The sequence below is a fragment of the Sminthopsis crassicaudata genome, chromosome 3, assembly GCF_048593235.1.
Source record: "Sminthopsis crassicaudata isolate SCR6 chromosome 3, ASM4859323v1, whole genome shotgun sequence".
NCBI lineage: Eukaryota > Metazoa > Chordata > Mammalia > Dasyuromorphia > Dasyuridae > Sminthopsis > Sminthopsis crassicaudata.
Window position 1 is genome coordinate 138,743,305 of NC_133619.1, and position 144,179 is coordinate 138,887,483.

Consider the following 144,179-nt stretch of genomic DNA (forward strand, 5'->3'; position numbering starts at 1 on the left):
TTTTCCAATTCACAAATCCTATTTTCTTGAGTATTCTTTATCTTTTCCAATTCAGAAATCCTACTTTCCTGTGATTTTTTAACTTTCTAATTCACAAATTTTGTTTCCCTGCACTTCCTGTGAATTTTGTATCTTTTCCAATTTAAATTTCAGGACATTGTTACTCTCTAGCATAGCTTCTCTTTCCTTTGTCCATTTATCTCCTAATTCTCTTTTCCAGTCTTTAATAGTCTCTTCTAGGATAGAGTTATGTGATTGGGGGTGGGGGGCAGGTAACATTTCCCCTTCAGGTTATTATCTGCTGTTGGCCTCCTCATGGTTAGAGATCTGCTCTTTTTCTATACAGAAGCTGTCAATCGTTCCCTTCAAATTCTTCTCATTTTTTAATAACTTGTGGGGTCTGCTTGCTGATTAAGGTGTTCCAAGCTTCCTCTACAGAGGAGAGATATGAAAGGCAGCTATCTTGTGAACAGGGTGGAAAAGGTAAAGTGCTCTGGGAGATAGTTCCTTCCCCCCCCCCCATAAGTATTTCAGAGCTGGGCTGTGTGTGTGTGCCCAGTGAAGGACCCCGGCTTTGTAATCTAGCAACTGCCCTAAGGCTAGAGGCTGAAGAGTGAAGTGTCACAACCCCAGGCCAAAGTGTCCCCCCCCCCATCAACCATGAGGATATTAGCAGTTGACTGGCAAATAGCCCTGGTGCACAGACCGGAAGTAACTCCTCTCTGGGAAGCACAGTCACAATTGTGGTGGTTTTGCTGCTATCAACGTTCCACTTCCTCAGGCCGAGCCTCCCACTTTGGGATTAGAGGCTGCCCTGGGCTGTGTCTCCCCCACTGCCTTGCAGGTTCTTAATTGCCCTATGGAAAAGCCCTGGATGAGAAGGTGTGCCCCAATTTGTGCAGTCTCACTTCCGGTTTTGGGTAGCAGAGTAGAGCTATCAGCCTATGCTCCTCCCATACAATGACTACTAATGTAATTTGATGTTACTGCTTGATTTGTGCTGTGGTGCCAGCAGTTTTACCCATCTTTGCTTTTGCAGCATCAGTATAAATGTTAATGCAACTTTTCTGGGATTCACCATGGGATTTACAAGAGTTATTTTAAAAAATTAATGAAAGCAATACTTGTTTTTGTTGTCAAATATTGACATAAGCAAAGATTTTCATTGACAAACTGTGATACTAGCTATTGGGGTGAAAACACATCTATATGATTTTTTAATTTATAAAAATAAAAGTGCAATTTTGCAGTTGGCATATTTAATCTTCATGTTTGCAACTAATACATAGTTTTAATACATAGGATATATAACCTTCAAAAATGTGAAGAACATTTGGAGAAGAATGAAAATGAAAAAGAGAACTAATATCTTAATATTATATAAAATCAGGGTAAGCCTTGAACTATCTTGAAAGGTTTCATTGATGTCCTAACGTCCATGGACCACAATTTGAGATCTGCTGCTTTAAAAGATCATGGAAGTCAAAAATGTCTCCATTCATTCTTGTATCTTTAACATCTATCATCACATATTGCACAAATAATAGTACTACCTTTTCCTTGGAAATGGACTGAATTCCTACCAAAGTTTCTAATCTGCAGGCTAAAAATTTAAGTATCCCTAATTTTTATCCATTACTCAAACATGTAATATATTCTCCACAGAACTGATTATTCTCACTATGTCTTTGAAGATACATGCTAGTTTGCCAATTTCTGTCTTAACATGTGGCATCTGGAACCAAACACAATATACATATGTGATCTAATCAGAAGAGAGAACCTTTCTCCATTTGGGTAATATAATCACTATAATCATTGTAATCACAACAACATAGAGTCTTATATGTACTTATCTAATTATCCAACACTTCATTTTCATTTTGCCATTCTTCCACTTCAACAATGAGAATAGAATTATTGAGATTTAAACCTTTTAAAATCAAATATTCTAGACTAGAACTAATTCAAATCACTTTTTCATTCAGAGGCCAGATTAGAATGTGATACAGTGTACAGTTTTAAATACAGTGTATTGTTTCAAAAATAAATAAAGATAACTTCTCTTAGAATTAGAAGAAAACAATTCATTGAAAAGAAATATCCAGAGTCATTTGTTTTGAGAAGAGAAAAGATATCTATTAATTTGAGACAGGAATAGCTAGTTTGGGGAAATTTCTGAATGATGTAAAGAAGACAAGGGAAGAAAGTCTTGTTAAATAGTATCAGTTCACCATCCCTCTCTCCACAACCCAAGAACAATAGTATTAGGCTCTAAACTGTGAGAATGAAAAAAAAAAAAAAAAAAAAAAGGAAGTGACATCTGAGGTTTAGAGAAAGATGAAAAATTTGGAATAACAGTTGTGACTGGAGATGCAAAGTTAAAAGTAGGAAAGATAAGTAAAGAGATAATCTTTAGAGTGGTTTTTATCAAACTATATACAAATATCATGTTTATAAGAGTAAACATGATAGATATTGGAAGTAATCCAAGGATAGAGTGTGGCAAGACAATTTATTAGGAAAAGGATCCAAGGAATTCAAGTATAAACAATATTGTAGAATTGAAGTAATTCACTGAGGAACTGGGATAACAAAGGGAGAGGAGATGGTATGGAGCAATGGATGGTAGAGAACTGAAGAGCAAAGAGATTAACATTCACAAAGGCAACAAGGAACAAATTTGGGGGCCAATAAGACATAGGGGAAGATGGAATAAAGTATTATAATCAGCTAAATGGTTTGTAAAGTTCTTAAATATGCACGTGGATAATTTTTGTGTAAGAAAATGATCAGTTAGTTATAGGTAGTTAATATGGAATAAAAGGAATGTCAACACAATGAGTAAAATGATAGGTTTAAAAGTTAGCATATTTCAAATGTTAAATTCCCCTGTTGGAGGTCAGGAGATGTAATGGAGAGTTCAAGTAGTCATTAAACTCATTCAGGAAGAGGTGGGGGAGGGGAAGTCTTCAAGTGATAGAACTGAATCATGAGAAACTCAGAGGAAGAAGAGAAGTTGCTTAAGAATGTTTTTCAAAGGAAAATCCACAAGTGCCAGCAAATATATATGTATTTTCCAATCCACTCATGAAAATAATGAATATGAAATTTCCTTGGGTAAGTTATCCCTCCACTGAAGCAGATTGCAAATTATTTTGACTTATACTCTTTAAGAGCAGTATGTCATTAAGGATGTTAAGTGACTTGCCCACTTATGTATTTAGCTGCTTCTTAAGAATCAAAGACAGAAATATACTATACATGTTGCCCATTTTGCCTCAAGAATTTTATTTTTTATGTCATGCTCCCTTTCTTTTCCTCAATGATTAGAATTAAATCCACAATTAAAATCTATCCTTTTTACTTCTTCTCTTCAGGCAAGATAAAGCTATTAGTAGGGTATATGAAAAATGTATCATGTATTCAACTTAAAAAAAATAAAAATCATATTCCATTTTTGTGTTGTTGAAATTTTATTACTAGAAGTGATTAATTCTATGGCAGTTTCATATCTGCCAACATACCCTTCAAATACTTCACAGTATAGAAAAAATCCTATATTAATAACACTTTTATCTACCTATGTTGCTACAGGTCCACTTTGGTCTTCATTTTCTTTCTCTTCAAGTGAAAACTTTTCATTTTCATTTTTCAAATCCAAATATAGAACTATATGCCCTTGTAATATACATATTCATTTCTATTTAATTTCAGTTGTCAAAGACCTACTAGCACAAGTTTTGATAGGCTTGATCAGAGCTTATTTATCTCCTTAGGAAAACAAATTTTACACTAAAAGCACTTTAACGTGTAAGTATTTTTCCTTTTAATTTATCTATTTTTGTAGAGGATTCCACTAGTTGATCATCCTCAAAATTGTTCCTATTCTTATTCAATCTCATTCAATCCATATTCCAAATTACTTCTATGTAGGTGAGGTCATGTTACTCCCTTTTTCAAGGAAGTTCCAGTGGCTGATTTTGCTACTAAAATAAAACAACGACTCCCAGGTTTGGCATTAATGATCTTTACATTCTAATTTCAACCTATGTTTCAACTTATTAACTTGTTCTATGTTTTAATTATACTGCTCATTCTACTGTTCCTTGTACACGTTAGAATGTTAAGGAAAAATTAATTTAATACATGATGAAAATAATCCATATTTTTTCTCAAATGTACATAAGGAATAGTCTATTAATTTTCTCTGTCAATAGTTTTGTAACTACCTAAACCTTCTTTATCAAAATTTCATCAAATCATTTCATGTGGTTTTTCCTCAGTATGAAATTATTTATAAAGTTCGGTATATTATCTAAATTATTTTGAAATATAACTTTCAAATTAAGAACAAGAATCACTGTGTTAATGTGTTTGTATATTGAATTTGTATATTTGTATATTGTAAATTTGTATATTGAATTTTAACATACATATCCATGTATGCTATCAGAAAGTCTTAATGTAACATACTGATCATATTCTCATAGATTTTATTAGAACAAGGTGCACATTATGATTTTCTAGTTCACTGGCTTAATCCTCAAGGGCTTGGCTCTGTTAATAACTACATTATAATGACACTGTAAAATCCAAATATAAATTATTATAAAAAATTTGCCATGATTCTTTGTATAAATTTTAATTATATCACTATAGTACTTGAAAATCTCTGATAGTTTTTTTTTTTCCTTTTTTTTTCTTCTCCTCTATGGCAGCTAATAAAAATCTAAGGCAAACAAAACAAAACAAACCAAAAACAACACTTGTTGAAATTAAGAGATCTGAAATTTAATCTAAATAATGACTACTTCTGAGCTCTGGATAATCTTTTTTATACTCTGTGGTTCATGATTTCCAAGCAATGGGTAATAATACCTACAATTCCTTTCTTCACAGAGATGTGGTTAGGGTTAATATGATACTATATGTGGAAATCCTCTTAGCTTTTTGGAAAAAGGTGTTATATGAATATAATTTTGATCTCAGAAATACTCAATAACATAATCTTTTGAGCTACTGAGAGAAGAGGAAAGTAGAAAAGAAAAATATTGCATAGCCACCCATGTTAAATTTTCCTGCATCCAGTGTCTATTAAGTCACAAGCTCCTACACTTTAGTTTCTCTCCCTAAAAACAGGCAAGGAAGTGTTAAAGTGAGAGTGAAGCAAGCTATTTCCATATGGTTAGAGTAATCTTTCCCAAAGAGTATAACAAGATATTTCTGCACACCTCAGAGGCGTTCTGAAAATGAAATGATAGGGCAATCTGTATTTTTTTTATTTCCTGTGACAAAATTTTGACCATAAAAGGGACATAGTTGTAGCCAGGATAAAGGGAAGGGAAATGTGAACAATGTGAATATGAGCATGATGTGGGGTGAGAAAAATGGGGTGATTGATTACTGGAGCAGTATGAATTTCACAAACTGGAAAAAATAGAAAATACTATAGCGTGGTATATTTAATAGCTTAAAATGGAAAATTTGAAGAATACAATAGCATGACCAAGACAGATGTACAGCACTACTGCATATGAGTGTTTTTTTTTGTTTTTTTTTTTGTGTGTGTGTGTGTGTTTTTTTTTTTTTTCGAGGGAGGGAACAAAAAGCACTATAAAATAAACTATATTTCTTATTTTTATTTTCTATTTTCTTTTACAAATAAGGCATATATTTTTTTCTGTTTTATTTTATGAATAATATATGTTTTAATATATGCTGGTACACATTTTATTTCAGGATATCAGAACTGTCATTAAGATGATGTGGTGGCTATTGATCACCTTGTCCTGATCTATTTCTATAGAGTTCATATAGAGACATTTCCCAGATAAAAGCATTATCTTCCATTTTTTTTTCTTTTCCTTTTATTTTGTTAATGTTCTATAGTTTATTGAATAGGCAAATTTAAAAAAAAAACTTTTTTTGTGGATAGTTGAAGAAAACACTGAAGTGTAAACTAATCTTTTGCAGTTTTGCTGAAATAAAGTTGGGACAACTTCTGTATCAGAAAGGATGATGAGAATGTAGAACTTTCCATGTCCCTACATTATTTTTTTTTCTTTTGTGAGGTGTTCATTTTTAATATTTAAACATTTTGCTTAGTTAAGAAAATATTAATGATTATGGTGACAATATTTATAAAGTACATCCTTAAATCTTTATAGATTTTTTGAAGAAATAGTTTTGTATACAAAAATGTTCTGGTTCTATTGTGATTTATGCATTGAATTTTTAAGCCCAATTTGCATTTTTATGTTTAGTATTAAAATTTTTCACGTGGTAATTTATGAGGGGTATGGAACTTCTGATTTATAATTTTACCCACCAAATCATGTGTTCCTAGCAAACAATCCTGTATGTCCACAAATTATAATGATGCTTTATGAATGCGACAATTTACTTGCCTCATATGCATAGTTCAATGAGCTTAGGCTTCTTAAGGACAACCTTCTTTATTTTATATTGCTAAGAGTCTGTTTTGAATTGATTTTTGTAAACTCTTTCATGCCATTACACTTATTCACATTAATTCGTCTTTGTTCAATGTGTATTTGTTGAATTATCATTGATTGAATTTAATTAAAAGAATACAAAAAATTCATGTATTTTCAGTTTTTAATACTGAATAGTAAAGAAGTTACTGTTTGAAAAAGTTATTATTTGAAACAAAAATGAAAATTTAAAAAAATTTAAAAATATGTCAATCTTCCTTTTTGATGAAGAAATAGTAAGTTTTTATAGCCACATTTTATGACACACCCTATATTTTATTATTATTATCACATATGTTATTTTAAAATACCTGAAAATATTTTATAGTCCATATTAAAGTTTTGAAATTTTATACTAATACAGTACTGCTGAAGTTTAATTTGCTTCAAAAGTCTTTTTGTCATTGAACTTTGGTTTCGATTTTTTGATAAGTTTTCCAACAATGAGTCACAGATTGTTCCTTGACAGCAAAGAAGTTGTTTACTGTTCCTTTCAACAGAGTCATATAATTTAATATCAACTGTGGGAATTAAAAATCAATGATTTATATTGTGATTTTCTATTTCACTTGAAAGCCAAACATAGTTCATATAAGTAAGTGGATATAAGGCTGGGTAAATTCATAAGGAACCAAAATTGTCTCTTACAAAAGGAAAAAAAAAAAAAAAGCACATTTATTTACATAACTATTGATTTTGTTTTCAAGATATATTCAAATAGCATATTTCCACACAGACATCAAGTACTGGAAAATTCTCATTATACTCATGTTTATTTTATATATTTTAATATCTTTATTAAAATATGAGTGTTAGAATCTAGTCAAAGGTTTTTTGAAAGTCTTTTAATTTTATAAAAAAATATTCAGGCTGATTGTAAAACAACCATTAAATTTGAAACAACTTACTCTTTATAAATCTGGCAATTACTGGAGTCCTCTTTTGATGGATGTGTGTGTATGTGTACATGTGTGTAAATGTGCATGCACACATATGTATGTGATTGCATATATAGATATATACATAATAAATACATAGAAAACAAGATACACACATATATATATGTGTATATATATATATTTTTTACTTATATCATTCATTTTATATTTTTATTTTTTAAATTAATTTTATAATTATAATTTTTGACAGTACATATGCATTACAGAATTATTCCTTGTACTCATTTCTTTTCTGAATGTTCCCCTTTTTCTCTCTTCCCCCTCTCATAGATGACAGGCAATCCCATACATGTTAAATGTGTTACAATATATCCTAGATACAATATATGTGTGCAAAACCGAATTTCTTGTTGTACAATAAGGACTAGATTCAGAAGGTAAAAGTAACATGGATAGAAAGACAATAGTGCAAACAGTTTACACTCAATTCCCAGTATTCCTTCTCTAGGTGTAGCTGATTCTGTCCATCATTGATCAACTGGAACTGAATAGATCTTCTCTATGTTGAAGATATCCACTTCTATCAGAATACATCCTTATACAGTATCTTTGTTGAAGTATATAATGACCTCCTGGTTCTGCTCATTTCACACAGCATCAGTTCATGTAAGTCTCTTCAAGATTCTTTTTATTCATCCTGCCAGTCATTTCTTACAAAGCAATAATATTCCATAAAACTCATATACAATAATTTACTCATCCATTCTCCAGTTAAAGGGCATCCATTCATTTTCTAGTTTCTAGCCACTACAAAAAGAGCTGCCACAAATATTTTGGCACATACAGGTCCCTTTTTCATCTTTAGTATTTCCTTGGGCTATAAGCCCAATAATAGCACTGCTAGATCAAAAGGTATGCACAGTTTGATAACTTTTTGGGCATAGTTCCAAATTGCTCTCCAGAATGGTTGGATTCTTTCACAACTCCACCAACAATGCATCAGTGTCCCAGTTTTCCCACATACCCTCCAATATTCATCATTATTAAGTATGCAGTGGTATCTCAGAGTTGTCTTAATTTGCATTTCTCTGATCAATGGTGATTTGGAACACTTTCATATGAGTGGAAATAGTTTCAATGTCATCATCTGAAGATTGTCTGTTCATATCCTTTGAGCATTTATCATTTGGAGAATGGTGTGATTTCTTATAAATTAAAGTCAGTTCTCTATATATTTTGGAAATGAGGCATTTATCAGAACCTTTAATTGTAAAATATATTTTCCCAATTTGTTATTTCCCTTCTAATCTTGTTTGCAGTGGTTTTGTTTGTACAAAAGCTTTTTAATTTAATGTAATCAAAATCTTCTATTTTGTGATCAATAATGATCTCAAATTCTCCTTTGATCATAAATCCCTTCATCCTCTACAGGTCTGATAGGTAGACTATCCTCTGTACCTATAATCTATTTATGATCTCATTTTTATGCCTAAATCATGGACCCATTTTGATCTTCTTTTTTAGTATATGGTATTAAGTGTGGGTCCATATATAATTTCTGCCATTCTAATTTCCAGTTTTCCAAACAGTTTTTGTCAAAAAATAAATTTTTATCCCAAAAGTTGGGATCTTTGAGTTTGTTAAACAATAGATTGCTATAGCTGTACACTATCTTGTCCTGTGAATCTAACCTATTCCACTGATAAACTAATCTATTTCTTAGCCAATACCATATGGTTTTGGTTACTGCTGCTTTATAATATAATTTTAGATCAGGTACACCTAGACCACCTTCATCTGACTTTTTTTCCATTAGTTCCCTTGCAATTCTAGACCTTTTGTTCTTCCACATGAATTTTGTTGTTATTATTTTCTAGGTCATTAAAATAGTTTCTTGGGAGTTTGATTAGTATAGCACTAAATAAATAGATTAGTTTAGGGAGTATTGTCATCTTTATTATATTTGCTCGGCCTATCCACAAGCACTTAGTATCTTTCCAATTATTTAAATCTGACTTTATTTATGTGGCAAGTGTTTTGTAATTTTGCTTATATACTTCCTGACATTTCTTTGGTAGATGAATTCCCAAACATTTTATACTCTCAACTTGTTTTGAATGGAATTTCTCTTTGTATCTCTTGCTGTTGGATTTTGTTGGTGATATATAAAAATGCTGAGGATTTATGTGGATTTATTTTGTATCCAGCAACTTCGCAAAAGTTGTGAATTATTTCAAATAACTTTTTATTAGGATCTCTGAGGTTCTCCAACTTTACCATCATATCATCTGCAAAAAGTTACAGTTTGATTTCCTCATTACCAACTCTAATTTCTTTAATCTCTTTCTTCACTCATTATCAAGTCTAACATTTCTAATACAATATTGAAGAGTAATGGTGATAGTGGGCAACCTTTTTTCACTCCTGATCTTCCTGGAAAAGGTTCCAGTTTATCCCCATTACTGATGCTTACTGACAGTTTTATATATATGCTCCTTATATTTTAAGGAATAGTCCATTTATTCCTATACTATCAAGTGTTTTTTAGTAGGAAAGGATGTTGTAGTTTATCAATGCTTTTTCTGCATCTATTGAGATGATCATATGTTTTTTTTTTTCATTTGATTATTAATATTGTCAATTATACTAATAGTTTTCCTAATATTAAACCAGCCCTGCTTTCCTGGTATAAATCCTACTTGATCATAGTGTATTATCCTGGGGATGATTTTTTAGTCTTTTTGCTAATATCTTATTTAAGAATTTAGCATCAATATTCATTAAGGAGATTGGTCTATAGTTTCTTTCTCAGTTTTCAACCTACCTGGTTTAGGTATCAGTACCATGTCTATGTCGTAAAAGGAGTTTAATAGGACTCCTTCATCTCCTGTTTTTTCAAATAATTTATATAACATTGGGGCTAATTGTTCTTTAAATGTTTGGTAGAATTCACATGTAAATCCATCTGTCCTGGGGATTTTTCCTTGAGGAGTTGGTTAATAGCTTGTTCTATTTCTTTTTCTGAAATGGGACTATTTAATCATTTACTTCCTCCTCTGTTAATCTGGGGAGCCTATAAATTTGAGGTAGTCATCCATTAAATTTAAGTTATCAAATTTATTGGCATACAGTTGGGCAAAGTTACTCCTTGTTATTGCTCTAATTTCCTCTTCGTTGTGGAAAGTTCCCCCTTTTCGTTTTTAAGACTAACAATTTGATTTTCCTCTCTCATTTTTCTGATCAGATTTACTAAAGGTTATCTATTTTATTGGCGCTTTTTCATAAAGCCAACTCTTAGTTTTATTTATTAATTCAATAGTTTGTTTTGTTTTGTTTTGTTTTTAACTTTCAATATTATTGATTTCTCCTTTTAATTTTAGCATTTCAAATTTAGTTTTTGGTTGGGGGTTTTAAATTTGGTCTTTTTCTAGCTTTTTAAGTTGCAAGCCCAATTTATTGATCTTCTCTTTCTCTATTTTATTCAAGTAAGCCTCTAAAGATATAAAGTTTCCCCTTATTACTGCTTTAGCTGCATCTCACAAATTTTGGTATGATGTCTCATTGTTGTCAATATCTTAGGTGAAATTATTAATTATTTTTGGTCTATTTACCCCTAACTTCAAGTTGAATGTAGTTTTTATTGTATTGTGATCTGATAAGAAAGCATTTAGTATTTCTGCCTTCCTGCATTTAATTTTGAGATCTTTATGTTCTAATATATGGTCAATTTTTTATAGGTTCTATGAACTGCTGAGAAGAAATTATATTCCTTTCTATCACCATTCAGTTTTCTCCAAAGATCTATCATACCTAGTTTTTCTAATATTCTATTTATCTCCTTAATTTCTTTCTTATTTGTTTTGTGGTTTGATTTATCTAGTCCTGAGAGTGCAAATTTGAGATCTCCCATTATTATAGTTTTGTTGTCAATTTCTTCTTCCAACTCTTAACTTTTCCTTTAGGAAGTTAGATACTATACCACTTGGTGCATATATGTTTAGTATTGATATGGCTTCATTGTCTATGCTACTGTTTAGAATTATATAGTTTCCTTCCTTATCTCTTTTAATTAGATCAATTTGTGCTTTTGCTTGATCTGAGATAAGGTGGCCATCCCTGCTTTTTTGATTTCACTTGAAGCATAATAGATTCTGTTCCAGCCTTTTTCTTTACTCAGTAAGTATCTCCCTGCTTAAATGTGTTTCCTGTAAGCAACATATTATAGCATTCTGACTTTTGATCCAGTCTGCTATCTGCCTCCGCTTAGTGGGAGAGTTCATCCCATTCACATTTACAGTTATAATTACGAATTCTGTATTTCCTGCCATCATATTATCCCCTGATTATACTTTTTTCCCCTTGTCCCCCCTGAACCTCTTCCCCAGTATCAAATTTATGGACCCCAGTTGTGTCACACAGTCCTCCCTTTTTAGTACCCCTCCCTCCTCCTTTTAAATCCCTTCCCCTTTCTTGTACCCTTCACTAATTACTCTTTTGCTTTTCCCTTTTCCTCTCCCCCCTTTTAATGAGGTGAGAGAGAATTCTCTGAAAAACAAATATGTCAATTATTAACTCTTTGAGCCTACTCTGATGAGAGTAAGATTTACACAATGTTCTTACCCTTCTCTAAATTTCCTCAGATGTGGTAAATTTTCTTGGCCTCTTCCTGGGATGTAGTTCCCTTCTTTTTATCTCTTGTTTCCTGTTTTCTCATACTATCTCCTTTCCCTTACTACTTCCCTTTATTATGTTATATCAATAAAATCAAATTATACATGTGGACTTTCTGCATATAACAACAGAAATACAGTTCTCAGGAATTCTTTTTACCTTTTTCTGCTTCTCTTGAGTCTTGTGGATGGAGATCTATTTTTTTTTTCTTGGAAACAAATGGAATTCCTCTGTTTCATTAAATGTCCATTTTCTTCCATGGAAGAAAATGCTAAACTTAGCTGGGTAGTTTATTCTTGGCTGCATTCCAAGTTATTTTGCCTTTCGGGATATCAAATTCCAGGCCCTTTGATCCTTTAATGTGGATGCAGTCACGTCTTGAGTTACCCTTATTGTGGCACCTCGATATTTGAATTGTTTTTTTTCTTGGCTGCTTGCAATATTTTTTCCCTTAGTCTGGTAGTTCTGTAGCTTGACTACAATATTCCCTGGAGTTGTTTTTTTTTTTTTTTTTTTTTTTTTTTCCCAGGGGGTCTTTTTTAGAAGGTGTTCAATGAATTCTTTCAATGCCTATTTTCCCTTCTGTTTCTATTATCTCCTCACAGTTCTCTTTGATGATTTCCTGTAAAATAGAGTCTAGGCTCTTTTTTTCGTTATAATTTTCAGCAAATTGAATGATCCTCAGATTATCTCTCCTAGATCTATTTTCCAGGTATGTAGATTTTCCCAATAAATATTTGACATTATTCTCCAGCTTTTCTTTTTTTTCTTTTCTTTTCTTTTTTTTTTTTTTTTTTTGATTTTGTTTGACTGATTCTTGGTGTCTCAATGAATCATTCATTTCTATTTGTTCAGTTCTGATTTGCAATGAGTTATTTTCTTCATTCACATTTTTTTTTGTTCTTTTTGTACATCCCCAATTGAGTTTTTAAATGAATTACTTTGCTCTGTGGAATTTTTTTTCCATTTCAGTAATTTTTTTTTTTTTTTAGTGAGTTATTTTCTTTTTCCAATTCAGAAATCCTACTTTACTGTGATTTTTTAACCTTCAAATTCCAATTTACAAATTTTGTTTCCCTGCATTTTCTTTGAATTCTGTATCTTTTCCAATTCAAATTTCAGGACATTGTTACTTTCTAGCATAGCATTTCTTTCTTTTGCCCATTTATCATCTAACTCTCTTTTCAGGTCTTTAATAGTCTCTTCTAGGAGAGAGTTACATGATGGGGGGCAGGTAACATTCCCATTCAGGTATTATCTGGAGACTGTCTGCTGTTAGCCTGCTCCGGGTTAGAGATCCGCTCTTTTTCTATACAGAAACTGTCAATTATTCCCTTCCATTTCGTACTCATTTTTAAATAATGTGTAGGGTCTGCTTTCTGATTAAGGGGTTCCCAGCTTCCTCTACAGAACAGAGATATGAAAGGCAGCTATCTTGTGAGCGGGGTGGAAAAGGTACAACTCTGGGAGAGACTTCCCTCCTCCTCCTGTGGAAGTGGTTCAGAGCCCGGCTGCTGGTGTGCCCAGTGAAGGATACCTCCCACCCCACCCACTTTGTAGCCTTGTGACTGCCTTAAGGCTAAAGGCTAGAGGCTGAACAGTGAAGCATCACCACCCCAGGTCAAAGCCCCCTGTGGCACACAGCCAGGAAGTATCTTTTCTCTGGGAAGCACAGTCACTGTTGCAGGGGTTTTGCTGCTATGGAAGTTCCACTGCCTTGGGTCGAGCCTTCCACTGTGGGATTAGAGGCTGTCCCAGGCTGTAGATTACTCTTGTTATACTTTTTTTGGGGGCTAACACCACCCTGGATCTCTGAACTGTGCCTGTGCTTGCCACATTCTTCTATACCCAATTGAAACAGACTTATTCTGAAGTTCTTGCAAAATATGCTCTACTGGAAACATGCTATACTTGAAATATTTGTGGGTTTTGTCATTCTAAAACCAGTTCAGAGGTTTCACATGGTGGTGATCTGAAGGACATCTTGGACAGCTTAGATAAACATGTGTCTACTCCTGCCATCTTAACTCCACCCCACTTTTCTAAATTGAAATTCTGCAGAGGGGAAAATTTGAAATTTTGGGAAAAAAAAACAGCCTTTTCTCAATAGTGAGAATTAGAAAAATATCATACTGTCTAAATACAGCTCATCTTTTTTCTATTCTCCTTAGATATAACTTGCATAAAATCTGACTATAGGTTCTAAATGATTAACAATTTTAGTTGAAAATAACTAGCTAAATTATCTATAATACAGCATAATGGGAAAAGCTATGAAGCAATTAAATTTTGTCCTTTATTATCTCCAAGTCCTTAGAAAAAGTCACTTATTATATTGAACCTCAATTTTGTCATCTGCAAAACTGTCATGACAATATTGTGTTATATGGCAAATAAAATTATTATGAGAAATATACTTTATAAACCAAAATAACAAAAATGGATATATAACATAACTCTTCTGTAAGTCTTTTGAGTAGTATGATCAAAATTACTTTCATCAGCTTCCTGACCTCAGTCATATATAAAAGCCTCACCAAATAGAATAGAAATATTGGATTTAATCATATCAAATGTGAATGAAAATTATATTCCAGTGTAGATGATGGGTTCCCTAGGTATATTTATTTTTTGTAAATATAAAGAATTTACTCAAGGGATTATGTTAAATTCTAAAATAATCCAGATAACAACTAAGACATCACATGGGAATTTTAAAATTATTAATTCTTCCTGAAAATTATTTAGTAAGTAAAGAATACAGAGAAAATTAGACAAATATCCATTCTTCCTGTAGGTAATCAAACATCTCTGTAATTTTGGAAGCAAATAGACTTATCTTAAGAGGTATTTAAAATCAATAGCTTACTTTGCAGTATTATCTAGATCAGGAGACAGGAATCATGCCTTCATTTCACTAATGAGAAGTATGTTTTGTTTTTGTTATTTTTTTTTTAATTAGGGAAGTGATTTCTGAAACATCAGAGTAATATGTAATGCAATCTTACATATTAAATTAATTTCCATGTCATGAAAGATTTTTTTCAAAAAATGAACCAATGCTGTTCCCAGGGATTTCTGAGAAATTTAGTGACATCTGACATATGTGTCTTATATTATCAATAGACATAGCTCATATAGGAATCTAATTCTTTGTAATTTTCAGTGAAATGATTATTTCCACAACAGTATATGAAGTGATACTTGATAGAAATAATGTTGACACTAAATATGCTACCATCTAAATTTTTTTGTTGTTATTTAAAAATAATTTCTTTTATTTAGATTATGGTAAGTTAGGTAATCCTTTTTATAATAATAATGGTTATTATTATTATACCTTTTCATTTACAAGGTATATGCATGAGTAATGTTTCAGCACTGACCCTTGCAAAATCTTCTGTTCAAACTTTTCCCCTCCTTCCCTCACCCCCTCTCCCAGATGGCAGATAGACCAATATATGTTAAATATGTTAAAGTGTATATTAAATGCAATATACATATATATATATATATATATATATATATATATATATATATATATCCATACACTTTTTGTTGCACAAGAAAAATTGGACTTAGAAATAAGGTACATTAACCTGAGAAGGAAATCAAAAATGAAAGGAGAAAAAAAGAGAGGGATTGTAAATGTTTTATTGTGGTTCACACTAATCTCCCAAAGTTCTTTCCCTGGGTGTAGCTTGTTTTCTTCATTATTGAACAAATACAACTGATTTGTTTGATGTCATTGTTGAAGAGAGCAACGTTCATCAGAATTAATCATCATATAGTATTGCTGTTGAAGTATATAATGATCTCCTGGTCCTGCTCATTTCACTCAGCATTACTTTATGTAAGTCTCTCCAGGCCTTTCTGAAATCATCCTGCTGGTCATTTTTTACAACAAAATAATATTCCATAACATTCATATACCACAGGAGGTGGAGCCAAAATGGTGGAGAAGATACATGTGAATTTCTAAGCTCCCTACTACCCTAAATAACAATTATCTAACTCAGCCTCATAAATAATGCTGGACTGCTAAAAATCACAAAGATTAGAAGCACAACTCACCAGCTAAAGAGTATCTGGAATTTCATCAGAAAAGGTTGGTCCAGAAAAAGACCGTCACAGACAGGGTTAGACTAAAGGCTAGCACATTGCCACAAACAGGCTGAGAAGACTTCTGAGGTTAGAATACATACTGAGACAGAGGTTTCTGGCCTAGGTTGATAGCTTTACTCTGCTTGTAAAACAGCACATCAGAAGAGAAATCAAAGCCACTTTAAAAAAACAAAAACAAAAACAACACCAGAAGCCCAAACTGGAAGTGACCCAATACCAATCACAAAAAAGGATGTGCAGCCACCTGCTGCTGTCCTGGGCTTCTCCTTGAGACAATTGAGAACCTGCAAAGCAGGGGACACAGCCCAGGGCAGCCTCTAATTCACATACTGTGGGGCTCAGCCTGAGGCAGTGGAAATTTCACAGCAGTGAAACTTCTGTAGCAGAGAAACTCCTGCAGCAACAACTGTGCTTCCCCGGCACAGACTTCCAGTCTGGGAGCAGGGGCTTTTTGCTGGTCAGCTGCTAATATCCACAGCCCTGTGAAAAGCTTTGGCCTGGGGTTGTGACGCTTTCATTGTTTAGCCTCTAGACTCAGCACAGTCGCTAGGCCACACAGTGGGTGTCCTTCACTGGGCACTCCCTGCAGTGCAGTCATGCTAACCACCTTTGAGTCATTTAAGCAGAGGGACAGGGGGGAGGAGGGAGGGGAGGAAATCTCTCCCAGAGCTCTCTTTTAGCCCGTTCACAAGATTGCTGTAATGCACCCTATCTCTGTTCTGTGAGGAAGCTGGTAAATTTCTTATCCAAAGGGCAGACCCCACAGAGTTTTAACAATGAGTAAGAAGTTGAAGAGAATGATTTACAACTTCTATACAGAGAAAGAGCGGGTATCCAACCCTAAGGAGGTGGACAGCAGACAGTCTCCAGATAATACCCTGAAGGGGAATGATACCTGCCCACCATCACATAACTCTCTCATAGAAGAAACTATTAAAAAGTTAAGAGATTTTGAAGAAAAATTGAGAAAGGAAAGAGAAGCTATGATAGAAAGCAAGAATTAACAGGAAGTGCAGGGGAACAAAATTTGAGAATTGGAAAATGTTTAAAAATCTCAGGAAAGGAGGATTTCAGAATTGGAAAAAGAAAATAACTCACTTAAAATTAGTGAAATGGGAAAAAATTGTAGCATAGAAAATGAAGCTATATTAATACTAAACATATATTCATCAAGTGCTATAGTATCTAACTTCTGAAAGGAGAAGTTAAGAGAGTTGCAAGAAGATATAGCCAGCAAAACGATAATAGTAGGAGATCTCAACCTTGCACTCTCAGAATTAGATAAATCAAACCACAAAACAAATAAGAAAGAAATTAAAGAGGTAAAGAGAACGTTAGAAAAATTAAGTATGATAGATCTTTGGAGAAAACTGAATGGTGATAGAAAGGAGTATACTTTCTTCTCAGCAGTTCTTAGAACTTATAAAATAATTGACCATATATTAGGACATAAAGATCTTATAATTAAATGCAGAAAGGCAGAAAGAGTAAATGCTTTCCTCTCAGTTCACAATGTAATAAAAACTACATTCAACAAAAAGTTAGGGGTAAATAGACCAAACAGTACTTGGAATCTAAATAATCACATCTTAAAGAATGATTGGGTGAAACAGCAAATTATAGAAACAATTTATAATTTCACTTAAGATAATGACAATGATGAGACATTATACCAAAATTTGTAGGATGAAGCAAAAGTGGAAATAAGTGGAAATATTATATCTTTAGAGGTTTACTTGAATTAAATAAAGAAAGAGAAACCCAATGAATTGGACCTGCAACTTAAAAAGCTAGAAAAAGACCAAATTAAAAACCTCCAACCAAAAACTAAACTTGAAATTCTAAAACTAAAAGGAGAAATCAATAATGTTGAGAGTAAAAACAAACAAACAAACAAACAAAACTATTGAATTAATAAATAAAACTTGTAGTTGGTTTTATGGAAAAGACAATAAAATAGATAAACCTTTGGTAAATCTGATCAGAAAAAGGAAAAAGGAAAATCAAATTGTTAGTCTTTAAAATGAAAGGGAGGATTTTTCCAACATTGAAGAGGAAATTAGAACAATAATCAGGAGTTAAATTGCCCAACTTTATGCCAATAAATTTGAAAACTTTTTTTTGTATTTTAATTTTTTTATTAATTTCATAATTATAAAAATTTTTGACAGTACATATGCATGTGTATTTTTTTCTTTATAACATTATCCCTTTTATTCATTTTTCCAAATTTTCCCCTCCCTCCCTCTCCTTCCTCCCCTAGATAACAGGGAATCACATACATATTAAATGTGTTACAGTATAACCTAAATACAGTATATGAGTGTAAATCCAATTTTTTTTGTTGCAAGTTAAGAATTGGATTCTGAAAATATAACTAATCTGGGTAGAAAGACAGTAGTGCCAACAGTTTACATTCAATTCCCAGTGTCCCTTCTCTGGGTATAGTTGTTTCTGTCCATCATTGATCAACTGGAAGTGAGTTGGATCTTCTTTATGTTGAAGATATAAACTTCCATCAGATTATATCTTCATACAGTATTGTTGCTGAAGTGATCTTATGAGTCTGCTCATTTAACTCAGCATCAGTTGATGTAAGTCTCTCCAAACCTCTCTGTATTCATCCTGCTGGTCATTTCTAACAGAGCAATAATATTCCATAACATTCATATAGGATAATTTACCCAACCATTCTCCAATTGATGGCAAACCATTCATTTTACAGTTTCTAGCCACTACAAAAAGAGCTGCCACAAACATTTTGGCCCTTTTTCAACTTTAGTATTTCTTTGGAATGTAAGACCAGTAGTAGCACTGCTGGATCAAAGGGTATGCACAGTTTGATAACTTTTTGGGCATAGTTCCAAATTGCTCTCCAGAATGGCTGGATTCTTTCACAACTCCACCAGCAATGTATTAGTGTCCCAGTTTCCCCACATCCCCTCCAACATTCATCATTATTTGTTCCTGTCATCTTAGCCAAGCTGACAGGTGTGTAGTGGTATCTCAGAGTTGTCTTAATTTGCATTTCTCTGATCAGTAGTGATTTGGAACACTCTTTCATATGATTGGATATAGTTTCAATTTCATCATCTGAAAATTGTTCATATGACATGACCACTTATCAATTGGAGAATGGTTTGATTTCTTATAATTTAGAGTCAGTTCTCTATGTATTTTGGAAATGAGGCCTTTATCAGAACCTTTAACTGTAAAAAATATTTTCCCAATTTGTTACTTCCTTTCTAATCTTGTTTGCATTAGTTTTGTTTGTACAAATGCTTTTGAATTTGATGTAATCAAAATCTTCTATTTTGTGATTAATAATTACCTATAGTTCTCCTTTGGTCATAAATATCTTCCTCCTCCACAAGTCTGAGAAGTAAACTATCCTATGTTCGTCTAATCTATTTATGATTTCATTCTTTATGTGTAAATCACCATTTTGATCTTATCTTATATATGATGTTAAGTGTGGGTCCATATCTAAGTATTGCCATACTAATTTTGAATTTTCCCAAGAGTATTTTTTTTTCAAATAATGAATTCTTATCCCAAATTTTGGTATCTTTTGGTTTGTCAAACACTAGATTGCTATAATTGTACCCTATTTTGTCCTGTTTACCTAATCTCTTCCACTGATCAACTAGTCTATTTCTTAGCCAATACCAAATGATTTTGGTGACTGTTGCTTTATAATATAGCTTTATATCAGGTACAGCTACACCACCTTCATTGGACTTTTTTTTCATTAATTCCATTGAAATTCTCGATCTTTTATTCTTTCATATGAATTTTGTTGTTATTTTTTTCTAGGTCATTAAAATAGTTTCTGGGGAGTCTGATTGGCATAGCACTAAATAAATAGATTAGTTTGGGGAGTATTGCCATCTCTATTATATTCACTCGGCCTATCCACAAGCACTGAATGTCTTTCCAATTATTATATCTGACTTTATTTTTGTGGCGAGTGTTTTGTAATTGTTCTCATATAATTCCTGACTTTTCTTTGGTAGATTGATTCCCAAATATTTTATACTCTCAACAATTTTTTGAATGGAATTTCTCTTTGTATCTCTTGCTGTTACATTTTGTTGGTAATTTATAAAAATACTGAGGATTTATGTGGTTTTATTTTGTGTCCAACAACTTTGCTAAAGTTGTGAAGTATTTCTAATAACTTTTTATTAGAATCCCTGGGTTTCTCTAAGTATACCATCATATCATCTGCAAAGAGTGATACATTGATTTCCTCATTACCTACTCTTATTCTTTTAATCTCTTTCTCAACTCTTGTTGCTGAGGCTAACATTTCTAATAAAATATTGAATAGTTATGGTGATAGTGGACAACCTTGTTTTATTCCTGATCTCACTGGGAAAGGTTCCAGTTCATCCCCATTACATATAGTTTGAAATATATGCTACTGAATATTTTAAGGAATAGTCCATTTATTCCTATACACTCTCAAGTGTTTTGGGTGGTTTAGGTATCAGTACCATGTCTGTGTCATAAAAGGAGTGTGGTAGGACTGCTTCATTCCCTATTTTTACAAATAGTTTATATAACACAGTGGCTAATTGTTCTTTAAATATTTGGTAGAATTCACATGTCAATCCATCTGGACCTGGGGATTTTTTCCTGGGGAGTTGATTAATAGCTTGTTCTATTTCATTTTCTGAAATGGGACTATTTAAGCAGTTTAACTCCTCCTCTGTTAATCTAGGAAGCCTATATTTTTGGAGGTAGTCATCCATTTCATTTAAGTTATCAAATTTATTGCAATAAAATTGGGCAAAATAACTTCTTAGTATTTCTCTAATTTCTTCTTCAATGGTGGAAAGATTTTCATTTTAAAGACTAACAATTTGATTTTCCTCTTTCCTTTTTCTGATCAGATTTACCAAAGGTTTATCAATTTTATTGGCTTTTTCATAAAACCAACTCTTGGTTTTATTTATTAATAAAATATTTTTTCCATTCATTATTATTGATTTATCCTTTTAATTTTAGAATTTCAAGTTTAGGTTTTGGTTGGGGGCTTTTAATTTGGTCTTTTTTAAGTTGCAAGCCCAATTCATTTATCTTCTCTTTCTCTATTTTCTTCAAATAAGCCTCTACAGATATACAATTTCCCCTTATTACCGCTTTAGCCGCATCCCACAAATTTCGGTATGATGTCTCATCTTTGTCATTATCTTTGGTGAAATTATTAATTGTTTCTGTAATTTGCTCTTTTGCCCAGTCATTATTTAAGATCAGATTATTTAGTTTTCAATTACTTTTTGGTCTATTTATCCCTAACTTCTTATTCAATGTAGTTTTTATTGCATTGTGATCTGAGAAGAAGGCATTTGCTATTTCTGCCTTCCTTCATTTAATTTTGAGATCTTTATATCCCAATATATGATATATTTTTGGATAGGTTTCATGAACTGCTGAGAAGAAAGTATACTCCTTTCTATCACCATTCAGTTTTCTCCAAATATCTATCATACCTAGTTTTTCTAATGTTCTATTTACCTCTTTATTTTCTTTCTTTTTTGTTTTGTTGTTTGATTTGTCTAATTCTGAGAGTGCAAGGTTGAGATCTCCCACTATTCTAGTTTTGCAATCTATTTCTTCTTACAACTCTCTTAACTTTTCCTTTAGGAAGTTAGATGCTATACCACTTGGTGGACATATATTTAGTATTGATATTGCTTCATTGTCTATGCTACCTTTTAGCAGGATATAGTTTCCTTCCTTATCTCTTTTAATTAGATCAACTTCTGCTTTTGCTTGATCTGAGATAAGGATGGCAACCCTGCTTTTTTTATTTTATCTGAAGCATAATGGATTCTGCTCCCACCTTTTACCTTTACTCTGTATGTTTCTCCCTGCTTTAAGTGTGTTTCCTGTAAACACCATATTGTAGGGTTCTGGCTTTTCATCCAGTCTGCTATCCACCTCAGTTTAATGGGATAGTTCATCCCATTCACATTTACAGTTAAAGTTACTAATTCTGTATTTCCTGCCATCATATTATCCCCTGATTATGCTTTTTCCCCCCCTTTCCCCCCTTGAACCATTTCCCAATATTTAATTTTTGGATCCTGCTTGTGATGTGCAGCCCTCCCTTTTTAGTATCCCTCCCACCTCCTTTTAAGTCCCTTCCCTTTCCTGTACCTTTCCCTTATTCCCCTTTTCCTTTTTCCTTTTCCTTTACCCCCTTTTAATGAGATGAGAGAGAATTCTCTGAAAAACAAGTATGTCAATTATTAACTCTTTGAGCCTACTCTGATGAGAGTAAGATTCACACAAGGTTTGTCCCCTTCTCTAAATTCCCTCAGATGTGGTAGATTTTCTATGTCTCTTCCTGGGATGTAGTTTCCCTCTTTTTATCTCTTCTTTCCCTTTTTTTTGATACTATCACCTTCCCTTTACTACTTCCCTTTTTATGTAATTTCAGTAAAATCAAATTATCCATGTGGACTTTCTGTATATCCACAACAGAGATACAGTTCTCCAGAGTTATTTTTGCCTTTTTCTCCTTCTCCTGTGTCCTGTGGATATAAATAAAATCTTTTAATTAAGTCTGGGTTTTTTTTTTGTTTGTTTGTTTGTTTTCTTAGAAACAAATGGAATTCCTCTGTTTCCTTAAATGTCCATCTTCTTCCATGGACGAAAATGCTAAACTTGGCTGGGTAGTTTATTCTTGATTGCAGTCCTAGTTCTTTTGTCTTTTTGAATATCAGGTTCCAGGCCCTTCGATCCTTTAATATGGAGGCAGCCAGATCTTGAGTGCCCCTTACTGTGGCACCTTGATATTTGAAGTGTTTTTTCCTAGTAGCTTGAAATAATTTTTCCTTAGTCTGGCAGTTCTGTAGGTTGGCTACAATATTCCGTGGAGTTATTTTTTTAGGGTCTTTTTCAGAAGGTATTCTATGAATTCTTTCAATGCTTATTTTCCCTTCTGTTTCTATTATCTCTGGACAGTTCTCTTTGAAGATTTCCTGTAAAATAGGACCTATGTTCTTTTTTTCATCATAATGTTCAGGAAGTCCAATGATCCTCAGATTATCTCTCCGAGATCTATTTTCCAGGTCTATAGATTTTCCCAGCAAGTATTTGACATTATTCTCCAGGTTTTCATATATTTTTTTGTTGTTGTTTGAATTATTCTTGGTTTCTCAATGAATCATTCATTTCTATTTGTTCTGTCCTGATGTTTAATGGGTTATTTCCTTCATTCACATTTTTAGTTCTTTTTGTATATGTCTAATTGACTTTTTGAATGAATTATTTTGCTCTGTGGAATTTTTTTCCATTTCGCTAAATTTTTTTTTTTTTTTTTTTTTTTTTAGCGAGTTATTTTCTTTTTCCAAATCACAAATCCTACTTTCTTGGGAATTTTTATCTTTTACAATTCAGAAATCCTACTTACCTGTGATTTTTTTAACCTTTTCTAATTCACAAATTTTGTTTCCCTGCACCTCTTGTGAATTCTTTATTTTTTTCCAACTCAAATTTCAGGATGTTGTTATTCTCTATTATAGCTTCTCTTTCCTTTCCCCATTTTTCATCAAACTCTTTTAACTTTTTAATTGTCTCTTGTAGGAGAGAGTTATGTGATAGGGACATGTATCATTCCCTTTTAGGGTGTTATCTGGAGACTCTCTGCTGTTAGCCTCCTCACAGTTGGATACCAGCTCTTTCTCTGTATAGAAGGTGTCAATAGTTCTCTTCAGCTTCTTACTCATTGTTAACACTTGTGAGAGGTCTGCCCTTCAGGTAGGAAATTTATCAGCTTCCTTCCAGACGGGGATAGGTTGCCCCTATCCTGTGTCTGGACTAAGAGAGAGCTCTGGTAGAGAGGTCCCCCCGCCCCCAGAAGTGACTTAGAGATGGTTAGCAAAGCTGTGTTGTGAAGAGTGCCCTTTGAAGGACCCTCGCTGTGTGGCTTAGTGAATGCCCTGAGACTAGAAGTGAACAGTAAAAGCATCACAAAACCCAGCCAAAGCTTCCCGTGGCGCAGTGGATATTAGCAGCTGAAGTGAAAAGCCCCCGTGCTCAAACTGGAAGTGTCTGCAAGGAAAGCACAGTACCTGCTGCACAGGTTCCGATGTTATGGGAGTTCTGCTGCTGCTGGAATTTTGCTCTAGGGAGAATTCCATTGCTTCAGGCTGAGCCCAGCACTATGTGGATGAGAGGCTGCCCAAGGTTTTTACCCAGCTGTTCAGGTTCTTAAATGTCCCAAGGAAAAGTCCCAGACAGCAGCAGGCAGCTGCACTGCCATGCCTGAGATCTGTTAGATAGCTTCTGATTTGGAGTGATTATATTTTCTGGCTATTGCTTTAATGTCACTTTGATTTCTCTTCTGATCTGCTATTTTATAAGCAGAGTAGAGCTATCAGCCTGTGTCAGATTTTCTCCCCAGCCTGTTTGGCACAGTGTGCTAGCCCCAATCCAACACTGTCTGCACTGATCTTTTTTTTTTTCCTCTTCTTGGAACCAACCTTTTCTGTCAAAATTCCAGAATATCTTCAACTGGTAAGTTGTGCTTCTAATCCTTGTGATTTTTATCAGTCCAGCGTTATTTTTGAGGCTGATTTAACTAGTTGCTATTGAGGGAAGAAAGGAGCTTAGAAATGTGTGTGTATCTTCTCCGCCATTTTGGATCTGTCCCTCTAAATTTGATAACTTAAGTGAAATGGATGACTACCTCCAAAATTATAGGCTTCCTAGATTAACAGAGGAGGAAGTAAATTGCTTAAATAATCCCATTTCAGAAAAAGAAATAGTACAAGCTATTAATCAACTCCCCAAGAAAAAATCACCAGGACAAGATGATTAATGTGTGAATTCTATCAAACATTAAAGAACATTTAGCCCCAATGTTATATAAACTATTTGAAAAAATAGGGGACGAAGGAGTCCTACAAACTCCTTTTATGACACAGACATGGTACTGATACCTAAACCAGGTAATTTGAAAACTGAGGAAGAAATCTATAGACCAATCTCCTTAAATAAGATATTAGCAAAGAGACTTCAGAAAATCATCCCCAGGATAATACACTATGATCAATTAGGATTTATAGCAGGAATGCAGGGCTGGTTTAATATTAGGAAAACTATTAGTATAATTGACCATATTACTAATCAAATAAACAAAAAACATATGATTATTTATGATTATTAAAAAATGTAGGCAGACAAAATTATAGGGACTGAGAATTCTTTGTAGTGGTTCACAGTCAACACCCAGAATTCTTTCACCTGTTTCAGTTCATTACTGTTCTAGTGGAAGTGATTTGGTTCTTCTCATTGTTGGAGAGGGCCTCATCCATCAGAATTGATCATCATATAGTATTGCTGTTGAAGTATATAATGATCTCCTGGTCCTGCTCATTTCACTCAGCATCAGTTCATGTAAGTCTCTCCAGGCCTTTCTGAAATCATCCTGTTGGTCATTTCTTACAGAACAATAATATTCCATAATATTCATATATCACAATTTATTCAGCTATTCTCCAATTGATGGGCATCCATTCAGTTTCCAGTTTCTGGCCACTACAAAGAAGGCTGCCACAAACATTCTTGCACATACAGGCCCCTTTCCCTTCTTAAAATCTCTTTGGGAAATAAGCCCAGTAGTAACACTGCTGGATGAAACAGTATGCACAGTATGATAACTTTTTGAGTATAGTTCCAAATTGCTCTCCAGAATGGCTGGATGCATTCACAATTCCACCAATACTGTATCAGTGTCTTAAATTTCCCCTCCAACATTCTGCATTGTATTTCCCTGTCATTCTAGCCAATCTGGCAGGTAGTTCAGTGTTGAGTGCTTGTTCAGAGTAGTCTTAACTTTTATTTCCCTGATTATTAATGAGTAGGAGCATCTTTCATATGTCTAGAAATAGTTTCCATTTCTTCATCTGAGAATTGTCTGTTCATATATTTTGACTACTTATCAATTAGAGAATGGCTTGCTTTCTAATAAATTAGAGTCAATTCTCTATATATTTTGGAAATGAAGCCTTTATCGGAACCTTTGACTGTAAAAAATGTTTTCCTAGTTTATTGCTTCTCTTCTAATATTGTCTGCATTAGTTTTGTTTGTACAAAACCCTTTCAATTTGATATAATAAAAATTTTATATTTTATGATCAATTATGATCTTTAGTTTTTCCTTGGTCATAAATTCCTTCCTCTTCCACAGGTCTGAGAGGTAAACTATCCTATTTACTTCTAAATTATTTATAATCTAATTCATTATTTCTAGGTCATGAACCCATTTTGATCTTATCTTGGCATATGGTGTTAAGTGTGGGTCAATGCCCAGTTTCTGCCATATTAATTTCCAATTTTCCCAGCATTTTTGTCAAACTATGAGTTCTTATCCCAAAAGCTGGGGTTTTGGAGTTTGTCAAAGATTAAATTATTAGTTATTGACTGTTTTATCCTTTGAACCTAACCTATTCCACTGATCAACTAGTCTATTTCTTAGCCAATACCAAATGGTTTTGGTAATCATTGCTTTATAATTTAATTTTAGATCTGCTACAGCTAGGCCAACTTCATTTGATGTTTTTTTTCATTAATTCCCTTGAAATTCTTGACCTTTTGTTTTCCCATATGAACTTTGTTGTTATTTTTTCTAGGTCTTTAAAATATTTTTGGGGAGTCTAATTGGTACAGTGCTAAATAAATAGACTAGTTTAAGTACAATTGTTATTTTTATTATATTTACTGCCCCTATCCAAGAGCATTTAATATTTTTCCAGTAGGTTAGACATGACTTTATATTTGTGGAAAGTGTTTTGTAGTTTTGCTCATATAGTTTTTGATTTCCCTTGGCAGATAGATTCCTAAATATTTTATACTATCCATAGTTACTTTAACTATTGGATTTTGTTAGTGATACATAAGAATGCTGATGGCTTATGTGGGTTTATTTTGTATCTTGCAACATTGCTAAAGATGTGGATTATTTCTAATAGCTTTTTAGTAGAATCTCTGAGGTTCTCTGAGTATACCATCATATCATCATCACAGACTGATAATTTGGTTTCCTCATTATCTCCTCTAATTCCTTTAATCTGTTTCTCAACTCTTATTGACAAAGCTAGCATTTTAACACAATATTGATAGTGGGCAATCTTGTTGCATTCCTGATCTTATTGGGAACAGTTTATCTCCATCCATATGATGTTTACTGATAGTTTTAATAGATGCTACTGCTTATTTTAAGGAAAAGTCCATTTATTCCTATACCTTCAAGTGTTTTTAATAGCAATGGATGTTGAATTTTATCAAGTGCTTTTTCTGCATCTATTGAGATGATCATTTGATTTTTGTTAATTTGGTAATTAATATGGTCTATTATACTAATAGTTTTCCTAATCCTGAACCAGCCCTGCATTCCTTGTATAAATCCTACTTGATCATGGTGTATTATCCAGGGGATGATTTTCTGTAGTCTTTTTGCTATTCAAGATTTTAGCATCAATATTCATTAGGGAGATTGGTCTATAATTTTCTTTCCGTGTTTTCAAATTATCTGGTTTAGGTATAAATACCATGTCTGTGTCATAAAAGGAATTTGGTAGGATGCCTTCATTCCCTATTTTTTTCTAATAGTTTATATAGCATTGGGGTTAATTGTTTTTTAAATGTTTAGTTAAATTCACATGTAAATCCATCTGGTCCTGGGGATTTTTTTTAGGGAATTGATTAATAGCTTGTTCTATTTCTTATTTTAAAATGGGAATATTTAAACAATTTACTTCCTCCTCTGTTAATCTGGGAAGCCTATATTTTTGGAGGTATTCATGCATTTTACTTAAGTTATCAAATTTATTGGCATAAATTTGGGCAAAGTAACTCCTTATTATTGCTCTAATTTCCTCTTCAATGGTTCTACATTTTCATTTTTAAGACTAACAATTTGATTTTCGTCTTTCCTTTATCTAATCAAATTTACCAAAGTTTTATCTATTTTATTGGGTTTTTTTCATAAAACCAACTCTTAGTTTTATTTATTGATTCAATAGTTTTTGTTTTGTTTTTTCCTTTCAGTAATTTTAACTTCTCCCTTTAATTTTAGAATTTCAAATTTAGTATTTGATTGGTGGTTTTTAATTTGGTCATTTTCTAGCTTTCTAAGTTGCATGCCCAATTCATTGATCTTTTCTTTTTATATTTTGTTCAAGTAAGCTTCTAAAGATATACAATTTCCCCTTATTACCACTTTAACTGCATTCTATACATTTTGGTATGATGTCTCATCATTGTCATTAACTTGAGTGAAATTATTAATTGTTTCTATAATTTGCTTTTTCACCTAATCATTCTTTAAGATGAGATTATTTAGTTTCCAATTACTTCTTGTTATATTTACCCCTAACTTTTTGTTGAATGTAGTTTTATTGCATCATGTTCTGAAAAGAAAACATTTACGATTTCTGCCTTCCTGCATTTCATTTTGAGGTCTTTAGGTCTAATATGTGGTCAATTTTTGTATAGGTTCCATGAACTGCTGAGAAAAAAAGTATAATCCTTTCTGTCACCATTCAGTTTTCTCCAAAGATCTATCATACAAAAATTTTCTAATATTCTATTTACCTCTTTAATTTCTTTGTATTTGTTTTATTGTTTGATTTATCTAATTCTGCAAATTTGAGATCTCCCACTATTATAGTTTTGCTGTCTATTTCTTCTTGCAATTCTCTTAACTTCTCTTATATGAACTTAGATGATATATTACTTGGATCAGATATATTTAGTATTGATATTGCTTCATTGTCTATGCTAGCAAAGACTAGCTAAGCTTTAGCAAGATATAGTTTCATTCCTTTTCTTTTTTAATTAGATCAATTTTTGCTTTTGCTTGATCTGGAATAAGGATGGCTACCCCTGCTTTTTTGACTTCACCTGAAACATACTAGATTTTACTCCAGCCTTTTACTTTTACTCTGTATGTTTCTCCCTGCTTTAAATGTGTTTCCTGTTGGGGCAGCTAGGTGGCGCAGTGTTCAGGAGGACCAGAGTTAAAATCTGGTCTCTGACACCTGGCACTTCCTAACTGTGCGACCCTGGGCAAGTCACTTAACCTCAGCCTCCAAAAAAAAAAAAAAAAAAAAAAAAAAAAAATGTGTTTCCTGTAAACAACATATTGTAGGTTCTGACTTTTGATCCAGTGTGCTATCCGCCTTTGCTTTATATAAGAGTTCATCCCATTCACATTTATGGTAAAAATGACTAATTCTGTATTTCCTGCCATTTTATCATCCCCAGACTATGCCTTTCTTTTCTTTTTTGATCCCTTTTACCCTTTATCATTATATTAAACTTATGGGTACCACTAGCATCACACAACTCTCCTTTTTAGGGTCCCTCCATCCCCCTTTGAATCCCTCCCCCTTTCTTGAACCCTTCCCTTATTACTCTTTTCCTTTTCCCTTTTCCTCTCTCACTTTTTAATGGGGAGAGAGAAGTTTCACTTTAAAACAAATAGGTCAATTATTTTCTCTTTGAGCCAACTCTGTTGAGAGTAAGATTCACACAATGTTCCTCTCCCTCTCTAAATTCGCTCAGATATGATAGGTTTCCTTTGCCTCTTTGTGGAATATTGATTTCCCCTTTTTCTCTCCCCTTTCCCTTTTTTCTGACACTATTCCCTTTCCATTTCTACTTTCCTTTTTATGTTATATCATGTATATCCACAACAGAAATACAGTTCTCAAAAGTTCTTTTTACCTTTTTTTCTGTTTTTCTTGAGTCCTATGATTGGAGATCAATTTTTTTTGCTTAGATCTGTTTTTTTCTTAAAAACAAATGGAATTCATCTATTTCATTAAATGTCCATCTTCTTCCATAGAAGAAAATGCTCAGATTAGCTGGGTAGTTTATTCATGGTTGCATGCCAAGTTCCATTTTGCTTTTCAAAATATCAAATTCCAGGCCCTGTGATCCTTTAATGTGGAAGCAGCCAGATCTTGATTGATCCTTACAGTAGCAGCTCAGTATTTGATTTTTTTTTCCTGGCTGCTTGTAATATTTTTTCCTTAGTTTCATAATTTTGCAATTTGCCACAATATTCCTAAGAGTTGTTGTTTTAAGGTCTTTTTCAGAAGATGTTCAATGAATTCTTTCAACAACTATTTTACCTTATGATTCCATAATATCTGGGCAATTCTCTTTGATGATTTCCTGCAAAAGATTATTTAGGCTCTTTTATTCATCATAATTTTGGGGAAGTCCAATAATTTTCAGAATATCTCTCTGAGATCTATTTTTCAGCTCTGTTATTGTTCCAAATAGATATTTAACATTTTTCTAGTTTTTCATTTTCTTTGGTTTTGCTTGACTTTTTTTTTTTAATGATTCAAAGAATTATTCATTTCTATTTTTCAGTTCTGATTCTTAATGAGTTATTTTCTTCATTAGCTTTTGTCATATTCCTTTTTTGTGTATGTCCAATTAAGTTTTTAAATGAGTTGTTTATTCTATGGAATTTTTTTTCCATTTCACGAATTTTTTTTTTAACTGAGTTATTTGAGCTATTTTCTTTTTCCAGTTCACAAATCCTATTTTCTTGGAGGATCTTTATCTTTTCCAATTCACAAATGTTGCTTTCCTGGGAGTTCTTTACTTTTTCCAATTCACAAATTCTGTTTTCCTGAACTTCCTGGGAGTTCTTTACCTTTTCTAATTCACATTTCAGGAAGTCGTTGCTTTCTTGTATAGTTTCTCTTTCCTTTCCCTATTTTTCTTCTACTTCTCTTTTAAGATTTTTTATATTTTCTTCTAGGAGAACCTTTTGTGTTGGGGACCAACAATTGTCTGCAGACTGTCTGCTATTAGTCTCCACGGGGTTGAAAACCTGCTCTCTTTCTCTGTAGATGCTATGGATCATCTTTTTGATTTTTTACTCATTTTCAAAGCCTTTAGGGTCTGCCTTCAGGGCAAGGATGTTACCAGCTTCCTCTGCAGAGCAACGATATGTATATAAACAGTAGCTGTCCTCTCAATGGGCTGCAAGAAGTGCTCAAGCTGGGGGAGTGCTCTGGGAACAGTTCCACACTAGAAGTGACTAGGCCTAGTTATCACAGGTTGGGCTGTGTAAGTGCCTTGCAAGGAGCCCTGCTGTGAGGATTAGCAACTGCCTTGGGGCTAGAGGCTGAGCAGCAAAAATATCACTGCCCCCCACAAAAGCCCGCTTTGAGTATTAATAGCTGCTGTATCCCTCACAGCACCAGAAGTGTCTCTGCCTGGGGAGTGTAGTCAAGCTGTGGAAATTCTACTGCCCCAAGCTGAGCCACCCATTGTACAGATTAGAGGGTGCCTTGGGCTGTGCCCCATGCTGTGCAGATTTGTGACTGCCCCCCAAAAAGCTTCAACCTGCAGAATGCCACTGCAGAGCTGTGTGATGATCTGTGCTGAGTCACTTCTGGTCCTGGGTGGGCACAGCCAGATCCTGTTAAGCTTCAGAGTATCCTCTAACCTAGGCTCTAATTTCTCTGCTTCTCCACTACTCTGCAATCAAAGCAAAGCAGTCAGGCTATGGCAGAGAGCTATATGTAAGCGTTCCAACCACAGAGGCTCCCCCACTCCCGATTCTATCCCTGCCCTGGTCTTTTGCTACCACTCAGGAAAAACCTTTTCTGGAAATATTCCAGATTATCTTCAGATGGTAGGTTTTTGTACTTCTAATATTCGTGAACCTTACCAGTCAAGTGCCATTTTTGAGGATAATTTTAAAAATTGTTAATGAGTTTATGAGAGGGGCTTAGAAAGGGTGGCTTCTCCCATCTTGGCTCCACCCCATTCCCTTTTGACAAATTTCATTAGGTCTCAAAGCACAAGGTTTCTGCTCTGGAGTGTAGGAGTGTGGAAAGGAAAGCAAGCTGTACAGGCTTTTACTATGTTCCTAGCTTCCTCTCTTTTTATTCTAAATTGTAAACCTAAAGCTTGAGCATGAGATACTTGGGCTTATTGAATTAAAGAAATATTGGGCAACTTACTTAGAAGGCTCTCTGCCTTTGAATTACCATCAAAAATAGGATGTGGAAGTCCACTATGAGAGTGGACATGCAAGATATAAATCTTACCTAGATGAGTTCTCACTTGCTCTTGAAGTTCCTTAAAGATCTGATATATATTAAAGGCTACAGATTTTATTTGGGCTGTGGCAATTCTTTCTTTGTACCATACCTACTGAATAGGTCAAATCAGTTAGTATATTTATGTCACCTGTATAATAAGTAAGATTTAGAATGATTGCATACAATTGATTCTGCTGAGTGGACTGAAAAGGAGTTCCAACTACTCCCTTTATAGTTAAATCATAAGAGTATACAGCACAAATATTATGTTTGGATGCATCTGCAAAGATAGTTGGTCCTTTAAGAGGAACTTTAGAAACATTTTCTTCACCACTTATGTAATAGTCTGGTTATCTTTAATGGAGACTCATGTGTAAAATTTGGAGCCATGGCTAATAAAATTTGCCACACTGAGATGGCTTCATGGCATATATTAATTTGTGCATTAGTATAAAAGGTGTTTATCTTGTCATGTCTTATCCCAAATAATTTTATTGCTTGCTTAATGGCCTTTAATAAAATTCTAGCCACAAGCACTGGGTAAGGAGTAAGGCTTTGTTCTGATTGTGCTGGAAGGTTCACCCACTCTATCATACTGTCTCTTTGATGAAGGACTGCTGTGAGTGCCTCTTGTGTAGCAAAAACTGATATTTCTAAGGGATTTTGAGAGACTCTTTCAACATTGGACAGAGCCAATTCAATTTCTTTCAAAGCCTCTTGAATTTCTTTTGTAAACTGACGTTGTGAGTTTAAAGCATTGTCTCCCCTTAAAATGCCATATAATGGTTGCAATTAATAAGTAGCCAACCTTAACACTGGATGCATCAATTGGGTATCTCCTATAAATTTCTGGAAGTCATTTAAGTGTTTAGCTTCTCTGTTCTTAAGGAAAGTTTTTGTAATATAAGCAACTTACGGTATTTTTCATATCCTAAATATTGAAAAGGAGCATGCCTTTGAATTTTTTTGGAACTATGTGCAATTTATAGTTCCTTATTGTTTCTCTGGTCTTTTGTAGACCTGCTTCTAACATTTGTTCCACAAGTGCACATCCCAATACATTATCCATGTAATGTAATAACATTACTTTTGGAGGTGTTTTTCTTACTGGAGTAAGAGCAGCAGCAACAGTACATTTGACACATAGTAGGGGTGTTTTTCATTTCCTGTGGCAAAACTATCCATTTATATATTTTATAAGGCTCAGCTAAGTTAACACTGGGCACTGAAAAGGCAAATCTTTTCATATCCTCCTTATCTAAAGGGATAGAATAGAAACAGTTCTTAATGTTTATAACCCAAAGCGGCCATTCTCTAGGCAATTGAGTAGGAGTTGGAAGTCCAACCTGAAGATTTCTCATGGTTTCCATTTATCTTTCATAAATCAGTCAACATCCTCCATTTTCCAGATTTCTTTCTTTCAACAAATACTAGGAAATTCAAAATCCTTAGAGCAGGTTATAAGTATCCTTGGGCAAGTTGTTCCTGTACTATATCTAATAAAGCTTGAATTTTATCGCTGCCTAAAGGGCACTCTTGTACCCACACTGGTGTATCAGCATTCCATTGGAAAGGAACAGGTGAAAGTTTTGGCAGGCCTTCAACAGTAGCCCTACCTAAAAAACCGAAGTACTCATTTGTAATCCTAATTGTTGTAAAATCTCTTCCCCACAGATTGATGGGGATTTTTTTTTCAATTATAAAAGGAGTTAAAACTCCTGTTTCAACCTCAAATATCAATCTTAATAGGGTAGCACTAACTTCACTTGCTATTGATCCTCCTCTGCCTGACATGTAGGCGTCTGCCTTACTCTTTGGCCAGTCTTAATCTTGTAAGGTGGAGTTGATGGGGGCCAGTTGGCACCTCTAATGACTGTATGATCTGCATCTGTGTCTACTAATCCTTCTAATGGTGTGCCATTTATATTGATAGAGACCATCATTCAGTCAGCTGCCACAGTTGCTGTCAATTATATTCCTGGATTTTGTTGCTCAGAGTCAGAATCTAGGCGACTATCACCAGATTGCTTATTAGGAGTCTGTATCAGTAAACCTGATGCTACTACTTCTCCTGGTTGATAAGTCACTCATTGTCTACCTGTATTAATAACTGGAATATTATCTACACATTCCCCAGTTTCCCACATTAGTGTATGGATGAACACTGTTTTGTAAGCACACTCAGGAAGTGAAATGGTCAAGACTACTGTGCCTGGAGGCAAAGGATCCATAGGCTGGAAAGGAATAGATTTCACCTCTCCAGGGGATATATCAGTTGTCTCAGCTGCATGTGACTCTATTCTCCCCAATTGTTATCCTTTTTTTAATCAGATTGATTCCTGGCAGATTGATAATGTCCAGGTATTGAACATCTAAGCACTCTCTCTTTGTATCATTGTTTGCCATCATGGCCCAAGTATTTTTTGCCTTGAGCCCTGGGGCTCAGCCCCTCATCCCATTTCCCTGAATCAGTCTGCATTCTGATGCCAAATGGAAGCCTCTGTGCGTTTTGGACATGGGGTATTGGGTCTTGTTCTCCCACCCTGTTTTCTCACTCTGTCTCTATGCCAACATTGAGCTTTCCAATGACCTGCTTAACTATATTGAAAGCATTGATTAGTCTTTTTCAGTCCCTTGCCAAAAGGGACCTTGTCTTCCCATATTCGGACCTTGGGAAGTCTGCATCCTAGTTTGGCTATAAAAGGTATTTTTGCCCACTGTGGCACAGCTTCTTATGATCTCCTCTAAAGGAGCATCCTTGTGTAGTCCTAAAACGATTCTTCTACAAACTTCATTAGAATTTTCTTTAGCAAGTTACCTTATTATAATTTCTGTTACTGTATTTTCACTATTATTTCGTATGACAACTGTCTGCAAATTTCCCACAAAATCAGGAAAGAGTTCATTTGTCCCTTGTGCTATCTTTGTGAAGTCCTCCCTTTTACCGGGGAGAAAAGTCCATGGTTTGACAGTGGCAGCAGCAATTTGCTCATATGCTGCTATGGAGTAATCAATCTGTACTGAAATAACTGCATAAGAACCTACACCTGTTAGATGGTCGTAGGTGATTGGAGCATTAACCAGAGTTCACTATATTCAAAAAGCCACAACAAGTTTTGTCCAGGTTCTAAGCATGTCCTTGATATAGATTTTCAGTCCATAGGGGTAAAGACTTCATAAGCCAAATTCTGTAATAGCATCTTATAATAAGCTACTTTAGCCCCATAAAGAGTGCAAGACTTTCAGTTCTTTGAGGATTTTTATACCAAAAGGAGTGAATCTTCTACTTTCTTGAGCTGAACATTTAAACTGTTGAATCACAGGATACATTTCCATTCTCAAATCAGCTATATCCTGCCCTTCTTCTGTGGCATTAAGTAGTGTCTTTTTCATTGTAGCTATAGGAGAGGGTGATTGCTTGGGCAGGGATGGTACTGGGGCTATAACTGCCCCTCCCACTCATTCTCCTCCCTCTATTCTGAAAGGTAGAGTTGAAGGGGGCATGTCAAAAACCTGCTCCAGTTTAGGGGGGGGGTTGAAGCTGCCTTGTGAGATCGAGAATAAACATGCCATTCAACATTACTTAACTCCTCATTCACTCTGGTGTTGTTGCCATTAATCTATCCCTTGTCTTCTTCTTGTTTCCTCACACTTCCTCATCTAGTTGTTCTTAAATTTTTTTTTTTTATTTTTTCTACAAATTGCAGGATTCTTTAAGGCCAATTTTGTTATGTTGTATAAATTGAATGTTTCCTTGAAAATTGAATCAGGACCTTTATCATTGTAGTAGTCACATAGTTGATCTTCCATTAGTTTCCAATAATCTGCCCCAATATTTTCTTCCTTTAAGAACCAAGGGGACATGCATTCTAATGTACCCAAGAGTCTAGCGAACTGCTCCCAAGTTACAATTAAGTCTTGTTTCTTTTTATTTTTTATTATATATATTTTTATAATATTATCCCTTGTATTCATTTTTCCAAATTATCCCCCCCTCCGTCTACTTCCTCCCTCCCCCCGATGACAGGCAATCTCATATATTTTACATGTGTTACAATATAACCTAGATACAATACATGTGTGTAAATACCATTTTCTTGTTGCACAATAAGCATTAGATTCCGAAGGTACATGTAATCTGGGCAGACAGATATTAGTGCTAACAATTTACATTCACTTCCCAGTGTTCCTTATCTGGGTGTAGCTACATCTGTCCATCATTGATCAACTGGAAGTGAGTTGGATCTTCTTTATGTTGAAGATTTCCACTTCCATCAGAATATATCCTCATACAGTATTGTTGTTGAAGTGTATAGTGACCTTCTGGTTCTGCTCATTTCACTCAGCATCAGTTGATGTAAGTCTCTCCAAGCCTCTCTGTATTCCTCCTGCTGGTCGTTTCTTACAGAGCAATAATATTCCATAACCTTCATATACCATAATTTACCCAACCATTCTCCAACTGATGGGCATCCATTTATCTTCCAGTTTCTAGCTACAACAAATAGAGCTGCCACAAACATTTTGGCACATACAGGTCTCTTTCTGCTCTTTAGTATTTCTTTGGGATATAAGTCCAGTAGTAGTACTGCTGGGTCAAAGAGTATGCACAGTTTGATAACTTTTTGGGCATAGTTCCAAATTGCTCTCCAGAATGGCTGGATTCTTTCGCAACTCCACCAGCAATGTATTAGTGTCCCAGTTTTCCCACATCCCCTCCAACATTCATCATTATTTGTTCCTGTCATCTTAGCCAATCTGACAGGGGTGTAGTGGTATCTCAGAGTGGTCTTAATTTGCATTTCTCTGATCAGTAGTGATTTGGAACACTCTTTCATATGAGTGAAAATAGTTTCAATTTCATCATCTGAGAATTGTCTATTCATATCCTTTGACCATTTATCAATTGGAGAATGGTTCGGGTTTCATATAAATTAGGGTCCGTTCTCTCTATATTTTGGAAATGAGACCTTTGTCAGAACCTTTACTTTTAAAAATATTTTCCCAATTTGTTACTTCCCTTCTAATCTTGTTTGCATTAATATTGTTTGTACAGAAACTTTTTAGTTTGATGTAATCAAAATCTTCTATTTTGTGATCAATAATGATCTCTAGTTCTCCTCTGGTCATAAATTCCTTCCTCCTCCACAGGTCTGAGAGATAGACTATCCTCTGTTCCTCTAATCTATTTATTATCTCCCTCTTTATGCCTAAATCATGGATCCATTTTGATCTTATCTTAGTATATGGTGTTAAGTGTGGATCCATATCTAATTTCTGCCATATTAATTTCCAGGTTTCCCAACAGTTTTTTTCCAAATAATGAATTTTTATCCCTAATGTTGGTATCTTTGGGTTTGTCAAAGATTAGATTGTTATAGATGTACCCTTTTTTGTCCTTTGTATCTAATCTGTTCCACTGATCTAACGGTTTATTTCTTAGCCAATACCAAATGGTTTTGGTGACTGCTGCTATATAATATAGCTTTAGATCTGGTACACTTAGACCACCTTCCTCTGAGTTTTTTTTTTCATTAGTTCCCTTGCAATTCTCGACCTTTTATTCTTCCATATGAATTTTGTTGTTATTTTTTCTAGGTCATTAAAATTGTTTCTTGAGAGTCTGATTGGTATAGTCTGATTGGTACTAAATAAATAGATTAGTTTGGGGAGTATTGTCATTTTTATTATATTTGCTTGGCCTATCCAACAGCACTGAATGTCTTTCCAATTATCTAAATCTGACTTTATTATTGTGGCAAGTGTTTTGTAATTTTTCTCATATAATTACTGACTTTTCTTTAGTAGATGTATTCTCAAATACTTTATACTCTCAACATTTGTTTGGAATGGAATTTCTCTTTGTATCTCTTGCTGTTGCATTTTTTGGTGATATATAAAAATGCTAAGGATTTATGTGGATTTATTTTGTATCCTGCCACTTTACTAAAATTTTGAATTATTTCTAAGAGCTTTTTAGCAGAGTCTTTGCGGTTCTCTATGTATACCATCATGTCATCTGCAAAGAGTGATAGTTTGATTTCCTCATTTCCTACTCTAATTCCTTGAATCTCCTTCTAGGCTCTTATTGCCAAGGCTAGCATTTCTAGTACTTTAATGAATAGTAATGGTGATAGTGGGCAACCTTGTTTCACTCCTGATCTTACTGGGAAAGGTTGCAGTTTATTTCTATTGCATATTATGCTTACTGACAGTCGTAAATATGTGCTCCTGATTATTCTAAGGAATAGTCCATTTATTCCTATACTCTCAAGAGTTTTTAGTAGGCATGGATGTTGGATTTTGTCAAATGCTTTTTCTGCATCTATTGAGATGATCATATGGTTCTTATTAATTTGATTATTAATATGGTCAATTATATTAATAGTTTTCCTAATATTAAACCAGCCCTGCATTCCTGGAGTAAATCCTACTTGATCTTAGTGTATTATACTGGAGATGATTTTCTGAAGTCTTTTTGCTAATATCTTATTTAAGATTTTAGCATCAATATTCATTAAGGAAATTGGTCTATAATTTTCTTTCTCAGTTTTCAATCGACCTGGTTTAGGTATCAGTACCATGTCTGTGTCATAAAAGGAGTTTGGTAGGACTCCTTCATCCCCTATTTTTTCTTTTTTTTTTTTTTTTTTTTTTTGTATTCATTTTTCCAAATTACCCCCCCTCCCTCCCCCCGATGACAGGCAATCCCATACATTTTACATGTGTTACAATATAATCTAGGTACAATACATGTGTGTGAATATCATTTTCTTGTTGCACAATAAACATTAGAATCCGAAGGTACATGCAACCTGGGCAGACAGATATTAGTGCTAAAAATTTACATTCACTTCCCAGTGTTTCTTCTCTGGGTGTAGCTACCTCTGTCCATCATTGATCAACTGGAAGTGAGTTGGATCTTCTTTATGTTGAAGATCTCCACTTCCATCAGAATACATCCTCATACAGTATTGTTGTTGAAGTGTACAGTGATCTTCTGGTTCTGCTCATTTCACTCAGCATCAGTTGATTGAAGTCTCTCCAGGCCTCTCTGTATTCCTCCTGCTGGTCATTTCTTACAGAGCAATAATATTCCACAACCTTCATATACCACAATTTACCCAACCATTCTCCAACTGATGGACATCCATTCTTCTTCCAGTTTCTAGCTACAACAAAAAGAGCTGCCACAAACATTTTGGCACATATATGACTCTTTCCGCTCTTTAGTAATTCTTTGGGATATAATCCCAGTAGTAGCGCTGCTGGGTCAAAGGGTATGCACAGTTTGATAACTTTTTGGGCATGATTCCAGATTGCTCTCCAGAATGGCTAGATTCTTTCTCAACTCCACCAGCAATGTATTAGTGTCCCAATTTCCCCACATCCCCTCCAACATTTATCATTATTTGTTCCTGTCATCTTAGCCAATCTGACAGGTGTGTAGTGGTATCTCAGAGTGGTCTTAATTTGCATTTCTCTGATCAGTAGTGATTTGGAACACTCTTTCATGTGAGTGGATATAGTTTCAATTTCTCCCTCTGAGAATTGTCTGTTCATATCCTTTGACCATTTATCAATTGGAGAATGGTTCGGTTTCTTATAAATTAGGGTCAGTTCTCTATATATTTTGGAAATGAGACCTTTGTCAGAACCTTTGTTTTTAAAAATATTTTCCCAATTTGTTACTTCCCTTCTAATCTTGTTTGCATTAATATTATTTGTACAGAAACTTTTTAGTTTGATGTAATCAAAATCTTCTATTTTGTGATCAATAATGATCTCTAGTTCTCCTCTGGTCATAAATTCCTTCCTCCTCCACAAGTCTGAGAGGTAGATTATCCTCTGTTCCTCTAATCTATTTATTATCTCCCTCTTTATGCCTAAATCATGGATCCATTTTGATCTTATCTTAGTATATGGTGTTAAGTGTGGATCCATATCTAATTTCTGCCATACTAATTTCCAGTTTTCCCAACAGTTTTTTCCGAATAATGAATTTTTATCCCTAATGTTGGAATCTTTGGGTTTGTCAAAGATTAGATTGCTATAGATGTACCCTTTTTTGTCCTTTGTATCTAATCTGTTCCACTGATTTACCGGTCTATTTCTTAGCCAATACCAAATGGTTTTGGTGACTGCTGCTATATAATATAGCTTTAGATCAGGTACACTTAGACCACCTTCCTCTGAGTTTTTTTTCATTAGTTCCCTTGCAATTCTCCACCTTTTATTCTTCCATATGAATTTTGTTGTTATTTTTTCTAGGTCATTGAAAGAGTTTCTTGGGAGTCTGATTGGTATAGCACTAAATAAATAGATTAGTTTGGGGAGTATTGTCATCTTTATTATATTTGCTCGGCCTATCCAAGAGCACTGAATGTCTTTCCAATTATTTAAATCTGATTTTATTTTTGTGGCAAGTGTTTTGTAATTTTTCTCATATAATTCCTGACTTTTCTTTGGTAGATGGATTCCCAAATATTTTATACTCTCAACATTTGTTTGGAATGGAATTTCTCTTTGTATCTCTTGCTGTTGCATTTTGTTAGTGATATATAAAAATGCCGAGGATTTATGTGGATTTATTTTGTATCCTGCCACTTTGCTGAAATTTTGAATTATTTCTAGTAGCTTTTTAGCAGAGTCTTTGCGGTTCTCTAAGTATACCATCATGTCATCTGCAAAAAGTGATAGTTTAATTTCCTCATTTCCTACTCTAATTCCTTGAATCTCTTTCTCAGCTCTTATTGCTGAGGCTAGCGTTTCTAGTACTCTATTGAATAATAATGGTGATAGTGGGCAACCTTGTTTCACTCCTGATCTTACTGGGAAAGGTTGCAGTTTATTTCTATTGCATATTATGCTTACTGAAGGTCTTAAATATATGCTCCTGATTATTCTAAGGAATAGTCCATTTATTCCTATACTCTCAAGAGTTTTTAGTAGGAATGGATGTTGGATTTTGTCAAATGCTTTTTCTGCATCTATTGAGATGATCATATGGTTCTTATTAATTTGATTATTAATATGGTCAATTATATTAATAGTTTTCCTAATATTAAACCAGCCCTGCATTCCTGGAATAAATCCTACTTGATCATAGTGTATTATCTTGGAGATGATTTTCTGAAGTCTTTTTGCTAATATCTTATTTAAGATTTTAGCATCAATATTCATTAAGGAGATTGGTCTATAATTTTCTTTCTCAGTTTTCGATCTACCTGGTTTAGGTATCAGTACCATGTCTGTGTCATAAAAGGAGTTTGGTAGGACTCCTTCATCCCCTATTTTTTCAAATAATTTATATAACATTGGGGCTAATTGTTCTTTAAATGTTTGGTAGAATTGACATGTGAATCCATCTGGCCCTGGGGATTTTTTCCTGGGGAGTTGATTAATTGCTTGTTCTATTTCTTTTTCTGAAATGGGACTATTTAAGCAATTTATCTCCTCCTCTGTTAATCTAGGGAGCCTATATTTTTGGAGGAAGTCATCCATTTCACTTAAGTTATCAAATTTATTGGCATAAAGTTGGGCAAAGTAACTCCTTATTATTTCTCTAATTTCCTCTTCATTGGTGGAAAGATCCCCCTTTTCATTTGTAAGACTATCAATTTGATTTTCCTCTTTCTTTTTTTTGATCAAATTTACCAAAGGTTTATCTATTTTATTGGCTTTTGCATAAAACCAACTATTGGTTTTATTTATTAATTCAATAGTTTTTTTACTTTCAATTTTATTGATTTCTCCTTTTAATTTTTGTATTTCAAGTTTAATTTTTGATTGGGGGTTTATAATTTGGTCTTTTTCTAGCCTTTTAAGTTGTAAGCCCAATTCGTTAATCTTCTCTTTCTCAATTTTCTTCAAATAAGCCTCTAAAGATATAAAATTTCCCCTTATTACTGCTTTAGCTGCATCCCAAAGATTTTGATATGATGTCTCATCATTGTCATTATCTTGGGTGAAATTGTTAATTGTTTCTATAATTTGCTCTTTCACCCAGTCATTCTTTAAGATGAGATTATTCAGTTTCCAATTACTTTTTGGTCTATTTACCCCTAACTTTTTACTGAATGTAGCTTTTATTGCATTGTGATCTGAGAAGAAGGCATTTATTATTTCTGCCTTCCTACATTTAATTTTGAGATCTTTATGTCCTAATATATGGTCAATTTTTGTATAGGATCCATGAACTGCTGAAAAGAAAGTATATTCCTTTCTATTGCCATTCAGTTTTCTCCAAAGGTCTATCATACCTAGTTTTTCTAATATTCTATTTACTTTTTTAATTTCTTTCTTGTTTGTTTTGTGGTTTGATTTGTCTAAATCTGAGAGTGCAAGTTTGAGATCTCCCACTATTATAGTTTTACTGTCTATTTCTTCTTGCAGTTCTCTTAACTTTTCCTTTAGAAAGTTAGATGCTATACCACTTGGTGCATATATGTTTAGTATTGATATGGCTTCATTATTTATGCTACCTTTCAGCAGGATATAGTTTCCTTCCTTATCTTTTTTAACGAGATCTACTTCTGCTTTTGCTTGATCTGAGATAAGGATAGCTACCCCTGCTTTTTTGGCTTTACCTGAAGCATAATAGGCTCTGTTCCAACCTTTTACCTTTATTCTGTATGTATCTCCCTGCTTTAAGTGTGTTTCCTGTAGGCAACATATTGTAGGGTTCTGCTTTTTGATCCAATCTGCTATCCGTCTCCGTTTGATGGGATCGTTCATCCCATTTACATTTAGAGTTAAAATTACTAATTCTGTATTTCCTGCCATCGTATTATCCCCAGATTATGCTTTTTTCCCTTGACCCCCCTGATCCCCCTCCCGATATTTAATTTACAGACCCCCCTTGTGACGCGCAACCCTCCCTCTTTTTTTTTTTTAGGATCCCTCCCCCCTCCCCCCAAGTCCCTTCACTTATTCTCCTTTTCCTTTTCCCTTTTCCTCTCCCCACTTTTAATGAGGTGACAGAAAATTCTCTGAAAAACAAATATGTTAATTATTTACTCTTTGAGCCTCTCCTGATGAGAGTAAGATTCACACAATGATTCTCCCCCTCACTAAGTTCCCTCAGATATGGTGTATTTTCTATGCCTCTTCCTGGGATGTAGTTTCCCTCTTTTTATCACTCCTTCCCCTTTTTCTGAACGACCTCCTTCCCTTTACTACACCCCCCCTTTTTTTCTTTTATATCAGTAAAATCAAATTATCCTTGAGTATTTTTTTATATACCCACAACTGAGTTACAGTTCTCAAGGGTTCTGTGTACCTTTTTCTGTTTCTCTTCAGTCTTGTGGATGTAGATCAAATTTTTTGTTTAAGTCTGGTTTTTTTCTTAGAAACATATAGAATTCCTCTGTTTCATTGAATGACCATCTTCTTCCATGGAAAAAGATGCTAAACTTAGCTGGGTAGTTCATTCTTGGTTGCAGTCCTTGATCTTTTGCCTTACGGAATATCAGGTTCCAGGCCCTTCTATCTTTTAATGTGGAGGCAGCCAGATCTTGGGTGACCCGTATTGTGGCACCTTGGTATTTAAATTGTTTTTTTTTATAGCTGCTTGCAGGATTTTCTCCTTTGTGTGGTAATTCTGCAGCTTAGCCACTATATTCCGTGGTGTTCTTTTTTTAGGGTCTATTTCAGAAGGAGTTCGATGAATTCTTTCCACATCTACTTTCCCTTCTGTTTCTATTATCTCTGGACAGTTCTCCTTGATAATTTTCTGTAAAATAGAATCTAGGCTCTTTTTTTGGTCATAGTTTTCTGGAAGTCCAATAATCCGCAGATTATCTCTCCTAGATCTATTTTCCAGGTCTATAGATTTTCCCAGTAAGTATTTGACGTTGTTCTCCAGCTTCTCATTTTTTTTGTTTTGTTTGACTGATTCTTGGGTTCTCTGTGAATCATTCATTTCTATTTGTTCCATCCTGACTTTTAAGGAGTTATTTTCTTCTTTCACAGTTTTTAGTTCTTTTTGTAAATGCCCAATTTCGTTTTTAAATGAATTATTTTGCTCTATTGAATTTTTTTCCATTTCCCTAATTTTGTTTTTTTTGGGAATTATTTTCTTTTTCCAATTCAGAAGTTCTATTTTCTTGAGACTTTTTTTTCTTTTCCAATTCAGAAATACTACTTTCCTGTGTTTTTTTAACCTTTTCTAATTCATAAATTTTGTTTCCCTGCATCTCCTGTGAATTCTTTATTTTTTCCAACTCCAATTTCAGGAGGTTGTTATTCTGTATCATAGCTTCCCTTTCCTTTCCCCATTTTTCTTCAATCTCCCTCAATTTTTTAAGAGATTTTTCTAGGAGAGAGTTATGTGATGGGGGGCAGGGATCATTCCCCTTTAGGTTGTTATCTGCTGTCTCTCTGCTGTTAACTTCCTCGGTGTTGGATACCCGCTCTTTCTCTGTATAGAAGGAATCTATGGTTTTTCTAGCTTTTTTGCTCATACTTAAAAAATCTTTTGGGGTCTGTCCCTGGGGTAGAAAATTATTTATTTACTTCTTTACCAGCTTCCTCCCAGACCGGATGGATGCAGCGGCTTCTGAGCCTGAGCTAAGATAGAGCTCTGGGAGAGAGTTCCCCACCCCCTCCCTGGAAGTGCCTCAGAGGTGATTAGCACTGCTGTGCCCCGAGGGCGTTGAATAGTAAAGACAGCACAAAGCCCAGCCTATGTGTCAGGGTGGGGCGTGGATGTCTGCAGCAGGTGACGTGAAAAGCCCCTGCGCTCAAACTGGAAGTGTCTGCCAGAAACAGTGGTCCCTAGTTCAAAGGTTCCACTTCTATGGGACTTCCTGGAGCTGAGTTCCACTCCCTCCAGCTAAACTAGGCAGTGTGTGTTGCCTTGGGCCGTATCCACCCACTTGTCAATCTCTTAACTATTCTCAGGTGGTAGCTGAGGCCACACCTCCTGGTGCCGAGTCTCTGCTGAGTCACCCCCAGGATCGGGGAAAATCTAATCTGAGTTTTAAAATATTTTGGCTTTCTCTTCTGAACTGCTAAATAATTAGCAGAGAAGAGCTAACAGCCTGTGCCAGATTCCTTTACCTCAGTGGCTTCTCTGATCCCAGAGCCCTTCCCAGCGCAATGGGCGCAGTGTGCCCCTACCCCACCATCTGTGCTGGTCTCTCTTATTCCTCCCCTGAGAACTGACCTTTCCTGTTGAAACTCCAGATTCTCTTCAGCTGGTAAGTCGTGCTTCCAGTCCTTGTTGTATCTATCAGTTCTGAGCTAATTCTGAGACTTAATTTATCTAATTGGTTTTGAGGGAATGAGGACGTTCACTGAGTCGTGTGTTTCTTCTCCGCCATCTTGGCTCCGCCCCCATCCCCTATTTTTTCAAATAATTTATATAACATTGGGGCTAATTGTTCTTTAAATGTTTGGTAGAACTCACATTCAAATCCATCTGGTCCTGGGGATTTTTTCCTGGGGAGTTGATTAATAGCTTGTTCTATTTCTTTTTCTGAAATGGGACTATTTACGCAATTTATCTCCTCTTCTGTTAATCTAGGGAGCTTATATTTTTGGAGGAAGTCATCCATTTCACTTAAGTTATCAAATTTATTGGCATGAAGTTGGGCAAAGTAACTCCTTAATATTTCTCTAATTTCCTCTTCATTGGTGGAAAGATCCCCCTTTTTATTTGTAAGACTAACAATTTGATTTTCCTCTTTCTTTTTTCTGATCAAATTTACCAAAGGTTTTTCTATTTTATTCGGCTTTTTCATAAAACCAACTCTTGGTTTTATTTATTAATTCAATAGTTTTTTTACTTTCAATATTATTGTTTTCTCCTTTTAATTTTTGTATTTCAAGTTTAATTTTTGGTTGGGGGGTTTTAATTTGGTCTTTTTCTAGCTTTTTAAGTTGCAAGCCCAATTTGTTAATCTTCTCTTTCTCTATTTTCTTCAAATAAGCCTCTAAAGATATAAAATTTCCCCTTATTACCACTTTAGCTGTATCCCACAGATTTTGGTATGATGTCTCATCATTGTCATTAACTTGGGTGAAATTATTAATTGTTTCTATAATTTGCTGTTTCACCCAGTCATTCTTTAAGATCAGATTGTTCATTTTCCAATTACTTTTTGGTCTATTTACCCCTAAATTTTTACTGAATGTAGCTTTTATTGCATTGTGATCTTAGAAGAAGGCATTTATTTTTTCTGCCTTCCTACATTTAATTTTGAGATCTTTAAGTCCTAATATATGGTCAATTTTTGTATAGGATCCATGAACGGCTGAAAAGAAAGTATATTCCTTTCTATTGCCATTCAGTTTTCTCCAAAGGTCTATCATACCTAGTTTTTCTAATGTTCTATTTACTTTTTAAATTTCTTTCTTATTTGTTTTGTGGTTTGATTTGTCTAAATCTGAAAGTGCAAGGTTGAGATCTCCCACTATTATAGTTTTACTGTCTTTTTCTTCTTGCAATTCTTTTAACTTCTCCTTTAGAAAGTTAGATGCTATACCACTTGGTGCATATATGTTTAATATTGGTATGGCTTCATTATTTATGCCACCTTTCAGCAGGATATAGTTTCCTTCTTTATCTCTTTTAACTAGATCAACTTCTGCTTTTGCTTGATCTGAGATAAGGATAGCTACCCCTGCTTTTTTGGATTTACCTGAAGCATAATGGGCTCTGCTCCAACTTTTTACCTTTATTCTGTATGTATCTCCCTGCTTTAAGTGTGTTTCCTGTAGACAACATATTGTAGGTCTCTGATTTTTGATCCAATCTGCTATCCATCTCCGTTTGATGGGAGCGTTCATCCCATTCACATTTACAATTAAAATTACTAATTCTGCATTTCCTGCCCTCATATTATCCCCAGATTATGCTTTTTCCCTTGACCCCCCCTGATCCCCTTTCCCGATATTTAATATATAGACCCCCCTTATGACGCACAGCCCTCCATTTCTTTTAGTATCCCTCCCCCCTCCCTCCAAGTCCCTTCCCTTATTCTCCTTTTCCTTTTCCCTTTTCCTCTCCTCCCTTTTAATGAGGTGAGAGAGAATTCTCTGAAAAACAAATATGTCAATTATTTAATCTTTGAGCCTCTTTTGATGAGAGTAAGATTCACACAATGATTCTCCCCCTCACTAAATTCCCTCAGATATGGTGTATTTTCTATGCCTCTTCCTGGGATGTAGTTTCCCTCTTTTTATCATTCCTTCCCCTTTTTCTGAACCGACCTCCTTCCCTTTGCTACACCCCCCTTTTTTTCTTTTATATCAGGATAATCAAATTATCTATGAGTCCTTTTTATATACCCACAATAGAGTTACAGTTCTCAAGGGTTCTGTGTACTTTTTTCTATTTCTCTTCAGTCTTGTGGATGTAGATCAAATTTTTTGTTTAAGCCTGGTTTTTTTCTTAGAAACATATAGAATTCCTCTATTTTATTGAATGACCATCTTCTTCCATGGAAAAAGATGCTAAACTTAGCTGGGTAGTTCATTCTTGGTTGCAGTACTTGATCTTTTGCCTTACGGAATATCAGGTTCCAGGCCCTTCTATCTTTAATGTGGAGGCAGCCAGACCTTGAGTGACCCTTATTGTGGCACCTTGGTATTTAAATTATTTTTTTCTAGCTGCTTGCTAGATTTTCTCCTTTGTGTGGTAATTCTGCAGCTTAGCCACAATATTCCGTGGTGTTCTTTTTTTAGGGTCTATTTCAGAAGGAGTTTGATGAATTCTTTCCACATCTATTTTCCCTTCTGTTTCTATTATCTCTGGGCAGTTCTCTTTGATAATTTCCTGTAAAATAGAATCTAGGCTCTTTTTTTTTTCATAGTTTTCTGCAAGTCCAGTGATCCGCAGATTATCTCTCCTAGATCTATTTTCCAGGTCTATAGATTTTCCCAGTTAGTATTTGATGTTATTCTCCAGCTTTTCATTTTTTTTTTTTTTTTGTTTTGTTTGACTGATTCTTTGGTTCTTTGTGAATCATTCATTTCTATTTGTTCCATCCTGAATTTTAAGGAGTTATTTTCTTCTTTCACAGATTTTAGTTCTTTTTGTAAATGCCCAATTTCATTTTCAAATGAATTATTTTGCTGTTTTGAATTTTTTTCCATTTCCCTAATTTTTTGAGAATTATTTTCTTTTTCCAATTCATAAATTCTATTTTCTTGAGACTTTTTTATCTTTTCCAATTCAGAAATCCTACTTTCTTGTGATTTTTTTTAACCTTTTCTAATTCACAAATTTTGTTTCCCTGCATCTCCTGTGAATTCTGTATTTTTTCCAACTCCAATTTCAGAATGTTGTTATTCTCTATCATAGCTTCCCTTTCCTTTCCCCATTTTTCTTCAAACTCTCTTAGTTTTTTAATAGTCCCTTCAAGGAGAGAGTTATGTGATAGGGGGCAGGTATTGTTCCCCTTAGGTTGTTATCTGTTGACTCTCTGCTGTTAACTTCCTCGGGGTTGGATACCCGCTCTTTCTCTGTGTAGAATGAGTCGATGGTTCTTTTTGGCTTCTTACTCACACTTAAAAAATCTTTTGGGGTCTGTCACTGGAGTAGGAAATTATTTATTTATTTCTTTACCAGCTTCCTCCCAGACCGGATGGATGCAGTGGCTCTTGCGCCTGAGCTAAGAGAGAGCTCTGGGAGAGAGTTCCCCACCCCCTCCCTGGAAGTGCCTCACAGGTGATCAGCACTGCTGTGCTTTGAGGGCGCTGTGTTCTAGCGGCTTCCCTGAGGTTTGAGACTGAACAGTAAAGGCGAGACAAAGCCTGGCCTATGATTCCTGGTGGGGCATGGATGTCAGCAGCAGGTGACGTGAAAAACCCCTGCGCTCAAACTGGAAGTGTTTGCCAGAAACCACGGTCCCTAGTTCAAAGGTTCCGCTTGTCTGGGATTTCTGGGGCTGAGTTCCACAGCCTCCAGCTGAGCCAGCAGTGTGTGTTTCCTTGGGCCATATCCGCCCACTTCTCAGTGTCTTAACTACTCACAGGTGAAAGCTAGGAAAGCCTATGTCGGCTGCACCCACAGTGCCGAGATCTGCTGAGTCACCTCCGGGATCGGGTAAGATCCAATCTGACTTTTAAAAGTGGCTTAAATTTCTCTTCTGAACTGCTGTTTTATAAGAAGAGAAGAGCTAACAGCCTGTGCCAGATTCTTCTATCTCAGTGGCTTCTCTGATCCCAGAGCCCTCCCTAGCGTGATCGGCGCAGTGTGCTAGCACCTAACCATCTGTGTTGGCCTCTCTTCTTCCTCCCCTGGGAACTGACCTTTTCTGTTGAAACTCCACATTCTCTTCAGCTGGTAAATCGTGCTTCCAATCCTTGTGGATTCTATTAGTCCAGCGCTATTTCTGAGGCTGATTTATCTAATTGGTTTTGAGGGCGTAAGGAAGTTCACAGAGTCTTGTGTATCTTCTCCGCCATCTTGGCTCCGCCAGCCAAGTCTTGTTTCTTGAAAAACTTATGTATGCTTTCTATAGGGCCCCTTTTGGGCAGGGGTGGGGGTGGACTGGGGATGGGGGAGAATCGTTTCCTAACATCTGCCCCATTTTAGGTAGAAAAAGTTCCTAGTTTAGCTCTTACCAAAGTAAGTTTCCTGTTTGTATATTAAAATACTCACCCTATTTCCTCGTCACTGGAGAGTTCTTCAGTGAAATTCGGATCCTTGGGCAACAGGTTAGGCACCAAATATGAAGACTGAGTTAGCCGGAATAAGGATAAGTTCTTGGTCTTTGTTCTTGGTCTTTTAGGGGTTGAAGTGAAGGGAATGTACACAACCTTCATTCTCCTTGTCTACCACCAAAGTTACTCTGGCTTGTTATACTCTACTCCCTAATCCCTTCCACAATTCTCTGTATGCACCAAAAGAACAAACCAGCATAGATAGTGGGAAGGGCCATTTTCCAAGCATATGCTAATAGAGTATTGTCCAATTGTTAATTAGCCTTAAGTGCTCCATTGTGGACCCCAGTGCATCAAGTCAGAGTTTCAGCCCTTTACAAACTCATGCTATGTTCACTTCTTTTTTCTATTTTTTATCTCTCTCATGAATTTTCCAATTTGCTATAATTTTTCTCTCCCAACATAATTCATAAAACAATGTGTATTAAAAATAAACTAAAGAAGTTGCAAATTTGACAACTCTTTGTGCAAAAAAAAAAATTCTCATAAGTTATATGAAAAACTTCACAGACTAAGTTGAATTTAAGTAATTTTTCAAAATGCTTTTTTCAAAAACTGGAAAAAGAATTGCCAATTTGCTATTAAGAAAAGAATATTACCAATTTTATGTATATATATATATATATGTATATATATATATATATATATATACACACATATATATATATATATATATATATATATAAATCCATACATATAAGAAATATGTCAGAAAATGGAAATTACCTTTAGTTATTTAAGAATTGTTCCTAATTTATGTAAATATATTATGGCAGAAAAAGCTTGTATAGCTTATTTTAATGTTTTAAGTAAACTGGGAATACTTTTTTTTTTATTTTTACAAAAAAATTATGCATAGGTAATTTCCCAACATTGACAATTGCAAAACCTTTTGTTTCAACTTTTCCCCTCCTTCCTTCCACTCCTTCCCCCAGATGGCAGGTTGACCAATACATGTTAAATATGCTAAAGTATAAGTTAAATACAATATATGTATACATGGTCAAACAGTTATTTTTTCTGTACAAAAAGAATTGGATTTTGAAACAGTGTGCAATTAGCCTGTGAAGGAAATCAAAAATGTAGGCAGACAAAAATAGAGGGATTGGGAATTCTATGTAGTGATTTATAGTCAACTCCCAGAGTTTTTTCGCTGGGTGTAGCTGGTTCAATTCATTACTGCTTTAAAGCACCTGATTTGGTTCATCTCATTGTTGAAGAGGGCCTCTCTTTAGGCTTTTCTGAATTCATCCTGTTGTTCATTTCTTACAGAACTTTAATATTCCATAATATTCATATACCACAATTTATTCAGCCATTCTCCAATTGATGGGCATCCACTCAGTTTCCAGTTTCTGGCCACTACAACAAGGGGTGCCACAAACATTCTTACACATACAGGTCCCCTTCACTTCTTTAAAATCTCTTCGGGATATATGCCCAGTAGTAACGCTGCTGGATCAAAGGGTATGCACAGTTTGATAACTCTTTGAGCATAGTTCCAAATTGCTCTCCAGAATGGCTGGATGTATTCACAATTCTACCAACAATGTTTCAGTGTCACTGTGAATGCTTTTAAAGTGACCTTTACATATACATGTGAAACAATTTAGAACTTTTTTAAAATAAATCCAACATTTCAGTGAACATTAATAAGCTTTTGAATAAAGATAGGCAATTTTTTTTCATGTCAACGAGATTATTATCCTGTTTACTGGATTTTACATTTTAAACAAATATAGAACTATTGTAAATTTAGTGTTATAAGTAAATACATATATATTTGTACACATTTTTATAGATATGTTTAGGTCCATATCTATCAATCACTCAAAATTCTGGCAACTTTTATCTATAAACTTCAAGGATGCTTCCTTGTTTTCCTCAATTAGTTCAGCATTTACCTCATAGTTTGTTTGTTTGTTTTTCTTTCTTGCTCAAGTCTTATCCTAGGGAACTTCAACATCCATACTGCATGTTCTGAAATAAATTATTCAGCTAAGGTTATTTCAAATGATTAACTCTACCATACTACCTAAGCCACACACAGATATGTTCAGACACAAATCAATCACAAATACATATTCATGAAATATGCAAATGCTTTATTTGATCACAATGTATTATCATCATCTCTCCCTCTCTTCTTTGCACTCCCAACACTGTTATTTGTTCCTATTGTGACTTCCAGCATTTTGACTCTTTAAATTCTATTCTAGGTCATCAACCCTATATTAGTGACCTTTTTTCTCCTCTCCTCAACTTGAACCCTTGCTTAGAGAATCCATTTCTCAATCTAGAAGCAGTGAGGCAACTCACATCTCTATTTCAGTTTCTCAGGAGCATTTTTGCTATAGCTTCCAAGCTCCCTCTCTTTCAAATTCAACTACTTCAGGTTTTACTGATACTTCTTTAAATCCTCACTAAGATTTTCCAGAGGCAGATACAAGTTCATTGTGAATTTTCACAATAATTTCCCGATCCTTTTATATATATAGATGAGACACTCAAAGTATCACTTCTTATATCTAAGTATATTTGTATGCACATATGTCTATGTGTTTATGTAAAATATGAAATATTTCAAGAGCATGTATCTCCTTATTTTTATGTCTATGCAAATGATAGCCATCATGTGTAGAGTAAGCCTTGGATAAAAACATCTTTAAATCACAGAAAGAATAAAGAGATTTATTAATGCTGCTTCAGTCATTGTTAATGGAACAATTATGAAGTAAAGCTCTTTCCAAATGTACCAACCATTATATGGCAGACTTTCATCATTCCTCTTTGTTCAATGAGATCACAAATTTATGATTTTTCAAAATAGAGATGTCATTTCATGTAAAATAAGATGCATGCTTTCTAGAGGGAGTCAAATCTTTACTCAAACACAGATTATTTTACTACTTGTCACAATACAAAAAACAACCATTATCTATATATTTTCCAGCAAGAAAATTCCATACATTGGGGTTAAAGATTATGATGGTGCAGGGAAAAAGCAGAGTAGAGTGTCTAGCAAGAAGGAGAGTATATCTCTAGATGAGATACAAAGTAGGTAAGAAATTATTAGGCCAAACAATCTAGAAAGTTTTCTACCTGCCATAGTGTATCACAATCTAAGTCAAATTCCCATAGCATTCTTTGAAATGCATTTAGAATGTTATTAGAAAGTTTCCCCCTCCCTCAACCCTCAGTAACTGCTTCCTTATAATTCTTCAACCAGTGGAATAATGTATTAAATGATCATTGGAGGAAGAAGTATGGTAAATAGAAAAAAAGGACCAAGATAGATGCACAATGACAGTGAGTCTATGTTAAGAAGGACAAAGGTACTGCAAGCTAAATGTAACATTGAGTAGCAGGAGCCTTTTCTTACTTAATAACCCTGTTAAAGTAATATAATTTCACAAAATTTGCTTATTGCATGGATATACTTGTATATATTGTATACATGTATATATTGTAGAACATAGTGATGGTATATACTATCCACTCTACATTTTTTTCATTTGCACATGGCTATCATATACCAATCATTAGGAATTTTTACTTTTGCTTAATAAGGATTTTTTGTTTTCTGAAACTTTATAAGGGATTTATCTCTAGACAAAGATAGGCTCTTTTTTAATTGCATTTTAGCAAGATTTTGATGTGAAGCAATGAGCCATGTGAAGCAATGAAAGGTCAAATTGTATTCTGAGACCAATGGTCTTTGACTTACCTTTAAGCTTATACTACAGTTCTACAGTGATCACACAAAGAGGCATTTCACATGGGTGAAAGCAAAAAAAAAAAAAAAAAAAAAAAAAAAAAAAAGGGAAGGAGGAAAAAGGAAAGGCAAAGGGAGGGAGAAAAGAGGCAAGAAGTGAGGGAGGGAGGGAGGAAAAGATTAAATTTTATACTATATGCAAACACTGGGCTCAGTTCTGGAATACAAATAACAAAATAGATAGATTCTGTGGTCTAGGAATTCATATTTTCCATGGATATAACCATTTAAAAAATGATCTTCTCAAATAATAAGAAAAATGGTACAAAACAGTGACTATACTAATAAAAGAGGAGCTCTGCTCAAATGAGGAGAAGAGCAGAATCTAAATAACTATTTGCAGATTGCATTATCATTAAATCAAATACTAAAATCTAGCAGAGTATCCCAAATAATATCCAAATTATTCAAAAGAGTTTGGGTTTACTATAAGAACAGGATGAAAATAGATGAAGAAAACCTACTGTGCAGACTATTATATATAATTATGGACAATGAGAACTGCTCTTCTATCTGTTGACATATGTAATAACAGTGTATAAGGACAGTGTGATAGATTCTGACTTTTTTTGGAGGGAATCTTTAAATTATCTTTAAGAAACTTTGCACTTTTTAAAATGACCCCTAAAGTATTATTTGAAATAAAGGCCAGTTTTAAATAAGATTATTCCACTAGCATTAGGACATTACAATGAATGAGGGAACACTATATCATTGTTGTTCGTTTGTATCTAACTCCTTGTGAACTCATGAACCATAGCATGCTAATACTGTCTATGTCTATCACAAGGATACTGGAGTGGTTTGCTGTTAGGTTCTTACTAAGTGCTAATGAGATAATAGGATATTAGGTTTTTACTAAGTGCTAAGTCGGTACTTAACAATTGCCACAGGTAACTCTAGAGAACTTCTAAATTTAGTTCTCTATACCATTAATTTTCTAATTTTTGACAAAGATGCACTGGCTCCGGCAGACAGGTTTTAGAACCCACCAGAAGGGCAGTTTCCAGTGCGAGCACCTCCACTGTCCTTAGATAATCACCAGGTGATGTGGAGAGACCCAGAAAGTGGTGAATGGAAAGGACCAGATAGGGTTAACTGCATGGGGGAGAGGGTTTTAAGCATGCAAGCTCCTCCCCAGGAATTCACAAGTAAAACTCCCAGTAAAGGCCAGAACTAGAGAATTGTTAAGTACCTATTTAGCACTTTAGTAAAAACCTAATATCTCATTATCTCATTAGCACTTAGTAAGAACCTCACAGTTTGCCATTTCCTTCTCTAGTGAATTAAGGAAAAAGAGGTTAAATAGCTTTCTCAGAGTCATATAGATAGTCAGTTTCTAATTTGAATTCAGGTCTTTCTGACCCCCAGCCTATCAGTCTATCCACTGAGTCACTTAGCTGCCTCAAAAAATTCCATAGCCTCCAACAATTTAAAATGAAATTCATCTAATGGAAAATATAGAAGCATATGATGAGTGAGAGTATAATGCAACACAATGTGAAGAAGGATTTAGAATAAAAAAGATGTCACATGGCAAATTTATGACCACATTATATTTTATTAATGATCTGGACTTAAAGTAATTAAAAATATAAACATTAAGTGGCCAGTATGATACAATGATGTCCATTCAATATTAAAGGATCTGTAGTAGCATCCTCAATATGATACATAGATATTACCTTAAAGACATGTGGAAAATATGAGGACAAGTGTTGTTATATATTTCTAGTCAAAGAAAGATTAGAATCATCATTGGAGGATAAAAGTAGATATATGTGGTTATAAATTTATCAAAGTATTTAAACAGAAATATGCACACACATATACATACTCCCCCTCCAAACACACATTAACATATAAGAACACATTCCATATCTGGTTTCAGGGAAGGGGAGGAGAAAGTGTTGTCTATTTTCAGAACAATATGATATTTTTGTTTCCATTATAAAATAAATATTACTGATATTAAAATAACCAATTATTTAAATGTACAGCAATAAAATAGCTATAACTATCAGAATCCAAATACAAAAATCAGGGAATGACTTTAGAGATAATATAGTCCAATTCTTTTATTTTAAAATTAAAGAAGCCAATACCTAGAGATATTGTAATTAGCTCAGAGAAAAAAAGGAGAGCAGGGTCAGTAAATAACAAGGGCAAGACTCCAAAGTAACTCTTAATATTTGAATCATATTACCATTTCTGATTTTCAAATATTTGAGAAATTACTATTCTTTTACCAAAAAAAATGCATATTGTGATTGAGAATACAATCTGCATTCAGAGAAGTAAAGGACTATATATATATATATATATATATATATATATATATATATATATATATATATATATATATATAAAATTCCTTACATTGTTTTTCTTTCAAAATAACACAAAATCATTTCAAATCTTTTAACAGGCCTTCACAAGAAATGGTAAAGAAAAGCTAAGAGATATTTTTTTTTTCCCATAAAGAAAAGTGCTGGGTTTTTTTTTTTAATTAGAAAACTAGATTTATTGTTTTCCTTTTTTATCTTCTACTTAGAATACTGTACGAAATGAAAATGATTTATCAAAATAATTTTGAGTATAAATCCTGTAATTCCTCATGTACTTTTAGAAAACCAATATCTTTTATGAGTTTAATATAACCTAATAAAAAGTTAACTAGATAATATTCAAAGCACTATTAAAATGGAGAAAGTATCTCTTTAGAGTAAGCATAATATCATTCTAATAATCTTGGCAATTTATCTAAGAATTATGTATCAGAGAGAAACTCAATCAGTGAATCCATGAATGCTAACATTAGAAGAATGTTCAGAGGTCATGTTGTCCATCTTCCCTTGACAATATCCTTGACAGGTTTTGATTACATCTTTTCCAGTTCTGCTATTTATTGTTACCTTTCCAATATGGAAAGAACAACAGAGAAGACAAAGTAAGGCAAAAGTTGAAGAGTTCAAGTTTCTCCCTGTAATCTATTAAAATTATGTCATATAGACACTTGGAGGTGAAACCAAGATAGCTAATTAATGTCAGCAACCAAGGTGACCTCTCCCAAAATTCCTCTTTAAACAACTTTAAAAATATTTCTCAAATCAAATTGTGGAGTGGAAGAGGCAATACCATGTCAAAGTGAGACAGTTTTTAAATCTGGGAGCAGACAGGGAAGGCAGCATCATCAACAGCAGCTGCTTCAAGAACTCTCAATCCAGAGAAGATAATGGAAGAAATGTTCAAGAGATTAGGGTAGATGCTTTCTGGCATTGGGTAAAGCTGACACTAATTAACAACTTGGTCATCCATAAGCACTTTTGGGTTGCAGTTGAGTAGCAGGTAGGAGCAACTGCATTTGGTCACAAAGTTGTAAAAATTGTGGCCATAAGTCCAAGGAAAAGAAGAATACTAGCACTTCTGATTGAAAAAAGAACAAGAGATCAGGTCAGTTTTAGGGCCAGAAGCTGTGTTGGCACATGTAACTACAGGAGGGCTAGAGTCCTTCACAGGTAAAGAACAGAACATTCACCAGGAGAGCATGACTACACTTCTTTCTGGATGACATTTCTACAGAAATGGTTTGTTATTCCATTCTCCAGCACCTTTTATAAATGAACAACTAAGAAAAAAGTATTAAATAGTTTGCCAAGATACATAGCTAAGTATGTATCTGAGCCCATATTTAAGTTGAGAAAGATGAATATGATTATTCAAGTCCAAGCACTCTATCCATTGTTCTAGCTGCTTGGTACCACTTTGGAAGAAGCAAAAACTTATAGAACTCTAGAAACAGCTCTTAAAAAAGCACTATTAAAAAGTCTGAAGGAGGAGACATTGCTTCTCCACTATGAAGTGAGAAGAGTGTATCTTTAACAATATTCAAAGTCAATAAAGAGGCAAGGAAAATGAGTAATCAACAAAAACAACAAAAAAGTTTGCCATAAAAATTCTATTGCAGTGGCCTGAAGGACAAAGACATAAACTCAGAGGAGGACAACAAATTAAAAACAACTACAGAATTTCAAAAAAAAATGCTACATGGGCCAGATCACAAGAAGAATATCTAGAAAAGTTAGACATTGAGAGTGGTTAGAGAGAAAATTATAGTGTAGGGGAATATGTTAGTGATGCGAGAAATTTCTATTTATAAATAGAAAATTAGCAGATTGGAAAATAATGAACAAAGAGACAATGAAAACAAAGTATAAAAAAGGAAAGAGAAGGAAGGAAGGAAGGAAGGAAGGAAGGAAGGAAGGAAGGAAGGAAGGAAGGAAGGAAGGAAGGAAGGAAGGAAGGAAGGAAGGAAGGAAAAGAAAGCAGAAAAATGTGAAAGATATCATCTGAAGATCAATTAATTTGGAAAATAGATTGAGGAGAGATACATTCATAATTATTGAACTACTTGAAAGTAATGATTTTTAAAAGTCTAGAAATTACATTTTGATAAATTTTATGGGGAAAAGGACCCAATATCTTAGATATAGAAGATAAAATAGAAATTGACAGAATCTACATATTATCTCCTAAAAGAGATACCCAAATGGAAACTTTGAATAATATTAAAGTATTAAAAAAAAAAAAAAACTATTCCAAGTAGCCAGAAAAAGTCATTCAAATACTGTGAAACCACACTCAGGATTAGCAGTTTCCATTTGAAAACAGAAGAGAGTTTGTAAAACAATATTCCTATAGTGAAAGAGGCTAGGATTTCAAGGAAGAATAATCCAATCAAGAAACTGGATATAATGCCCCAGAGGCATTTAATAAAATAGAAGAATTTTAAGGAATTCCTGATAAAATAATCAGTAATCTGAAGAAAAGATTACATTAATATACAAAATTGAAAGGAACCATTAAAATTAATCACAAAACAGTAATCATAAGAAATTCAATAAAGCTCAACCAGTTATATATAAAAATGTTACATGTAATTTCCAAAAAAAGTTATTATTACAAGGTACCTACATAAAGCACATGAACGTGTAGAAATTATGTCGAAATGATTTTTTTAAATGAAGTCAGAAAAAGGGATACTCTGGGAGAATGAGGAATAGAGGTCAATTGGGAAAATTTTCTCATATAAAATGGGCAGTACAAGGAAGATTTGTTATAGTAGAGAGAAAAAATAAAAGGCATAAGGAATGCAAATGCATGGATCTTGTGATCATTTCATTTTGTTCATAAAGGGAAAAATATGTATATACACACTGAGCTGTGTATAAAAGTCTATCTTTGCTAATAGTGAAATAAGAGAGGAAGTAGATGGAGGATATGGGAAATGATGGGAAAAGCTAGAGGAAAATCAGACTTTAAAAAAATTAATAATTTATCTTTCTTTTAATTCCATGTACAAATAATGGTTATGTAATTCATTTTTAAAAATTGGAGTTCCAAATTTTCTTCTTGCTTAGTCCTCCATTGAAACAGCAATAAATTTCACATAAGTTATCCCATATGTAGTCCTACAAAACATATTTCCAAGTTAGTCATGTGAAAGGAAAAAAAATGTTTATTTGTTGTCTACCAGAAAGGCCACATACACACAGACACATACACATACACACACACACACATACACACACACACACACACACACACACACACACACAGGAAACCAAAACCAAAGGGGAAAAGTATGCTTTGATCTATATTCAGACTCCATCATTTCTTTCTTTGGAGATGAATATAATTGTCCATCCTAAGACCTTTGAATTTTCTTAGATCATTGTATTGCTGAAAACAGCTGTCATTTACAGTTAATCATCATAATTTGTTGTGAACATTGTTCTGCTTTTGCTCATTTAACTTCACATCAATTCATGTAAGTATCTTCAAATTTAATTGAGAGCATCATGATCATGTTGTCTTTTAGATAAAAGTATACCATTACAATCATACACCACACATTGTTAACCATTCAACAATTCATATATATGCCATTAATTTACAATTCTTTGCCACCATTAAAAGAGCTACTATAATTTTTTTTTTGGGGGGGCACATAAAGGTTCTTTTCCTATTGTTTTTGTTGTTACTGTTTTCTTTTTTACTGTTTATTTGTTGTTGTTGTTTTTTTTTTTTTTTTTTTTTTATGTCTCTGAGGGATACAGACCTAATAGCTGCATTATATGATCAAATGATAATGATGGTTTAAAAGCCCTGTGAGACTAGGTCCAAATTGCTCTACAAAATGGTTAAATAAATATACAATTTCACCAAAAGTGCATTATTGTCTCAATTTTCTTACATGCATGTCATTTGTCATTTTCCTTTTTTGATCATATTAGCCCTTCATTTTTTCCACCATCTTGATTTTGTCACACATGAAGTAGACTTTTGAGGAGGAACAAGATAAATAGAAATAGAAGGATAAACAAAAGAAAATAAGATGGAGAAAATTACACAGTATTTATAACCATAATGTGAATGGAATGAGTTTTGCCACAAAATGGAAATGGATTGCAGATTGGATTAGATAAGAAAATCTAATATGTTGTTTATAAGAGACACATTTAAAATAGAAAGCCACACACATAGAATTCTAGACCAGAATCTTCTATCTTTAGCTGAAGAAGCATGAGCAGCATTTATGATCTAAGATAAAACATAAGAAAATAATAGAATTATTTATATAGATAATCATGGAAACTACATTCTGCTAAATGTACCAGACACAGTGAAGTAGTATGACAATTGTATATCTAGTTTCTCTCATAAAGGCCTTATTTCTCTCTCTCTCTTTTTAAATAGTTTTACTTTTTATTTTTATTTTTTAGCTTTTTATTTTCAAAATATATACATAGATGATTTTTCAACATTGAAAATAAAATGAAAGGGAACAATATCAAATACATGAAAATGTTATATTCTGATACACATTCAGTTTCCACAATCCTCTCTGCATTTATAGATGGCTCTCTTAATCACAAGATCATTCGAGCTGGGATCAATTATCTAATTTTTGGAAGGAGTCCACTTCCTTCAGAATTAACCATCATATAATATTGATGTTGCCATTGTAAAAAAAATAATAATAATTTAATGTAATCAAAATTATCTGTTTAGTTTTCAATTATGAAAGATCATTTACATAGTAATAACAATGATGTAATGAAGATGAATTATGACAAATTAGATATTCTGATTAATACAATGTTCTAAGACAATTCCAAAGGTGCCATGACTTAAAAAAATATATATTAACCTCCAGTTAGAGAACAGATGAATGCTGAGGGCATACAGGAATAAATTTTTCTTTCTTTTTTGTCATATGGTTATAATGGAAATGTCTTTCACACGAATTTTTAAAATATTTTATTTTATAATAGCTTCTAATTTTCAAAATGTATGAAAAGATAATTTTCAACATTCATCTCTGCATAAAATTTTGTACCAAGTTTTCTCTCTCTTCCCCCATCCCCTTTCCCTAGAAAATAAGCAATCTAATATATGTTAAACATCTATTTTTCTATAAATATTTTCACATTTATCATGCTGTGCAAGAAAAATCAGATCAAAAAAAAAAAAAGTGAGCAAACAACAATAAAAAGGTGCAAGTACTAAATTATGGTCTACCTTTAGTCACCACACCCTTCTTTCTGGATGCAGATGGCTCTCTCCTTCACAAGACCACTGAAGCTGACATGAATCAACTCATTTTTGAAAGTAACTCCATCAGAGTTGACTATCTTATAATTTTGTTGCTGTGCAAAATGATCTCCTGCTTCTGTTCACTTCCTTTAGCATTAATTCATGTAAGTGCTTCCAGGATTTTTATCTAAACCTGCTGATTATTTCTTCTAAAACAATAATATACCCACTTCCCAACTGATGGACATCCACTTTTTTTCCAGGTCTTTGCCACTACAAAAATGACTGCTACAAACATTTTTGAACATATGGGTCCTTTTCCCTCTTTTATGATTTCTTTGGGATACAGGTGCAATAGAGACACTGCTGGATGAAAGGGTATGTATGTGGTTATTTGAGCATATTTCCAAGTTGCTCTCCATAATGATTGAATCAGTTCACAATTTCACCAATAATGTATTAGTGTCAGTCTTCTCACAACACCTCCAACAGTTATCATTATCTTTTCCAATCAGCTTAGCCAATCTGAGAGGTATGGGGAGGTATCTCAAGTTTCTTTTGATTTGCATTTCTCTAATCCATAGTGATTTAGAGCATTTTTTCATATGATTAAAATTTTCTTCATTGGAAAATTATCTGTTCATATTCTTTGACTATTTATCAATTGGATAATGGCTTGTATTCTTGTAAATTTAAGTCAATTATTTATATACATTTCAAAATAAGTCCTTTATCACAAGCATTTAATGTAAATTTTTTTCACAGCTTTCTACTTACCTTCTAAACCTGGCTTAATTATAGGTTTTTTATTCATTTAAAAAAAATTAATATAATCAAAATTATTCATATTGCATTTCATAATGTTTGCTAGTTCTTCTTTGGCAATAAATTTCTTCCCCCTCCAAAGATCTGAATGCTGACTATCTATTTTTCTTCTAATTTGTTTATAATGTCAACATTTCTGCATAACCATGAACCCACTTCAAACTTATCTTGATACAGGATGTTAGATAGTGGTCAGTGCCTACCAATGAGCACTTGATAGTTTTCCAATTGTTTAGATCTAACTTCATTTATGAATAACATTCATTTTGAAATTGTATTTATATAGTTCCTGGTTTTTTTCTTGGAATATTGACTCCTATATATGTATTTGTTTATAATTATTTTAAAAATATTTTTTGTATTTATTGTTGCTGGACCTTGTTGGTAATGTGTAAAAATGATGATGATTTATGAGGATTTATTTTAAACTGCAATTTTGCTAAAATAGTTTTAAATAGTTTTTAGTTGATTTTCTTGGATTCCCTGAGTATACCACATGTCATCAGTAAAAAATCATAATTTTCTTTACTTATTATTCACTTGACTTCTTTAATCAATGTTTCTTTGAGGGGCAGAGCCAGGATTGTGGAGTGTAAAAAGGTCTTTGTCTGAACTCTTCCTGACTTCCCTCAGAATCAACACCAGATCAAGCCTCTGAATAGGTTTGTAGTGACAGAATCCATAAATATTTGGAGTGTAACCAATTTCCAGTAGAAGATATCCTGAAGTTCAGGAAAGGTGTCTCAATTAAGTGTGGGATTAATAAGAGCTCTGACCATAGATAGCTTTTATGGAAATAGAGAAGAGCACAACTAAAACTCTAGGCACACTAAAGGCAAAATGCCTGTAGATGAAGCCTCAAAAGATAATATGAATTACTATCTAACTCAAAAGGCTCTCTTGGAAGAATTCAAAAAGTATCTTAAAAGAAAGTTGGAAAAAATGGGGAGGAGTCAGAGCCAAGATGGCAGAGAGGACACATGTTTCTTTCTGACACCTTCTCATAACCTTCAGAATAACTAGCAAATCCAGCCTGTGAATTAGTTCTGGACTGGGAGAATCTATAAATATAGGGAGTGAAACAAATTACCAGCAGAAGGTAATTTTGAAGATCTCACAAAAAGAACTGTTTCATTGGACAGAGTGAGGTAGGTCAAGTGCAAGCAGGCTGAGCAGAGACACCAGAAAAGGCAGCACACAATCTTTAAGCATTGTGGGGTTCACATACTGGAGAATCTAAAGAAGTGGTGGCCATGCTGCCTTGGTTGCAAGCCAGTAGATGAGCAGAGAAGTTAAAAAAAAATCCAGCATAAACAGAAAAGATTTTGGGGTCACAAAGTGAAGCCCCAAAAAACAGAATTTCACAAGACCTATCCATGCCCACTTGGTATCTAAAGTCAAAGTCAGTTAGTGCAGCCGCTGCTGCTTGCAGAGGAAGCTTGGACAATCTCCCTTGCCCTAAAAGCAGATCTCAATTAAAAAAAATATATATATATATATATATATATATATATATATAAATTGACCATAGTTTTTTTTGTTTTTTGCTTTTTTGCTTTTTTGTTTTTGTTTTGTTTTGTTTAGTTTTGTTTTTTTATGGTGAAAGAGAAGAACAGATTTCAAACCCTAAGAAGACTAAAAGCATATTGTCTCAAGATGAAGACCCAAAGTGTGACAAAAATTGGTCCTCATCACACAAAGCTCTCTTAAAAAAATATATATAAAGGATCTTAAAAGACGGCTAGGAAAAAAATGGGGACAGGAAATGAGAACTTTGCAAGAGGGTTCAGAAAAAAAGAAAACACAGAAATTACCTTAAGAAAATTCATTACAGGGGGGCGGAGGCAAGATGGCGGAGAAGATACACACACATTCTAAGCTCCCTTCTACTCTCAATACCAACTAGTTAAATCAGCCTCAAAAATAATGCTGGACTGATAAAAACCACAAGGATTAAAAACACAACTTACCAGCCAAAGAGAATCTGGAATTTTGACAGAAAAGGTTGGTTCCGAGTGGAGGGAAAAAAAAGACTGGCACAAACAGGGTTGGACTAGTGGCTGGCACACTGTGCCAAATGGGCTGGGGAGAACTCTGGGATAAGAGAAGCCACTGAGATATCTCTACTCTGCTTGTAAAACAGCAGATCAGAAAAGAAATCAAAGCCACTTTAAAATAAAATAAAAAAAAAACATAAAATATTACCACCCCAAACTGGAAGTGACCTAACACCTGTCTCAGGTGTTGTCTCAGAACAGCTGTGCAGCCAACTTCTGCTGTCCGGGGCTTTTCCTTGGGGCAGTTAAGAACCTGAACAGTTGGGGACAGCTTCTATTCCACACAGTGTGAGGCTCATCCTGAGGCAGTGGAATTCTTGCAATAGTGAAACTCCAGCAGCAGCAGAACTCCCACAGCAGTGGAACCCCTGCAGCAATGACTGTGCTTTCCAGACAGAGACTTTCAATTTGAGTGCAGGGACTTTTTACATTTCAGCTCCTAATATCCACTGCCCCAAGGGAGGCTTTGGCTGAAGTTTGTGATGCTTTTACTGTTCAGACCCTAGCCTCAGGGCAGTCACGAGGCCACACAGCAGGTGTCTTTCAATGGGTACTCCTTGCCAGAGCCATGCTAACCACCTTTGAGTCATTTCTGGGGGGGGGGGGAGAGGAACTCTCTCCCAGGGTTCTCTCTTAGCTCAGTCACAGGATTGCTGCATTTTATCCCCAGTGTGGGGGGAAGCTGGTAAATTTCCTACCCAAGGGCAGAACCCCACAGAGTGTTAACAATGAGTAAGAAATTCAAGAGAATGATTGACACCTTCTATACAGAGAAAGAACAGGTGTCCAACCCAGAGGAGGCTAACAGCAGAGAGTGTCCAGATAATACCCTAAAGGGGAATGATACCTATCCCCCATCACATAACTCTCTCCTAGAAGAGACTATTAAAAAGTTAAAAGAGTTTGGAGAAAAATGGGGAAAGGAAAGAGAAGCTATGATAGAGAATAACAACATCCTGAAATTTGAGTTGGAAAAAAAATAAAGCATTCACAAGAGGTGCAGGGAAACAAAATTTGTGAATTAGAAAAAGTTAAAAAATCACAGGAAAGTAGGATTTCTGAACTGGAAAATATAAAAAATACCCAAGAAAGTAGGATTTGTGATTTGGAAAAAGAAAACAACTCACCTAAAAAATAAAAAATAAAAAATAGTGAAATGGAAAAAAAAAATTCAACAGAGCAAAATAATTCATTTTAAAACTCAATTGGACATATACAAAAAGAAGTTAAAAAATGTGAATGAAGAAAATAATTCATTAAAAATCAGGACTGAACAAATAGAAATGAATGATTCATTGAAAAACCAAGAACTAGTAAAAAAAATGAAAAGGTAGAAAATTACGTCAAATATTTACTGGGAAAATCTATAGACTTGGAAAATGGATCTAGGAGAGATAATCTGAGGATCATTAGACTTCCTGAAAATTATGATGAAAAAAAGAGCCTAGATTCTATTTTACAGGAAATCATCAAAGGGAAAATAGGTGTTGAAAGAATTCATTGAACACCTTCTGAAAAAGACCCTAAAAAAAAGAACTCCACAGAACATTGTGGCTAAGCTGGAGAACTACCAAACTAAAGAAAAAAAATTTGCAAGCAGCTAAGAAAAAAAAAATTCAAATAACTAGGTGCCACAATAAGGGTCATGCAAGATCTGGCTGCCTCCACATTAAAGGATCAAAGGGCCTGAAATCTGATATTCTAAAGGCAAAAGAACTAGTATTGCAATAAAGAATAAGCTACCCAGCTAAGTTTAGCATTTTATTCCATGGAAGAAGATGGACATTTAATAAAACAGAGGAATTCCATTTGTTTCTAAGAAAAAAACAAAAAAACAAAAAAACAAAAAAAAAAAAAAACAGACTTAAACATAAAATTTGATCTACATCCAGAAGACTCAAGAGAAGCAGAAAAAGGTAAAAAGAACTCTCGAGAAGTGTATCTCTGTTGTGGATATACAGAAAGTCCACATGAATAATTTGATTTTACTGATATAACATAAAAAGGGAAGTAGTAAAGGGAAGGGGGTAGTATCAGAAAACGGGAAAGGAGAGATAAAGAGAGGGCAGATTGGATCAAAAGTCAGAACCCTACATCCCAGGAAGAGACATAGAAAATTTACCACATCTGAGGGAATTTAGAGAGGGGGAAAACATTGTGTGAATTTTACTCTCATCACAGTAGGCTCATAGAGTAAATAAATGACACATTTGTTTTTCAGAGAAATCTCTCTTACCTCATTATAAGGGGGAGAGGAAAAGGGAAAAGGAAAAGAGGAATGAGGGAAGGGTACAAGAAAGGGGAAGGGACTTAAAAGGAGGGGGGAGGAATACTAAAAAGGAGGGCTGCGCGTCACAAGTGGGGAACATAAATTCAATACTGGGGAAGGGGTTTCGGGAGGACAAGGAGAAAAAAGCATAATCAGGGGATAATATGATGGCAGGAAATACAGAATTAGTAATTTTAACTGTAAATGTGAATGGGATGAACTCTCCCATTAAATGGAAGGAGATAGCAGACTGGATCAAAAGTCAGAACCCTACAACATGTTGTTTACAAGAAACACATTTAAAGCAGGGAGATACATACAGAGTAAGGTAAAAGGTTGGAACAGAATCTATTATGCTTCAGGGAAGCCAAAAAAGCAGAGATAGGCATCCTTATCTCAGATCAAGCAAAAACAGAAATTGATCTAATTAAAAGAGATAAGGAAGGAAACTATATCCTGCTAAAAGGTAGCATAGACAATGAAGCCATATCAATACTAAACATATATGCACCAAGTGGTATAGCATCTAACTTCCTAAAGGAAATTTTAAGAGAGTCACAAGAATAAATAGACAGCAAAACTAGAATAGTGGGAGATGTCAAACTTGCACTCTCAGAATTAGATAAATCGAACCACAAAATAAATAAGAAAGAAATTAAACAGGTAAATAGAACATTAGAAAAACTAGGTATGCTAGATCTTTGGGGAAAAATGAATGGTGAAAGAAAGAGTATATTTTCCTCTCAGTAGTTCATGGAACCTATACAAAAAGTAACCTTATATTGGGACATAAAGATCTCAAAATTAAATGCAGGAAGGCAGAAATAGTAAATGCCTTCTTCTCAGATCACAATGCAATAAAACTACATTCAATAAGAAGTTAGGGGTAAATAGACCAAAAAGTAATGAGAAACTGAATAATATCATCTTAAAGAATGACTGGGTGAAACAGAAAATTTTAGAAACAAATATTAATTTCACCAAAGATAATGACAATGATGAGACATCATACTAAATTTGTGGGATGCAGTTAAAGTGGCAATGAGGGGAAATTTTATATCTTTAGAGGCTTACTTGAATAAAATAGAGAAAAAGACAATAAATGAATTGGCCAGCAACTTAAAAAGCTAGAAAAAAGAACAAATTAAAAACTCCCAACCAAAAATGAAATTTGAAATTCTAAAATTAAAAGGAGAAATCAATAATATTGAAGGTAAGGGAAAAATCTATTTAATTAATAAATAAAGGTAAGAGTTGTTTTTATGGAAAAGCCTTTGGTAAATCTGATCAGAAAAAGGAAAGAGGAAAATCAAATTGTTAGTCTTTAAAATGAAAAGGGGGATCTTTCCACCAATGAATAGGAAATTAGAGAAATAATAAGGGTTTACTTTGCCCAACTTTATGCCAATAAATTTGATAACTTAAGTGTAATGGATGACTACTTCGAAAAATATAGGCTTCCTAGATTAACAGAGGAGGAGGTAAACTGCTTAAATAGTTCCATTTCAGAAAAAGAAATAGAACAAGCTATTAATCAACTCCCCAGGAAAAAATCCCCAGGACCAGATGGATTTGAATGTGAGTTCTACCAAACATTTAAAGAACAATTAGCCCCAATGTTATATAAATTATTTGAAAAAATAGGAGATGAAGGAGTCCTACTAAACTCCTTTTTTGACATAGACATGGTACTAATACCTAAACCAGGTAGGTTGAAAATGGAAAAAGAAAACTATAGACCAATCTCCTTAATGAATATTGATGCTAAAATCTTAAATAAAATATTCGCAAAAAGACTTCAGAAAATCATCCCCAGGATAATACACTATGATCAAGTAGGATTTATACCAGAAATGCAGGACTGGTTTAATATTAGGAAAACTATTAGTATAATTGATCATATTACTAATCAAATCAACAAAAAACATAGGATTATTTCAATAGATGCAGAAAAACAAAACAAAACAAAACAAAAAATAATTTGATAAAATACAAAATCCATTCCTACTAAAATTCTTGAGAGTGTATAGGAATAAATGGACTATTCCTTAAAATATTCAGGAGCATATATTTAAAACCATATGTAATGGGAATAAACTGGAAACTTTTCCAGTAATATCAGGAGTGAAACAAGGTTGCCCACTATCACCGTTACTATTCAATATTGTTTTAGAAATGTTAGCCTTGGCAATAAGAGTCGAGAAAGAGATTAAAGGAATAAGAGTAGGAAATGAGGAATTCAAACTATCACTCTTTGCAGATGATATGTTGATATACTTAGAGAACCCCAGAAATTCTAATAAAAAGTTATTAGGAATAATTCATAACTTTAGCAAAGTTGCTGGACACAAAATAAATCCACATAAATCCTCAGCATTTTTATACATCACCAACAACATGCAACAACAAGATATACAAAGAGAAATTCCATTCAAAACAACTGTCAAGAGTATGAAATATTTGGGAATCTATCTACCAAAGGAAAGTCAGGACTTATATGAGCAAAATTATAAACCATGTGCCAAAAAAATAAAGTGAGATTTAAGTAATTGAAAAGATATTAAGTGCTCTTGAATAGGCTGAGTGAATATAATAAAGATGATAATACTCCCTAAACTAATCTATTTATTTAGTGTTATACCAATCAGACTCCCAAGAAATATTTTAATGACCTAGAAAATATAACAACAAAATTCATATGGAAGAATAAAAAGTTGAGAATTTCAAGGGAATTAATGAAAAAAAAGTCAGATGAAGGTGGTCTAGTTGTACCTGATCTAAAGTTATATTATAAAGTAGCAGTCACCAAAACCATTTGGTATTGGCTAAGAAATAGACTAGTTTATCAGTGGAACAGTTTAGGTACACAGAACAAAATAGGGTACAACTATAGCAATCTAGTGTTTGACAAATCCAAAGATCCCAACATTTGGGATAAAAATTCATTATTTGAAAAAACTGTTGGGAAAACTGGAAATTAGTATGGCAGAAAGTAGATATGGACCTACACTTAACAACATATAACAAGATAAGATCAAAATGGGTCCATGATTTAGGCATAAAGAATGAGATCATAAATAGATTATAGGAATAGAGGACCTCTCAGACCTGTAGAGGAGGAAGTTACTTATGACCAAAGGAGAACTTGAGATCATTATTGATCACAAAATAGAAGATTTTGATTACATCAAATTAAAAAGCCTTTGTACAAACAAACCTAATGCAAACAAGATTAGAAGGGAAGTAACAAATTGGGAAAATATTTTTACAGTTATAGGTTCTGATAAAGACCTCATTTCCAAAATACATAGAACTGACTCTAATTTATAAGAAATCAAACCATTCTCCAGTTGATAAATAGTCAAAGGATATGAACAGACAATTTTCAGAGGATGAAATTGAAATTATTTCCACTCATATGAAAGAGTGTTCCAAATCACTATTGATCAGAGAAATGCAAATTAGGACAACTCTGAGATACCACTACACACCTGTCAGATTGGCCAAGGTGATAGGAACTACTAATGATGAATGTTGGAGAGAATGTGGGAAAACTGGGACACTGATGCATTGTTGGTGGCGTTGTGAAAGAATCCAGCCATTATGGAGAGCAGTTTGGAACTATGCCCAAAAAGTTATCAGCAATGCTTTGATCTAACAGTGCTACTATTGGGCTTATATCCGACAGAAATAGTAAAGAGGGGAAAGTGACCTGTATGTGCCAAAATGTTTATGGCAGCTCTTTTCATAGTGGCTAGAAACTGGAAGATGAGTGACTGTCCATCAATTGGAGAATGGTTAGGTAAATTATGATATATGAAGGTTATGGAATATTATTGCTCTGTAAGAAATGACCAGCAGGATAAATTCAGAAAGGTTTGGGTGTACTTACATGAACTGATGCTGAGTGAAATGAGCAGAACCAGAAGATCACTATACACTTCAAGAACAATACTGTATGAATGTATATTCTGATTTAAATTGATATCTTCAACATAAAGAAGATCCAATTCACTTCCTTCCAGTTGTTGGATGATTGACAGAAATAGCTACTGCCAGAGAAGGAACACTGACTATTGAATGTAAACTGTTTGCACAACTGTCTTTATACCCAGATTACTTATACCTTCAGAATCCAATTCTTACCGTGCAACAAGAAAATTGGATTTACACACATATATTGTGTCTAGGTTATACTGTAACACATTTAATATGTATGGCATTGCCTGTCATCTTGGAGAGGGGGTAGAGGAAGGGAGGGGAACACTTGGAAAAATGATTACAAGGGATAATGTTGTAAAAAAAATTACTCATGCATATGTACTGTCAAAAATTTATAACTATAAAATTAATTTGAAAAAAGAAAATTCATTTCAAAATAGACATAGTTAAATGGAAAAGTATATAACTCCTTAAAAATAGCTTTGACAAAATGAAAAAATAAAGCAATCCCCTGAAAAACAGAATTTTTGAAATGGAAAAAAATATATAGGACAAAACAACTCATTTATAAATTCAATTGGACAAATACAAAAAGAACAAAAAAGAGTAAATGAAAATAATTTACTAAATATAAGTACTGGACAAATGGAAATGAATTACTCAATAAGACATCAAGAATCAGTCAATCAAAACCAAACAAAAATATTTTAAAAAATACAAGAAAATGTAAAGTACCTAATAGAGAAAACAACTGACTTGGAAACTAGATCTAAAAGTGATAATCTAAAGATTATTGGACTTCCTGAAAAACATGATGGGAAAAAAAAAAAGCCTAGACATTATTTTTCAGGAAATCATCAAAGAGAACTGCCTTGATGTCATAGAATCAGAAAGTAAAATAGGCATTGAATAAATTCACCAAACACCTCATGAAAGAGACCTCAAAATGAAATCTACTAGGAATATCATGACTAAATTTCAGAACTTTAGATCAAGGAAAAAATACCATAAGCAGCCAGAAAGAAACAATTCAAATGACAAGGAGTCACAATAAGGATTACCCAGGACCAAGCAGCTTCCACCTTAAAGGATCTAAGGGCCTGGAATCTGATATTCCAAAAGACAAACAAACTTGTAATGCAGCCAAGAATAAACTATCCTGCTAAATTAAGATATTTTAAAAATAATATTGACATTCAATGAAATAGGTGAATTCCATTTATTTCTGATGAAAAGTCCAGAGCAGAACAAAAATTTTCACCTCCAAATTTTGAACTCAAGAGAAGTGTAAAAAGAAAAGAACTCTTGAGAACTGTGTCTCTGTTCTGGGTATTCATAATGCATGTATAATTTGAATTTACTGTTTAAATAAAAAACGAACTTAGAGGTGGAAAGAGTGATTGTACTAGGGAAGTGAAAAAAAGGAGGTAAAATGCATGAAATTACATCTCATGAAGAAGCAAATATAACCAAATATAACTAAGGAAAATATTATGTATCTCACTCTTAAGGTACTAGTGCATCTCTTTCTTGTTATTTTTCAGGTTCCTATAGCAAAGAGAAAGCCAGTTTAAAAAAAAATCTGCTAAAGACTAAGGGAACAGGTGCCACCCATTTGTACCAGAATTGTGCCCAGTATTTCACTCAAAATAAGATTATATTAAATTCTAAATATTTAAGTAGGAGAGAAACTGTAACCATGGCTTCTCTTGATCTCTAGACCATGCATTTTAGAGTACTACATAATTTAAAGAAAACAAGAAAGATTCTGCAAAGTTCTTTTGCGTTAGAATGGTATGTGACTGAAGTACTCCCATTCCTGAAAGATTTTTTTCCCTTTGTGCTACAGGTATGCTTGTTGTTACCACTTTCCATCATCCAGAGAAATCAGAAGTGCATATCCTTGAAGAAATGTTCTCTATATGTTGCCACATTTGTTTAATGGTCTTGTGTCAAGATACTTTGATTACTACTCTGTAATAGTTTTATATTAATATTTTATATTAATAGTTTTATTCCTTAACTCACAGTAAAACCCTTTAAAATCTAATCTAGATTAAAAAGTGATCTGGTAAGTGTTAATAGATGATACCCTCTTTCTAAACCATTTCCTAACATGCTTATCAATTCTCCAAATATCATATCTTCCTATTAGTATTCAAAATTTCTGAGAGTTGATTTGTGATTGAAAGTTATTTTATATTTTATGTGTACCACTGGATTTATGAGGAAAAGAATTGGAACCTACTTTATTCATATATATATATGTGCATATTTTATGTTTGTCTATGCTATATTTGTGTATATGTCTATATATGCAAAATAATCTTTTTTGTTTACAGTTTTTTCTTTTGTTTCAAATTATCAAATAATATTTTATTTTCTGTATAGATGAAAACCATTCATAAATACAATGTAGGTTTGAAATATTTAAATACCACCCTCCCATAAGAATAATGGATAAGAAAAAATGTGTTATTCATAAGGAATAATTGCATAAAAATAAACATTTTAGGCATTAGTACTCATAAAACTTTTGCAAAGTATTTAATAAGTGAAAGTTTGAATAAGCAAAAATCAATAGCAGCAAAGAATAATGGAATCCTAAAGCTAGAGTGGACGAAAGAGGTCATGCTGTCCAACAGATATTAATTCATCTATATTCAGGATATTAACATATGTTGTTAATTAATAATAATATATAACTCTGAAAAATTATAGTGAAAATAAACATTTTAATTCACAAGGCAATCTCTTCAGTTTGATTAGACTCTAAAATATATTGAATTTAAATGAGAATCCCCAAATATTCCACTCATTGTTTGCAATTTTAACTTCCAAGACCAAAGAAAACAAGTTTAATCTCTTTTCCAAAGGATAATCCTTTAATTTCTGGATGACAGATTTTTATGGTTCCCTTGAACATCTATTTTAATTTTATTTTAAATTTGTCGTATTCAAAGAATAAGAACAAGAACTAAAAAGTTTATAAACTCAAAACACAACAACAAAACTAAATTCTATCTTTCTTCAGTTGAGTTTAATGTATTTTTTTCTTTTTGTTTTTTTACATCAAACTCGACTACTACCTAATCTGAGAATCCTTTGGATGAATTCTGTTTTGTTGTTTTTCCATTGAAATTCTGAATCCAGACATGGGCACTAGATTTAAAATGCAATTTCCAAGATCAAAATACATTAAAAACTTTGTTTTCAATGTAGTGATATATGATGATCAGTTTGGAATTTAAAGCAATATAATATTATCTTCTTTGATTATCATAAAACATTATTGATTATTGTCCTGTATTTTGTTATTAAACACTTCATGTTTATACTAGCATGAATTAAATTATAAAGTAATAATTATGTTGACAGGAGGATCCAGAATTTTTTTAAGTACTATTGTCCTCAACTTGATTATGGCTAACCTTCATTTGAATAGGTCTTAAGAATATATTGGTTTATATGTATATTCATTTAATTCATCTTCTTCATCTCATCAAAATCTATTAATGTTATTATATTACATATATATTATAATATGTTTTGTTTCTTAAATTAAAACTAAATTAATCATTTTGAAACAAATTACTGTCCCACACATTGTCTTCTCAAGAACTTCAAAGACTTCCTGTTACTTCTAGAGCAAGATACAAATTTTGCATCTTGTAATTTAACACCTTAAGAACTTGGCCTTGCTACACCTTTTCTGGGTAATTAGACACTTTATTATTTTGTTAAGTTCTAGGCTAAATGTCCAACTTCCTCACTTATCAAGTTAGAATTTAATCTTGTGGCTTTTGTCTTGTACACATATTCCCATACTTTTTGAATTTATTTCCTCACTATTTGTCTCCTATTTTTTTCAAGAATAAAATGATCCTTCATCTCATAAATTCTTAGGATTTTCTTTTAAACTATTTGTATGCTTTTTTCTCTCTTAAATCTTCATTCATATTCCTTTCTGTTTACATTTTATATTCATAGGATGAAAATTCCTTAAGGAAAGATAGCTGTGTTCATTTTATCTGTATGGCCATAAGATCTAGAAGAGTTTTACATTTAAAAATAAACAAATAAACCAATCTCCAAAGCTAGGTATTAAATGATGAATGCATATTGCTGTTTATTGGATTGTGCTCTGTGACACACATTATGAAAGAAATGTTTTAACTTTCCTAGGGTAGTGGAGTATAACTGAGTCACAGGAAAAAAATCTTACTGGTAGCTAATATGAAAAAAAAAATTGAACAAAGTAAGAAATACATCTTGAACTTCTCTATCATGTCTCTTTCTGAAAAAAAGAAGACCCTAAAATTAATCACCTTAAGCAATTATAAATGACATCCATATTAAAAAGAAAAACTAAGTATAACATCCTATAGACTATCAATGATTCAATGATCTCCATCTTGTGTTTCTAATTATTAGATGGATAATTTGGTCATGAGATAGTCAACTCATAATGCTTAGTCAGTCCCAGCTATATAAATTCATAATAATGAACATTGCCCTCTTTCCAGCAAACTCAATTGAGACTTCTGTGTTATAGAAGTGCTTATTAGTGAGTCTATAATTTTAATGAGTTATAGTTTATGTAAAAATTTAAAACTTTTAATTACTCATTGATTTGATTACTCATTACTTAATTAAAAAGGCAAAAAGGAGCAAATGAAGTTTATTCAATTGTTCTTTGTATGACCCAGAAACAACCCAAGGCTATCATCTTTAGACTTATTTCCTATCTTGCAAAAGAATTGCCAGAAGGCACAATAAAAATAGACTGATTTTTTTTTTCTTCTGAGTAGAAAAAAATCACAAAATATAACAGTAAATTGTTGGATTATATTTTCCTTAAAATAAGAACTTTCTTGAAATTGTCTTCAAATTCAATGTTAGAAAATTAAAAAGGAATTTTTAAAAATCTGAAATTTAATTTCATTTAAAGTAATTCATCTTGAAAAGACCTCTTCTTTCCCACAGAGGATCAATCATAGTCCTCTTCTTGCATATCACATGCTGATAATTCATGCTTTCCGATTGTAGGACTATGGTATGACAACTTTAATTACAAAAATATATATATATGAAAGTTACTCTGTTGCTGTATCAATGCTTCCTATTATGAGAAAATTTTCTTACTTTTACATTAAATATGCAAAAAGATCAACACTGTGTTTTAAAGGATTTGTATTTACTTTCAGATCTAGCAAGATAATAGTCATGTGCCTTTTTTTTTTTAGGAAAGAGGGTTCTCAAATTTTATTTTTAATGACTATTTCCAGGAATGTATATATCTAACTTTAGGAAATAACATCGAAATAGTAGAGGCAGTTTGTAATTTTACATAATGCATACATTTACATAATTTTTCAACAGGGGAAAATACATATTTACCTGAAAAAAGTCTTCATGTAAAAATAGTTAATGATATAGAGAATGTTTTTTCTTCAACTTATGATTCTCTATATTTATGGGCTTGCAATTAGGTGGCATGGAAGACAGAGCACTGGGATTGGAATTCAGAAGACTAAATTCAGAACTAGTCTCAGCCACTTAGCTGTGTGACACTATAATATTGCTTGCATTGGTTTCTAATCAGTAATGTGAGCTGGAGAAAGACATGGAAAATCACTCCAGTATCTTTGTCAAGAATCAAATGTGTTTATGAAGAATCAGGCAAGATTGAAATGTCTAAATTATTTTTATGTATTTTTATATATTTGTAGTTCCCAAAGACAGCATAGTTCCTTACACATAGAAGATACTTAAATGCTTATTAATAGATTCATTGATTTATTACCATATCATCTACAACTGGATCAGACATTGGATCCCAGCCCAGCCACCATTACATAAAGCACAATGTATCATTCAGTGTTTCTGTCCTAAATAAATATAAATGTTTTTGTATATGTATCATATATGCATACATATATGCATACATACACACATATATACACACATACATATATACACATATATAGTATCTATGTATAGGTATATATATATGTATACATATAGTTATATATATCATACACCTCTATTATTTTATGATCATTAAATAAAGAAATAATATATTATGCTATGTATTATATATGATTATTTACATATTATATAATATTATATATAAATATGAATTGAAATGGAATAAATAGGCATATGTAACTAATTTAGTTAAGCAGTTTCCTATATATTTATAGTTACATTTTATTGGATGTTTAATTACTTTTATATTTGAATATACAGTAATGAAATGTGGTTTATCACATTTGGCTCCCCTGTTCTGATTACATAGTTGATAGAAAGACATATAGGCTATTTTCAGCCTATTCATCTTCACATTAAAAGATACTTGGCATTTTTGGAATTCAATTTAGTTGACACTCTCTCCACTAAACCTTCCTTGACTCCACCATCTTGAAGTTACCTTTCCACCCCCCTCCAAATCACAAAGAATCCTCTTTTTTACTACCACTTTCCTAAACATAAATATTAAATTTTAGAAAATGAATTTCAAAAACTTAATAGATTGGAGACTATAGTTTATGATTCTTTATGAAAAAATAGCCTTGAATAGATAATAGACTGAGGTTGTATGTAGGGTTCTCACTGCATATACATATATACATATATACATATATACATATATATATATATATATGTGTGTGTGTGTGTGTGTGTGTGTGTGTGTGTGTGTGTGTGTGTGTGTGTATTTTTGTGTGTATGTCTTTTTCTGTTCATTTGCCATTCCAGAGAGTAAAAGAGTAGAGTCATCTTACTTCAATTTAATCCATTAATACTTCTCACATTCTGTACTCCTAGCCAAACTATATAACTAGGTAATTGTGTTCTAAACAAGAAATCTCTCATTTCAATAACTGGAAAGATGATGGTGTCTTATGTAAATGAGTCACTTAAGTTTCATTTTGAAGAAAAGTAAGGTGTTTTTTCTCCAAGGGGATGGGCTGATGAAGAAAAAATCCTTGATTATTTTTTTTTGCCTGAAGGGACATTTAAGATACAATTATGAAACAGTCCTATTCTTAAAATTTTCTACTATTTCTCTTGTTTATTATGATCCCCAGTGCCTAAAAATAAAATACAAAAAGCTAAAATAGCAAAAACAGTTATATGTTAAATTCATTTATTGTTTTGAGAACATATTTCAAGGTAACTTTTATTTTCCCTTGAAAACATGATGTTCTTTTAGTATGAAAATTGAAAGCATGAAATAATATTAGAAGAAAAGTGCAGCTTTCTATCATAAGTACAAGGACCATGAACTTAAAATATAAACTGATCTATTTGGAGGAAGAATAAAATAATATATAGGCTTTTTTAGTCTCTCTAATATTCACTTCAGTTTCTGCTGAAGATAAAAAATAAGGAAGAATAGGAAGTCCTCTAAAGTCTCTCAGTATGGTACTTTCAGGATAAAAAGGAATTTTCTGTTTGTGTGAATGTTTGAATATTTATATACCATATATAACTCAGGTATGTAAAGTTAAAATCTGAAAATCAGTTTCTTCATGGAATGAGACTGACAAAGTCTATAATATCAAGAGAATACTGTAAAGTTAAAACAGTATTTTTGCTTTTACTTTCTTGCCAAAGCAGATGTATAGTACCAAATCCAATCATATTCATAATGCTCTATGTAGAAAAATGATGGATAATAATGGTGCCGATCTGGTTTCTTATCCTCTCTTGCATGTTGATGATCTGAGCTAAAAAGGTACTATGCTCTTTGAAGTCAAGGAGAACACAATATTAATTATGGCAACTAAGAGTAACTCTTTGATTCTGTAATGACTAAAGTTCCAGAGTATCATAATATGCCTCATTTCCATGGTCAAATTCATATTGTCGAACATTCAGTGCAACATGAAGACCCAATTTTGTAGGATATTAAATGCAATAAAGATTAAAAAGTGGGAACATCTTTCACTAAAAAGCTCATGTCCTATTTCTTTGCCCTTTCCTTTTGCTTCATTCCCAATCATGAGGAAAGAGGAAAAAAGAAAGAAACAAAATGTTCTGTGAGAGTGCTTGCATCCTTGGCATATTTTGTGGAGATGGCCACAGAGAAAATGAGTCAAGGATTCCATTTGAATAAGAGTGATTTATCTACCTAGAGCTGAAGGACATGAATACATTATTGCTGCCTATTGCAATCTCCTGTTTATTTCCTTTCAAGCAAGTGGATGAGTTCACAAAATGATGGAAGAAAAAAAATTCTAAAATGGCATGATGAAGCATTTATTTCAATGACACACTTTTATGTTAGTTAAACTTATTTGAATCATGAAAAATAATATATCAGGAATAATTTAACTCTCTGTTACACTGTGTTGGTGATACAAGAAAATAATATGCAACAAAACTTCAGTTTTAAAGAAAAGTAATTGCAAATTCTAAAGCTATGCAGCAAAGCAGACTGAAGTCAGGAAGAGTTCTTTATGAATTCAAATACAGCCTCTAATATGAACTACCTGTGTGACCCTGGGCAAGTGACTTAACCCTTTTTTACCTAGTTCCTAATCTAGAAAATTATCTGGAGTAAGAAATGGAAAATCACTGCAGTGTCTTTGCTAAGAAAATTTCAAAATGGGATCATAAACAGTCAGACATGACTAAAATTATTCCAAAACAACAAAAAATTGCAAATTGCATCACTACGGACTTGCCAACTTAATATCTTAAGTTTTAATTGTATGAAATATGGAATTAAAAATTAGAAAAGAGCAAGAATCATTGTTAAGATGTCCAGTATATTCCCAGTTAACTAGACCTAGCAGAAGCAAAAAAAAAAAAAAAAAGAAAAACTAGTTATATTATTATAATTTTACTTCTTTTGCTTTCTTAATTTATGACCTATTGTTTTCATTTTTTTTCTTTTATAAAGAGAAACCTGTACTTTTTAAAAGCTGTATAAACAGTTTTTACTACTTTAGATACTTGCAAAATCATCATGCATATATACTTTGAGATTTAAGTTTAAATAAATTGAGTACCAAATGGAATCTACTGGATTTCATGGAACTTTATTAAAAGTACAAATTATAAATCCAATCCCATAAAGGAATGGTAGTTTAAGGATCTGTGTCCTCATTAAGTCATATAGAAGATAAGATATACAAAATTCACATCCTGACCATTTCTAACTTTTTATATATGTGTATATGTGTATATATATATATATATATATATATATATATATATGTAATCGGATAATATAGTGGAACCAGATGAATTTGTTTTAGACATTCATTATTAAACAATAATCAAATAGCTATTTTCAAGATGTAGCTTTTTTTGTTGAAAAACAAAGAAAGGAAACTATGTCTTAATCAATTTTTTTTCTCCAATAGCCTTTGTAACATAGTGAAGATTAAAAATATAGGTTTGGATTTAGATTTTTAAATGTATCAATTTTACAAATTAATTATAACTTTTCACATAATTTTAGAGGCAAATAATTAATGTAAATATCCAAAACCTTTTTGGCAGGAAGGAATTGAAATGATTAAAATAATGTTTCCCATGAATAATATAGTAATATTTAGTATGACTGTACATGTGTAATTTTTATAAAATTTCTTGCCTTCTAAAGGATGGGGGAGGAAATTAAAGAGGAATGCATATAGAGCTCAACATGTGTAATGAAGAATAATAAACATTAAATAAAAAATGGAACTTTTAAAAAAGTTCTGGTCAGGCACAAATCATTCTTGATTTATCAAGGCTATATAAGTTGTATAATATAAATGGAGAGATGACTGCCTCAAGTAACACAAGATTCAAATATAAACATCCATAAAATCACATGAAATTGAAATAGCATTTATGAGGATTTTTGTCTCAAAAAACAAAGAGAAGCTATGGAGAATAAAAGAAGTATTTGGGGAAGGGCTGGCTTCCTATTTTGTTTTTGTGTTATTATTGTTGTTGTTGTTGTTATTGTTTTTAAACATAAAAAATACCCAACTCTGCATTCATACCAAAAGCATTTAAGAATGATGATGAAAGTCAACAAATTGAAGAAAAATGGGGAAAAAAAAAGTTTTGTAAATGGTATTTTAACTTTTTTTTTTTTTAATCAAAGAGAGTGAAATCTCCACATGGGACTTTAATATTAGTCATCAAGGTGCTTAGAGGAGAAAACAATGGCAATATAAACAAAAATAAAATAAAAGTGAAAAAAGAAGCTGAAATTGAAAAAAGCATAGCTAGACAACATCTGTTTTATAATGATACAGTTCTGATAGTAATAGATCAGACAAGAAAAGCTGATGAACATGAAATGTTAATGAATCAATAATATGGTACACTAACAAAAGGGAAGAGGAAATTCACCAAGCTGTACATGAGAGCATGCAGAAAAGTGTTTATGTAAATAATATGAATTATCCTTTCTTCAATGTATCTTTCATTCAGCTTCTAAATTAACACTTATAAGTCTTATTTTCAGTCCCCTACTTAAAAAAAATTAAAAAAAAAAAACCAAAAATATATCAAGATCCCCTAGGACAAAATATAAATTGCTTTTCTTTACATTTTTACTTCTTCACATTCCAGATTTTTTTCATTTTTTCTTGTCTCATACAGTCAACCTAGCTTATATGCTTCTGATAAAAATAACATGCTATTTTACATTCTGCCTATGAATATAACATTCAATCCTCTATTTCCAGGACTTTGTATAAACTATTTCCCCATTCCTTGAATACACTCTCTTTCCCTTTCCTTTCTAAAATTCTGAGTTTCTTTCAAGTTTAGCTCAGCATTTATCTAACGCACAAAGTCTTTGCTAATCATCTTTCACCATTTTTATTTTTAGCATTTGTTTTTCTCCTCCATTTATGTGAAGGATATTTTATATTCCTAGAATATAAAATTCTTATAATATTCTTAATAATAATTCTTAATGATATTATAATATTCTTAGAATTTCACCTTTATATTTTGAGTACTTCATAGTAGGTGACAAAAATGTGTATTGAATTGAACTGAAATAAATATGTTACTGTTAATAAGAATTAAATGCTCAAAACATTATACCATTTCTATTAACTAAATTCTTTGTAAAGTCACTAATAGAAAATTTGGGGAAAAATAGATATTTGATATGTCCTAAATGGTTAAATAGTGCTTTGTACAGACCCATTTCAAAAGAAATATGAAATTTGTAGCTTAACCATATTTAAACTTTGTTGAATCTATGATAACAACTGTTTAAAATATGAAAAGTATTATTGTTGTTTCATTTTTTGAATAATGCTTACTCAGTCTTGAATATGGAATGGAATATTATTCCCCTAAAAAGTAACTTTTCATTACAGAAAAGACACTCTATGGCAATATTCACTTCTTCAACATTATTACTTTCTTAACTACAGAGAGTTTATTTCCAATTGGAATCATGCCAAATTTGTAATGCAATTTAGTAAGCATATACAAAACAATGATCCTATTCTATTTCCTGATGATGAGTCCCAGAAATATGTTTAAAATTTCAAAACAAACAGAAATTAATGTTCGGTGAGTATTTAAACCAGAAATTTGTTATTTAATGGACTACAATGATATTAAACAAGGAACCAGATTTGGAAAAAGAAAGGGTTATATCGATAGCTGATCCCTTTGGGAACGGAAGGGCTAAGATAACAGAACAGAAAGAACTATTGTGAATAAAACTAGTGTGTTTTGTTTTGATTTTAGACACTAAGGGATACACATAAGAGTTTCTTCATACTTACTTAAAGGTAAATATGAAAACAAGGATTCGACTTTCAGTTCTGGCTTCAATGACCTTAATCAAAGAATTATACTACACTGATCTTCAGTTTCAATATTTGAAATGTGAGGAAAAGAATAGTAGTAGTATGTACTTTACAGAGTCCTTCTATGAATTAAATGGAACTCATCATGAATAACACATGAAGATTAATGCATTCTAAAATATGTATCATTGAATTTTGTTTAATATTTTGAAACAAAAAAATATAAAAATATGAAGGCCCATTGATAAAATTCCATAAATATTTATGGATTATTATTATCCCTCTGTGTGAATTTTGTAAATTTGTAATATAGTGACATAGAAATATATAAAAAGAAGGGAAACATAATTAGGGCTTGCTATTTTGATGCATTTATTTTCCTTAAAGTTTGCATTACATGATTTTTCATTAAAAATACTACTCTATATAATTTTAATCCATAGATGGTCAAGAATATATTTTTAAAAATACCGTCTCTAGAGCTAGATTCCAACAAGTAACTATATAATCAAATAAGCTCTAGATTCATGCAATTTTGCTACAGGCAGTTTTTAAAAATTGAACTTGTGAATCAACTCATCATCTAGCATTGATTGTCTACTATGATCTAGTCACTGGAATAAATGCTGTGAGTCCACAAAAAAAGCAAAGAAAAAAGTCTCTGCTAATAAGGAGCTTCTAGACCAATGAGGGAGACAATATGCAAACAAGTATGTAGAAATCAAATAATAGAAGATGAAATGGGGTAGTCTAAAAAGCAAAGCAATAATATTAAGATAACCTGTGAAGTCTTTTTGTAGAAAGGGGGACTTTAGCTGAAACTTCAGTGAAGCCAAATCATTTATTATCAAAGTATTTTATTATAATTTATCAAAAACAAAATATTTTTTTTAAAATTTCTGAGTAAGTGATCATTCAACATGATCATTCATGAAACCCTGCGATTATGTGTATCAGAAACTTGCATATATAAAAAATACAGATTACTTTAATAACAATGTTTTCTTTAGAAATTATAGATTCCATCTTATAGTTAAAAATGCATAAGATATTTTGTATTATGGATTTTTCTTACACTTTGGAATTATATTATGGAATTTATTGTCATTTTAATTTTACTGAGTTATATATCATATCTTTACTTTTTGCATTAAAAACATTAAAATGTGAAATAATGGAACTGAGAAATAAATATGAGCTATATAATTTTCACATTCATAACAATAGGCCCCTGGGAGTATTTATCTACTTACATTTGTTCAGAATCACTAAAGATTATTTTGAACAGATGTTAGGATTCATATTTTATAAATCAGTTTTTCATGACATAGTCTTATTTTCAATAAGGGCTAGTATTTCAGCTTATATGAATTGTTAAAAAAAATCTTGAACACATTTATTGCTAATTGATGAAACTTCAAAACATTACTTATATGTGTGCTTATATGTGAAGAAACACACAATTTATTAGACTATATGTATTTGTGTGTAAATGTATTAAGGGATGAGGATAACTGGACCTTGACTTAATCAGCATAATGATTTTTTCCTGCTAAATAAGTGTAATAGCTCATTATTATCTCCAAGATTAAATATAAAAATATTCTTGAATTTGAAAGCTTTATGAAATGATTCCTTCCTACCTTCCCAATGGTTTTACACATTATACCCTATGTAATTTATGATCCAACTACACAGCCCTGATTTGCTATTCCTTCTCAGCAATACTTTTCCTCTGTCTCCTTGAAATTGTCTAAACAATCTCCCATTTCTGAAATATCATATTTATGCCTCTCTATCTTAGTTTTCCTGATATCATTCAAGATTCGCTTCTGATCCTACAGTCTTATAGGAGGTATTCCATAAACTGCACTCCCTACCACCTCTTTTGCCATAGCCTCTCCATTGAGATTATTCTATATTTTATATTTATATAATAGTCTCTTCAATTAATGTGTAAACTTCTTGAAGGGTAGGATAGTTTTTTGTTTGTTTGTTTGCTTGTTTGTTTGTTTGTTTGTTTTTGCCAGAACCAAGTACAATGCCTGGAACATACAAACTATTTAATGAGTGTTTATTAAGTGATTTGTTCATTCATTTATTTTTATTGAATATTTTTCCCTATTCCAAACCAGTGATAAATGGTATTAGGATATTTCCTAGAGCATATGCTGTATATGGTCCACAAACTTCCTGACGTAGTCTGAAATAAATTAAAATATAATTACAAAACATTTAGCAAAATAAACAGAAATGAGATAAATATGTTTAACCTCTTAGTACTGTTACTGTATAACCTACAGGGATGCATTTGCATGGTAGAGTGGCTTTTATTTGTCTTTAAGACTGAGAAACCTATCCAAGACCATTGAGAGTTTAAGGTACCTGCCCAGCAACATAAAGCTACTCTATGATAGAAGGCAGAATTAATATCCAAGTCTTCTTAAATCTAAGGATATGACGTCTAGCTATTAAGCAATTTTATTTCTTATAATAACATTATTCATACATATATGTGTAAATGTGAACAAATACACATATCTTTCCATATAGTCCCATAACACACACACACACACACATACACACACACACACACACACACACACACATATATATATATATATATATATATATATATATATATATATATATATATATATAAAACTTTAGTACAATTACATCACTACAGCTCACTGAGCATGTGCCAGCTGTAGAACCATTACATCACAATATCACACTAAGTGTAAGCAAACTACAGTGATTACATCATTACATCACATTAAGTATATGTGAACTCAGTCACACTGAGTAAACACCCTGCTGTAAAATATCTTTGCTTCAAGTACACCTTTCCCAGAGTTCTCCCACTATTTTTAGTCCTTTACAATAAGGGGATATTAAGGATGAGAAGTTAGAAGGGGAAGCCAGGTGTTGAGATGTTAATCTTGGGGATTTCAAAAAATGAAGAGCAAGAAAATAAAAGGGAAGAGAGAAAGAGAGGAGAGAGGGATGGAGACAAAGACAGAGTCAGTGAGATAGACATAGAGTCAGAGCAAGAAAGAGAAAGAGAGAAACAAAGACACACATTCACACACACACACACACACACACACACACACACAGAAAAAGAGAGAGAGGGAGGGGAAAGGAAGAGGGAGGGAGAAAAATAAAGGGGTTGGATTAAATTTGTTTTGTTTAAAATACAATAGAAAAAATAAAGGCAGAAACAGAAAAAGACAGAGACAGAGAGACAGACAGAGATGGAATAGAAGGATATAGATGGAGGGATAGTGGCATACAATCTTCAATGGAAAGATTGATTTAGGCTCTATAACTAGAAACAGAATTGCCTAAAACAACTTTTCAAAATTATTGATATCTGTAGTATATACATGTTTTACAAACCATTGTGTTAAATAATCAAAATTACCTATTTTGTCTATTGTGCCCTAAACAAAACAAATTTAATCCAATATCTTTATCAAACTCCTATTTGAACAACTTAAGTTAATGAAGATTAGAAAAGAGATTCTATTTAAATTTATATAGATAAGAAGTATAGAAAAACTATAGGATCTCTGAAAATGGAAGAGTGGTTTTCTGTATTAGAGGAAAATTTTGAAAGAGAGTAAAAGAGATTCCTTTCTCTGTCATTTTCAGGCAATATACATAATCTGGTGAGAAACATTTTAACTTTTTTTCAATAAAATAAAAGGCAAGTTTTATTTTCAATTTTAAAAAAATCAATATTCTTTGTTTTAAATAATAAAGTATAAAAAGTTAATGCCCATAGAAAAATAATAGCTTGATTTTATCGAATTATGTCCTATTTTTTTCTTCCTTTGAACATTCCTTTTAACACAAAATATATTAATAATTAAAATAATACATACATACAATTTAAAAATATTCCCTTCCTTTTGGTAAATACTATATACAAGGCATACACGAAATTGTTAGAAATCACATACATGTTATGGTGTATCTGTTTATTATGATGTAATTGTAATATTCAGTATATTCCGAGAACTTTTGTCAATGATTAAAAACAAGAGAGACTTAACTGAAGAATCAATCATGTTGTATTTAAAGTGCCATTCTGGAAAACCCACTCATAACCTCTTACAGTAATTCAGATACAATCTATAAGCAAAGTTATATAATTCAGTTAAGCAATAAAGGCGAAGGCTCTTTTTCTATGGAAAGACTATTACTTAGAGCATCTGATAGCAACAGTCCTCAGGGCTTACCAGGAAATGTTCTGGCTTTTGTTTTACTTCTGTCCAATAGAAATGACTTTTAGTACTTTCTAACACTTTTTTGCTTCCACTGCCATCTTGAATTAGAGTTAGTATTAAACATGTCCAATTTAAACAGTGGGACCACATCTCAAGGGAGACTTTTCCCTAGATAACAGTCTTCCACTATTTGAATCTTAAAAAAAAAAAAAAAAAAGAAAAAAAATTCTAAGCAGACTGAATTGTATAAGAAGGTTGGGAAATGAATTTCCTGGACCAAATCATCAAGAAGAAAAACTAAAGATATGTTTTAAAAAGCTGGTCACTGGAGACAGCTGTCCCCTTTCACTTGCACATTCTTATCTATCCTTCCAAATTTTCTTCTGTTGAGTAGGAAGATAATAAAATAAATTGGCTGTCAAGGCGTTGGCATGCACCATTTATTATGAACACTTAAATGTGTGAAACTCTGAATAACCATACTCCCATGCAGTATTAGTCACAGGTTTTTTAACAGCCACAATTGATAATCTTTAATAATGATTGTATAATTTTGCCAGTTTGCTCTTTTTCACTGAGAAAGAAAAAAATGGTTGATTACAAATATAACTTGTAATATTTGAAATGAACTTAGGCTAGGTTGTTTTCTAGATTCTGAATATAGTACTGGCTTTTCAGAGTAGAAAATGTATAATGGGCTTGAAACAGTCCTTTTTACTTCTCAATATTTATTGTGTGCTCTGAAATTTGAATATAAGAGATTCTTTAGTTTGGTTCAATTATCAGTCACTTTTTAAGAATATATCTACATCTACTTCTTAAGAATATAATGAATTCAAGCCTGTTAATAGAGTGCCTTAGGGTGAATGATTGTATCAGAACACAAAGGCAGAAGGCAGTAGGAGAAAACAGTAGGTTCCTGGTAATAGAAGAATGGAAAGGTGTAAAAGTATCTAGTGATAGAATATTAGGAAATAAAAGGAAAACTTTACTTTCTTCAAAATTTTGCCTAGTATTATTCTTCTGGACTATAATCTTAGTGGAAGGTGAAATAAATTGATCATAGAACTTAGAAGGCAGTTACAAATGGGAAGATGATATTTCATAAGGCCATCTATTTTCACCTCCTTTCTTAACACAGTTCTGAAGAGCTATATTATTTTTCTTTAATATTTTTATAGAGTTATTTGTGCAATCAGTGGGCTGTGAAGGTTGGGGGAGGAGGGAGCTTATTTGTCAGAAAGTTTTATCTAAAGTTTTCCTATTGCAGATTTAAAGTACTCTGTATTACCCTTGAAAAATGAAAAAAAAAAAAAAGCATAATTGGTGGCTTGTATCTTTAGAACTTAGGGAGGATGTATTTCAAAATTTTTATCTTACATAAAAAAAAACCTAAAATGAGGATGTTCATTAATTTTTCAAGGCATATGGTGATATATGGAAATAACCAGCCATATTGAAATATATTACTTCCAATCCTATATCTATGTCCAATATCATTTTACCATATTGAAGTCTTTATATTTATAATGGTTCCCTTTAATATTTTCTTAGGTTAAATTAGCGTTATTTTTAGGTATCCTTTTAATTTTCTAGCATGATGTCTTGTTACAACTGGTATTCAATACACATGTTTAATTTGCATCACAAAACAATCTTTAGAAGATTGATATACTAACAATTTTTAGTGTTACAGAAACATTATGTTTAATTTCTTATATCTTGTACTTCTATGTATATACAGACACACATACATCCTTGTAGAATGTCCCTTTTCAACAACAACAACAACAACACAAAAGAAAACAATTATTTTGGTGGAAACAACTATATTGGATATAGCAGAATTTATCTGCACGTCAGTATTAGTATCTCCTTCGGGATACCAGAAAACATTTAAAGAACTAAATGGCAAGGTTTCAGAAATCAATTGTCAATACAAGTCAGTTTCTACTGCTTACTACCTCTTCCTTCCCTTACTCTATTGTGATTATACTTTAAACTATTTCAATTTTTTAAGGTAATCTGTGGTGACCACATTAGGACCCTGGGTACCTTAGAATCAGCCAGAGTCAGGATAAGCAAAAGTCTTTATTCTTTGTCTTTAGTGGTGGAAGTGAAGAGAGAGTGGATCCATAAGATATCTGAGACCTCACCTTGTCATCTTTCTTGCAGAAGTGAACCTGGCTAGTCTCCCTGTACTTCCTAGTCCCTCCCACAATTCTCTGTATACACCAAATGATTGGGCCCACACAGAATAGTGAGAAGAGATATTTTCCAAGCATATTATAGAGTATTGTCCAATGGGGAGGTGTAAACAATAAAAAGGAGTTGATCACACCCTCCGTGACATCTCAGGAAGTGAGATGAAAAGCACCAAAGGGAAGTGGGGATTGCTAGCGGGTTTCTGGGCTGAAGGGTCTTATTAGAAACAGGTGTGCACAAACCCATCATCATGGGAGGTATTATACAAGCACATAGCAATAATTCACGGGCTATTAGTGATGAGTCTCCCCACAGCCAGTGCACACTCAATGTGGTGTAACAAACATAATCTGTACATGCTAGAAGTTATATAACAAACACATAACAAATTCAATCAACATGGTGTTATAAAATATTTCCAGAAGTCCTAGAAGGAGGATATGTAAATAAGAGTTACACATATGCCTTCTTCAGCAGCCAAGAGATCGTCCAAAACCAATCTATTATCCACTGCTTCACATGTCAGGAAATTCAATGATCCCCACAATATTTTGAAGTCCTGCAAGAGTCTTTTTTTTAAGTGTTAGGGAATCCAATGCTTCCTGAAGATATTTAAGTCCTGCAACAGTCTTGTCATTTCTCAGAAAATCCAATGATTCCTGAGGGTTATGAAGTCCAATGATTTTTGATGTCCATGAATCAAATGCCATAACTGGCAGTGGTGGGCACAGTCAGCAATGGAACCACCCAATATTTCTTGGGTCTTCTCCTTCGTTTCAAGGGTCTACTCCATCTCTCTCCAATGGACAAGGCAAAAATGGCTTGTTGGCACCTATCTGATTGCTTCTCCATCTGTAGAGATATAAGCAAACACTCTCCCCCAAGAAGTTAACCTATCTGGTCCCTTCCATTCACCACTTTCTGGTTCTCTCCACATCACCTGGCAATTATCTAAGGACAGTGGACACTGCCATTCTGCTGGGTTATAAAACCTGTCTGCCAGAGCCAATGTATCTTTGTCAAAAATTAAGAAGTTAATTATATAAAGAGCTAGATTTAGAAGTTCTCTAGGGTTACCTGTGGCTCCCCCTTTCTTTTGTTTTTGAAGGAGCTTCTTAATGTCTCTATTTCTCCTCTCTACTATTGCCTGTCCTTGAGGATGAAAAGGTATGCCAGGAGTGTACAAAATATTATACTGTGCACAAAAGTGTGCAAAATGTTTAGAAGTATATGCAAGTCCATTGTCATTTTTATTGCATATGGCACACCCATAATTGAAATGCTTGTATAAAAAATTCAGTGACCACTTGGGCTGTCTCTTTTGCTGCTGGTATTGCAAAAGTGAATCCTGAAAAAGTGTCTATCACAACATGGATAAAAGACAGACAACCAAAAGATTTATAATGGGTCACATCCATTTGCCAAATTTTATTAAATCTTAAACCACGAGGGTTCTTCCCTTTAGGTAGTATAGGAGCATGGAAAGGAATACAAGCTGTACAGGCTTTTACTATGCTCCTAGATTTCTCTCTTGTCATTCCAAATAGTAAAAGTAAAGCTCGGGCAGCCTGATGGTATTTAAAATGAGATTCTTGGGCTTCTTGAAACAAAAAAGTACTGGGCAACATGCTTAGAAGGCTATCTGCCTTTGAATTACCATCAAAAATAGGACCTAGAAGTCCACTATAAGAGTGGACATCCAAGATATAAATCTTACCTGGATGATTTCTCACTTTCTCTTGAAGAGGTGATATATATTAGAGGCTACAAATTTTATTTGATATGGCAATTCTTTGTACCACACCTTTGAAAAGGCCAAATAAGATATTATGTTTATACCTCCTGGATAATAAGTAAGAGATAGAGTGATTGCATACAATTCATTCTGCTGAGTGGACTGAAAAGGAGCACTGACTACTCTCTTTATAGTTATGTCACGAGAGTATATGTGCAAATATTATGTTTGGTTGCATGTATAAAGATAGTTGGTCCTTTCAGTGGAACTTTAGAAACCTTTACTTCAAGAATTCATCACCAATTATGTAATAGTCTGGTTATCTTTCATGGAGACCCATGTGTAAAATTTGGAGCCATGGCTAATAAAATTTGCCACTCTGGGATGGTTTCACAGAATACACTAACTTGTGCATTAGTATAAAATGTGTATATCATATCAGGTCTTATCCCAAATAATTGTCCTGCTTGCTTAATGGCCTTTAATAAAATTCTAGCCACAAGCACTGAGTAAGGCTTTGTTCTGGTTGTGCTGGGAGGTTCACCCACTCAATCACATTGTCTCCTTGATGAAGGGCTGCTGTGGGTGCCTCTTGTGTAGCAAAAACTGATATTTCCAAGGGTTTTTGAGGGACTCTTTCAACCACATTGGATAAAGCCAGTTCAACTTCTCTCAAAGCCTCTTGAGCTTCTTTTGTAAGCTGGCATGGTGAGTTTAAAGCATTGTCTCCTCTTAAAATGTTATATAATGGTTGCAATTGATAGGCAGTCAAGCCTACCACAGGATGTATCCATTGGATATCTCCTATCAATTTCTGAAAATAATTTAAAATATTTAGCTACTCTGTTATTAAGGAAAGTTTTTGTACTCTAAGAACCTTAGGGTATATGTCATATCCTAAATATTGAAAAGAAGCATGTCTTTTTTTTTTTTGTTTTGTTTTTTGTTTTTTCTGGAGCTATGTACAATTTATAATTCCTTAGTATTTCTATGGACTTTTGTGGACCTGCTTCTAACATTTGCTCCTCAGGTGCACATCCTAATATATCATCCATATAGTATAATAACATTACTTTTGGAAATGCTTTGGAGTAAGAGCAGCAGCAACATACATTTGGCATATAGTAGTGCTGTTTTTCATTCCCTGTGGCAAAACTGTCTATTCATATCTTTTATAAGGCCCAGCTAAGTTACCACTGGGCACTGAAAAGGCAAATCTTTTCATATCCTCATAAGCCAAATGCTGTAATAACATCTTAACATAAGCTAATGTTGTCCCATAAAGAGAGCAAGCCCTTTTTAGGTCTTTGAGGATATCTATATCAAAAGGCGTATATCTTCTAATTTCTTGACCTGAAGAGTTAAACTTTTGAATCACTGGATACATATTGATTTTCAGATCAGCTAAATCCTGGCCTTCTTCTGTGGCTTTAAGTAGTGCCTTTTGCAATCTATTTATAGGAGGGGATGATTGCTGGGTGGGAAGTGCTGGTGATATCCTTGCCCCTTCTACTACTCCTCCAATCTCCATCCAGGAAGGTGAAGTTGATGGGAGCATGTCAAGAACCAGTTCTGGTTTAGGTGGGGTTGAAGCTGCCTGGTAAGAGCCAGAATCACGATGCCCTTCACCACACCCTTTACCATGCCCTTCATACTCACTTAACTCCTCATGTCCTCCAGTGATACTCCCACTGATCCATTCATTGTCTTCCTCTTTTTCCTCACAGTTCCTCATCTGGCTGTTCTGAATTTTTTTTCTCTTTTGTATAACTTGCAGGATTCTTTAAGGCCAATTGTATTATGTAGTATATATAGAATGTTTCCTTGGAAATTGAATTAGGGCCTTTATCATTGTAGTATTCATAAAATTGTTGTCCTACCAGCTTCCAATTATCTATGCCTATTTCTTCTTCTTTTAAGAACCAAGGAGTCATGCATTCTAATGTACCCAAGAGTCTAGCAATCTGCAATCAAGTTATAATTAAACCTTGTCCATTGATTATCTTAAGCATGCTTTCTATAGCGCCCCTCAGGGTGAGGGTGGGGGTGGGGCTAAGGCTGGGGGAGAATCTTTTCCTAATATCTGCCCCATTTCAGCTTGAAAGGGTTACTAATTTAGCCCTGTTTGTCTATTAAAATACTTACCCTATTTCCTGATCCCCAAATGTTTCTTCAGTGAAATTAGGGTCCTTGGACCCATGTTGGGCCCCAAATGTGGTGACAGCATTAGGACCCTGGGTAGCTTAGAGTCAGCCAGAGTCAGGATAAGCAATGATTTTTATTCTTTGTCTTTAGTGGTAGAAGTGAAGAGAGAGTGGATGTGTAGGATCTCTGCGACCTCACCTTGTCATCTTTCTCACAGAAGTGATCCTGGCTAGTCTCCCTGCACCTTCTATTCCCTCCCCCAGTTCTCTGTATACACCAAATGATTGGGTTGGTACAGGATAGTGGGAAGGGCCATTTTCCAAGCATATTTTTATAGAGTATTGTTCAACTGGTAATTAGCCCCAAGTGCTCGATTGTCTGACTCCAGTGTATTGATTCAAGAGTTTCAGCCCATTACAGTAATCTGGTTTGGCTTGACTAATCCGCCACATGACTTATGTTTAATATTGTAATAAAAAGACATATTTTTACATAATTCAATAGTTAACAAAATAAAAATCGATTAGCCATAGCAGGGGATATACATTAAATATACCAGCCTTTGATTCAGCTGATCACATAAACCCAGTCTCTGAACTGCCCATTGTGAATCATTGCCAAATTTCATATTGAGGATAGATTTTCTTTTGGTTGTTTTATACTGGAGAGATCAGGAAGTGATGCCAACAATCTGAGCTATTATATCTCAAGGTAATTAAAATATTAAGAATAGTTTCAATTTTTTTTAAATGGAGAGGGACTGCTTAAAGTAAATGAGATCAGTGATTATAATACTGCCTTTACTATGGTAGGGCCTGAAGATGTGCATGTTGACAAGATGAAACCAGCAATAATGTAGGTTTGTTAATAGATTATTATGATAATAATGATGCTTCTATTTGTAAGCCAAATACTTAGCAAAACACAGAGTTATATCTTAGTAAAAGTTTATTGACTGATTAATTGATGTTTCTTGTTATAAAAATAGCATATGAGAGAAATTCACATCCAATACATCCTCTTAGGGCTATGTTGTCAGTATTTATAGCTCTCCCAGAGCCATCCTCTAAGTAAATGGAACCCTGAATCACTTCTAGGGAATTTAGTATAATGACCTTACCAACTAAAACAAAACAAATAAAATAAAACATACCTACAACTGAGATAATCTGTGACTTCAAGGACATTTCATTATGTTAGTGGGAGGCATGACATCTGTTGGTATATACAAAAAGTATACAAAAATCATGATGATATGTATGGCAGTAGGTTACTAGGGTGAAGAGGAGTTATATTTCAGTCACAGAGGATAGGGAGTACAAAAAGTACATGGAACTATCATTTCTTCATCTAAGGAGGGAGGGGTTCTTAACTTGATGTCCAGAATTTTTGTAATATTTAAAAATGTTTTGGTAACTATTTCACTTTAATTTGTTTCCTTTTTAAATTCAAAATATTTTAAGTAATTCAACAATATTCTAAGAGGGGTCTCTAAACTTCTTTGGATATACAAAGAGATCCTTAAGGGGAAAATAGTTAATAATCATAGCAAAATAGTCATGTTTTGGTTAAAAACATATTGAATATAAATTAATTAATGATGTTTTATCATCTCACTTAAGAAATAGCAAGGTTCAGGTGCCCTTCATCTCGGGCTAATGCCACTGCTCCCAAAATGACAAATTTTGGAGATCATGAAACTATTCCCCCATGATTTTTAAATGTATAGCATATTAACATAGATAAAACCATAGCAATTTTGATATCCCCAAATAATACTATTATACTAATGAATGTGTTTTCACAATATAATTTGCCACATATGCAGTGAATATGTTGATCACTATTGAATGTGTGGGTGATATAACAGAGCATGTATTCAGTAGAAATTCTTAGTATGTAACTTTTTAATGTTCTATTAGCTGGGCAGAGAAATTTTGATATGTAAAGAAAATTATAAGACTGAAGGGAGTAACCAAAGGGATAAGATCAAATATCAATTTAAAGCTTTCTCTATTGTTTTAAACTCCATCAACTTTAAATTCTTGAGGGAAGAATTGTCCAGTAAACACATGTTATAAAATAGTATGAAATGCTGATCCAGGAAACCATCTGCTGAACTATAGAACAAAGGGTAAGGTACTTTTTAATCTTTTTTTTTTTTTTTTTACTTTTTTTTAGAGTAAATCGAGCCAGCTGGTTTCTTTTATCTTTGACATTCAACATATGATCTGTAGATTATTTTCTAAGAGAAAACTAGATCACATCAATTATTAATGTATTTTATATACTCTTAGGACTATTTATATTCATTTTCAGAAATTTTTTCTTTAATTTTCAAATTATTAAATACTAATGCATTTTACTTAATTGAAAGGAACATCTCTCAAGTGTCCAAGAAAGAATGATACACAAAAAAAATCCTTTTTAATTGGTTTATCTCCAATGAGTCAATTTCAATTGACTATACACAGAGAAAAGTGAAAGGTAAGAGAGAGAGAGAGAGAGAGAGAGAGAGAGAGAGAGAGAGAGAGAGAGAGAGAGAGAGAGAGAGAGAGAGAGAGAGAGAAGTTAGGTATTTCTTTTTTTTTTTTTTTTTTGCTTATGTACTTGTAACAAATATCTATTTTCTAAAATTATCAGAACAATGAGAATTTTATTTGGGGGAATAATATTATGCACATGGATTTAATTGACATAGGTAAGTTTATGAAAAATTAGCAACAAATGGGAACAGGTGAATATGTAAAGTATTTAAATATAGGTTCATACTCATAGTTTTTCTTTTCTTTTCTATTAAAAGTAATCAAGGTTTTCAGTTCCTGAGAGGAGGAAAAGTTAGGGGTATCATTATCTTTAATAGGTAATGAAAATTATCATGGTGGTGATAACCTTACACTTATATTTTCTAGCATTTCTTACTAATCTTAAACACTTAATGATATCAGATCAGAAAGAAAAGAGAACATAGAACTAGCTTGCCCAGAGCCACATAGTTAATAAGTGTTTAAGGACAAATTGAATTAAGATCTTCTTAACTCCTAGTGCAATCCAGTATGCAACCTAGTTCTCCATTTGTGTTTTTATGAAAGGACTTGCAATAAAATTTATTAATTTGTATTATGTCTTAAAGCCAATGGAATAGGATTTTTTTCTTTATTATTAGAAATTCTCTAAAGCCTCTTCCATTCGGATCACTCATGGGTAGTTGCAGAGTTCAAACCATTGAGGAAAAGATTATTATTTATGATCTGAGTATCTGTGGGGGCTCTTTCAACAAAATCTAAGGATGGTACCAGAGTATAGCCAAAAAGAAACCATAAGAATTACTAAGCTACTACATATAGTTGATATTAAGTAATATTGATGAATTCTGGGGAGTTAAGAAGAAGATACATTTTTCCCCTCTAATTCTAAGGATGAAGGAAGCTGGAGAAATTGGTTTTATAAATTTTCCTTACAATATCCCTGTATTATTTGGGAGGAAATTAGATAATACTTGGCAATTTGCAGGTAGATCACAGAGAGTTGACAAAAATCATCACGTTTACCTGAAATTGTCAACGTCATAGATTACTACTCAGCCTGACTGGTAAAAGAGTATTATTCCTGTGTAGCTGACATGAATCAGGAACAGATTTTTTTTTAAATCTTTTGTTCTCTTGAAAAAATGCCAATTATACTTTTACTGGCTTTCTCCAAATAATTTTGAACTCTCATTCTATAGTATTCTAGTGGGCAAATATCTGAAAAAGTTCTCAATTACTGAAGGCATTGATGTATTCCATTGTAATGATGACTTAATATAGATATTATAATTGTGAAGGAAACCATAGATAAGATTATAGTCTATTTGAGAGACAAAAAAAGGGTGATAACATCTAAGAAAATCCAGATTCCAGTTTATTGAGTCAAGTAACAGTAGCAAGGCTTAAATAATTAAAAGGCTTGGTAAAATCTAGCAAATTTACATGGATACATACTTAATGCTCTTAGTCTGGGTTCCCTGACAAAATAACTTGAGCATATGGAATTGACAGTATCATAGTTCAGAAAAAGCTACATTTCACAAAGCTTAGCAGAATTTATGAAAATCTGTTGTATTCAGGTGAGTTATCTCTGATATAAAGAGTAATGTCTTCTTTAGGTCAGCAGGACTATCTAACTTAGATATGTTATAAAGAAGAGTTTTAATTATTTAATTATTCTTACTTTAATGTTTTGAAATATTACAATTATATTTATATAATTACCACAATGGCTAAAATATAATATATGGAACTTAATGTATCAGGCCAATGCAAGATGCTTGGGGAGGAAACAAGTGAAAAGGTGTTTGATTGTGGGAAATGAGCATAACTTCATTTCTTATCCTTTGCAATACCTATAGATGTGTGGTATCATCTTTGGGTTAAAGATTGTAACTCATGTTGCTAAGTGGTTCAGTGGAAAATCCTGGAATCAGAAAGACTGAAGCTCAGAACAGCAAGACACAGTAATTTAGGCTTCATCAACTTACAAGGTTTCTGCTTCTTCCTAACCTAAAAAAAATAATATTTTAATGATAACAACAACATTTACCTATGAGGTCTTTTGTGAAAATCAATGAGATGATATTGGTAAAGTATTTGTACATTGCCTGGCACATAACAGATAGATAATAAATGTTTGTTCTCTTCTCACTTCACTGCTTATACAATGAACTGGTTTTGTGATATCACTAATATTCTTATCCTTTACAATGCTGAATATTACAAGGCAAGCATCTATGCTCTCTCATTCTTGATGATATTTTATCCATGTTTTTAATGTAAAACCTCTAAAGACAATTCTTCCTTTTTTGCTCACAACATTGAATGAATATTAGTGCAAAACACACTGAAGATATTCTTACTATATGAGTGTCTCATTTGTTATTCTGTACTTACTTGATATCTTTTATGCTATTTCTTTCATGTATTTTTAATTGGTAATACATTGTTGCCTACTTTTTGCCCAGGAGAAATGTCTCAACTTTTACATTTCAGGGATCCTAAAATGTGCTTTAATGGAGACTGTTGTTTGTTTGTTTTTGTTTTTGTTTTTTTTTCTACATTCCTTGACAAACCAGATGAATATTAATGCTATTTTTTATTCAAGGAAAAATTGACCCATTTTGTATATATAGACAATTTGTATTCAGACATAAATGATTACACACAAACACAAACATATTTTGAATCTCCACTGGAGAGCTTCCGTCCCTTTTCATGGAATTAATGAAATTAATATATCATTCACAAAAAGAAAGCTCTGGACGATCTATTTCCATTGTAATCTTGTGATATAGAAGAAGTTAGGGGAAAAAAAAAAAACAAACAAACAACAACAACAACAACAACAAGGTTTGTTACCTAATATCAATTCCCTTCTTTGTCACATGCATTCCCTGGATCATCTTTACCTGGAAAAATCATACATTTGGTAAAAACTAAAATTATGGAAGAAAAGTTAGTTTTTTTTTTTTTATTATACCTTTTTAATTTACAAGACATATGCAAATGTATATTTGCATTGACAATTTTTTAGCATTAACAATTGCAAAACCTTTTGTTCCAATTTTTAACAGTTTACACTCAATTCCCAATGCTCTTTCTCTGTGTGTAGCTGATTCTGTCCATCATTGATCAACTGGAACTTAATTAGATCTTCTCTTTGTTGAAGATATCCATTTCCATCAGAATACATCCTCATACAGTATTGTTGTTGAAGTGTATAATGATCTCCTGGTTCTGCTCATTTCATTCAGCTTTCATGTAAGTTCATGTAAGTCTCTCCAAGCTTCCCTCTATTCATCTTGCTGGTCATTTCTAACAGAACAATAATATTCCATAATATTCATAAACCATAATTTACTCAACAATTCTCTAATTTATGAGTATCCATTCATTTTCCAGTTTCTAGCCACTACAAAAAGGGCTGCCACAAACATGTTGGCACATAAGGTCCCTTTCCATTGTTTTCCACTATTTTTTTAAGTGAGTTATTTTCTTTTCCAATTTACAAATCCTATTTTCCTGAGAGCTCTTTAACTTTTCCAATTCACAAATTCTGTTTCCCTTCACTTCCTGAGAGTTTTTTCTTTCTTTGTTCTTTTTTTCTTTTTTTACCTTTTCCAATTTTCATTTCAGGAAGTTGTTACTTTCTTGTATAGCTTCTCTTTCCTTTCCCCATTTTTCTTCTAGCTCTCTTTTATGATTTTTAGTAGTCTCTTCTAGGAGAGCCTTTTATGTTGGGGACCAACAATTGTCTGGAGACTGTTATTAGTCTCCTCAGGGTTGAAAACCTACTCTATTTCTGAATAGAAGCTATTGATCATCCTTTTGATTTTTTTACTCATTTTTTTTAAAGTCTGTAGGGTCTGCCTTCAGGGCCAGGAGGTTACCAGCTTCCTCTGCAAAGCAGGGATAGATGCCAACCAGCTACAAAGAGTATAGAGGTATGGGAGTGCTCTGTGAAAGATTTCCCCACTGGAATTGATTCAGTTTTGCATGGCCTGCCAAGCTGTAGAAGTGCTGTGTGAAGAACCCTGCTGAGAGGATTAGTGACTGCCCTGAGGTTACAGGCTGAGTAGTGAAAGTGTCATCACCCCAAGCCAAAGCATGCTGTGGAGCTGTGGGTATTAGCAGTTTCCCAAGGAATCCCCCCACAGCAGGGAAGTGGCTCTGCCTAGAGAAGCACAATCACCCTGAGGAATCTCTATTGCCCCAGACTGAGCCCCACACTGTGCAGATTAGTGATTGCCTGCTAGAGCCCTGTGATGCAGATTGCTGTGCTGTCACTTCCAGGTTTGAGTGGATATAGGCAGATCTTACTAAGTTTTGGTGTTTTTAGAGTAACCTCTAGTTTTGGCTTTAATTTATCTGCTGGTCTACTGCTTTGTAATCAAGGCAGAACAGTCAGCCTATGGCAGAGTCGACGCTATCACTTTCTAGCTACAGAGGTCACCCCTGCCCCTGGTTGGCTCTGGACTCTAGTCTCTCCTATATCCTGCTATCTCTGATCTGCTCCTGCCTTTCAAGATAAACCTGTTCTGGCAGTCTTCCAGATTATCTTTGGTTGGTGAGTTGTTGTACTTCTAATCTTAGTGAATTTTACCAGGCAAGCACTATTTTTAAGGCTGAATTTAATAATTGGTTGTGAGGGCATGAGAGGAGTTTAGAAAGTCATGTGTGCCTTCTCCACCATCTTGGCTTCTCCCTAGGTTTTATTTTTAAAATATCAAAATTATTTGTTCATAGATCTAAGTCTCCACAAACAACAACGAGAAGAAAATTTATCTTTTCATGTCTTTTTCCAAGTCAAGCTTGGACATTATCATCATATAATATTCATTTTTACTGGCTGTAGTTGAGATTATTGTTAGGGTGGTTTTAATTAATCATTATAACCAGAGCAGTATTTATGTATGTTATTTTCCTATTACAGCTTTGCTTTGCTTTCAATCAGTTGAATAATTCCATGAAGCATTTATTGATTTATTATTTGCATGAATTTTTCTTTCTTTAATTTCTAATAAACAGAAACAGTGCACTGCATTTGTACATGATAGTTGTTTGATTGTTGTTGTTTTCACCATACTTTCATCATTTTTTTCTTTCTGGTACATTCTTATCACCCAATGTGCAGCTCTATATGAAAGGATGTGAGGCTTTCTTACTGATGTTTGCTTCCTTAGGTTTTAAGCTTAACAGTCATATCTGTAACAAGATATAAGGTGTTTCAGTCATCTTTTTAGCATAACTCTCAATAATTTTCAAAAATTTTAAAGCTTTTTGTACCTTTCTTAAAATTATCTTTCTCTAATTTTTATCTTCCTTTCTAATTGTGGCAGTTGTGACACGACATATAATTATTTTGTTTTATATTTCATTCATTGAGAGTGATTTAAAAAAAATTCTTCTCTTTCATGTTTTCATCTCTTATTTTCTGAACTCTTTTTACATTTTTCATTTAGTCATTTCAGAATAATGGTTTGACATAAATGTATGATGCATATTTGGATATATCTAACCATATATCTCCGAAAGAATGATAGTTTAGTTTCCTTATTACCTGCTACACTCTTTCTTTCCTTATTGCCAAAGCTAACAATTCTAATGCAATATTGAATAGTAATGTTGATAATAGACAACCTTGTTTCACACCTGATCTTCTTGGGAATGGTTCTAGTTTATCCCCATTACATATAATGCTTGCTGATTGTTTTAGATAGATGCTACTCAATTTGGAAGTATGCCCAAAAAGTTATCAAACTGTGCATACCCTTTGACCCAGCAGTGCTACTACTGAGCTTATATGCCAAAAAAATACTAAAGAAGGGAAAGGGACATATATGTGCCAAAATGTTTGTGGCAGCCCTTTTTGTAGTGACTAGAAACTGGAAAATGAATGTATGCCCATCAATTGGAGAATGGTTGGGTAAATTATGGTATATGAGTGTTATGGAATATTATTGCTCTGTAATAAATGACCAGCAGGATGAATACAGAGAGGCTTGGAGGGACTTACATGATCTGTTGCTGAGTGAAATGAGCAGAACCAGGAGATCAGTATATACTTCAACAACGATGCGGTATGAAGATGTATTCTGATTGAAGTGGATATCTTCAACATAGAGAAGATCTAATTCAGTTCCAGTTGATCAATGATGGACAGAATCAGCTACACCCAGAGAAGGAACACTGTGAATTGAGGGTAACCGTTTGCACTATTGTCTTTCTACCCAGGTTATGTTTACTTTCTGAATTCAATTCTTACCGTGCAACAAGAAATTCTGTTTTACACAATATATTGTATCTAGGATATACTGTAACACATTTAACATGTGTGGCATTTCCTGTCATCTAGGGGAGGGGGTAGAGGGAGGGAGGGAAAAATTCAGAAAAGATGTGAGTACAAGAAATAATGTTGTAAAAAAATACTCATGCATATTTACTGTCAAAAATTATAATTATAAAATTAATAAAAGAAAAAAGATCCAATAAAATAAATAAATAAATAAATAAATGCTACTGATCATTTTTTGCAAAACTCCATTTATTGCTATATTCTCTAGTGTTTTTAATGGGGATGGGTGTTGAATTTTGTCAAATATTTTTTTCTGTATCTATTGATATAATTATGATTTCTGTCAATTTTGTTATTAATATAGTCAATTATGCTAATAGTTTCCCTAATATTGAAACAGTCTTGTTTTCCTGGCATGAATCTTACTTGGTTATGGTGTATTATGCTGGTGTTAACTTGCTGTAATTTCTTTGCTTATATTTTACTTAAGACTGTTGTATCAATATTTTTTAGGTAACAGTCTATAGTTTTTATTCTCTATTTTGATCCTATTTATTTAGATATTAACAACATACAGTGTCATAAAGGAATTTTGCATGACTCCTTTTTTCCCATATTTTTCTAAATAACTTACATAGTATTGAAATTAATTGAGCTTTAAAAGTTTGGTAGAATTCACTTATACATCCATTTGGCTCTGGACATTTTTTTCTTAAGAAGTTAATTAATAGCATGTTCAATTTATTTTTCTAAAATGGGACTATTTAAGCAATATATTTTCTCTGTTTATGTAAGCAATATATATTTTTGTAAGCATTCATTCATTTCACTTAGATTATCAATTTTTTGGCACACAATTGTGCAAAATGGCTTCTAATTATTGCTTTAATTTCTTCTTCATTGATGAAAAGCTCACTCCCTTTTTCTAATCACATTAACTAAAGGTGAATCTATTTTTTTCTTAAAATCAAACCTTGGTTTAGTTTAGTATTTCAATAGTTTTCTTCCTTTCAATTTTATTAATGTACCTTTTGATATTCAGAATTTAAAATTACCAATTTTACCAATTACCAATATTACCAATAATAACATTAATTTAAAATTAAATACCAATTGGGACTTTTTAATTTAACTTAATTTAACTAGCTTTCTAGTTGCATGTCCAATTCATTGACCTTCTCATTCTCTGTATTATGAAAGTAAGCATCTGTAAATATAAATCTTTCTTTAAGAACAGCTTTAGCTTAATCTCATAAATTTTGATAATTTTTCTCAATATTGTCATTTCTTTTATGAAGTTATTATTTCTACAGTTTATTGTTTTACCACTCATTCTTTAAAATTTAATTATTTAGTTTCCAATTAATTTTTGTTTCTTTATTTTTTTCCTGGCCCTTTATTACATACATTTTTATTACATCAAGATCTGAAAAAGATGCATTTACTATTTCTGACTTTTTCCATTTAATTTTTAATTTTTTATTTTAAGCCTCAATACATATTTAATTTTTGTGTTGGCCCCATATACTCATCAAGAATAAAGTATATTCCTTTCATTCTTCATTCAATTTTCTCAAAAAAATAGCATACTTAACTTTTCTAAAATTCTATTTACTTCCTTAACTTCTTTCTTATTTATTTTGTCATCTAATTTATCTATTTCTGGCAGAACAAGATTGAAATACCTCACTAATATAGTTATGACATCTATTTCTTCTTGCAGTTCTTTTAACTTATCTAGGAATTTATATGCTATATACTTGATACATTTATGTTTAATATTAATATTACTTCATTATCTATGGGACATTTTAGCAAAAAGCAGTTTTCTTGAATATCTCTTTTGATTCGTTTGATTTTTTTGCTTGATCTGAGATCAGAACCACTACCCCTGACTTTTTTTTTTCACTTCAGTTGAAGAATAATAGATGCTGCTCCAGCCTTTTGTCTTTACTCTGAATTATCATTCTAAATGTGTTTCTTGTAAACAGCATCTTGTAGGATTTCAACTTTTAATCCACTATGCTATCCACTTCCATTTTTGGGGAGATTTCTTCCCATACACATTCACAGTTAAAATTATTAACTGTGTACTTACCACCATCTTATTTTCCCCAAGTTATACTTTGATCTCTCCTTTTACTCTTTTTCTCCTCCCCAGTATTTTGCTTCTGATGACTAAATCCCTCAATCAGTCCTCCTCATTGACAGCTTTTCCCCTCTTTCTTATCCCTTTCCCCTTACATGTCTATTTTCATTTATATTAGCCTCCCCCATTATTTTCCCTTTCCCCTCCTACTTCCTCATAGGATGAAAAACGTTTTTCTATCATACTAAATATGTCTGATATCTTTGAGCCACATGAGATAGTGTGAGGAAAAAGAGGAAGAGAGAGGAGAGATTAATGACATGTCACCAGAGAGCATGAGAACTTAAGTAAACTTGAAGGGCCTGGTGATTCTCACTCTCAAAGGCTAGCTTCAACTCTGCCTACACCTGAGTAGGTCCTTAACACTCCCCAATCACCTTCACTGTCAAGAATGGAGGGAGGAGGAGGAGTGGGAGGGCTTACCCCCAGCAATCACCCCTCCTATGACTAGATTGCAAAAGACACTACTTAAAGCCACAGAAGAAGGGCAGAATACAGCTGATTTGAGAATAGAAATGTAGACTGAGATTCAACAGTTTAACTCTTCAGTTAAAATGAGATTAATATGGACACAAATCTCACCCTTCTTCTTTCCTTCAAATGTAAAAGGTCTTCTTTGTCTCTTCATGTGATGCAATGTACCCCATTTTACCTCTCCTTTCTTCTTTCAGTACAGTCCCCATCCATTCTGAGATTCACCTCTTATAACTTAAATCCTATATTTACTAAAGTATTGGACTCAAGCAAGCCCACTTTGACCTATGGAATTTCTAGTGTGCACCCATCTTGTTTAACTATTCTATATTCAGTTATAGACTGGCTAAATTCTGTGTTCCACAAATGCATTTCATCTTTTACACTACTTTAAATCAACAAACAGGTTGTCTTTTTCTCAGGTTATAAATCTATAAAACTTAGTTTTGCACAAATTTTCATTGGCAACATTTTTGATCCAATTTGGAACACTATATGTATCTTCTTATGTGATCTTTGTGTCATATGTCATAATGCCATTCAATGATTAAGTCATACTAGGTAACTAGAACACATTAAGGACAGAAGAACAAAACACAACACAACAAAACAAATAACAAAAACCAGGCCTTTGTTATTGTTGTTAGCAGCTTCAATTAGTTGAAAATACAGCACAAAGTCCTGCAAATTTTTCAGCTTTTTTTTTAAATTAATTTTTACATTTATAACATTTTTTGACAGTACATAAGCATAGGTATTTGTTTTTTACAACATTATTCCTTGTACTCCCTTCTGTTCCAAATTTTTCCCCTCCTTCCCTCCACCCCCTCCCCTAGATGGAAGGCATTCCCATACATATTAAATATCTTATGGTATATCCTAGGTACAATATATATGTGCAGAACCGAATTTTTTGTTATTGTTGTTGAAAAAGAAGAATTGTATTCAGAAGGTAAAAATAATCTGGGAAGAAAAACAAAACAAACAAACAAACAAACAAAAAATGCTCATAGTTTACACTCATTTCCCAGTGTTCCTTGTCTGGATGTAGCTGATTCTGTCCATCATTGATCAATCGGAATTGGATTAGCTCTTCTCTATGTTGAAGACATCCACTTCCATCAGAATACATCCTCATACAGTATCATTGTTGAAGTGTATAATGATCTCCTAGTTCTGCTCATTTCATTCGGCATCAGTTGATATAAGTCTCTCCAGGCCTCTCTGTATTCCTCCTGTTGGTCATTTCTTACAGAACAATACTATTCCGTAACATTCATATACCATAATTTACCCAACCATTCTCCAATTGATGGAGATCCATTAATTTTCTAGTTTCTAGCCACTACAAAAAGGGCTGCCACAAACATTTTGGCACATACAGGTCCCTTTCCCTTCTTTAGTATTTCCTTGGGATATAAGCCCAATAGTAGCACGGCTGGGTCAAAGGGTATGCATATTTTGATAACTTTTTGGGCATAATTCCAGATTGCTCTCCAAAATGGTTGGATTCTTTCACAACTCCACTAACAATGCATCAGTGTCCCAGTTTTCCCACAGCCCTTCCAACATTCATCGTTATTTGTTCCTGTCATTTTAGCTAATCTGACAGGTGTGTAATGATATCTCAGAGTTGTCTTAATTTGCATTTCTCTTATCAATAGTGATTTGGAACATTCTTTCATATGAGTGGAAATAGTTTTAATTTCATCATCTGAAAATTGTCTGTTCGTATCCTTTGACCATTTATCAATTGCAGAATGACTTGATTTCTTATAAATTAAAGTCAATTCTCTGTATATTTTGGAGATGAGGCCTTTATCAGAACCATTACATATAAAAATGTTTTCCCAATTTGTTACTTTCTTTCTAATCTTGTTTGCATTAGTTTTGTTTGTGCAGAAACTTTTTTTAATTTGGTGTAATCAAAATTTTCTATTTTGTGATCAATATTGGTCTCTAGTTGTCCTTTGGACACAAATTCCTTCCTCCTCCACAAGTCTGAGAGGTAAACTATCCTATGCTCCTCTAATGTATTTATGATTTCATTCTTTATTCCTAAATTTTGGACCCATTTGGATCTTATCTTAGTATGTGGTGTTAAATGTGGGTCCATGCCTAGTTTCCTCCACACTAATTTCCTGTTTTCCCAGCAGTTTTTGTCAAATAATGAATTCTTATCGCAAAAGTTGGGATCTTTGGGTTTGTCAAACACTAGATTGCTATTTTTATTCACTATCTAGCCCTGTGAACCTAACCTATTCCACTGATCAACCAGTCTATTTCTTAACCAATACCAAATGTTTTGGTGACTGCTGCTTTATAATATAGTTCTAGATCAGGTATAGCTAGACCACCTTCATTTAATTTTTTTTATTTTCATTACTTTCCTTGGAATTCTCAACCTTTTGTTGTTCCATATGAATTCTGTTGTTATTTTTTCTAGGTCATTAAAATAGTTTCTTGGGAGTCTGATTGGTATAGCACTAAATAAATAGATTAGTTTAGGGAATATTGTCATCTTAATTATATTCGCTCGGCCTATCCAAGAGCACTCAATATCTTTCTAGTTATTTAAATCTGACTTTATTTTTGTGGCAAGTGTTTTGTAATTTTGATCATATAATTCCTGACTTTCCTTTGGTAGATATATTTTATACTATGGACAGTTATTTTGAATGGAATTTCTCTTTGTATCTCTTGATCTTGGATTGTGTTGGTAATGTATAAAAATGCTGAAGATTTATGTGGATTTATTTTGTATCCTGCAACTTTGCTAAAGTTCCGAATTATTTCTAATAGCTTTTTAGCAGAGTCTTTGGGGTTCTCTAAGTATAGCATCACGTTATCTGCAAAGAGTGATAGTTTGATTTCCTCATTTCCTACTCTAATTCCTTGAATCTCTTTCTTGGCTTTTATTGCAGAGGTTAGCATTTCTAGTGCTATATTGAATAGTAATGGTGATAGTGGGCAACCTTGTTTCACTCCTGATCTTAATGGGAAAGGTTCCAGTTTATCGCCATTACATATGATATTTACTGATGGTTTTAAATATATCCTCGTTATTATTTTAAGGTATAGTCCATTTATTCCTATACTCTCAAGCGTTTTTAGTAGGAATGGATGTTGGATTTTATCAAATGCTTTTTCTGCATCTATTGAAATGATCATATGGTTTTTAGTAATTTGATTATTAATATGGTCAATTATACTAATAGTTTTCTTAATATTAAATCAGCCCTCCATTCCTGATATTAATCCTACTTGATCATAGTGTGTTATCCTGGGGATGATTTTCTGAAGTCTTTTTGCTAATACCTTATTTAAGATTTTAGCATCAATATTCATTAAGGAGATTGGTTTTCTTTCTCAGTTTTCAAACTTTTTCACCTCTTTTAAAAAAAATTTTAAAATTTAAAAGATTTATATTAAGATAAAAAATATGTTCTAGTCTGTCACATTTAGAGTAAAGGGTTGAAACTCTTAAAATGAATCAGACAATTGATAACTTAGGGTTAATAACCTATTGGACAATAACTCTATTAGCATATGTTTGGGAAAATTTCCCTTCTAACTATTCTGTGCTGGCTCAATCTTTTGGTATATACATATAATGGTAGGAGGGATTAGAGGGTGGAGTGAGACAAGCCAGACTCACTTTGCAGCAGGACCAGGAGAATGGAGATTGGTGGAGAGTCTGTGGCAGTTTATGTGTCTCCTTCACTTTTCCCCCTAAATACCAAGGATTCTTGCTTATCCTGCCTCTAGTTGATCCTGAGGTCTCCAGGGAGCTAGCACAGAATGTACATTTTGTTGTCCAATTCGTGAACCAAGGACCCTAATTTCACTGAAAAAGTCCCACATGACCAGGAAATAGGGTATTTTAATAGAAAAACAGGGAACTTACTTTTTTAAAGAGATAAACTTGTAACTTTCATTTTCTTGCTGAAATGGAGCAGATGGTAGGAAAGAAAATTCTCCCCCAACTCCAGCCTGAAGGAGATCTACAGGAACCATACTCAGACTAATAAAGAGGCAAGAATTAATTGTAACTTGGAAGCATATTGATGTACTTGTGGATACATTAGAATATAAGTCCCCTTGGTTCTTCAAGGAAGAAGAAATAGAGGCAGATAATTGGAAATTAGTAGTAGATCAACTATGTGAATATTATAATAATAATGGTCCTGATTCAATTTCCAAGGAAACATTCTATATATATATACAACATACTAAAATGGACCTTAAAGAATACCTCAAATTAAAAAAAAAAGAAAAGTTTTAAAAACAGTCAGATGAGATAGTGTGAGGAAAAAGAGGAAGAGAGAGGAGAGATTAATGACATGTCACCAGAGAGCATGAGGACTTAAGTAAACTTGAAGGGCCTGGTGATTCTTACTCTCAAAGGCTAGCTTCAACTCTGCCTACACCTGAGTAGGTCCTTAACACTCCCCAATCACCTTCACTGTCGAGAATGGAGGGAGGAGGAGGAATGGGAGGGCTTCCCCCCAGCAATCACCCCTTCTATGACTAGATTGCAATGATTAAAGCCACAGAAGAAGGGCAGAATACAGCTAATTTGAGAATAGAAATGTAGACTGAGATTCAACAGTTTAATTCTTCAGACCTAGAAAATAGAAGATATACCCCTTTTGATCTAGAAATCCTCAAAGACTTGAAAAAGGCTTTCACTCTTTATGGGGCTACATCATCTTATGTTAAGATGTTATCACAGAATTTGGTTTATGAAGTCTTAACCCCTATTGACTGGAAATCTATAGCAAGGACATGCTTAGAACCTGGAAAAAAACTTGTGGTTTTCTGAATATACTGAGCTCTGTAGGATACAAACCCAAAAGAACAGGGAAAGTAGAGTCAATTCTTCAATCACTTATAACCAACTAATAGGTCTAGGTTCTTATACAGACATTTCAGTACAGATTAATTACCCCATAGCACCATATGAGGAAATTGTTTCTGCTGCTATCAAAGCATGTGGTTTTATCCTAGGTAAGTTGGAAAACAGAGAGGCCTTGACTAACATAGCACAAGGGCCAAATGAGCTGCTTGCTGATTTTGTGGGAAGTTTGCAGACAGCTGTCACACGAACTAATGGTGAAAATACAGTAACAGACATTATGATAAGGCAACTTGCTAAAGAAAATGCTAATGAGTTTTGTAGAAAAATTATACTAAGACAACACAAGGATGCTCCTTTAGAGAAGATCATAAGACACGGTGCCACAGAGGGCACAAATACCTGTTATTGCCAGGCTGTGACACAGACTTCCCAAGATCCGAACATGGAAAGCCAGGGTCCCTTTTGGCAAGGAACTTCCAGAGATCCTCATCAATGCATTCAATGTGATAAAGTAGGGCATCTGAAAGCTCAATGTTGTCATAGAGACATAATGAAAAAAGTGTGGGAAAACAAAACCCAAAACCCCATGTGCAAAATGCAACAGAGCCTTCCATTGGGCATCAGAATGAAGACTGATTCAATGAAACGGGATGAGGGGCCATGTCCCAGGGCCCAAGGCAAAAAATACTTGGGGCATGATGGCTGCCAGTTCTATCCCCAGAGAGCCTTTAGAAGTTCAATACCCAGACATGACCAATCAGCCAGGAAGCAATCTTATGAGAGAAGGGGACTACATTTGGGGAGAATAGAATTGTATGCAGCTGGGACATCTGAGAAACCCTCCTGGAGAGGTGAAATATGTTCCTCTCCAGCTTATGGATTCCTTGCCTCCAGGCACAGTAGGCTTGACCATTTCACCTCCTGAAGGTACTTACAAAGCAGTGTTCATCCATACACTGATGTGGGAAACTGGGGAATGTGTAGATGATAATCCAGTCACTAATACAGGTAGACAATGAATGGCATCAACCAGGAGAAGTAGTAGCCTTAGATTTACTGATATGGACTCCTAATGAGCCATCTGGTGATAGTTGCCCACATTCTGACTCCAAACAACAGAATCCAGAAATATTCTTGACTCATTTTATATCTATATACATCTATCTATCTATCTATATACATATATATACATATATATATGTATATAGATAGATAGATAGATGTATATAGATAGATAGATAGATATAGATATAGATATAGATATAGATGTAGATATAGATATATAGATATATGACATACCATTAGAAGAATTAGTAGTCACAGGTGCAGATCATACAGTCATTAGAGGTGCCAAGTGGCTCAGTAACTGGCCAAAGATTAAGGCAGGCACATACATGTTTGGTGTAGGAGAAGCAATAGCAGCTGAAGTTAATCCTACTCCTTTGACATGGATTTTTGAAGGCGAAACAGGAGTTTTTTCCCCTTTTATATTTGAAAAAAATCCCCCATCATTCTGTGTGAAAGAGATATTTTACAACAGGATTATAAATGAGTACTTCAGTTTTTTAGGCAGGGCTGCTGTTGAAGGCCTGCCAACATTGTCACCTGTTCGAATTCACTGGATAGAGCTTTTAGCCATAGCCAAAGATAAAATTCAGGCCTTATTAGATATAGTACAGATCAAGGATACTTATAACTTTCTCAAATCCTTGGAATTCCCCTGTATTTGTTGTAAGAAAGAAGTCTGGACAATGGAAGATGTTGGCAGATTTAAGAAAAGTAACAAAACAGATGGGAATTATGGGAACTCTTCAACATGGACTTCCATTTCCCACTCAGTTGCCTAGAGAATGGCCTCTTTGAGTTATAGACATTAAAGGTTATTTCTAATTCTATCCCTCTAGATAAGGAAGACATGAAAAGATTTTTTCTTTTCAGTGCCTAGTGCTAACTTAGCTGAGCCTTATAAAAGATATGAATGGAAAGTTTTGCCACAGGGAATGAAAAACAGTCCTACTATGTGAAAAATATATGTTGTTGCTGCTCCTACTCCAGTAAGAATAACATCCCCAAAAGTAACGTTATTACATTATATGGATGATATATTAGGATGTGCAGCTAAGGAACAAATGTTACAAGCATGTCTACATAAGACCATAAAAACTCTAAGGAACTACAAATTGTGTATAGCTCCAGAAAAAAATTTAATGACATGCTCCTTTTCAATATTTAGGACATGAAGTATGCCCTAAGGTACTTACAGTACAAAAATTCTCATTAAGAACAGAGAAGTTAAACAGCTTAAAGTACTTTCAGTAATTGATGGGAGATATTCAATGGATATGTCCAGTGTTAGGATTGACTGACTACCTATCAATTGCAACCATTATATGACATTTTAAGGGGAGACAGTGCTTTAAACTCATCACGCCATCTTACAAAAGAAGCTCCAGAGGCTTTCATAGTAGTTGACCTGGCTTTATCCAATGTGGTTGAAAGAATCACTCAAAACCCCTTGGAAATATCAGTTTTTGCTACACAAGAGGCACCCACAGCAGTCCTTCATCAAGGAGACAATGCAATTGAGTGGGTGAACCTCCCAGCACAACCAGAAAAAAGCCTTACTCCTTATCATGTGCTTGTGCCTAGAATTTTATTAAAGGCCATTAAATGAACAGTACAATTATCTGGGATAAGACCTGACAAGATATACACCTTTTATACTAATGTACAAATTAATATATGCTGAGAAACCATCCCAGAGTGGCAAATTTTATTAGCCATGGCTCCAAATTTTATACACTGGTCTCCATTAAACGTAACCAGAGAATTACAAAATTGGTGATGGATTCTTGAAGAAAAGGTTTCTGAAGTTTCTCTTAAAGGACTAACTATCTTTATACAGGCATACAAACGTAATATTTGCACTGTATACTCTTGTGACTTAACTATAAAGAGAGTAGTAAGAACTCATTTTCAATCCATTCAGCAGAATGAATTGAATGCAATCATTCTAGCTCTTATTTATTATCCAGGATATATAAATATATATTCAGCCTATTCAGTAGGTATGGTACAAAGAATTGCCACAGACCAAATAAAATTTGTAGCTTCCAATATATATCAGCTTTTTAAGGAACTTTAAGAACAAGTGAAAAAGCATCCAAGTAAGATTTATATCTTACAAGTCTCATAGTGGACTTCTAGGTCCTATTTTTGATGGCAATTCAAAGGCAGATAGCCTTCTAACCATGTTGGCCAATATCCTTTACTTCAGGAAGCCCAAGAATCTCATTCTAAATATCATCAGGCTGCTCTAGTTTTATGTTTCAATTTGGAATAACAAAAGAGGAAGCTAGGAGCATAATAAAAGCCTGTACAGCTTGCCTTCCTTTCTATGTTTCTATACTCCCTCCAGGGAAGAACTTTCGTGGTTTGAGACCCAATGAAAGTTGGCAAATAGATATGACCAATTACAAATCTTTAGGCTGTTTTTCTTTTATACATGTTGAAGCAGACACATTTTCAGGCAAAAGAGACAGCCTGAGCAGTCACTGAATGCCTTATACAAGCATTTGCAATTATGGGTATGCCACAAAAATAAGAACACATAATGGACCTGCATATACCTCTAAACATTTTGTAAACTTTTGTGCACAGTATAAGATTTTACACAGCACTGGCCTATCTTTTAATCCCCAAGGGCAGGCAATAGTAGAGAGAAGAAACAGAGATATTAAGATGTTCCTCTAAAAACAAAAGAAAAGGGGAGCCACAAGTAGCCCTAGAGAATTTTTAAGTTTAGCTCTTTATACAATTAACTCCTTGATTTTTGACTGGCTCTGACAGAAGTTTTATAACCCACGTGAAGGGCAGTGGGTGCAAGTAGCTTCACTATCTATGGATAATCGCCAGGTGATGTGGAGAGATCCAGAAAGTGATGAATGGAAGGGACTAAATAGGTTAACTGCTTGGGAGAGTGGGTTTGCTTGTATCTCTACCAATAGAGAAGGAATCAGGTGGGTGCCAATGAGCTGTATTTACCTTGTCCATTGGAGAGAGATGGAGCAGATCCCTGAAAAGAAGGAGAAGACGCAAGACACATAGGATGGTTCCATATCTGATTGTGCCCACCAGTGAAAGAGCCTGGCAGTTATGGCATTTGACTCATGGACATCAAAAATTGTTGGACTTGCAAACCCTCAGGAATCATTGGATTCTCTGAGACATGATAAGTCTGTTGTAGTACTTGGAAACCCTCAGGAATCACTGGATTTCTGAGAAATGATAAGACTGTTGCAGGACTTCAAAATCTGAAAGTCCTAAAAAGAGAAGTGAAGTAATACAAGAAAATCCTGAAATATGGTTCAAAGTGATACAAAATAAATGCTGGAAAAATACCTTAAAAAAGAGACAAGGCCAAATGATATAGATGGTATAGAATAATGTCTTAAAAAGAAGAACTTGCTAAATGTACAATGAAAAAGAAATAAAAATTCCTCAAAAAGTAAACTTGGCCAGTTGCAAAAGAATTTACAAAAGCTGAAGAAAATAAAACTTTGCAAATAGAATTGAGCCAATGGAAGCTTATGACAATGAGAAATAATTTAAAAAAAACAATAAAACAAACAAACCCAAAAGAATGAAAAAAAAAAAGAATGTGGAATATTTCATTGGAAAATATCTAACTTAGAAACCAACCAAAACAAATAATTTTAACATTATTGGAGTACCTGAAAGCCATGATATAAAAAAAATAATAAAAATTAAACAGAGGCTGGACATTATCTTTCAAGAAATTATTAAGGAAAATTTCTCTGATATTCTAGAACCAAAGGATGAAAAAGAAACCAAAAGAATCACTGATCACTTCTTGAACAAGACCCCAAAATGGAAACTCCCAGAAATGTAACAGTCAAATTTCAGAACTCCCAGTCAAGCAGAACAGACTATAAATATCCAGAAAGAAATAATTTAAGTATCATAGAGGAACAATTTGAATAACACAAGATTTAGCAACTTTTAAGGATAGGAGAACTTGGCATATAATATTGTGGATGATAATGGAGCTAGAAATATCTAGAATTACATACCCAACAAAACTGAGAATAATCCATTAAGGAAAAAATCAATATTGAATTGATTAGAGATCTTAATTTTTAATTTTTTGTAGTAAATTTATTTATTTTTAATACACATCGCTTTATAAATCATATTTGGAAAGGAAAATCAGAGAAAAGGGAAAATCATGGGAGAGATTAAAAAGAAAAACAGGGAAAAAAATGAACATAGCATGTGTTGATTTACATTCAGTCTCCTTAGTTCTTTTTCTGGAAGAAGGTGATATTTTCTGTCCAAAGTCTTTCAGGATTGCTTTGGATCAATGACCTGCAGAGAACCAAATCTTTCAAAGTTGATCATCATTCATTCTTTTTTTTTAAGCTTTTTATTTTCAAAACATACAAACAGATACTTTTTAAACATTGACCCTTGCATAGCCTTGTATTTCTGATTTACCCCTCCTTCTGTGCAAGCAATCCAATATATGTTATACATGTTAAAATATATGTTAAATCCAATACGAGTAAACACCAATGAAGAGGAAATTAGACCAATAATTAGGAGTTATTTTGCCCAACCATATTCCAATAAATTTGATAATGTCAGTGAAATGGAGGAATATTTACAAAAATATAGATTGCCCAGGTTAATGGAAGAGGAAATAATTTAAATAGTCCCATTTCAGAAAAAGAAATAGAACAAGCTTTTAACCAACTCCCTAAGAAAAATCTCTAGGGCCAGATGGGTTTATATGTGAATTCTACCAAACATTTAAAGAACAATTAATTCCAATACTATATAAACTATTTGAAAAAGTAGGGAAAGGAAAAGGAGCCCTACCAAATTCCTTTTATAACCCAGATATAGTGTTGATAAATCATACATTCTTGCTGTTATTGTGTACAATGTTGTAGCGCGCTGACGTCTCCAGAAGCTGCCGATCACTCTCTGGGAAGAGATCTGCTGTGTCTACTCAAATCTTTTGGACAGATTCTTCTTCCTGTAGTGAACCGTTGTCTCCAGGCAGTTGCTGTTAACTCTTGTCCAGAGAAGTGACTTCCCTTCCTGCAGAGATCCGACTTCCCTTCCTGCAGAGAGCTGCGTCAAGCCAGATGTAGTGCAGAGTCTTCTCCTCTTCCTGGAGTGCTGTTCTCTTTTATCCTCTCAGAGAATGGGCATGAGATAATGCAAGGGCTTCTGGGAAGAACCACTTCAGCCAATGAGCTTGCTCCTTCTATCAAATCAACCTGAGTTCTCACCTTGTAATTTTCCAGACAACCTGAATTCTCACCTTGTCACTGTCCAGACAACCTGAGTTCTCACCTAGTAATCCTAACATCTCCCCCTTTCTTTTGATTTATAACATAGGACAGTCATGACCTTGAAACATAAATCCATCAATATGGGAAGTATTACACATAATTACATAAATTACATAAGCACATAGTAACATAGTAACATAACACATGCTAGAAGTATATGACAAATAACATAATCAAATAATCATAAATTGAAAATTTATAAATGTCCATAAGTCCATTGTCCATTAGTCTCATCTTGTGTGAGGAAGTCCAATGATTCCTGCTGGTTTTAAAGTTCTTTAACAGTCTTCTTATTATCCATGTTCTTTCAGTGTCAGATGTTTCTTAGATTTTCTCCTTTATTTTGAAATCTTTCTCTTTTTCTGTCTCTCTCTGATGGACAAGGTGAATACGACTTGTTGGCACCCATCTGATTCCTTCTCCTGCTGAAGAAATACAAGCAAACCCTCTCCCCCAGGCAGTTAACCTATCTGGTCCCTTCCATTCACCACTTTCTGGATCTCTCCACATCACCTGGCGATTATCTAAGGACAGTGGAGCTGCTCGCACTGGACACTGCCCTTCTGGTGGGTTATAAAACCTGTCTGCCGGAGCCAGTGCATCTTTGTCAAAAATTAGAAAATTAATGGTATAGAGAACTAAATTTAGAAGTTCTCTAAGGTTACCTGTGGCTCCCCCTTTCTTTTGTTTTTGGAGGAGTGTCTTAATATCTCTGTTTCTTCTCTCTACTATTTCCTGCCCTTGGGGATTAAAAGATAGGCCAGTGCTGTGTAAAATCTTATACTGTGCACAAAAGTGTGTAAAATGTTTGGACGTATATGCAGGTCCATTGTCTGTTTTTATTGCTTGTGGCACACCCATAATTGCAAAAGCTTGTATAAGGAATTCAGTGACAAACTCGGGCTGTCTCTTTTGCTGCTGGCATTGCAAATGTGAATCCTGAAAAGGTGTCTACCATGACATGAATAAAAGATAGATGACCAAAAGATTTATAATGGGTCACATCCATTTGCCAGATTTCATTGGGTCTCAAACCACGAGGATTCTTCCCTGGAGGGAGTGTAGGAGCATGGAAAGGAAGACAAGCTGTACAGCTTTTTACTATGCTCCTAGCTTCCTCTCTTGTGATTCCAAATTGTAAACGTAAAGCTCGAGCAGCCTGATGATATTTAGAATGAGATTCTTGCGCTTCCTGAAATAAAGGACTACTGGCTAACATGGTTAGAAGGCTATCTGCCTTTGAATTTCCATCAAAAATAGGACCTGTGAGTCCACTATGTGAGTGGACATGCAAGATATAAATCTTGCCTGGATGTTTTCTCACTTGCTCTTGAAGTTCCTTAAAGACAATGTATTCCTGTTTATGCTTGTTTCACTCAGAATCAGTTTCATATAAATATTTCTAGATCTTTCTAAAATCAACTTGTTCATTTTTTATAGAACAATAATATTCCATTACCTTCATATACTACAATTTTTCATCTGTTCCCCAGTTGATGGGTATCTACTCATTTTCAAATTCTTTGCTACTACAAAAAGAGCTACAACAAACATTTTTGCACATATGAGTCCTTTTCCCTCCTTTATGATTTCCTTGGGCAACAGAATCAGTAATTTCACTGCTGTGTCAAAAGGTATGCAAAGTTTTATAGCCCTTTGGACATAATTCCAAATTATTCTCCAGAATGGTTGGATCATTTCAGAACTCCAACAACAATGCAATAATGTCCCAATTTTCCCATACCCCTTTGATTATTTATCATTATCTTTTCCTGTCATCTTAATTAATCTGAAAGGTATGAGGTAGTAGCTCAGAGTTATTTTAATATGTATTTCTCTAATCAATAATGATTTAAAGCATTTTTCATATAGTTATAGATGGCTTTAATTTTGTCATCAGAAAATTGTCATGAATTAGAGGATTTTTAATTATTCTTAATGAAAACCAAAATTGAGTAATGAAAATCAAAAATACAAGACTCAGGAGAAGAATAAAAATATAAATTGAGAAAGGGAAATTATAAGCAGCTTACCATAGTTAAACTATTTATATTCCTGCACAGGAAAATACGCATATAACTCATAAGAATTTTCTCATCATTAGGTTAGTTAGGAGGGTGTGTGTGTGTGTGTGTGTGTGTGTGTGTGTGTGTGTGTGTGTGTGTGTTTGTGTGTGTGTTTGTGTGTGTGTGTGTGTGATGTACCTGAAAAAAAGGGAAAAGGAAGAAATATAATGGGGCAGATTATCTCATGTAAAAGAGAGAAGAAAAAGCTTTTACACTGGAAGTAAGATGGGAAATCGAAGGGGAGTCAGTGAATCTTAGTCTAATAAGATTTGGCTCAAAGCAGGAATAATATTTATACACAATTGAGTATAGAGATATTAATGCAATGTTGGTGGAGTAGTGAACTAATTCAACCATTCTGTACAGGAATTTGGAACTATTTCCAAAAAGCTATTGAACTGTTTATGCTTTTGACCTAGAAATACTACTGTTAGATCTGTAGCCCCCAAATAAATATGTATTTACTTATTTTCTACAGAAATATTTATAGCAGCTCTTTTCTAGGAGAATTTTTTTTGAGGGAAATGGGTGAAAGATTGTGGTGGAACCAGGAAAGATTTCCAAAGTGATGCTGATGCAAAGTGAAATATATTGTGTACAAAGTAACAGCAATATTGTAAAATGATCAACTGTGAGTGACTTAGCTATTTTCAGCAATACGATGATCCAAGACAACTATAAAGGATTTATAATGAAAAATGCTGTTCATACCCAGAGAAAGAACTGATGCTGTTTGAAAATAGATTGACACAGTCTTTTTTCTTTCTACTTTTAATTTTTTTTTCCTTATGTTTCTTTGGGAAAGTTAGGGAAACTAATGCACTTTTGATGGAATCTTGAAAAAGTTTAATCTTTCTGAAAAATAATTTGCAACTAAGTCCAAAGACTGTTCTTTCCACTTCAGCCAGCAACACCACTATCAGGTCTGTATCTCAAAGGGTTCAATGGAAAAGAACTTATATTAAAAAAACATCTTTATGGCAGCTCTTTCTGTGGTGGGAAAGAATTAGAAATTGATTTGATGGTCATCAGTTTGGGTATGGCTGAACAAGTTGTTTTTGTTTTGTTGCAATGGAGTATTAATAATGTAACAAGAAATGGAAAGAGACTGGTTTTTTGAATCCTGGTTTGAACTGATATAGAGTGATGTGAGCATAAGGAGATTACTATACATACCGATAATATTATAATGATAATCAACTTAGAACGAGTTACTACTCTGATAAATTCAATGATCTGAGACAATATTGAAGGACTTGTCATGAAAAGTTTTATGTATCGCTTAAGAGAGACAACCAATAAACTCTGAATTAAAATTAAAGGATAATTTTGTTTTACCTTTTTCATTTCTCTTCTTTCCCTTCAACATGACTAATATGAAAATACCTTTGTCAAGATTTCATATATATAAATGACATCATTTCACTTGCTTTCTCATTAAGTATATAGGAGTTAAGGAAGAAGAAAATTTAGAACTCAAAATTTTAAAAATGGAAAACTGGAAAGTAACTTTGGAAAAAGTAGGCTTAAACAAACACCTTTCACTAGATTCAACAAAATTCTGAATGGATACAACCTGAATGCTAAAGATTATACCATATAAATAAAAAAAAAATACATCTTTCACAGTCATATGGCTGCGATAAATTCTTAAATAACCAGTGGATAAAGGAAATTGCAAAAGATCAAATAGATTCTTTGAATCCATCAAATTCAAAAGATTTTGCACCCACATATCTTAGATAAGAAAATAAATAGATGAGAAATAGAGAAAGATTTTTTTCAGATTAGATTTTGATATGCATGATAAATAGGCAACTAATAGTAATATACAAAGAATAAAAGCATTCTGTAAAGAATGGGGTTAAAGAATATGAACAAACAATTCTCAGAAGGATAGTAGGTTGTAAAATGTATAGCGTGTTACTATTAGAGTCAAGAAGAAATGAATACTAATATGGCTTCAGACTCATACCTATGTAATCTTGTCACAACTTTATTTCAGTTTTCATATTTCTAAAATGTGGATTATAATAGCATCGTCATGAGTTATTTTGAGAATATATATGATAATGCATTTGAGAATATATTATTCTGAGAAAATATATGAAAGATATTTTAAATATTAAAATACTATGTACTATTATAATTATCATGGCATATGATAGGCATAAGAAGGCATGCCACAAACCATTAATAGGTAAAGGGAAAATCAAAATAACCTTGAGGATTCACCAGAAATCAAACTGATAAAGATTTTAAAATATATGAATATTAAGCTTGGGAGGACATTTGAAAAATAGGCACACTAATACATTGTTGGTAAAGTTGTGAATTGTACAACTTTGAAAAAAAATGAAATTGGGTCAGCTAACTTAGAGATTGCACCCCAATGTATATATCATGAGGTTTTAATTAGTTAATATATATATATATATATATATATATATATATATATACATATATATATATATATATATATATATATATATATATATTCTAAGATGTTATAAGCAACCCTTTCTGCATTGAAAAAATGTAAACAAATGCTTCTCAAGGGACAATGGCAAAATAAAGTGTGGTACCTGAAAGCATTTGATTATTGCTGTACTGTAAAGAATTGTGTACCTGAAAATTAACAGAAACACAGAAAGACTTACATGAACTTATTTTCAGTGCAAAAAAAAAAGTTATTTTTAATGCCTACCTATCTATAACCTACATTGTCAAAATGTATTCATGCCTCCTTCTATCCTCAAAAATTCCTCAATGGATCTATCAGTTCCTGCTAAATATTTTCTTATATATCTTCAACCCCTTATTACTAAACTATTTTAAAAGGCTATCTAAAATAGGTGCCTCCACTTTATCTCTTCTCACTCACTTTTCAAACTTAATAATTGTTGTGACGGTTGCTGTTATTGTTATTTGTCCTTTGTTCTCAAAGGGAACCATGATATCAGGAAGGTTATTCCATGATATACAAGGCAATTTGGATTTAATCAAAGTCAATAGTCTTACTGTCTCTTCAGAAGTCATCTGGTCCAATAGCAAAATATATATCAGAATGGCTGGAGATGTGGAGACTTTGCCTTTTTAAGGTAAAGATAGTAATAAATCTTAGTTTGAGTCAAAATCCAGTCAGTGATTAAGACTAGGTAAGAAGTGAGGCAAAATAAAACACTAGCAAAGAGAATATAGAAATTTATCACAAAAATAATATTAAGAATTCAGGGCTGTTTCAATGTTTGGAAAACTAACAGTATATATGAACATATCAATGACCAAACTAACAAATTGTATGATTATCTCAATAGATGCAGAAAAAGGCTTTTAATAAATATAGTGTCCAGGGCAGCTAGGTTGTACAGTGGATAGAGCACCAGACCTGAAATCAGGAGGACCTGAGTTCAAATCTGGTCTCAGACACTTAACTCTTGCTAGTTGTGTGACCCTGGGCAAGTCAAGGGACTCCAATTGCCTCAGCAAAAAAAAAAAAAAAAAAAAAAAAAAAAAAAAAAAAAAAAAAAAAAGAAACAATAAATATAGCATTTATCCCTATTAAAATTACTAGAGAGAAAAGGGATAAAGGGAAACTCCCTTAAAATAACAAGCAGAATAGCAGAATTTATCTAAAATAATCAGTGAATATTATCTGTAATGGGGAAAAGATAAAAGCCTTCCCCATAAGAATAGAAAAGAGCGATTAAAAAAAAAAAAAAAAAAAGAAATTTAAGCAATTTGACTTTGCAAAGAAGAAACAAAAGTATTATATTTTGCAAGTATATATACTTAATATATATCATGGTTTACCTAGAGAATCAATCAAAAAACTATCTAAAACAACAACTTTAGCAAAATCATGAAATGACCCCACTATTTGATTAAAAAATATGAGGGAAAAACTAGAAAATTATATGGCACAAATGAGATAGGCCAACATCTCAAACTGTACCAAAAAATAAGTCAAAATGAGTATATGATTTAGATATAAATGATGGTACCAGAAGCAAATTGGAACAACAAGGAATAGCCTACCAGTCAGATCTTTGGAAAAGGAAGAAATTTATGATCAAACAAGTAATATAGAAAATTATGAAATGCAAATAGATGATTTTGATTACATTAAATTAGAAAGGTTTTACACAAATAGAACCAAGGCAACCAGGGATTTAGATTAGATCAGATTAGTAGAGAAAAGCAAATCTGAGAAACAAGTTTTATAGCCACTGTGTTAGTAAAGGCCTCATTTATAAAACCCATAGAGAACTAAGTCAAATTTATAAGAATATAAGTTATTTTTCAATTGAGAAATTGATATCCAAAGGATATGAACAGGCAAATTTCAGACATAGCAAATGCTTTCTTCTCAGATCACAATGCAATAAAAACTACATTCAACAAAAAGTTAGGAATAAATAGACCAAAAAGTCATTGGAAATTAAATAATCTCATCTTAAAGAATGATTGGGTGAAATATCAAATTATAGAAACAATTAATAATTTCACCCAAGATAATGACAATGATGAGACATCATACCAAAATTTGTAGGATGCAACTAAAGTGGTAATAAGGGGAAATTTTATATCTTTAGAAGTTTACTTGAACAAAAAAGAGAAAAAGAAGATAGGATTCAAAGATTCTTTATAAGGTTTTGATGATTAACAAAAACAATGAAATAATGGGGAAGGCACCTGACATTCTGATAAGTTGGGATGGGTCGAGGCAGTGGACATTCTGATGATATCTAAGATATTCTTATCAAACATTTGGATGATTAAAAGGGAAAGGTGGTAATGCAGCCTGAGGATCTGCGACAAAATAACTGAGGCAGGACAATTCAAAGAGATTGTGGCATAACAACAGTTGTACCTGAGAAGATCTTCATTTTTTATACGTTGTCATACAATCTGTTTTATCAAATAAAATTAGAGTTGCATGTATGAGTAATTGTGATACAATTTGTTAGCTTTATAAGCTGCTTCTCTGCTTACAAAATTATCTTGTTTATTAGACATGTACAGCTTTTATTGCTTATTCTAATTTTTGTAGACTATCATAAAGAGGTTTTGACAGGAGGGAATGATACAATGATATAAAGAATTTAATGGTTTAAAAAATACTACTAAATAGAGCAAAGTGACATAGAACCAATATTGTACAGCAAAGATCACCAAGTTTCTGAAGACTGAGCCATTGTTGAGACTGTGTGAGACAGTAGCATCCATAAAAACAGAGACTCTCAAACAAAAAAGTAAAAATGGGTTTATATTGATCTCATGAGAAAGGACACCTTCCATCTAACAACGTATTTTTCAGTCAAGAAGTTCAAAGTATAAACTGCAAAACACAAGATTAAATAAATAAAGTACCCATAGTTCCTATCCCCCCGCCTGATCTTTTCTCAAGTTGTTTGGAGGAATTCAGGCTTACATTATAATCTTGGAAATATAACAAAGGAACAAAAAAAATAAAAGTCAATAATAATAAACTCCTCTAACAAGAGAATTCAAAACCATCATCATCACCTTTAAAAGCACTACTTATATACTAATTAAGAAGTGGTGGGAAAACAGAAACTTTTAGATGTTACTCTTATTTATTAGAAATCTCATCACAACTAAGGCTATTTTCCCATGAAAGTTTCCCTGACAATTTCTCACACTTAATTTCTTATAATCCCTCCATTTTTATTTAAGTCCAGACTTTTTCCTTGACTCTCACAGCAGTGTCTGACATCAGCAAGATTTGGAAAGGTCCCTCCCAGGACAGAGTAAGTTTTTGCTCTTTCCACTTTGGATCAACACCCAGTTATCAGTCCTGAAATTTATGTACAGGAAGTCTTAGTGGTGGAGTCTGAGAAATTAGCCTTTATTTTCCAATGTTTTGTCAGAGAACATACATATAATGCTCATTTGGTGAATTGTCGATTGATCTCCTGGTTCATTCTTTCCATGTTACCTGATGAAGGAGGTCCCAAGGAGTATGAAACTCCCAGGCAATATCCAAAGTTTTTGCCATGGTCTGGAGAAACTAAGAGGTAAAATGAGTCACCTGGTCCTAATATTTTCTCTCCATCATCTCATATCTGGGAATAATTTGTTCCAATAAGATTTGATTAACAGCCTGAGCAATAGTTTGGGTCACTTGGAAGACCTCTAATGATGAAATAAGATGGTCTATTATGACAAGCAGATATCTGAGGTGACCTATTAAATGCAGTTCAGTAAAGTCCATTTGTATGCTCTGAAAAGGTTCATTTCCAGAGGACTTCCTCCTGCTAGTGTCCGGAGCAGGCAGTCTTATTTGTCATTTGACAAATAAGGCAACCATCCACCAGGTGTCATGAAAGGGTATACAGGCCAAGAGATACAAGCTGGATCAAGATTGCATTGGACAAGTTTTGGATGTCCTAGTAGTTGACTTGCTGTAAAATCTGCCTTATCCTTGCCTTATTCAGGACTTTCCAGCCATCAGGGAGATATCTTTTACTATTACATTTACCATTACAGTCCTCCTGGGCTCCCAATTCTCAGGCTCATCCCTCTTCTGAGAAAGATGGAACAGCTAGACTTGGGGGAAAGAAAGGAATCAAGCTAGAAAGGTGTTCAACTCGTTCAGGTTCCTTATTCCCTGCCCTTCTTGCAAGACTATTTCCTCTAGTTTCAAATGACTGACCAAATTTATTTCCATTCATATGCCCAAAAGCAATAGTCTCAGCCAATAAGAGGTTTTTCAAAACTTGTAATGACAATGTAGTCTGGGCTAATTCCTCATATATACTTATTGTGGAATCAGTACTTGGAATCAGTGTAAATACTCCCTTCCAATAACTTCAGAATTTGATTGAACACCTAGAGTTTACTCCCCTTGCTAATTAGGTGCCTTAAATGTCTTACTTCCCTTCCCATATATCTTAGCTTTCCTTTTGAGACCCTGAGCCCCTCCCTCTCTAAGTAGTTTATCAATTCAATCAAATCAATATATATATATATATATATATTCTGTTATGGGGCAGAGTCCAACTTCAAGACTGATTTTAGTTTTTTCCTCTTTGCTCAATAATAACATTCTTCTAATAAAAGGTCGAGAATTGCAAGGGAACTAATGAAAAAAAAAGTCAGAGGAAGGTGGTCTAAGTGTACCTGATCTAAAGCTATATTATATAGCAGCAGTCACCAAAACCATTTGGTACTGGCTAAGAAAAAGACCGGTAGATTAGTGGAACAGATTAGATACAAAGGACAAAAAAGAGTACATCTATAGCAATCTAATCTTTGACAAACCCAAAGATACCAACATTAGGGACAAAAATTCATTATTCGGAAGAAACTGTTGGGAAAACTGGAAATTAGTATGGCAGAAATTAGATATGGACCCACACTTAACACCATATACCAAGATAAGATCAAAATGGGTCCATGATTTAGGCATAAAGAATGAGATCATAAATAGATTAGAGGAACAGAGAATAGTCTACCTATCAGACCTGTGGAGGAGGAAGGAATTTATGACCAGAGGAGAACTAGAGATCATTATTGATCACAAAATAGAAGATTTTGATTACATCAAACTAAAAAGTTTCTATACAAACAATACTAAAGCAAACAAGATTAGAAGGGAAGTTACAAATTGGGAAAATATTTTTAAAAGGAAAGGTTCTGACGAAGGTCTCATTTCCAAAATATATAGAGAACTGACCCTGATTTATAGGAAACCAAACCATTCTCCAATTGATAAATAGTCAAGGGATAGGAACAGACAATTCTCAAATGATGAAATTGAAACTATTTCCACTCATATGAAAGAGTGTTCCAAATCACTACTGATCAGAGAAATGCAAATTAAGACAACTCTGAGATACCACTATACATCTGTCAGATTGGCTAAGATGACAGGAACAAATAATGATGAATGTTGGAGGGGATGTGGGAAAACTGGGACACTAATACATTGTTGGTGGAGTTGTGAAAGAATCCAGCCATTCTGGAGAGCAATTTGGAACTATGCCCAAAAAGTTGTCAAACTGTGCATACCCTTTGACCCAGCATTGCTGTTATTGGGATTATATCCCAAAGAAATACTAAAGAGTGGAAAGGGACCTGTATGTTTGTGGCAGCTCTTTTTGTTGTAGCTAGAAACTGGAAGTTGAATGGGTGTCCATCAATTGAGAATGGTTGGGTAAATTGTGGTATATGAAGGTTATGGAATATTATTGCTCTGTAAGAAATGACCAGCAGGAGGAATACAGAGAGGCTTGGAGAGACTTAAATCAACTGTTGCTGAGTGAAATGAGCAGAACCAGAAGATCACTATTCACTTCAACAACAATACTGTATGAGGATGTATTCTGATGGAAGTGGAAATCTTCAACATAAAGAAGATCCAACTCACTTCCAGTTGATCAATGATGGACAGAAATAACTATACCCAGAGAAGGAACGCTGGGAAGCGAATGTAAATTGTTAGCACTACTGTCTATCTACCCAGGTTACTTATACCTTCGGAAGCTAATAATTAATGTGCAACAAGAAAATGGTATTTACACACATATATTGTATCTAGGTTATATTGTAACACATGTAAAATGTATGGGATTACCTGCCATCGGGGGGAGGGAGTGGAGGGAGGGAGGGGATAATTTGGAAAAATGAATAAAAAAAAATAACATTCTTCTAATTGATATAATCTAAGTTCCCTGTATTATCAGTTGGATAGACAATTTGGTAATTAAATCTCTTCTTAACAGATTCACACTGATCTCTGGGACTGGGAGGAATATCCCTAAGGTAAGCATTGTAGAATATTCTAATTCCAAAACCTAAGTAAGAAGTACAATAAAATTATTTCCTTTTACACCAAAAATTAAGAGAGTTGATTTGGGCAGTCTGGACCTCCAAGGCAATGGAGTTACAGGGGATCATAGTAGCCTGGTATCTATCAAGGAAACCACTTCCTCTTTGTCAGATCCCAGCCTTAAATTTATCAAGAGCTCTGGGTGCTTCTTTCAATGAGCCCCTGAAAGTCCTTTTACTGTCCTAACTCAGTTTCCCTGAATTGTTCTGCCTCAATTCCTAATTGTTCTATTCAATCCTGCAACACCATCCCTCACTCCTAATCATGATGATCCAGATAAGGAGAAACACTTTCTATCTTAGACATCATCAGTATGTCCTGTGTCTCTCCCCATTTGGGCATCCCAATTTATCCGAATGTCACTCGCCTCCCCCCACCCTTTCAGAACCTGATTGATAGTCCTATCCCTGCTCTCTATGCTCTGACCCTGCCACCTCCCCTCAGTCTATCTACCTGTATATATGTGTCATTGAGAACTCACATTGGTTGCTGGATGCTTTGGACATCAGCCCTGGGGGCAACATGCCCCCAGCACAATCTCTCCCTTTCAAATAAAATCTTAAAAACTCTCTAATCTCTATCTAGTCTCAGTTTCCCTGCATTACACCAGGAGGGTGTAAATCTTTTGTTCCCTCTTTCCCTGTGGACAATCTTTTGTCATATGTCCTTTAAGTCCATAAAAGAAACAAATTAGTGGAGCCTATACACAGCAGCCCACTCCCCTTCTGGTTGGCTGGAATACAGGGCAAAAGATTCTCCTTCCCCTGCCTCTACAGGTTGTGCTTGATTTTTCTTTACAGGCTTAGCAGCTGTTTGCAACACTTTAGTCTGCTTTTCCTGTTGTCCAAGGGCTTGTAACATTTTCTCTTTCTTTCTTCTCCTCAGTCCCTAAAGCAACATTTACCTTCTAGGCCATTTCTAGTAATTCATCAAAGGGCTTGGTCTGTCACCCTTCTGACTTCTAGAGATTTTTACTTATATTAGGCCTTGAATGGCCCAAAGCAGACTGTGTACCATGACATTTTCTCCTAACCCTAAATACTTCCTCCTATGTTCCTTGAGTCTATTTAAAAAGGCTGAGGGGGTCTCTTCATTTTCTTGCTTAGTTTCCTTTACTTTGTCCTAGGATTTTTCTCATTATCAAAGAGAAATGAGAGCCTTCTAATTGCCTAAATTCTCCAAATCCCAATCACAGTCACCCAAATACACAACAATTTTTGGCAAAGTCCCTCCTGCCCTCAACACTTCTTGACTCTACCTGGGTTCATGACTGATTAGAAACTCTTCTCAGCTGGCTTATCTCCTGGGTGAATTAATCTTCTATATTTGCAAGCCCACTTCTATTTTTGATTTTTCTGAGTATCTCTCTTTGCAAATATACTTGATCCAAGTTGAAGTTCCTGAGCTGAGTTCAAGGACCACTGGGAAATTCTCTGGGGGAAACCTGGCCAAGGATTCTGTATAGAAAATAGCCCTGATAAACAGGCAATATTCTGGAATAAGCTCCCAAACTGTATGAGATAGTAGTGTCCACAAAAAAAAAAAAAAAAAGTCAGAGACTTGGAGTAAGAAAAAAGAAAGGGGTTAATTAAAATTTCTTTAGAAAGGGCATCTTCCATATGACAAGGTGTTTGTCAGTAAAGAAGTGCAAAGTATAACTGCAAAACAAATATTAAATAGGTCTCTGAAAATCAGAAACTCCAAAAGCTCCCATGTACCATGCTAACCTTTTTTCCCATTGTTTGAGGGAGTCCAGGCTCACATTCTAATCAGGAAAAATCTAACTCAGAAACAAAAGAATAGGAAGCAATAATAATAATTAAAAAAAAAAAAACTCTTGTGAAAAGAGAATTCAAAATCATCATCACCTTTAAAAGAAGTACATAAATACTAATTAAGAGATGGAGGGAAAACAGGAGGGGACAAACACCTGCAACTTTTAGCTATAGCTTTGTTTTTATAGCCTCAAGTCACAATTAAGGCTATTTTCTCATGCAAGTGTAATGAAGTTAGTTCCTCACATGCCCATCACAATTCTCTCTTAATTTTCTTACTTTGACTATTACCTTCACATTCTAGGAACAAAAGAAGAAAACAACAACAACTACCTTCTATGCTTTATGTTTAAAAAACTTAATATTTAGGAGTCTATTAGCACAAATCTATATTAAGACTTTGATTATATATATATATATATATATATCATATATCAGGCATAATTAATGTTTTTATAATATGATTTATATTATTCTTTTTAGTTAACTAGATATTTTGTAAAAATAAGTCAAACTTCTATACTCTAGATTTAGAGTGGATCAACTGAAACAAAAATTGAAGTAAAATAATATGAAAGGGTATGATTTTCTGACATTGGGAGATGGGGAAGAGGTAGAAAAAGTGCCCCCAAAAGGAGGTAGAACATAGAGAAGGAGAAAAAATTAGTTTAATGTCATTCTAAGAAGAAATGAATTATATTCACTGTATCTGGGGAGGATCTAAGATAAATAAAGACAAGAGCTTTCAAGCCACACAGACAAGGGAAGAGAAAGTAAGAAAAAAAAATAGTTTCAGTGAATCAATTGACAGTAGATGGGATCATAAATCCATGAAAACAAATTAGTAAATGAATAGCTGAAGCAATCAAAGGTTCAGAAAACATAGCATACACAAGTATAAACATATAAATAAACATATACTATAAGCAATATGTAGAATACAAACCTTAAAAGCATTGGAATAAGATGAAATATATTAACAGTAAATAAAATGTAATCCTAGTTTTTAAAGTATCAAATTTATTTTGGATTCATCACAATGTCAGGACCAACATCAAAACCAATTATCACTGTGATGAAAATGTGATGAAAATTAAAACATTTAATTTAATTTAATTTTATAAAGTGTGGAATTGGGGGTGAACCCAAGATCATGGATAGTAGACACATTGTTTTCTGAGCTCCTCCTAGTCTTCCTCAAATCAACAACAGATCAAGCATCTGAAGTTGTTTTGCAATGACAGAATCCAAAAATATTTGAAGTTTAACAAATCTCTGGAATTCCTGAGAAGATGCTTTGGAATAACTTCAGAAAAGGCCTATTTCAATTGGGCAGGGGAGAGCCTGCTTAGGGAAGACACAGCACAAGAAGCCTGGGACAGGAAACCAGGGCTTTGCATTTTCCTGCCCTGGGGAATCTACTGGAGAACTCTTAGGGTACTCTGTCTTTGTTGCAAGCCAGTTGATCAGCAGGTTAACTGTGAGGAACTTAAAGCAAATACAAAAGGCAAATAATGAGCCTCTGAATCCCAGAAAAATATGGGGACCTGACCTTGCTTACCCAGCACAGCAAGTCAGTTAGCAGCACCAACCCCACCAGCAACCTAAAGCAGCTGCCATCGCTTTGCCTTAAAAGCAAACCTCATACTTAAAAAAAATAAAAATTAAAATTAAAATGAGTCAAAAAGCAAAAAGCAAAAATAATATTGACCATAGATAGCTAAGATAGATAGAAAGAAAAGACCTCAAACCCTAAGAATCCTAAAGGCAAATCATCTCCAGATGAAGTAAAAAAACAATAAATAAATAAAAATAAATAAATAAAAATAAATAAATAAATAAATAAATGAAGTAATAAGAGTTGGTCCCCATTTCACAAGGTTCTCCTGGAAGAATTCAAAAAGGATCTTAAAAGACAATTAGGAGGAAAATGGGGAAAGGAAATGAGAACTTGGCAAGAGAGTCTGGAGTAGGGAAAATAGAAAATAGTTAAAGTATTTTTAAAAAGAGGTGTGATGAAAAAGAAAAAGCATATAACTCCTTACCAAATAAATAGGAAAGAAAATCAAATTCATTGGAAAACAGAATTTATGAAATGGAAATAATGGAATGAAAAAAAACAACACATTTAAAAGTTTAATTGGCCAAATGCAAGAAGAGATTAAAAAAAAAAACTAATTAAAGAAAATAAATAATTAAAAATTAGGATTAAACAAATGGAAGTGAATGACTCAATAGGACTTCAAGAATCAAACAATTTTTTTAATGAAAAATAGAAGCAAATGTAAAATACCTCTTTGGAAAAATAACTGACCTGGAATAGATCTAAGAGCCTAAGAAGCAATCTAAGATTTATTTGACATCCTGGAACCCATAATGAAAAACAAAAAACAAAACAAAAACAAAAACAAAAACAAAACAAAACAAAACAAAACAAAACAAACAAACAAACAAAAAAAACAGAGCAAAGACAAGGCAGCATTTTTCAGGAAATCATCAAGCAACATTGCCCTAATGTCCCAGAACTAGGGCATTGAAATAATTCACTGATCAACTTCTGAAAAAGACTTCAAAATGAAAACTCCAAGGAACATTGTAGCTAAATTTCGGAATTATCAAATCAAAGGAAAAATATAGCAAGCAACCAGAAGGAAAAAATTCAAATTTTGAGAAGTCACAATCGGGAGTTTGTAGTACGCAGCAACTTCCTCATTAAATGGTCATAGTGCATGGAATCTGGTATTCTGAAATACAAAAGTACTTGGATTACAGCCTAGAATCAACTATCCTGCAATGAGCATTATTTTTCACAAAAATGATGGGCATTCAATGAAACAGGTGAATTTCTTCTATTTCTGATGAAAACAATAGCTAAATAGAAAATTTGATCTTCAGATGAAGAACTCAAGAGAAGAATACAAAGGTAAAAGGATAATAATAATAATAAAAACTTTCTATGTGGGAAGAGGATATATTCAATTATTGAGGTCTATAATTCTATTATGGGTATACTCAGAGGGTGCAGGAATAATTTGATTTTATTGGAAACTAGAGAAGGAAAAATTATTCTACTGGAAAAAGAGGAAGATGGACTAAGATGAAGTAAATTACATCTTATGAAAAGGGCAAAAAGGTCTGTTACAATTTAGGGAAAGAAGGGAGGGAGGTGAGCCTGGTGTGGATCTTACTTTCATCAGATATGGCTCAGAGAGAGAGAGAAGATGAAATATATTCAGCTTTACAGAATAGCTCATCTCCCTGTATAGTGAAGGAGGAGGGGAAAGGAAAACAAGAGGTTAATAAAAGGGAGAACAGAAGTAGCCCAGTGAAGGGATAAGAAAAGCGGAGGAAATGTAAAAAGTCAGGCATGTTTGAGGGAGAGAGTGATAAGAAGCACAATACTGGAAAGGAAGGAAAAGGAAAAAGGGGAAAGAGAAAGAAAAAAGTAAAACTAGGGAAAAACAAGATGACACAAAACACAGAAGTAGTAATTTTAACTATGAATGTTAATGGGATGAACTCTCTCATAAAATGGAAGCAGATAACAGAGTAGAATAAAAGTAGAATCCTACAATTTGGTTTTTTGCAAGAAACACATTTAAAGTAGAATGATACATTCATAGTAAAGATAAAAGGCTGGAAAAAAAAAAAAAAACAGGCATAGCAATCCTGATCTCAGATCAAGCTAAAGCAAAAATCGGTCTATGTCTTGCTCAAGGGTACCATGGATAATGAAACAAAATCAATACTAAACATGTATTCCTCAAGTGGCATAACATCCAAATTCCTAGAAGAAAAGCTAAGAGAGTTGTAAGAAGAATTGAACAGCAAAACTATACTAGTGTGATATCTCGACCTTGCTTTTTAAGAAATAAATAAATTGAACCATAAAGTTAATATAGATGAAATTAAGGAGGTAAATAGAATTCTAGAAAAAAAAAATTAGGTATGATATACCTTTGGGGAAAATTAAATGGAGACAGAATGGGATATTTATTTTTCCTCAGTAGTACACAGAATCTATAAAAAATCAATCATGTCTTAGGGTATTAAAACCTCCAAATAAAATGCAGAAAGGCAAAAATAGTAAAGGCAATTTTTTCAGAACATAAAAAATTGCATGCCATAAAAAGCTAGGGGAAAATAGACCAAAAATTAATTGGAAACTAAATTATCTCATCCTAAAGAAGGAATGGGTGAAACAAGAAACCATAGACACAATTAACAACTTCATCCAAGAGAATGACAATAATGAGACAACATATTAAAATTTATGGAATGCAGCCAAAGCAGTTCTTAGAGAAACTTTTATATCTGTAGATGCTTACTTGCATAAAATAGAGAAAGAGAAGATCAATGAATTGGGCTTCCACCTAAAAAAGCTAGAAAAAGAACAAATTAAAAAACCCCAATTAAATATCACATTTGAGATTCTAAAATAAAAAGGAGATTAATAAAATTGAAAATAAGGAAACTACTGAATTAATAAAAAAAGTAAGAAATTATTTTATGAAAAAAAAAACAAATAAACATTTAATTAATTTGATTTTAAAAAGAAGAAAATCAAATTGTTTATATCAAAAAAGAAATGGGAGAACTTTCCACCAATGAAGAGGGAATTAGAGCAATAATTAACAGTTATTTTGCCCAGGTATATGCCAGTAAATCTGATAATCTAAGTGAAATGGATGAATACTTACAAAAATATAGATTGTGCAGATTAACATTAGAGGAAAGAAATTACTCCAAATAGTCTAAAAAGTAGAATAGCTTTAATCAATTCCTTAAGAAAAAAGCTCCAGGGCCAGATGGATTTACTTGAGAATTCTACCAAACATTGAAAAGATGATTAATTACAATACTATGCAAACTATTTGAAAATAAAACAAATAGGGAAAGAATGAGTTTTACCAAACTCCTTTTTATGACATGGATATGGTGCTGATAGTTAAACCGGATAGGGTGAAAACGGAGAAAGAAAATTATAGACCAATTTCCCTAATAAATGTTTATGCAAAAATCTTAAATAAAATATTAGCAAAGAGATTTAAAAGATAATTCCCAGGATAATACACCATGACCAAGTAGGATTTATACAAGGAATGCAGAGCTGGTTCAGTATTAGGGAAACTATTAAAATGATTGACAAAATCAATAACCAAACTAAAAAAAAAATCATATGATTATCTTAATAGATGCAGAAAAAGCATTTGACAAAATCCTATACTCACTCCTATTAAAAACATTAACATGTGTAGGAATAAATGGAGTTTTCCGTAAAATGATCAATACCATCTATTTAAAACCATTAGCAAGCATCTCATTTAATGGGAAGAAACAAGAACCATTCCCAATAACATCAGGAGTGAAATAAGGATGCCTACTATCAACCTTACCATTCAATATTATATTAGAAATGTTTGCTTTGGCAATAAGAAAAAGAGATAAAGGATTTAGAGTAGATAATGAGGAAATCAAATTATCACTCTTTGCAGATGATATGATAGTATAGTTAGAGAATCAAAGAAAATCCAGTAAAAAAAATACTAGAAATAACTCATAACTTTAGAAATGTTCAGGATACAATATAAATCCACAGAAATCATCAACATTTGTGTTTATTACCAACAAAATCCAGTAACAAGAATACAAAGAGAAATTCCATTTAAAATAACTGTATATAGTATAAAATATTTGGGAGTCTTCCTGCCAAGGTAAAGTCAGGAACTATATGAACACAACAACAAAACACTTCCATATAAAGTCAGATATAATATCTTGGAACAATATCATATGCTCATGGTTAATCTGAGTGAATACAATAAAAATGACAGTACTACCTAAATTCATCTAGTTATTCAGTGTCATACCTATCAAAATCCTAAGGAAATATTTTACAGAGCTAGAAGGTCAAGTATCTCAAGTGAATTAATTATACAAAATGATAATGAAGGTGGCCTAACTGTACCAGACATAAAACTATATTATAAAGCAGCAGTCATCAAAACAATTTTGTATTGGATAAGAAATAGAGTAATTGATCAGTGGAAATAGCTTAGGTTCAAAGGACAAAATAGGCATTGACTATAGTTATCTAATGGTTGACAAACAGAAAAAAAAAAAAAAACCTAGCTTTTGAGATAAGAACTCAGTATTTGACAAAAACATCTGGGAAAATTGGAAATTAGTATGACAGATACTAAGCATTGCTCCACACTTAATAACATATATCAAGATAAGATCAAAATGGTTTCATGATTTAGACATAGAGTATAAGCAAATTAGAGGAACAAAGGATAATTTTCCTTTCAGATTTGTGCAGAAGGAAGGAATTTGTAGCCAAAGAAGAGTTGGAGTTCATTATTTAACATAAAATAGATACTTTTTTATTTCTAAAATATATAGAGAATTGACTCAAATTTAGAACATTTCAAGCTATTCTCTGTTAGGATGCTTACAAGGTGGTAACTTGGTACTTAACAATTCTCTAGCTCAGAATTCACACCTTTAGTTCACACTTTTAAAAGGAGTTTACACCTTTAGACTTCTGAAAGGAGTTTACACCTTTAAAGGAGTTAACACCTTTAAAAAAGCTAGCTCCTTGGTTGTAAGGAGTTCCCACAAGCCCATTCTCTAGGAGGATAAAAGGAGCCAAGACTCAATGGGGAGGGGCAGTCTGGAAGAAGGCGGTCTGGAAGGAAGTCAGTCTGGAGATGTTGTTCATTTCACTCAGCATCAGTCAGGTAAGTCTCTCCAGGCCTCTCTGAAATCATCCTGTTGATTGTTTCTTATAGAACAATAATATTCCATAACATTTATATATCATTACTTCTTCAGCCATTCTTCAACTGATGGGCAGTCACTCCACAAAAAATTTTTCACATATGTGATTCTTTCTCTGTTATATACCTTTGTTAGCCCAGGAGAAACATTGCTGGATCAAAGGGTATGCACATTTTGATACCCCTTTGGCCATAGTTCCAAATTGCTCTCCAGAATGGTCGGATCAGTTCACAACTCCACCAACAAGGTATTAGTGTCCCAGTTTTCCCATATTCCCTCCAACATTTGTCATCATCTTTTCCTGTCATCATAACCAATGTGACAGTTGTGTAGCCATATCTCAGAGTTATCTTAATTTGCATTTCCCTGATAAAAAGTGATTTAAAGCACCTTTTCATATGGAAATATAGAGCACTATTTCTACATCTACAAACCATTTGTTCATATCCTTTGACCATTTATCAATTGGAGAATTGTAATGTTCTGTTTCTCTCTAAATTGTAATTGTTCTCTTGGGGGAGCAGGCTTTTCCTTTGGACTTGTGAATCTCCTGGACTTGCGAATTCATAGAAGTCTTCTCCTTGACCTAATCCAGACCAACTCCTTCCAGACTGCAATCTCCTAATGAGGAAAAGATGAAGTCATATATTTTCATTACCTATAGTTCCTCTATTTTTTTCTTCAACTTTGTAATTTGATTTCTGTTCCCTCTCGTTCTCTCTCTCTCTCTCTCTCTCTCTCTCTCTCTCTCTCTCTCTCTCTCTCTCTCTCTCTTTTTTTTTTTTTTTTGCTGAGGCAATTGAGATTAAGTGAGTTGCCCAGGGTCACACAGCTAGGACATATTAAGTATCTGAGACTAGAGTTGAACTCAGGTCCTCCTGACTTCAGGGTTGGTGCTCTATCCACTACTCCACTGGCTACCCTTTGTTTTTATTTCTTAAATGGCATTTCTTCTCAGAAATTAGTAATGTACTTATAATGCAAGTCTTTGCTCAAGTTTTCTTGATATTTTACTTATCTGAACTGTTTGCAATTCAATTTCTGAAATTCTTGACCACTGTCTCCTTGTAGGTATTTGCTCCACTATGAGTTTTCAAAACATATTTCTTTTCTTTTTTGGTTCTCCTATCTGACTGTTCATTCTCTATTTCATTTGCTAGATCATTATACATGTCCCACACCTTAACTGTGACTTGCTTTCAAGGCTTAGTCTTGAACTTAATACCATCTATTAATTTGATTTCATTAATTCTCACAGGTTTATCATTCCTACATATCTAGCCTTAGTCTCATTTACTGACAACAGCTTATTAGATATTTCATAGTGGAAAACTCATAGGATTATCCAGATAACTAAGTTAAAAAAACACATTATTTTATTTCTCTTCCAAAATACCCATCCTTTTACTCTTTTTATTTTGTTTTGTTTTTACTGAGCATAAAATGAACCTTATGATCATTCAGTATTACAACTCAGTAACATCCTTGACTCACTTTTACTTTCACTCATCACATGGATTAATTCAGTTGCCAAGTCTGATTAATTCTATTTTTGCGGTATCACTTGCATCCACCCTCTTTTTCTTCAGTCACACATGGCTATCACACTATTAAAATACATCATAGTTATGGGCCACAACTTGAAACAAGGTACTAATTCAGTGGAATTGATAGAGACAGGGTTATTTAGTATGGTGCTTAACAGTTGTCTAGTTCAGTACATGTACTCAGTACTTACTATAGTTCTACAAGATTCACACCTTTGATAAGAGACCATATAGGCTCGGAGAAACTTAGCCAGAATGAGAACTAGGGAAGACAGAGAAGTGATGGCAGGCTCTCCTCCTTCACTTCTCCACTGAAACCAAGATCCCGAAGGCCTCCAGAAAAGCTAGCCGAGCCCTGGGGGAAAGAGACAAAACTTTGAAGGAGACAATAAAGGATTTGGACTGTAACCCCTGGAGACTCATGTGGTGATTACTCTGAACTGAAACAAAGGCAGCTCCCAGAGAATGCCAAGAAAACCCCAACAAGAAAATATAATATTTTAGAGAGAATATTACACATCACTATTTCTTACCTGCATAACAAATTCTGGATTAAAAGTCTTCCTCCAAATTTTGATATCTATGTAATTTTGAATAAAGCATTTAACTTCTCTAGGTCACAGGTAAATGAATGGTTTAAACTAAAGAGGCTTCTTTCCAACTCTACATCTATGATTCTATTGAGAATCTTTTTTTAAATGATATACCATTTTCAATTCCCTCCTTTCCCATTTCATCCTTACAAGCTACAAAGTATGTCCCTAAAACATAGATTTGGTCACAAAGGAGCGCTGGTGTATTCTTAAACTTTAATAACCACAAGGTCAATTAGTAATTCTTCTGCTTTGTACTTAGTATCATTTCAACTTGTTCCCACCAGTATATCCAGTATATCAAAGCTTATTGTTCATCACTGCCTGTCATAAAAAGCCATATTTTTTTTTATTTTTATTGTTTTTCATGTACATTTTTCTGTCTGCCATCTCTCTGTCTTTTCTCTATAGGTTATTCTCCTTACTTAAAATATACTCCATCACTTCTGCTCTTTAGGATCCATAGTTTCTTTCACAATATAACCCAAGTTCAATTTTCTTCTTGAGGCTTTGTACATCTAATTACTAGTGTGTCTCTCTGGCAAAACACCACCACCACCACCACTATATATATATATATATATATATATATATATATAATTTTGTACAAGATTATTGTATAAAGCAGTCTCCTTTCCTGATGATATTCTGTTTTCATTCATTCCTTGAAGCCAAAGACTTTTTTTTTTAATTTTTATCTTTTTGTGCTCAGTTTTTCCACAGGCAATATAGTAGGTCTTTAATATATTCTTATCAACTGATTCATTTGATATGCCATAGATTATGAAGCATGATCCTTTAGAAAACAGGATAACCCCATTGTCATGATGAGGGGATAAGGAGTCCATTGTTATAATTATTACATTTTTTGTTGTTTTTTTAATTGAAAATTAAATTGAAAGAAAACTAAGCCAATTCAAAAATTTCTGTGGTGCATATCTTTAGGTTAATGCCTAAAATGAACTTATTTGGGTAGAGAATTATGGGAAGATGATGGATTAGATCAGAAAACTTTTAGCTCTTCAAATTTATGGTTGGAGGGAGAGCAGTAAGAGATGGGAAAATGCACTTAAAAAATTCAAGTAAAGAACAAAAGAGAACCAACAAGAAATCATTGGAGCTGAGAAGCTTTGCAAACAATGTATAATATTTATTATATAGGCTTTCATGAAAAGGAAATTTATTGTTTTTTTTTTTTTATTAAATCCTGTACTACATATATGCCATTTTTCTTATTTTTTATATAACTTTACAATTAAAAAACACCTAAAAATGAGCTAAGGTGTGAGTCACACTTTAGACTTTACAAGCAACATTTTAAATCAATATTTCATTTTAGAAGTAATTAAGTCTAGTGGCTAGAATATAAAGATAAACACTGTTGGTCCTTGATTTAGTTTCATACGCTTTCTAAACCTAATAAATAACGATGTGAATATGCAAAGATGATAATTAAATCAGCTAGGGGAATTCTTCATATGGGAATTCTCTACCACCTATTTGCTGATATTTGCTGATAGCAAAATATCAGGAACTTTGTAGCAGAAGCTTAGGGAGATGCCAGAGGAACACAGGTGCTAAGTGAATTGCCTGGGGTCACACAGCTATACTTTTATGGGTTTAATTAAAAGTTGGATGCAAATGCAACACTGTTTCTGTTATTTGACATTGCCTCTAATTAATAATTACACAGGCTAAGTTTAAATGTTTTCATTTAACTTTACCAGCAAGTGGCATACTATATACCCTGTAACCTTTCTCTCACCATCTTTCAAATATTTTAAATATGATTATTGTTTGTTATTCCAGAAAAATGACAAAACAAGCCAATTTAACAGGAAAAGTTTGGGAATAGATATTTCCCAGGCCAGTCAGAATTCTGTTTTATGAAGCAGTATTAGTAAATTACTAATTTAGTAAATTAGTAATTATTCCCCCATATGCTTCTCCTTCTAAATATCAAAATATCATAATATCAATATAAAACATTTTGATTTTTCCCTAAGATTATGGAAAAGTTTTTCTGACCTATCAAACATCATTGAGGAGGCATTAATGGAACACTTGAAATATACATGTGTATAATATATACCCACACATATAATATATATATATATATATATATATATACATATATATATACATATATGTACTATGTATATACATGTCAAATACATGTTATAAAATGATATGATTATAACATTCTCTCTCTATCTATATATATTTATATATATACAGCACAAAGCTTATAAATATATCTATTTGTGTGCTTGTATGTATAAATATAAATAAACATACATGTCTATACACATATATAAACTATGTATACAAAATTAATTAGTTATAAGGTACTTTTAGAGAGAAACATCTAACAGAAAGCAGGAAAGTTTTCACAAAGAAGATGAGCCTAAGCTACATCACAAAGAGGACCATAGGAAGTGCAGGAAAATAGGATGTGAATTGTAAATATCAGGGTTGTCCAATGTAAAGAAATTAGGGAATGTATATAAAAGGTGAAATGAAGTAAGGAAGAGAGCAAGTTGATTTGTCTTCATCTAAGCTATGTTGGACGTTTAATAATTTACAATGGAGCAATAAGATTCATTGAAGCCAGGTTTTAAAAAGCTTTAAAAATTATGCAGAGTTTTTATATTTTCTTCTCCCGATAATTTTTTTTATTTACAATTTTATTTCCACATTATATATGCATGAGTAATTTTTAATAATATTATCCCTTGTATTCATTTTTCCAAATTATCCCCCCTTCCCTCTACTCCTTCCCCTTGATGAAAGGCAATCCCATACATTTTACATATGTTACAATATAACCTAGATACAATATATGTGTGTAAATACCATTTTCTTGTTGCAAATTAAGTATTAGATTCTGAAGGTATAAGTAACCTGGGTAGATAGACAGTAGTGCTAACAATTTACATTCACTTCCCAGTGTTCCTTATCTGGGTGTAGTTATTTCTGTCCATCATTGATCAACTGGAAGTGAGTTGGATCTTCTTTATGTTGAAGATATCCACTTCCATCAGAATGCATCTTCATGCAACATTGAAGGGTACAGAGATCTTCTGGTTCTGCTCATTTCACTCAGCATCAGTTGATGTAAGTCTCTCCAAGCCTCTCTGTATTCCTCCTGCTGGTCATTTCTTACAAAGAAATAATATTCCATAACCTTCATATACCGTAATTTACCCAACCCTTCTCCAATTGATGGACATCCATTCATCTTCCAGTTTCTAGCTACTACAAAAAGAGCTGCCACAAACATTTTGGCACATACAGGTCCCTTTCAGCTCTTTAGAATTTCTTTGGGATACAAGCCCAATAGCAGCAATGCTGGGTCAAAGGGTATGCACAGTTTGACAACTTTTTGGGCATAGCTCCAAATTGCTCTCCAGAATGGCTGGATTCTTTCACAACTCCACCAACAATGTATCAGTGTCCCAGTTTTCCCACATCCCCTCCAACATTCATCATTATTTGTTCCTGTCATCTTAGCCAATCTGACAGGTGTGTAGTGGTATCTCAGAGTCGTCTTAATTTGCATTTCTCTGATCAGTAGTGATTTGGAACACTCTTTCATATGAGTGGATATAGTTTCAATTTCATCATCTGAGAATTGCCTATTCATATCCCTTGACCATTTATCAATTGAACAATGGTTTGTGTAAGGGCCCTTTAAATGGGCGGACACAGTGCATCGGGATTGAGGCCCAGAAGTAATATCTGTGGATATTAGGACTGCCCTTGGGCGGGATCCTGGCCATATTGAGATAGCTTTGTAATGGGTGACTCTCTCGCTGATTGGCTGTGTGTATGACCTCACAGGCCCTATATAAGCCCACTGCAGGCAGCAACCGCCCTCTTTAACCTCGTGCTGTTCACCCTGGCTCCTAGCCTGGGTGGCCAAGCCAAGATGGGTAGCCGAAAGAGGTAAGGATTTTGGTAGTGAACACATGGGTCTTCTGACCAGGTGTTCACTAGGGAACCAACAAGTCAGGGCATCAGTTAAGGCATTATGTGAGTAGGTATAATAAAGGCTTTTAAGATTACACGTGGTTGTTCTTGAGTGCGCTACCGGTTACTAAGCTATAGATTCAAGAGATTGTGGCCAGAGACCTTAGAAGGCCTCAGAGGAGGCGAGCCGGGTAGAGCTCACACTGCAAAGGACAGTGGTCAAAGGTACTCTGGTGGATCTAGGACAGACTAGTAATTGTAACTGCCAGGAGAGCACGTTACAGTTTGATTTCTTATAAATTAGGGACAGTTCTCTATATTTTGGAAATGAGAACTTTGTCAGAACCTTTAACTTTAAAAATATTTTACCAATTTGTTACTTCCCTTCTAATCTTGTTTGCATAAGTATTGTTTGTACAGAAACTTTTTAGTTTGATATAATCAAAATCTTCTATTTTGTGATCAATAATGATCTCTAGTTCTCCTCTGGTCATAAATCCCTTCCTCTTCCAGAGGTCTGAGAGGTAGACTATTTTCTGTTTCTCTAAACTATTTATTATCTCATTCTTTATGCCTAAATCATGGACCCATTTTGATCTTATCTTGGTATATGGTGTTAATTGTGGATCCATATCTAATTTCTGCCATACTAATTTCCAGTTTTCCCAACAGTTTTTTCCAAATAATGAATTTTTATCCCTAATGTTGGTATCTTTGGGTTTGTCAAAGACTAGATTGCTATAGATGTACCCTTTTTTGTCCTTTGTATCTAATCTGTTCCACTGATCTACCAGTCTATTTCTTAGCCAATACCAAATGGTTTTGGTGACTGCTGCTATATAATATAGATTTAGATCACGTACACTTAGACCACCTTCCTCTGATTTTTTTTTCATTAGTTCCCTTGCAATTCTCAACCTTTTATTCTTCCATATGAATTTTGTTGTTATTTTTTCTAGGTCATTAAAATAGTTTCTTGGGAATCTGATTGGTATAGCACTAAATAAATAGATTAGTTTGGAGAATATTGTCATCTTTATTATATTCGGTCAGCCTATCCAAGAGCACTGAATGTCTTTCTAATTATTTAAATCTGACTTTATTTTTGTGGCAAATGTTTTGTAATTTTCCTCATATAATTCCCGACTATTCTTTGGTAGATGGATTCCCAAATACTTTATACTCTCAACATTTGTTTGGAATGGAATTTCTCTTTGTATTTCTTGCTGTTGCATTTTGTTGGTGATATATAAAAATGCTGAGGATTTATGTGGATTTATTTTGTATCCTGCCACTTTGCTAAAATTCTGAATTATTGCTAATAGCTTTTTAGCAGAGTCTATGGGGTTCTCTAAGTATACCATCATGTCATCTGCAAAGAGTGATAGTTTGATTTCCTCATTTCCTACTCTAATTCCTTGAATCTATTTCTCGGTTCTTATTCCCAAGGCTAGCGTTTCTAGTACTATATTGAAAAGTAATGGTGATAGTGGGCAACCTTGTTTCACTCCTGATCTTCCTGGGAAAGGTTCCAGTTTCCAGTTTATCGCCATTACATATGATGTTTACTTAAGGTTTTAAATATATGCTCGTAATTATTTTAAGGAATAGTCCATTTATTCCTATACTCTCAAGCGTTTTTAGTAGGAATGGATGTTGGATTTTGTCAAATGCTTTTTCTGCATCTATTGAGATGATCATATGTTTTTTATTAATTTGATTATTAATATGGTCAATTATACTAATAGTTATCCTAATATTAAACCAGCCCTGCATTCCTGGTATAAATCCTACTTGATCATAGTGTATTATCCTGGGGATGATTTTCTGAAGTCTATTTGCTAATATTTTATTTAAGATTTTAGCATCAATATTCATTAAGGAGATTGATCTATAATTTTCTTTTTCCATTTTCAACCTACCTGGTTTAGGTATCAGTACCATGTCTGTGTTATAAAAGGAGTTTGGTAGGACTCCTTCATCCCCTATTTTTTAGCCAGTTGATTAATTGCTTATTCTATTTCTTTTTTCTGAAATGGGAATATTTAAGCAATTTGTCTCCTCCTCTGTTAATCTAGGAAGCCTATATTTTTGGAGAAAGTCATCCATTTCACTTAAGTTATCAAATTTATTGGCATAAAGTTGGGCAAAGTAACTCCTTATTATTTCTCTAATTTTCCGCTTCACTGGTGGAAAGATCCCCCTTTTCATTTGTAAGACTAACAATTTGATTTTCCTCTTTCCTTTTTCTGATCAGATTTATCAAATGTTTAGCTATTTTATTGGCTTTTTCATAAAACCAACTCTTGGTTTTATTTATTAATTCAATAGTTTTTTTTTTTTTTTTTTTTTTTTTTACTTTCAATATTATTGATTTCTCCTTTTAATTTTTGTATTTGAAGTTTAATTTTTGGTTGGGGGGTTTTAATTTGGTCTTTTTCTAGCTTTTTATGTTGCAGGCCCAATTCATTTATCTTCTCTTTCCCTATTTTCTTCAAATAAGCCTCTAAAGATATAAAATTTCCCCTTATTACTGCTTTAGCTGCATCCCACAGATTTTGGTATGATGTCTCATCATTGTCATTATCTTGGGTGAAATTATTAATTGTTTCTTTAATTTGCTGTTTCACCCAGTCATTCTTTAAGATGAGATTATTCAGTTTCCAATTACTTTTTGCTCTATTCACCCATAACTTCTTACTTAATGTAGCTTTTATTGCATTGTGGTCTGAGAAGAAGGCATTTACTATTTCTGCCTTCCTACATTTAATTTTGCGATCTTTATGTCCAAATATATGGTCAATTTTTTTATAGGATCCATGAACTGCTGAGAAAAAAGTATATTCCTTTCTATCACCATTCAGTTTTCTGCAAAGTTCTATCATACCTAGTTTTTCTAATGTTCTATTTACTTTTTAAATTTCTTTCTTGTTTGTTTTGTGGTTTGATTTGTCTAAATCTGAGAGTGCAAGGTTGAGATCTCCCACTATTATAGTTTTACTATCTATTTCTTCTTGCAACTCTCTTAACTTTTCCTTTAGAAAGTAATATGCTATACCACTTGGTGCATACATGTTTAGTATTGATATGGCTTCATTTTTTATGCTACCTTTTAGCAGGATATAGTTTCCTTCTTTATCTCTTTTAATTAGATCAACTTCTGCTTTTTACTCATATTTAAAAAATCTTTTGGGGTCTGTCCCTGGGGTAAGAAGTTTATTTATTTATTTCTTTATCAGCTTCCTCCCAGACCAGATGGATGCAGTGGCTCCTGGGCCTGAGCTAAGAGAGAGCTCTGGGAGAGAGTTCCCCTCCCCCTCCCTGGAAGTGCCTCAGAGGTGATTAGCAGGGC